Source organism: Pseudopodoces humilis, chromosome 10, assembly GCF_049639895.1.
Source record: "Pseudopodoces humilis isolate 2021_Gansu_Grassland_sample_001 chromosome 10, ASM4963989v1, whole genome shotgun sequence".
In the NCBI taxonomy this organism is placed as follows: domain Eukaryota; kingdom Metazoa; phylum Chordata; class Aves; order Passeriformes; family Paridae; genus Pseudopodoces; species Pseudopodoces humilis.
In genome coordinates this window covers 23,427,734-23,544,461 of record NC_142209.1, presented here as the reverse complement: position 1 = coordinate 23,544,461, position 116,728 = coordinate 23,427,734, and the positions used below count along the sequence as shown (strand labels likewise).

The 116,728-nt window shown below is 45.8% G+C and overlaps 5 protein-coding genes across 11 annotated transcripts; 4 read left to right on the top strand and 1 right to left on the bottom strand.

Moving 5' to 3' along the window:
• Nucleotides 1-3,490: 3,490 nt before the first annotated feature.
• LOC102099137 (cytochrome P450 4B1-like) lies at nt 3,491-15,448 on the bottom strand. Of its 2 annotated transcripts, none has more exons than XM_005521130.3 (12): nt 14,639-15,447; nt 10,554-10,698; nt 9,869-9,913; nt 9,206-9,333; nt 7,579-7,703; nt 7,312-7,463; nt 6,639-6,745; nt 5,955-6,145; nt 5,363-5,496; nt 5,151-5,215; nt 4,860-4,942; nt 3,491-4,232 (listed from the first exon to the last, which is right to left on the bottom strand). In XM_005521130.3, the coding sequence occupies exons 1-12, from the start codon at nt 14,816-14,818 to the stop codon at nt 4,064-4,066; spliced, it is 1,524 nt and encodes a 507-aa protein (XP_005521187.1). In that variant the 5' UTR covers nt 14,819-15,447; the 3' UTR covers nt 3,491-4,063. The 2 variants fall into 2 exon arrangements, with proteins under 2 accessions (XP_005521187.1, XP_087916681.1); XM_088060555.1 differs by having other exon boundaries at nt 4,095-4,232; nt 4,860-4,914; nt 14,639-15,448.
• A 354-nt stretch (nt 15,449-15,802) lies between these two features.
• Nucleotides 15,803-29,831, top strand: EFCAB14 (EF-hand calcium binding domain 14). Of its 3 annotated transcripts, none has more exons than XM_005521129.3 (11): nt 15,803-16,067; nt 17,006-17,154; nt 20,153-20,298; nt 21,923-22,021; nt 23,770-23,880; nt 24,702-24,782; nt 25,652-25,843; nt 26,511-26,591; nt 27,433-27,544; nt 28,390-28,521; nt 29,328-29,831. In XM_005521129.3, exons 1-11 carry the CDS (start codon nt 15,892-15,894, stop codon nt 29,495-29,497), a joined length of 1,449 nt encoding a protein of 482 aa, XP_005521186.1. In that variant the 5' UTR covers nt 15,803-15,891; the 3' UTR covers nt 29,498-29,831. The 3 variants fall into 3 exon arrangements, with proteins under 3 accessions (XP_005521186.1, XP_087916717.1, XP_014106389.1); XM_014250914.2 differs by having other exon boundaries at nt 15,806-16,067; nt 28,387-28,521; XM_088060591.1 differs by lacking the exon at nt 23,770-23,880 and having other exon boundaries at nt 15,804-16,067; nt 28,387-28,521.
• A 2,581-nt stretch (nt 29,832-32,412) lies between these two features.
• Nucleotides 32,413-41,243, top strand: ATPAF1 (ATP synthase mitochondrial F1 complex assembly factor 1). The gene is made up of 9 exons (XM_005521128.3): nt 32,413-32,640; nt 33,656-33,764; nt 34,405-34,455; nt 35,163-35,225; nt 35,851-35,901; nt 37,687-37,734; nt 38,643-38,738; nt 39,353-39,460; nt 40,395-41,243. The coding sequence occupies exons 1-9, from the start codon at nt 32,420-32,422 to the stop codon at nt 40,587-40,589; spliced, it is 942 nt and encodes a 313-aa protein (XP_005521185.2). The 5' UTR covers nt 32,413-32,419; the 3' UTR covers nt 40,590-41,243.
• Nucleotides 41,244-47,124: 5,881 nt separating this feature from the next.
• Nucleotides 47,125-69,538, top strand: MOB3C (MOB kinase activator 3C). The gene is made up of 5 exons (XM_014250629.2): nt 47,125-47,306; nt 47,778-47,948; nt 54,673-55,172; nt 64,720-64,922; nt 68,064-69,538. The coding sequence occupies exons 3-5, from the start codon at nt 54,755-54,757 to the stop codon at nt 68,091-68,093; spliced, it is 651 nt and encodes a 216-aa protein (XP_014106104.1). The 5' UTR covers nt 47,125-47,306; nt 47,778-47,948; nt 54,673-54,754; the 3' UTR covers nt 68,094-69,538.
• An 8,865-nt stretch (nt 69,539-78,403) lies between these two features.
• On the top strand, nt 78,404-100,039 carry MKNK1 (MAPK interacting serine/threonine kinase 1). Of its 4 annotated transcripts, none has more exons than XM_014250846.2 (13): nt 78,467-78,511; nt 80,983-81,078; nt 84,105-84,203; nt 84,883-84,980; nt 86,441-86,520; nt 87,957-88,030; nt 91,118-91,222; nt 94,163-94,218; nt 94,813-94,908; nt 95,674-95,868; nt 96,473-96,637; nt 97,255-97,295; nt 98,211-100,039. In XM_014250846.2, exons 3-13 carry the CDS (start codon nt 84,107-84,109, stop codon nt 98,437-98,439), a joined length of 1,236 nt encoding a protein of 411 aa, XP_014106321.2. In that variant the 5' UTR covers nt 78,467-78,511; nt 80,983-81,078; nt 84,105-84,106; the 3' UTR covers nt 98,440-100,039. The 4 variants fall into 4 exon arrangements, with proteins under 4 accessions (XP_014106322.2, XP_014106321.2, XP_087916456.1 ...); XM_088060330.1 differs by having other exon boundaries at nt 97,252-97,295; XM_014250847.2 differs by lacking the exon at nt 80,983-81,078 and having other exon boundaries at nt 78,404-78,486; nt 97,252-97,295.
• Nucleotides 100,040-116,728: the final 16,689 nt, after the last annotated feature.

The following is a 116,728-nucleotide window of genomic DNA, read 5'->3' as shown; positions in this document are numbered from 1 at the left end:
AACTGGGTGTTAAAGGACACTTGGAAAGTTGTCAAACATTTTCAGAGAGCCTCTGGAGGGTTGGCTCAATGCTGTGGATGTCCACGTGATGGCATTGGGGCCACAAGAGTTCAGGCCATCAATAAAACAACCCAGTTACACTGAAGAATTTCCATCCCATGCCACAACCTCGGACACAGCAGGCTGTGGAATTTGCTTTCTGGGTCTCGGGAATTTCTCCACTCACTTTAGACACCTAAGCAGAAGAAGGAGAGGATTTTCCTCACTGATTTAACTCACACTGCTGGAATTCATTGCAGAAAATGTGGTTTACTGGGCAGGTGAAATTTAGGTGGCAGATGTCTACTTTTCCCCAGAGCATGACCTTGCAGGAGCTGCTTTCCCTGGTTGTGCCTGTGTTTATTCAGATAGGAAGAAGAGTCCAGGCCCATCTGTCCCTGTGTGTTCCTGCAGCACTTAGTGATGACAGATGAAATGTAGCAGTAATGCCAAAAAAAATAATAACATTTCAAGCTCTCAAACACATGATAGATGAGAAAACCATGGCAAGAGCCCAGCAAGTGTTGCAGAGTAATGCAAGCTGCCTGGATCCCATCTGACCACACATGTCTCGAGGATGAATGTATATCTGGAAGCATTTAGTACAGCTGTCTTACAAATATGTTGCAATACTTATTTAATTTACAGGCTGCTTCCAGTGTAAAATCCCTGTGGAGTGTAGATGGAAATTGCTGGTGCCATCTGACAGTGAATTTGCCTGGAGAGCGGGGTGGGTCCTGGGCAGGGACTGCACTCGCGGTGCTGCGAGCCAGCTGCTCTCCATGCTGGTCCTGCTCATTCCAACAGGCCTGGCAGCATCCAAAAAAGTGCCACCACCAAACTGAGATAAACAGACACCTTTCCCATGACCAGGATGTGGCTGCACAGCACTGGTGACAATAAGTCACCAGGAGTAGGTGGCATCTTTGTCCTGCTGCTGTCAAATAAACAAGCCGCAATGAGAAAAATCCAAGACGTTTTTAAGTGAAATAAAGACTTGCCCTTGTTTCACCTCATACAGCCACTCCCATGAGCTCTTGTTAAAATACTTATCTGAAGGTCTGAATCATGCAGCCCAAGGTCAGGCCATCATCTTTGCAATTACCCTTTCTGCAGAAAGTAGGGAAAAATTAAAGAAGGAGGTAAGCCCTTTGCAGCTGGTCCTTGAGTGTCTTTCTTGCAGTGAGCAATACACCCCATGTGACCAGGTCTTTTTATTATTACCATGTCTCTCGTACATAGGAGGGGACAGGTAAATGTGGGGAACTGCTCTCAGGGATCAAGTTCTGGGAAGATCTGGCTTGCTCTGGCACTGGGGCACTGGTAGCTCCAGAAGCCCCTTTGCAGCCTCAGCCTTGCTCTCCAGGTCAGAAGCAGGGCACCCATGGAAGGTCTGTGATGGAGGAGATGAGATGATGCAGGATGTGGGATGATGCAGGATGTGGGATGCAGGATGTGGGATGCAGGCTGGCTTGCCTGGCATGCAGTGCTGGCCCATGTGGCTCAGGGAAGCTATGAGCTGGGCTGCCATGTGTGGTGTCATTCAGCAGGGTGTCCCCAGCTCCTGGCCTAGGGGGTGACAGCACCAAGGAGAGATTTATAAACAGATTTTATGCTAGGTTTGGGTGGCTGCAGGGGAAACCAGGCTCTGCTCCCTTCCCATGCAAAGAAGCCACAAGCACAAGTCTGAGAGGACAGTGAGAAAACTGCAGAGCATCTTCCCTTTTCTTCTTCAAATATGGAGAGGTAGCTTTTTAGTGAACCCTAAAAGTCATCGAGGGGGACAATGACTGAACAGGATGAAGACAGGAGCAGTCAGGCTTTTCCATCCCAGGGCCAGGAACATTCATGTGTGGGACAGTCCAGTTGGAACAGAAGCAGTGCAGCTTTTTGTGTACCCCCAATTCAGTCCACTCATAAAAACCAAACCAAACCTGCCCCAGCCTTCTACCACATCCATGATCTCCTCTGGGCTTCTGGAATATTCAGTAAAAGCAGTCACCAACTTCTAAAACTGCTGCAGATTCCGCAAATAACCTATGCCAGGGCTTTAGAAATCTTAGGGAGTGCTTGATGTTGTGAAATCTGTATCTATCCAAATGCAATTTAGCAGCTGCCATTTAATTACATGAGGACTGTTATGTCAAAGTCCCCTAGTGTGAACCCCTTTAACCTACCCTTTTTCACTGGGTATGCCATGATTTCAGCCTTTGCTCTTCCATTTAGATGCTCATGCTTTAATCTTTCACTTTGGAATGCCAAGGTTCCTCCACTCCTCTTTAGATGGTATTTTTTTCAAATCTTGTCTTTACAAGAAAATTGCATCCAATACAGAGATGTATGTAATTTACTTCTGGTTACTTCAGTTATTTTGATTAAAAATTTTCTCATTTTGCACTTTAGAATATGTAAGCTTGGAGAAGATGCTGTTGCTTTTGTACTTAAATCTCCAAACAAGATTGAAGGACACTGTCTCATTTCATCCGCTGAAAGAGGCATAAGTGAAAAATTTTTGAGAAATATTTGTGTTTATGCATCCAAGTATGATGTTTGCTGTGATTGCAACAGCAGGATATTATTGATTCATATTACCTTTTCTGTCTCTCTGTGTACACAACATCCACTGGAGAGATTTCTGCCTGTCAGTCATTTTTTCTTTTGGTTTTGTTCGATGCCTGTGCCTGCTCTTGTGCTTATGGACTCGCGTCCCATTCACTGCAGCAGTTTTTCAATTTATCAGGATAATTATGTATCCTGACATGCCCCTCCAAAGACCTTGTGGTGTCTCACAGTTTCATAACTTTTGACATTTTGATAGGCTTACTGTGTTCTCTCTCCGCTGCTTAATTCTGATTTCAGCTCGAGAGCTGCACCTCGTGTCTGAAGGGGGGACAGGCAGCTGCAGCAAGTGGATTTTCTCTTGGGCTGTCCCAGCACATCCCTGCAAACCAGACTCTGCAGGTGAAGGCTGTATGAAGCCAGCTGCTAGCTGCCCAGCAGCCTTCTCACCATCCTGGAGCTGCAGCTGCCATCACTGTGATGATAATTGCAACAGCAGCTTTTGGGACTTCACAGTTTGATGTGTGATATTCCATCCCAATAAGGATTCCTGCAGAGGCAGAGGACAGCTCACTAGTGTCCTCCAGTGTACCAACTCTCATAATTTTATCAGCTTAAGAAAATAAAATAATACTAAGAAAAAAGAGGGACTCCCCCTGGCCACACACACTTTCTAATTATCAGAGCTTTGACTGCTGATTGATTTTTGGACCCCTGTTAAAGAATGGAAGGAGATGCTGTGTTGGCTGCAGACCCACAGGCAGTTTCCTGGCCTGTCCAGGGCCATCTCTTGCTGCTCATGGGCTTCCTCTCCATCTTCCATTTCTAAAGGGGTTTTACACTGCATTTATGATGAAGCAGGCAAGCACCAGCAATATAAACAACACTGCTGTTGCAAGAAAAATTATTGGTTTATTAAGACAAAAATTACAGAATATTTTGCAGTTTGGGCACGATTTCAGAGCTCAAACTGGAATCAGTGCTTTCATCAAAACAGAGACCCACTGAGTGTGAGAAGTGAGACAGAGGTCTGTAACAGGCTGCCCCCTCTGCAGGAGAGGAAGGCTGACCTCTAGGCACTGAGGAAGGTGCTGATGACGGAGCAGGGCTGGAAATGGTCATGGATTTGGCCAGGGCACGAGTGTGAAGGCAGGATTTGGTAAGAAGGAGGCTGGTGGGCCCTGCAGATGTTGCCAGACCAGCCCCTATGGCAGTGCAAGGGGACGGACAGTGTGGCCACGCCTGGCTGCTCTCAGATCAGTGCCCTGGAGCAGATGGCAGTGGGTCTGTGCAGTGTCATCCCAGCCACCTGGGCTTAGCCTGAAAAGGGCTTTCAGCTGGTGGACAAAGCACAGAAATCAGGAATCCTCATCCCCAAATCCTGCCCTACACTTCTGCCCCAGAGAAACATTGTCCGGTCATTGCTTGGTCCCTCCCTCTGGTGAAGGCAGGATGTTTTCCAGCATCAGCGGATTTTCTTTAAATACAGGTGAATCCCATTCTTGGAGCGAAGGATGATCCGAGTTATTTTGAGGGGAGGCGTGGCAGGATCGGGCAAGAGCTCGAAGCGCAGCAGGGTCAGAGCCAGCGCCACCTTCAACTCGTTCATGGCAAACTGCTGCCCGATGCAGTTCCTGTGGAGAAACCGAGCAGCTCAGCCAACTCCATCGCAGTGCAAACCCGCACAGCCCTCCCAGCCCTCCCACACCAGCACACCTCCTCCCCCTGGGCAGCTCAGGGGGCCCCGGGCAGTGCTTTGGGCAGTGAAACCAGGGGCTGAGCAGGGGGAATTGAGAGGAACACGGGCAGCTCGTGATGTGATGAGCACGGAGAAGGAGAGAGATGGGGAAGCCAAAGGCCAGCAGGGATGAAGTGGAGGGTCTCCAAGCAGGGAAAGGTGTTTGCCTTGCAGGAGTCAGCACAGGGCAAAGGAAAGGATTGGGAGGAGGGGGGAAGGGGGGAATCAAAGGGCAGGGGGTGGGTGGGGTCTCTGCATCATGGAGAGGAGAGCAGTGAGCTCAGAATGCTGCAGGCTCCCTACAGGATGCTGACAGGATGTTCCACTGCTTTGGGAGCCACTTCCCTGTCCCCAGAAGGGGCTTGGCAATGTTGCCTTCCCATTTTGCCTGCTGGTATCAGAACCCCTCTGTTGTACAAACACTTATATCCTCATTTAACTGTTTAACTATGTAATTCTGCAGGGCCAGGACAGGAGATGGTGGTCTCTGCTGACTACTCCTCCAGCGTTCAATTCCCTTTACCTCATTCCAGCAGAAAAAGGCAGAAAGGCATGGGAGTGCCTGCCAGAGACATTTTCTGGGGAAAAACGGAAGGGGTCAAACACCTGGAAATTAAGAAAATGCAGCAAGAAAAAGTGATTATTTAAAGAAGACAGTACTGACTGGTATCTTGAGAAATGTGACACCCTTTAATTTATAAAAGAACCCCATAATAGAGAGAGAATTCTTCTCTCCTGCTAACAGGTGAAGGGTACATGGGAAGAGGCACATCACAAAGGGAAAAAATTATTAGGAGATCAAAAGAAAACTCACCAAAGGATCTTTCCATACTGCAGGGTTTCTGTGAATGAGGTAAATGCTTATTGCAGTGATGCTGCCTGGAAAACAATTGAGGAGGAGCAAAGGGCTCAGTGACAAAGAAACCAGCCAACATCTGCACAGCCCTGCCTGAACATCTGTGCCAGCGAGGATGCAGCTGGTGCCTGAGAGCAGAGTTTTGTGCAGCAGGAGTGGGATTTACAGACCTTCTGGCAAAGTGCGTCCATCGGGGAAGGTGATGGGTTTGCTGAGCTGCCGGGACACGCCAGGCACCGGCGGGTAAAGGCGCAGGCTCTCCTTGATGCACATGGTGCTGTAAGTCATCTTGCCCAGGTCCTCCCTGTTGGGACAGGCAGGTTGAGCCCCACGCTCCCCCCACTGCCTGGGCTGGGGGGTCCCTTCACCCACAGCCATCCAGCCCCTCAGCAGACCCCCCTGCAGCAGAACAGAGGGACCCACAATGCCCAGCCACAGGCTGCTGGGGGCTGGGGATGCACCTCTGAACAACCACTCAACAAGCTCAAGTGCAAAGTGACAGCAAAAAGTGAAAAGCACATCTATGATATCCTGTGGTGAGAAAATAGGAGAGAGCAGAGAGAAGTGCTGGTGGCCCAGGACTTGGGATGGCATCCAGAATTTCCCTTCCAGGGTGGCAGACTTAGCTGAAGAATCTGCTCCATCCTGTGAAGCCCCTGTGCATGCAGCAACCTTTCGCACCCCCAGCTTTTGAAGACATCACTCACTTAGAAATGGTAGCAATAGGAAGAGTTACCAGCATAGGAAATGGTGCAACCTTACCACTGGATTGTCTCCCGGTCCCCCAGGATGCCCTGGATCTCCTCCCTGCACCGCTGCTGGTGCTCAGGGTGTATTGCCAGGCAGTAGAAGAGCCAGGAGATGCCACTGGCTGTTGTGTCATGGCCCTCAAACATGAATGTGTCCACCTCAGCACGCAGATCCTCATCAGATAGTGCAGCTCCATTCTCATCCTGACGGTCCAGAGACACTCTCAGTGCCCGTATATATGAAATTTATGTATATTACAGTAACACATGCACAGACATATATACATATGAATACATAAATATGCCAGTAGGGCCCATTATATTCTCTCAGCTGTTGCAAAAGGGCTGTGATAGTGCTGTGGGGTACACATAATCAAAATCAATGTCTGTTAACTCTGAATTCAGGGCCCCTTTCCCTTCACTTTTAAATCTCTTTATCACCCCATACTAAACCACCAGAACTACAAAGTCCTTCTGCATGCTGTATACCCAAAAAGACACTGCCAACATTTCAACAATGGAAAATTGGATCGCCTTGGTCTCTCTTCAATTGGGTGGGACTGGGCTAATTTTTATTTTTTATTTTTTTTTAATGGCTTGTGCAGTCCTGAGGGTCTCTGGTGGTTTGTGGCACCCCTGCAAAGACTGACTGGCTTTTGCACTCTGTGTCCTGCCACATACACTCTTCATCACTCACTTTGGCACACAACAGAATGTCCAAGAAGTCCAAATGTCTCTTCTTCTGGATCTTTTCAAATTCCCGTTCATCTTTAAGGGATTCCTTTCGTTCGTGGATCACCTTGTCTGGGGAGAAAGGGTTAAAGGTTCAGCAGGGTCAGGAGATGCCAAGCTTCGAAACTGTCCTTCCTTTGAATGCAAACCTCACCGAGGAGGTGAGCACTGCTCAGCCCATGATGCATTTGACCTGTGCTTCTGCATGCCAGGTACTTTGGCTTTTTCAGCAGTATGGCAACAAATGCCATGGATATTGTCATCCTTTCCTGCAAACTTCTTTGCCCAGTTTGTTTCTCAGCCTACTTTACACATCCCTCATGCATTAAAATCACGCCTGGCTTGGAATGAAAAATCATTCCTTGCACTGGTGCTGCCTGCAGTGCCCATCCCTTGTCTCACCAGTCTCTGGCCATTTTACAGGAGCATTTCCAGAGGGCAATTCCTCCATTAGTCCAGTTTAATGACCCAGGAGCTGTGAGACTCCTTTGCTTCATGCCTAGATCAGACCACTGCTGCAAGCTGACGCCCCGCTTGGATCTCAGCTCTGAGCCTCTGGGCAGGATCACTGCACAGGCAAGGAGAAAACCTGACTGCCTCTGCCCAAAGTTTTGGGAGAAGATGCCAGCAGGGAATACCTGTGTGGTCATGAGCAATCCTGCAGGCCTTCCTGAACTGAAATCCATGGGGGCTGAGCCAGTAAATGATGTCATTGTGGTAGGGGAAGATGCGGAGGCGCTGGTGCACCATGTGGCAGAGGTCATAGACAGCCTGGATGTAGTTGTTTTTCCTGGAGAGAAGGGAATAGGAAGCTTGTAAATTTGTGAGCACAGTGACAACCAATTTGACCACTTCCCTTCTGAGCTGCAAACTTCCTGCCAGGGTTTGGGGCAGCCAGCACTGACCTGTTGGTCTGGCAGTTGCTGTGACAACTGAAGGCACATTTCATGATGCTATCGAGAGTCATCAAGCTGACGTGCTCAAAGAGCTCCACTGGCTTCCCATCTGCTGTCAGCTTTTCCCACTTATCCTAGGGCACAAAGGAGACAGAAAAGAGAAGACAAGGGTCAGATCTGCATGATCTGCAGTCACCCCCTGGTTAAATGAGTGCTCAGATAGAGATACATCCCAGAGAAATGGAAAAAAACAAGGGGATCTATTAGTTGCCAGCAGAATCCCAGAGACCAGAAGCCAAGAGTGGGATGGTTAACATGAGATTTGCCTCAGGCAGCTGTTCTTGGATCCTGGTGGTGGTGAGCCCTGCCTACTACACCCTATCCTGAGGCAAGGGCACCCTGGAGAAGCCCAGGACAGGTGCATTTCTGGGTGATGGGGAGTTACCAAGGTCTCTATTCAGATGTTTTTCTGTACAGAAGCAACATATGCTGGCATTTGGCTTCACTGGGTGTGTTCTTGAGCACATTTGAGCTTGGTGCCCAAGATGCAAACTTTGGAGCAAGGTTTATTCTCTGTCACATGAGCTCTGTGCCAGCATGTTTTGCCAGCAAGCAATACAGGAGCTCTTGCTCAACCTTTTGTATAAGGGATCATTAGAGAAACTAGAAATCCTGCCTCTCTTCCCCAGCAGACATGAAGAGATGATGAATCCTCTGTCCCCTCGTGGCTGCAAAGAACAAGTGGACTTAAAAGCTGAAAAGGGAGGGGAGGGAGGAGCACGGTCACATCCGAGCTCCACAGCACCAAACCAGGTTTATGGGGACAGATGCATGTCTGTAGCACATGCAACGATTGCCACCTGGTGGCACGGGCTCACACACTTGGCGTTGTGCACAAGGAATTTCAAACTCCCAGGCACTTCTGAGCCTTGCAAAAGCTCTCCTGGCTCTCCAGCTCCCGGCTCCTGGCTGCTCCCCGGGCCATCAGGAATCCAGCCAGGATCTATTTGAAGCTGCTGGGGAGGTTGGAGTGAGGGAGGTGAAGGAGAAGGAATAGATCCAGCATCCAGAATCCTCCAGTTCACATGCACAAAGCCTGGTGCCCTTCTGTAATTTCTACTGGTTTCCATCCTGCCAGCACCAGTGGATTGAAGAGCAATGCATTTTCACTGTTTATGAGGCATGGCAGGGATTGCAGTCCAGTCATGTTGACAGCAAATAATACCCTTCAACCTTAGGTCACAGTATAGCTCTGCTCCAACCTTTATTTTTGATGGATTTATTATGAACATTTATTTACCTCAATTCTTTAACTTATAAGAAATTGCCATTGGAACTGAGATCATGCACAGTTTGGGGATGGCAGGAACATTAATCCTGAAATCTCAGGATCCCAAGGCAGTACCAGGGGCACTGTCATTGCAGGGAAGCTCAACCTGCTCGTCCCTTCCAGGGGATGCCCATCCCTTCCAGCTCAAGGGCAGGGATTTGGGATGACTCAGAAAGATTGACCACCAGGACACAGCGTGTCCTTACAAGTACCAGATAATGAAAACCCTGCTCCAGCATTTACCTCCTAACCAGACAGGATGGGGAAAAGAAAACAGGGCAAAGAGAGGAGCACCATGAGTCCTACCAGCATCACGTTTGTAGACTCTGCCATCAGGCCCACGTACGGCTTCAAGACGTCGTAATGAAACCCCGGAGTCAGGAGTTTTCGGTGTTGGTGCCATTTGGGCCCATACAAGATCAGCAAACCTTTCCCTGGGGAAACACAGGTGAGGCATGTTTTATTGGACACAAGCAGGCTGCTCTCAGCTGCCTGCAGACACAGCCTCAGCCTGCTCAGAGCGTGATTAAATCTGCTATCTGAGCTGCTGGGAAAGGGTATTTCCAAATGCTGCCATGAGTCCCAGGGTTCCCAGAGCAGAGCAAAGCCCTGCTCATCAAAATGGCACAATGGTGTCTCTGAAAAGAAACACCAATACTACTGGAAAAGAGAAGCTCAGAACAGACCAGATATATTTTTCACCAGTCCTCTGATGAATTTAAGCTTTTCCCATCACCAGTCTTTGCTATCTATGGAAATGTAAGTATTTGTACATATTTGTATGTGTTTGAACTTTCTTTCCTTGAAAATAAATAGAACTACTTAGCACCTTTTTCAGTAAACGTAATAATTTCAGGAAGCTTTTAGCTGTAACTCCATCAAGGAACAGGTACAATGCTGTTTATTTATAGTGTGGTTTTGACTAACTTCAGAATCATTCCTTGCAGGCAAAGCCCTGGGAATACATACCAATCCATGGGACAAGGTGTTTATAGCTGACATTATCCTTGGGATCTGCAAAAAAAAAAACAAAGAAAGAGAAAATGAAATGGTAAATGTTTCAATAGCATGAATCCAGGTTTGCAGCTGAAAGCTTCCTCTGGGCTCTTGCATTTGGTTGGGTATGAAGCAAAATCAGTGACATCTCTGCCACTCACAGTATTTCAGAAATACTCCCAGTATTTCAACACAAAACAACTTTGTCTCTGACAGCTGCAATAAACATATATAAAAGCAGATGCTCACACTGGAAAAAACAGGAATATTGGTAGTCCAAAGTCTGTGCAGTGTGATAAATGATTAACCCTCTCAGACACCCCTGTTCAGTACCCTTTCCCCTCAATGCACAAAAGATACTTCTCTGCAGTAGGAGCCAGAACTCTGAACCTAGAAAAAAGCTCCCAGGTGTCTTCTCCTTGCTGGGATCAGGCACCAAGGAGTTAAATTTTCAAGGAGCACTTGAGGAAGTCTAATTTTCCAGCAATGGATTTGGAGTCAGGTCAGCCCTGCAGCCCTGTGCCTTAACTACCCAGGGCACAACATGAAGGAGGGATATATCTCCATGCCTTTAGATGATTTCTGCAAGAAAACCTCTCTGTGAAACCCTGCCTTGCTGAAAAATTGCTGCTCCCCATCTGAAGCCATAATCTCTCACCTCCTCTGCCCAACAGAACCTTGGCATATTCGGGGTCAGTGATAGCCAGAAATGCTGAGAAACTGCCAAACCACACAGGGTGAGCATGTGGGTACTTCTGTGTCCAGATCTCTGCCTTGTCCAGCACCTCTTCCTCCTTGAGAAACTAGGTGAGGAGAAGAAAAAAAATAAAGAATACACAGATTTGGAGGAAAAAAAAATTCTCCCAATACACTGTCTTAAAAGTTCAGTGTCTTTCTGAGCACAAAACCAGGTAAGGACAAACAAGGTGTTTTTCCTCTGTGTTTGCAGAGCATAGGAAGTAAAGATGTTTGCTACTTTTAAAGCTCCTATAATTCTTCTTTATCACTTATCTTAAGCTAGAGAACATCCTTAGGCACTGTGGTGGTGCCTACCAGCTCATATGTGTTATCTGCTCTTTTTTTTTTCATGGCCAGCCCATAGAGGACTCAGATTTGCCCCAGACAGCATCTGCATTTTGTGGCATGCAACCACATTCTCACTTGCACTTGGCTGAGCAATTAGCACCCTGCAGCTGGGGGAAAATACAGCAGCCAACAGCATCACTGCTGCGTCTGCCCCAGTGCAGCTATGGGAAACCACAGCCTCCTCCAGACATTTAGGTGGAGAAGGCCAATGTCCAGGAAAAATTCAACAGAATCAGTCCAAAGTCACCAATTTGTACAGAGAAGGGAAAGCTGGTTAATAACATTACATTAAGAATTCATTGATTTTTGGGAATTGAATTTTACAGGCAATGTAAAATTTCTAGGAGCTGGTGCTCCTAGAAAGATTTATCTCCTGTCCTTGGAAGCTGCAATCTGAGGAGCAGCGTGAGCACCAGCATTCATATCAGCAGCAGTGGCAGGTTGACTCTGAAGTAATCACCACTTTATTGCTTTTACAGCCTGTGTTGTTACGTACAGGCAATAGACAAAGAACAAGTGCAAAGATCCACAATCACAGGCAGGGGGATAAAACCACAGAGACAAAACAATGTAAGATTCTTTTTTCGTTGAGGAGTAACTACTCTGGGCCAATATGCAGGGGGAAGGATTTTGATAAGCTAGGTCTGACATAGCTACTGCTGCTTTGACTTGAAACTTGAAGGTTAATTAAATCAGCATTCTGGTGCAGCAATCAGCCTCAAATTCACCCTATTGACTGTATTAAGTGAATATTTGCTCAGTTTTTTTAGTTCTGAGTTAGCTCAGCTTTTAGTCTGGCTGGTATTTCTCAACCCAGGACATGGCTCCTACTCAAATAATCACCCACATCAAATAATCAGCCACGTGTGGCTTGTCTTGGAGAGGATACTCGTGAGTCATGGGGTGTCTGCCAGGGGCATGTCCAGGTTCAGCTCCAAGACTGAGCACCCCCTTCCTCACAAACTGGGGGGTCCCTGCAGCACATCCCATGTGTCTCCCACATTCAGCAGAATTATGAACTACAACCTATTATAATACAAGCTATTACTTATTACAGAAAGCCCAAGTTTGCTCACTCAAGTTCAAGATTTTGAACTTAATAAATTGAACCACCAATTTCTCTGGCTTCGGGGATCAAGTTTTGGGGCAAAAGGAGGAAGCCCACCTCAGCACCCACTTCTTCAGCAAATGCCAGCAGAAGCAGGGCATGGCACATTGCCTTTAGCTAAGTGACACCTGAATATGTGAAACTCCCTTTGATACAGCTGCCTGTGCTTCTCCTGTCGTGGATCACAAAAAAACCACAATGGAACTAATGGAAGATCCTGGGCAAGTCTCGCTGGAAGAAGTCCTAATCCTAGAAGCCTTTACATCCAACCTTTGGATTTGCTTTGGAGCTCTACCCTTGGCTTGTGCTATCAAGAACCACCCCTGTGCTGGCAGAGGGTGGTTTTATTTGAGAGGAGAGGTTACCCTCAAGGTAAGTAACCTGCTGCACCGAGCAGTCCTGGAGCAGAGGGTGTAAAGTTCTGTGAGCTGCAGAGGCTTGCAGAGAAAGCTCTCATGCCTTGATCAGGGCTCCAGCTACATGTCTCTGCATGAAAGACCATAACTTGTACTTCTTCTTCCCTTGGGGGCTTGAAAAGAAAAGTACAAACCCCACTTGGATCTAAGAAAGAAAGGTAATTGCCTGATCTCGTACTGAAATGCAAGTTTTTAAATTGATCCAACACTAAAAGCATCTGGGAAGAAGCTTAAGGGCACTTTTAATGACTACACACGGATAGCAAACGAAAGAGAAAACACATGAGCTGAAATCTGAGCATGAGGGTGTGCTGTGAGCAGCTAGAGCTGGGCTGGTTCCTCCCCACACAGGACAGAAGTAGAAAAAGGGCTGCCGAGGGACTGACACCCTCCCTGGGCCAGCAGAGCAGTGACCCTGCTCTCCTCTGCCTTCCACCAACCCCGGCCATGGGCACTCAGTTTGGTCAGCTCAGGGCTGGCACTCTGGGTTTTAACTAAGTCGTGCTGCTGCAGTGAGACTGAACAGCTCCACACAACCTCTTCCTGATATTTTAATGTCATTTCTACTGAGTGCTTTGGAAAAGCAGAGACTAATAATACACAGAGAATGCTTTAAAATAAAAGTGGTGTATTCTCAGGAGATCTACCCAGAGCATGACAAACGCGTTTGAGATTCTAAATTGGCTTGGATCAAAACTGGGAAACAATCAGTTAAATCAGAAGAGGAAATGGCAGTGCTCTCCCTGAACACAGCTTACAGGTCCTCCTCGAGGTGTGTGCAAAATCTGTGCTCACTGTGTGCCCAGAGAATTGCCGGTTTCTTTGCTGACTCGATGGGAATTCAGTAGCATTAATCAGCAAATTTTAAATCTTAAAAAAAGGAATTCTCAAACATTGTCTGAGGTAAAAGTTGAGGCACGAACAACCTAGGCATGATAACAGCAAGTGATTAAAAGTGGTTAACAGCACAAATGGTTAAATTTCCTTCCAGGACAAATAGTCACAATTAACAAACAGAAGAACATACTTTATATAATTGCAGTTTTAAAGTCTAACTGGCAGTGTAACAAAGCCCTGAACTGGCCCATCTTCATGCTTACATTGCCAAAAGACTGCTTGTCCCATCCAGCACAGCAAAACTGGCACTGCCACAGCACAGAGACAGTGAGGTCTCCTCCTGGCTTCCCAGACACTTTTCAGGGTGCCAGATATTTAATGTACCACAGAAGTGGCCACGGCAGGACATCAGCACAGCCCAGCAGAGGGAAAGGTGATTTTAAGCAGCCTTTAGGAAGTATGTAAAAGCCGTGCTCATCAAGCAAGCTCAGTTACAGCTCGTGAGGCTGCTGATGACTTGCGAAAATCTTTTTGCCAAGGCAGCGATGGTGATCTGTGTGGGCAAGTGCATACCTCGGAGAATAGTCATCACTGCCACCAACGACCAGAACCAGGCTCGCCTGTGTACGTGGGTTTAGTTACTCACGACCTTAATGCAACTGTAAGAAGAACCACGGCCCCTGCGCTGGATGCAATGAGCTGGATGCAACGCCTGTGATGTGTTTGGTGGCTGAAACGTGGCTCAGAATGATCAGCTGTCTGATTCACCTGGCCGTGAGGCCGATGTAAGCTGGCAGAGGAGAGAAAGTGCCTCTGGACGCCAGGATCAGCGAGCATCTGCCCAGCATCTCCCCAGCTCAGCGCCGCAGGGAGAGCTGCAGCAGCGCTGCCCTGGCTGTCAGAGCAGCAGAGAGGTGACAGCGGAGCCTGCCCAGGACAGAGCAGCGCGGCTCTGCTGCCTCCAGCACCGATGCCGGCTCACAGCCCGGGATGACCTTGCCGATGCCACACTGTGTTAGCGCTTTCCTCCCTGGCGAGCCAGCCACCACCCTTTTCCACCGCGCAGTCTGCAGCAGCCTGCGGGAGCTCTGCGTGAGCCGTGCTCTCGCTAACCATCACAGACAAGGAAAGCGCATTGGTCTGGCTGGGAAAAGGGATACCCACCTCTCACCCACCCAGCAATCCGCCCGGACCACGGGGACAAGTCCCACCAGCTTCATTCCCACACGCCCCTCGGGAAAGCTGCTCCCCGCACTCCCCCCCGCTCCCGGCAGCGCAGACCCGGCTCTCCCGCACCTCGAGGACGTGGCCGAAGAGCCAGTGGGTCGGGTGCCCGGGGAAATCGGCCAGCGCCCGGAGCAGCTCCCGCCGCCGGTGGAACAGCTGGATGGCTTTCAGCAGCACGCAGGTCAGGCAGAACACGGCGGCCAGGTGCAGCACCCTGGAGACGTCCACGCCCAGCCACAGGAGCTTCATCGTCCCCGTGAGAGCCGCCGGCGGCTGCCTCCGGTGTCCCCCAGCGCCCCGGCGGCACCGGCCGCGACAGCCAATGCGGGGCGGAGAGGCAGGTCCAGAGTCCGAGCGGCTGCCAAATCACGGCAGCGCTTGTTGGGAGGGAAGGGAAAGGAAGGGGAAGGGGAGCATCCCGCGGGAGCGCCGCACCGGCTGGGAGCTGCTGCCCGCCCCGAGTCCCCGCCGCCGGCGCCGGCTGGCTCCGCGCCGGGACCTCAGGCTGAAGAGAGAGCGAAAGGCCGTGCCCTGGGATTCCTCCTCCCGAGGTCTTCATCACATATTCCTGCCTCACGAGGTTTCACCCTCATTTCCACTCATCCCCATCCCGCATCCCGGCTGACAGCTCCCGCTCTCCTTCCCTGTCTCCCTCCGGGCACTGTGAGCCGCATCCCAGCGCCGACCGGGACAGCATCTCCCGGCACTGACCGCGGGGAACCCCGCACCGCGCCGGGCTGGCGATGCCGTGCGTCAGCCGAGGGCCGGCTACCGTGGCAACTTTGGCACGGCTTTGGCACGGTTTGGTGGCAGGTAGAGGGCAGGGGGCTGCTGGACAACACCTCTTCCTTGCCTCCGGCTATCTCTGCGAGCAGCGGCCCCCCCCGGGCCCGGCGGGCGAGGGGACGGTGCGCCGCCGCGGCGGGCGGCACGAACCGGGCCGTGCCCCGCCTCGCCTCACCGCCCCCTTCCCCGTCCGTCCCACCCGCCGGGGGCGGGACTCGAACCCGCGGCCGTGCCCGCTCTCGGCGGGCCGCGCGGGGCGGTCCCGCGGCGGGCAGTGGGAGCGCGGCCTGCTGGCAGGCGGGCGCGGGGCGGGCCGGGCGGCCATGGCGCGGGCGGGGCGGGCGGGGGCCGCGGGGCCGGGCGAGCCGCCGCGGGGCCGGGGGGGGGGCAACAGCCGCGGCCCCGCGGGGCGCCTGTAGCCGCCGCCGGGCCGCAGGCTGGCGAGCCGGGACGCGCTGGCGGCGGCGGCGGCCGAGGAGAAGGAGGAGGAGGCAGGCGGGAGCCAGCCGCCGGCCGCGCCGCCGCCCCACAAGAGGATGAAGAAGCGGAAGGAGCTGAACGCCCTCATCGGCCTGGCCGCCGACGGCCGCAGGAAGAAGCCCGCCAAGAAGGGCTCTGGCCACCGGCTGCTCCGCACCGAGCCGCCCGCCTCCGACTCCGAGTCCAGCTCCGACGAGGACGAGTTCTCAGGGGCGCGGGGCCGCTGCGGAAAGTGAGTCCCGGGCGCTGCGCGGACAGGTCCTGCCCCGGCCCCGCGGCCGGGCTGCGCTGCCTTCGGTGGGCCGGGTTCGCAGCCGCGGGGACGAGGGGGTGTGTGCGGCTGGGGACTGCCAGGGGACACCCGGAGCTGCGCTGAGCCTGACCGACCCCGCAGGTCGCCTGTTTGGAAGTGGAAGTATCGAGTCGCAGGATGGCTTGGGTTGGAAGGGACCTTAAAGATTATCTAGTTCCAACCCCCAGCCATAGCTAGGGTCAGCTCCCACTGGAGCATCTCCTGGCTTTTTTATTATTTTTTTTTTCTGTTTTGTGCTCACCGCAGCACAAGTCCTTGTGGACTAAACTTGGGGGCAGCTCCTGGAGATGCTGGCCGCAGTTACCCGTGTGTGTGTGTGTGCTCTGCGTGGCACCGACCTGCGAGCTGGCGCAGTGCTGGCTTTCTCGGGGACGTGCTGTGCTTTTGCCAGTAAATAAGCTTTTCAGTTAAGTAACAGCATTAATTATGGGCCTCTGTGCATACCTGGAAGTAGGGATGTCTCAGGGAAACTTGGGCTTTCATAATTTAGAACGCTCTAGAAGTACTTGTCGTAACACGGTAATAATACCTCGTCTTGAAGCGTGTTTTTCACGCTGTCAAGCAGATGTGCCTGACATAAGTTTATGTCAGCAGAGCAGGATATTTTAGTAAAGGAAACCTGACAGCTGCTTTTAAATATGCTAGATGTTGCCTACTGAGGATAAGCTGACTAGAGAGTAACAGCCCTGACCTGACTTTATGGCCTTATTTATTCCTGAAAATGCTCTTTGTTAGCCCTTGTCAGCCAAAATGCATGCTTTTAGAACGCTGTCCCTTACTTTGCTCGGACAGCATTTAAAGTAACACTTTTCTAGGCACTGCTGTATGTTCACAAACTGTTACTTTGTTTTCTGCAGGGGAGACTACCTGCGATGCTGCAGGTTCTGTTACCCTTTATGTGCATTTGTCATTCTTGCTGCTTGTGTGGTCGCATGTGTTGGCTTAGTCTGGATGCAGGTGGCTCTCAAGGAGGATTTGGATGCAATAAAGGAGAAGTTTCGAACCAGTAAGTATGAACATTACTATTTCACATTTTCTTTGGGCAGTATGAAGAGCTTTAGTTGCTTGCCTGCTCAGTCAAAGTCTGAAAATACTGAGTAGACAAATAACATCGGGGTTGAGGAGTGCTCTGAGCCAAGAAAACAGACTTAGTGAATCTAAGGTGAATGTTACATATTCTTGCCTGCTCTGTATCTTCTGAGGAGCAGAGACACTGGACTGGGTGAGCCTGTAGCTGCTTGTATATGTATTTCTAAAATTCCTGACTTTGGTCTTCAGAATGCTTTCTTCCAAAGAAAGACCCTATTTAAAAAGTTCTCATCAGACCTGTCAAAGCAGTCTAGGGAATTCTGGGGAAAAAAAAATGAAGAAAAACTGTTGTCTTGAACTCTTTTAAAACCTCTGATGCTTGCTGTGGAATTACTGCAATTTGAATGTTGCTTCACTACCATATTTTCTCTCTGTATCCTCTGAGTGTTTATCTTGCTTGCACTGACTCACTGGCCTGTTCTTGTTCAACATTTTTACACTGGGTTATGTGTGGTGTAGAGTTAATGTTTAATACTTTGAAGCGTGGAGTTCAGATGAAGTGTTTTGCTTGTAAAGCTCAGGTTTTCTCCATCCATGCCAGGATTTTCAGTGTAGTAACTTCTGTAGGCTGAGGTATAGCAAATGGTGATATGTGTATGGTGAGGTACTCTGTACCTGCCTCTGGGCACAAGATGGGTTTTGGTGCCTTACGTTAGTAGTGTTTAAAATCCTGTATGGATTGCAAATGTTAAGCAAAGGTGTTGTCTTGATTGTGGTGAAAGAGGCGTTGAGGGAATGTGTGTAGAAATTCTTTGCTGTTGGTGTTTATGTGTTCCTGTTCAGGCGTGTGAGGTGGGGAGTTGTCTGTCAAGGTGGAACAGGCTGGCTGGGTGTGAGAGAATTGCTGATAGATGTGCTTTTGTATTAACTGATATTGAACTCTAAAAGTTGCTGTCCACCAGTTCTGGAGGATACCTTCAGTTCCGGGTGCTGCTTTGTGAGTGTTCCCAGCAGCTCTGGAGTGGCTGTTTCAGTGTTCTGGGTCAGCAGCTGCTGCTCTTTGTGGACTGCTCCTCTTTAAGGGCGTGCTGGTGGTAAAAGTTTTGCACGAGGACAGCATTTGTTTGCTTTGGTGTAGTTAAGTTTCATCATTCCTGTTCAACACAGACCTCTTTATTAAAGCAGCTGTTCTCCCTGAGTGTGTTCTCCCTGTCTGGCAATTACAGATGGGCTTGTTTTCTTCTTAATAGCTCTGATAGAAAAGCTGTGCATTTAATGCTTTGCCTGGTGATAAACGTGTCACATTTCCTTGCCATCATAATACCATGCCTAGGAGTTGGATGGGAGCCTCACAAAGAGGCACAGCATTTAAATACAACAACAAAAAAAGCAGGCAGCAAGAACAACCTGGTTCCCAAACCAGGTAATGTTTTGCCTTGGTGAAATGTGTGGGTGAGCAGAGAAACAAAGGCAGGTGACCCATCTGTCGTACAGCAAGTTTGGAAAAACAACCTTTCTCTGAATCTTCATCCAGACTTTTTTCCCCATCAGAGCAGATGTTTGTGGCAGTATTTGATATGTTCTGCCGTCCTTTGCACAAAGTGAGTGTGGCATGAGTGCTTTTTATAAACAAGACATCTTTGTATCAGGTATGTTTGGAGAAGGAGGAAGTCATGTAGTGTCTTCCCTTTGATTGTCAGCAATGATGCTAAGAACACGTGGCATTTAACCTTCCTAATGCTGCAGAAAACTCTTCAAGTGGAGTCCCACTGTTCATAGTTAGGGTGGCAGAACGGAAAATAATTTGTCTACAAGAGCCTATGAAAACATGAGATTTAGTGTGAGATGCTTTTGTCAAATGCACAAATTAGTTCTCAGTCTGTTTTGGCTAAAATACATCTTTTGAGGTCTTACCCAGAAGTGTTGTTTGGACCTTGGGTCATCCAGTGCAGATTTCTTTGCACCTAGAAGGTTCTTTTAGAACTTGCTTAAAGAGAAGCGAGGTAGGTTTCTGAATATGCACAGCTTTCCAGTTTTGTATGTTTGGGCATCCATTCCACAGGCTTCTCTTTTTGACTGGATTGGTCACACATGGAAATTTTTTCTGGGATCTGCCAGCTGCACATCACATAGGTGCCACTGCTCTTGGCAGTCTGGTTGGAGCGATGGCTGTTTGTTGTGAAGCTTTCCAGTGCTGTCATACAGGGTGGACATGCAGGTTTTGGAGAACTCTGTCATCTTCATCTCAAAACCTTTGCTTATTTGTTTCTCAGGCCTAGGGATTTAGGATTGCCTCACAGTACAGCTAAACAGCTTAGTCACTGCAGATCCGGAAGAGCTGCATTTCTCAGGCTCACTGGAATTGCTTTGTGCTGCATGTTTCCCCCTTCCTGTAGTATTAATTGCAGTAATAACTGACTTAATTTGCAAGGACCTTGTTTACTGATCTGTTTACCAACAGCCATTAGTGTATAAGCTTATACGTTATTTTTTCAGTTGTCTTTCTGTCTCACAGAGCAATTAATTACATTAATCTCCTTGGAATTCACTTCAGCTCCACTGCAGGCTTGAAAAGGGCGCTGAGGTTCATTTCATCTGCCTCCTTTACCTGGGACTGTTGGCAACTCTTGTTCACAGGCCCGTTACTATGTCATGTTCCCCTGTGGAGGTAATGCAAAATAACTGCACTAAATAAAGACCTTCTGAGGTTTGCCAGAATGACAGGACTATGCAAAGTGTTAAATTTAGTCAGTCTCTCTGGGTTCTCTCTGCAGATATTGGTACTCTTAAAACAAAAAAGAGCTGTCATTCTGAGCAAACACTGAATCCACACTGGCAATAAACCCATATGTACAAACTGTTATTGCCTTTTTTTACTGTTGTAGATGTTGCTGTTTGTAATTTGTTTTATGCCCTTTAGTGTTTACCTGGATTTTTGTTTTGGTTTGCTTGTAATTATTTTTTCATTCTTTTAGTGGAATCTAATCAAAAGACATCATTCCAAGAAATTCCTAAACTGAATGAAGATCTGGTGCAGAACCAAAAGCAGCTAGAGCAAATTGAGACTGGAGAACTGGGGCTGAGTAAAATTTGGATAAATATCACAGAGATCAATAAACAGGTGAGAGGGGATCATTAAGTCCTCAGTTTTGAAAAATAATAAAATATCCATTCAATTATTTTTTAGGGAAATTAATTTTATCTAAGGGCTTCTGTTACCATATAAGTAGCTTTTATTTTTAAAGTTCAACTAGAGTATTAATTTCATTGTAAACAAGCAAAAAACAGCTTGAGCTCCAGCTGGGCTGGAGACTGATCACAAGAGGAGAAATTGCATAACTGATGGAGTTCAGGCAGAATTTAAAAGAACCCGAGAACTGTGCAGTTCTTAATTCTCCTGCCAAATATTTTTGATATTTATGATGAGAGATTTTGACATTTCAAATTGCTGAGAGCATTTCGTGAGTGTGAAAAAGAGTTACCTGACTCAGAACAAGCTCCTGTTGCTACAAACTAAGTATTCACTGGTGTCCTGTGAATATAAAACCTGCTAACACACTCAGCCTCTGAGCTGGTGTAAATCTTGGCACTGTCATGGGGCTAGAACCAAGCCACTTACCAGAGAGCTCTTTGCTCAGCTGCTCTGTTAACTCACACTTCAAATAAAGAATCCAGCAAGGCTTTTACTGAAATTTCTGCCCTGGAGGGTAAAAGTTCAGAGCTGCTCACAGTGAATGTCAAGAGGTGTGTGGGGATAACTCCTCTTGACCCAGGTACTCTGGTTTAATTTGTTAGAGTACTGAGGTGCCTGCTTAGATTGATTTTTTTCTTCAGTCCCATGTGGTGGTTAAGTGCTTATTGGAGCACACCTGAAAATTTGATTTGCTCCCTTTAGCATCTCACTGTTTTAGCCACAGTTATTCAGGCTTTTCATGAGACTCTTAAAATGCTATTATCTGCACCTGGCTGTTAAAGATACTTGCACATGGTTCTTGCAGGCTCTCAGGTTACTTCGGGGTCTGGTTACAGTCTGAGCCAGATCTTCGGGAAATCAAAATTTTCTTGCTCTTTTTTTTTTTATCTGTGAATTGTTGGGATGTGCTGCTGGGAATAATCTCAGCCAGTGTTCACAGCTGTGAGCTAGAAAGCCTGCATGCCAGATGATTAACATTGACCTAATGTAAAATTAGGATCTTTTCCTCAACTTGCAAAACAACTTTATTTTTTAAACAGAAGAAAGTGAATTTTAGTCTCTGTTCCACTTGTGCTGCAGAGGGTTTGGATGATAAGCACAACTTCTTTACCCATCACTCAGCTGGAGAGGTTGCCTGGCTTGGCTGGGTTTTGCCAGGCAGGTTATGTTGTTAAATACAAAAGTGGGTGATGGTTTCCTCCACATGAAGACTACTTACACAATTTTTGAAGTCTTTCTTGGGCAACAGCCTCTCTCTAAGAGGATGAATGTAAAACTGGCAGACAGTACTTAGTGAAAAGAAGGGTTTTCTGTGGTTTTCATTTGGTTTTAAAAAATAGTTAAATGAAAACTTGCTCTTTCACAAGAGGCAGAATATTTTTAATGTAGCCTGGGCAGGACTTCTAACCTAGAGATAGGGGTGGTTTTTGTGTGTACATGTATAATTTTGTATTGCCTTATGTTTTAATGTTGCACATTAAGCCATCAGTATTGGGGAAGGTCAGAATCAGGATTATGTTGCCTAATTCTAAGTACTCCTTTTTGGTTTTAGATATCAGTATTGACCTCAACAGTAAATCATCTCAAAAACAATATAAAATCTGCTGCTGACCTGATTTCTCTTCCTCTCACAGTAGAGAAACTTCAGAAGGTAAGCACTGCAAATGTGGCTGTCACTAAATGTGCTCTGTGTGTTAAGCTGCAGCTAGGCTCCTGGGGGCAGCACTGACAGCAGGAGCTACCTGAGTTGCAAGGAATATTTGCTTCTCTTGTCTTTAAAATTTGACTTCATAAATTGTATAGTCCTGTGATAATGTGTAAAAGGTCAAAAAATTAAAGGGCTTGTTTATCCCTCTTGGACATGCATTTGTTTGTATTTTGCTGTCCCATGTTGGAGCTGATCTTTCTGGTTACTCTTCTTCAAGTTGCTAATCTTAATATCATGTGGGACACTTGAAAAAAGTCTGTCTGCAGTTTTATAACGGCATGCAAATAGGTGGTTTGTTTAGCTTTTTTAATTGGAAAAGGAAATGTATTTCTTTCTGTTAATACCATGTCCTAGTGTGTGCCTTACTGAGCATTCTTCACCAAAGAACTGTCCTGTTTATTTTGGTTAAAAGAATGGCTTGTTGAAACTTGCCTAGCTTTTCCATGGCAGATCTGTTTATTTAGCAATAAACATTTATGTTGGGCTAACACCTAATGTTAGTCCAGTCTTTGTGGCATTATGGCTTTCCACATCTCACTTCCTATCCCTAGAAAATTAATGTATAATCAACAAGCTAGTGATAGGCAAAGCAGTGAGTGTGGTTTGGCTGATGGGGCTGCCAGGATTTCTTTTTCTGGGAAGAGTACAAAGCTGTTTCCTAAGCTCCTTATTTGCTGCTACAAGCAGGCTGGATTTGCACTGTCAGAAGCAAGTCAGAAGGCATGTTGTTATCAGGAGTGGGACCAGGGCAGTGATTGTCCTCCTGTACCAGGCACTGGTGAGGCCACGCCTCAAATCCTGTGTCCAGTTCTGGGCCCCTCAGTTCAGGAAGGGCATTGAGGGGCTGCAGTGTCCAGAGAAGGGCAGTGGAGGTGGGGAAGGGTCTGGAACACAAGTCTGAGGAGGAGCAGCTGAGGTTGTTCAGTCTGGAGAAAAGGAGACTCAGGGGGGACCTTACCACTCTCTACAACTCCCTGAAAGGAGGCTGTAAGTCAGGTGGGCGGTCAGGCTGTTCTCTCAAGTGACAAGTGGTAGGACAAGAGGAAATAACTTAAAACTGTGCCCGTGGAGGTTTAGATTGGATAATAGAAAAAAATCCTTCACTAAATGGCTTGTCAAACAGTGGAGCAGCTTGCACAGGGAGCTGTTGGAGTTGCCATCCCTGGAGGTATTTAAAGGATGTGTTAGGAGCTTGGGGACATGGATTAATGGTGGAGTTGGCAGTGCTGAGTTAATAGTTGGACTCAGTCTTAGAGGTTCTTGCCAACCTGAGTGATCCTATGACAAGGCTGAGTTTCTTATGTGGGATTTGGTTTTCTTGAGCCTTTTTCCTTGCAGGTACCATTCCTGGAAATAAGGATGCCTGCTGGTGTTAAAATCCTGAAGGATTACTGAGGGAATTCTTCTTGGGTAGTGGCTTTTGTTCCTGCTGCTGAAGGGTGCTGAAGGTGTCCTGAGGTCCTCCAGGGCACAGGTTGCTTTGGGTGTAGTTTGCAGTTTTGAATGCAAAAAAACTTGCAAATTCTTCAAACTCGTATGCATGGTTTTGCAGGTGAGTTTGAAGAATTTAGTTAGTGAAACTGCAGTCTGCCTGCAGTTTCTGTAGCAAAACGTTCTGTTTAGCTGACTGGTACTTTGGGACAGTGCAGTTTTAGGAAGGCTGAGATTCCTGTCATCTTTTTTTATTGCAGACTGTAGCCAACATAGGTAGCACCCTTACCAGTGTGGCTCATGATGTTGAAAATATACAGACAGCTATTGAGGAATACAAGAAATCCATAGAAATACTCCAGAATGATGTGGTAAGAAAAATGCACTGCTTTAGCACTGCCTAATATGAAGCAAGTTAAAGAAACGCTTGGAGTTCTGTCTTTTACCTTTGAAATACTTCTGAGGTTTCACTAGGTTGGTACATTAATTAGTTAATTTTCTAATCTCTGTGAGATTTCTGTATGGTATCAAGTGCTTGTTTCTCTGGAGCCAGAATTGTTCCTTTCTACACTTCCTATCCTGCATATTTTTGCTTCCTATTCCACGGATATAGGGGCTTGGGAAATGCTCCTGTGAGATGCAAGGTACTGCTTATGGTAACTGTCTGCACTGTTTTAGGTTTGGGAATGTCAGAAAATTAATATAAATTTTTGGTTGAATTAAGGATATATATAAGGATGAAATTACTGACTGTCTTCAGCAGAAACTACTCACTGTATTTATCCTGACCTCTCACTTGATGTTAACAAACTGAGCCAATAATTAGAGTTTTTCAGCTAAACTACTGTACCAGAATTCTTGCAGACAAAATCTAAATTAGACATATAATAAAGCTTGATTCAGTCAGTGGGTGCTCTAAAAGCATTGCAGATATGGCAGTGTGTATGGTAGCAGTGAAATGTGTATCATAATACTTCATTAAATGGAGATGAGTTAATTAGGAGGGTTTAATGAAAATAAATTTGGACCTTATGTGTTTGAGAGAGAAAACTATTAGCCTTGTTAAAATACTGCATGCACAGCAGACCTGAGTGACTGTAATTGTAGCAAAACACGCTCAGCTACAGTCTGCCACTTATTAAACACTTATTCACAGGGATTTTATAACACAATTTTCTACTTCTTTCCTTAGAAGGAATTAAAACAGCTGCCTTCACTTCCCTCCACTGCTGTGCCAAGGACTGAGGGAAATCAGACAGAATACTGCAAAAAGGTATTTTTCTCCCTTGCATAAGGAATTTTGGTACAAGCGTCATGGATATGTAACTTACCTGTGTGTTTTGCGGTACTGTAGTGTGAAAAATTTGGTTTTTATCAAGACAATGCAGATAGCATGCTTTAAAGCAGATCATAAGATAATTGTGCTGTAGTTCCTGTGTATGTGCAAACAGCAAAGTGCCCTGGTCTGAGAGTGGATTTTTTTTTGGATTCTGACTGGGTGAGGAGTAAAAAGACTGAAACTAGTGTCTGACAAATTATAGGTGTGCTTTGCTAAAGTAAATGAAAACAAGTTAAAGGCTTTTGGTGGAGTGAATTTTATGGCAGGTACTTGCTAATCTGAGCAAACTCGGGAGTGGCATGTACTGAGTCACCCTCACTGTAATGAGGTGTGGAAAGCAGTAATTCAGCAACAACAACAAAAAACAAACGCTTAATGTGTAGGTGTTTAGCAGAATGGGTTGGAGCAGAATGACTGCATTTACTTACATTTAATACAGTCAATATCTTCCTGGAAAATGAATCCTGTATATAAATATGCCCAGGACGCACTTTCTTGGGAAAAACCATTGTTGTGCTTACAAAGCTTGACCTGGAAAATGAGATGAATAGGCTTTCTGTGTTCACTGCACAGCTGAAGTGATTGTATTAGCAACAAAGAGGTTAGCCCTAGGGAAGAATCTCAGTTTCAAACTTTCAGAAAGTTGGAATAACTTTCTGTAAGCTTCCAGTTGGATGTTTTCAGTGGTGTCAGTGGAGAGGCAGCCTGAAGTCTGCACAGTTAAACTGGGTCAGTCATGTTGTTAATAGCAGGAGTCACTGCAGAGGTTGGGTAAACTGACACGTGCTCTGTTTATATTTCAGGAAAGCCAGGCACTGCATGCGGCTTTGGAGCAGCTAAATAATACTGTAGTGGTGTACCAAAAGTTGAATGACATCAAGCTTCTAAATGTGGATGCAGCCATTGGCAACCTCAGCCGGAAAGTTACACTCTTGGAAAACTCTCCCCTCGTTGTGAAAAATCTGGACAGGAGAGAGAACTCGTCTACCATCATGGTAAGTGATGGCTCAGGGTGTCTCCTCAGGCTACTCCTTCCCTTACACTGCAGATAGAGCTTTTCAGACCTAACTAAAGAGCATGTCGGAGTGAAATTTGAGGTACTTAGGAATTAATTTAGAAAAGGCTGGAATTTGTTCCTTAACAGATAAACCAGCATTAAGAGTGTCTTAGAAGCAATATTTCATTTCTCTTCTGCAGTTTCTACAGGAAAGTGTCCAAAACAGTGTGACATTTAAGAGTTGGGTGAGTGCTTTATGAGGCAGGATTCACAAACTGAGCTATGTTTTTGGAATCACTCTGGCATAGATCTCTTAAGACCCAGTGAGGAGCTAAGTGGGAGTCTGCATTTGTTTAACAGTGGTAAAATTCTAAAAAACCCCAATAAAAAAAAAAACCTCCTAAATAAGTTCATAAATTCTTCCAATGTTTTCTGTTTGCCGAACTGGCGCCAGCCTGTGAGAACATGTTCTGTATGTTTAACAATAAAGGAACATGATGACGTTGCTGTGGTAAATTATACAAACCATTTTTATGACTTCATGTTTATTCTACAGTGTATCTGCCCTGCTTTATCTCTGCTTAATGTCTGCCAAATTTGAAGGAAAGAAACTGTTGTAGAAAATAAAAAGCATGTGAATAAACTCTGCTGTGTTTTTTGTGCAGGGGAATGATGCAACTACCTCTCTAAAAGTGGAAAATGAAGATCAACTAGATAGTGAAACTCAGTCAAATAAAGAACTGAAGGTAGAGTAAGGAAATAAAAATTGCATGGATTAGTAGAGCATGTAATTGTCTTTCTAAAGATGTTTTAAATGGACCTTAATTGAGCAGAGGTCTGCAAAGAGGCACTAATGGATTCAAGGACTTGCTGAAAGCCCCTCTCAGTAATGGTCTGTCACTGTCTGGGAGAGAGTTTAACTGAATGGCCAAACTGTGGGCAGGGGATGGGAGGGGATGCTGCTGAATTTAGTTTCCATCTGCTGGAAAGAAGGTGGGTGAGTGAGCAGGCTGCACTGTCAGTTCTGGGCTTGTACTGATGTGAACTCAACCTGTCATCTGGAATGTACCAATGAATAGAGGGAGCTGCAGATTAAAAAATAAGGGGGTTTTATTTTAACAGAGATGAAGCAGTTCCTGCACAAAGATATTCACTACTGCAGACAAACCTTGGAAACAATTAAGCAGTTTAATTAATATATAAGTGTTCACTCCAAGTATGCTTGACTGTTTTATATTAGAGCTTTCCAATGTCTTGCTCTTTTCTGTAGGAAATATAGAAAGTAAACATCAGATTCTTTTGAAATGAGTGTATGCAAAATAATTGCCTGTTTTTCAGGTTGAGGTACTGATTCTTTTGCTTTCCTACAGACCATGTAAATTTATTCATTGTATCTTCCCATAGATTATGTATTTATTTATTTATTGTTTAAAGATATTGGTTATAATTTTAAACTTGATCAGCCTGGATACCTCAAAGTCAGTCAAAAATGCTGACTTGTTTTAAATTACTACCTTTTCTAATCTTCTGCATCTACTGAAGGGGTGCATTTTAGGATGTGTTTTTTTTTTTTCTCTACATGTGCAGGAAGCGGGAACTAGAGATTCTCAGGTATCAAAACTAAAAGAGACTCTTCAGATGATCAGTGCTCTCACAAGCAAGTCAGAAAATGACATACCCATTGAGGCATCAAAGAATGGTGAGAATGTCTGGTAACAGTAATCATAAACCTGGAGGTTCCCTGTGTAATTCAAAAAATACAAAAGTAAGGTGGATAATTAGACTCTTCCTTAAGATTTTGATGAAGGTATTTTTAGTTAAAGTGGTAGGAAACTGATGTTGCTGAAACAGAAAACTGTGTATGACTGCCAAAGTTTGAAGGTGACTTAAAATATGTGTGGAAGGATTCATGTGGATCGATAGTTGGTGTTTGAAGGCAGGCAGTGATGAACTGTAGAGCTTTATACCAAATAAAGTCTGGTTTTACCTTTTCAAAATGTAACTGTAACAGACAGAAAAGGTCTCTGCCTCTGCTGACTTCAGTTCTGCACTTCTGTTGAACCTTAGATTTTTAAATAGTTCATTACAATAGAACTATGCTATGCTCTATTACAATAGAACTGTGAGCACCTGCTTGTTCATTCCAAGCAAGTACTTGGAAATTTAGACCTTGCTGTTGGGGAATAGAGGTATTGATAAGGTGAAAGCAACTCAGGTGGGCAGATGTAACTTGCTTAATGAAGCTTCTTCAGCACCCTCAGAGTGGGAAGCAGAAAACACTCCTAAGTCATTCTTTGTGTGGGAGTTTATAAATACACACCTCCTAATACAGAATGGAAGATTAAAGCTGTGTGACTGTCCCAAAACTGTTCTTTCAATTAAAGTAAAAAGGAACAACACTGCTACATTCTGAAATATTGCAGCATTCTTATCCCATACAGCTACTGTGATAAAAAATAAATCAGTTGTATTGGATTTTTGTTTGGTTTTGCTAGCTGTAATTCTGTGGAATTAGTAAGACTAATAGAAATTGTTTTGTAGCAGTTGAAAATAGTCAGAGTACTACAGCAAAGCCCACAGACCTTTCAAGGGTGGCTTCAAGGTCAGCTGATGACAACACAGAGAGAAACGGGCAGCTGAGCCATCTGTCCTTACCAGGAATTTCCAGCATTGAAGGTATGTCCTTTTTAGGCTGACCTTTTCTTCTGAGTATTTCATGTAAATGTTCAGGAGAGGATAAATATAAACATTCTGGGAGTTGTGAGGTCAATTTTAAAATCTTGAAAACTAGGGGTTTAAAAAAAAAATTAAGAAAAGAAACTGAAAGGAAATAATAGCATGTAAAAGAAACTGAGAGTTAAGCAGGAGTGTGCATTATTAGTGAATTATAATTGTTTTGAAAGTATTATATCGAGTTCCCCAGAGACAGGGAGAGAAGTCAAGGGCAGAATTAACATGCTGAAGGAAAAAGAAGTAGCTATGAGTGTGTATTTTCTGGGGCTTTTTTCTGCTCTGCATTTTTTTTTCCAAGAGAACGCTCCCTGGTCAGATGAATGGTTTCTGGATCTTGCTGTTCAGTCTCTTCAGCTCCTGAAAGGGCAACTCTTAGCATCAGGAAGTGAATAGGCACTTTTCCCTTTATATCATCTGTCCTGTTGGTATAGCAACAGTCATTCAGAGCTTGCTTTTGTGGGGGATAACTGCATCTGTATGCAGTTAGCAGTTGTAAAATGGGCTGGTAGTTGTAGCTAGAAATAGGGATTAATTTCTTCAGATTTAATGTAATTTAATACAGAAATGTTCATGCTTTTTTTTCTGCTAAACTGTTACCAGCAGCTTGTGACAAAACAGGAGGCAAACACTCACTCAGGGATGCTGTATGTAATTAGGGGATAGTAAGAGACATAAAACTGGGAAAGCAGCTCATAGGATATTCCTGTGTACCTAAAGGAGCTGATTCTCAATCCTTGTTCTCTTTGCAGATCTTCAGAAACTTTTTGAAAAAGCAGATGCTGATGGAAAACTCTCACACAAAGCTCTTCAAAAGCTGTTTGGCTCCACACCCCAAGAATCCCAGAGCTTTAAGGAGTTTGACACAGATGGAGATGAGAAATACACACTAAAAGAACTGAGATTAGCATTAGGTGTATAGGATATACGTTTAGAAATGTGATATTGGTGGATGTTACTGTAGCTAAAGGAAGCTACAGGACATAAAATTACAGCTGCACTTTCGGTGTTTTACTGATCTTTGGAGCTAAATTACTGTACACATTGCCACCTCTTTTTTTCAGTTGCATTTATTGAAAAGTAATTTACAAATTTATATGTCGATAGGACATAATATTGGGACTTCGTTAAAATCCAGAAAATTCCCAAACTTGGAAACATTTTCCTCTCATTATTTCCTTTTCAAGGAAGTTATTGGTTATAATTTAAAATGTGTACATACTAAAATAAAACTATGGTTTTATATTTCACTGAAATTTGCCTTAAATTAGAGAGCTGCACTTTATGTAGAGCAGAAGGAAAATCTGTCTTATGAAGATGGGCTGCTTCTGCTTGTAAATATATGAGATAGAGTAAATTATGCATATTTAAGGAGAAGTTGTGTCAGGGGCTGTGTTGGTAGTAAGCAGTTTATAATGAGAGGCTGAGCCTGGAATGGGAGTTTAAGAGCTTCAGCTAAATTTCTGATTTTTATTAAGAATATCAGTGAATAAATTTGGCCTCATCAGAGGAAGGCAGGAGGGGTAAGTCATGCCCATCTATAGCAGGATGTTTTTTTAAAGGGAAGAGTTGGAAGTGTTTTTATATCATGAGCCTACAGGAGCAATTAACTTGCCAAGTGCTTGGGTTTTCACTTCAGCATTCTTTAGGCTTTGCCGTATTGCATTCAGATTATATTTTGTGAGATGAGCCTGTCTATTTATTTTTTTTTAAATGAATATTGAATAGCTTTAATAGATGCTTAAGAGGTAAAAGCCTACAGTGCAGCCTGCTGAGCAGCACCTGAGCAGTTCATGCCTCAGCAGTGCTCTGATACACTCCAGGAGTGTGAGCAGGTGGGAAGGCCCAGAGAAGACTTGTGAGCTCTTTCGTGGCTATTGTGACCGTGATCCCTTCTTGGTACCTTTATTTTTTGTCTTCTTGCCAACAGAAGGATGTAAAAAGTTGTGTAGACATGTGCAATGGCATCATCATTCTGTACTGACACATGGTTTGTAAGTGAGGTTTCCTTACCTAGAGGAACTTAAAGATCTGTTCATAGTAGTGGATCTAAACACAGAATGTATTTATTACCTTCTGGAACATAGGAAAATGATTTCTGCAGAGGGGATTCTCTCTTGCAGACTAGATCAGGGCCAAGTTTGGTGATTTTGCTCACAAATATCACTGATCTTGTTATGAGTTTTTTGCATGATTAGTGAGTTGAAGTTGCTCACCTCGCTGAAACATCAGCTTACAAGGAAGTCCATTCATAATTGTTGATTTTTATATAACTTTAGACTGGATGTTTTATCAATAATTATATTTTGGAGGTATGAATCAGCAAAGGAATGTACAAAATGGAGCTCTGTTGCCCATTTCCTAGGCTTCTTTCACTGTTGCTCTTCTATCCTGTTTGGGTAATGCAGATGCTACCCTGTACCAAAATGCTTTTGATGTGACATTTGAAAACGCCGTATTTAAAAACAAAACAAAACCAACCAACCTTGGCTTTAGAGAGGACAAGAAGCCAACCCTTGCTTCTTGCCACTTCGCATACCCTTTTTTACACTACTGTATAATTCCTTAACCAAATAAAGAAAAAAAGCAATAAAATGTAACCATTCTGGTATTTTTTTTGTACATATTGTATCATAGTCATATGCCAGAGTTTGCAAAATATTTTTGGAAGTTTATTTGTATGAAATTTAATGTCACCTTAAAATTTAAAAGATTATAGTACCGCCTTGTGAATCTTTTAGTGTTTTGTTTTGTTGCAGTCTGTTTTACTTTTAGAAGGCTCTTTGGCTGCAGTAGTGAAAATGCCAGCTAGACCTGATGTGTGCTGTTGCACGGCTGTGCCCAGGGAGCTCAGCTGCTCACTGCTGGGACACGGCTGCCCAGAGCTGCTTTTTAACTTGCATGTCGATGGCTAATTGCTGTGGTCACCTGTAGGATGGGCTTGTGCTGTCAGTTAGCCAAAACCCGAACATCGCTCATCCGAACATAGGTACAGCGGTCTCTTCTGTGCTGCAGGCTGGGAGCACCGGTCCCATCCCTACGTGGTATCTGCTGTGCCACCGCTCTCCACCCCGCGTCCAGCCCTGACGCCAGGTATGGGCAGGGTTCCTCTCCCGTGTCCATTCACAGTGCAGATGAAAAGCCGCGAGTGTAGTAAATCCACTCGTCCGGATCATCTCCGTGCCCTGACTCGTGCGGCTGCTGGTGCGGTACCAGAGGGGCGGCTGGATGCTCTGGGCACGAGTCCTTGAGAAAAAGGCGGTATCTGAAACAAAAAGCAATGACGTTGTTAGAGCAAAGTGTAACAGGAAAAGAGCTGTACGCTGCCGAGACGTGCTGCTGTGCTGTGGCTCCTGGGTTCGCGTTCGGGCTGTACCTGTGGGTTTGGGTGACCACTGTACCTCCCCTGCGGTTACCGGCATGCGCCGGGAGCGGGGCCGTGCCCACCGCGCTTGTTCGCTCCGCAGCGCTCCACCATGTAACGTGACTTTTGTCTCAATAAAAGCTCCTTTCCAGCGTGCGGCTCCGGCAAGTTCCTGGCGGGGCAGGTGGAACAGGGCGGGTCGAGCTGAGCGGAATGGGCCGGGCTGAGGGGAGCGCGGGGCGGGCTGAGGGGAGCGGAGCCATGGCGGGGCGGGCTGAGGGGAGCGCGGGGCGGGCTGAGGGGAGCGCGGGGCGGGCTGAGGGGAGCGCGGGGCGGGCTGAGGGGAGCGCGGGGCGGGCTGAGGGGAGCGCGGGGCGGGCTGAGGGGAGCGCGGGGCGGGCTGAGGGGAGCGCGGGGCGGGCTGAGGGGAGCGCGGGGCGGGCTGAGGGGAGCGCGGGGCGGGCTGGGGGGAGCGGAGCCATGGCGGGGCCACAGGGCCAGGGCTGGGGCTTGGGGGCGGCCCTGCGGAGCCGCGCCGCGCTCCGGCCGCTCGGGCTGCTGGCACCGCCGGCACGGGGAATGCTGGCACCGCCGGCACGGGGCGTGCAGGGGCCGGGAGCGGGAACGGGAGCGGGAGAGGCAGCGCTGGAGGAGAACCCCTTCTACGGGAAGTACCGGCACAAGATCCAGGAGCTGCGGAGGTGGGCCCCGAGGGAAGCGGCAGCGGGACGGGGGTGGGCGGGCTGTGTTTTGCGGAAAGGGCGTGCCTGGGGGGCTCTTTTTTGAAACAGAGATGTTCTATTTTAGCTTTTCGCTCCCATGAGAAACTCGATTAGTTTAGGCCGATTGCCTTGAAATTCACATGTAGTTGACACCAGGTCAGTGAGAGTCGTCTCCCAACGTGGTCAGCTTGATAAGAGATAGTTTTGCGAAGATTAAGTTAAAAGTTTAAGAACATGATTCAATATCATAGTAAACATTTTAAAAGGCCAAATGATGTTAATCACCCAACACTGCTCTCCATGTTTGTAAACCTTTGGAACAGGCAAAGAGTATTTCAGCTTTGGAAACCATTGGAGCAAATAAAGAGTATTCCAACTTTTAGTCTTCCATCGTATTATAAAGGAGAATTTGAACAGAAAATGAGTAAGCAGAAGTTGGTCTTATTTTAGGTGCAAGTCTATCTGCTGGCAAGGTCACAATCAGAACAGCCCATAGAAGAATCATGGTTTTGAATTATCCTGATAAAGATGGATTACCTTACTTAGCAATATGAATCAGTGAAGCAAAGGACTTCACTGACTCACTCACAGAACCATGAAATCGCTTGGGTTGGAAAGCAACTTAGAGATCAACCACTGCCAACCCTCCTGCCATGGGCAGGAACAACTTCCACTAGGACAGGTTGCTCAGGGCCCCATCCAACCTGGTGTTGTTGGAATCTAGTGCCAAAAACAAATCCAGAGCCTTGGGTCACAGGAGATATTGTGCAACAGCGTTCACAGTTTCTAAATCATACATTGATTTTTCTTGTTTATTGTCATAATTAAAAACTTAAGATTATTTAAAAACAAACTGGAATGTTTTGGTTATATGAATTTATGTCCAGTTGGACAAGGAGCAGGGAGTTGGACTTGGGTGATCCTTATGGGTCCCTTCCAACTCGAGCTGTTCTATTGCTCTGTTGTACTGTTAACAGTCCCTGTTTCAATTCAGGTCCAGTCCAGATGTGTTTGAATCCCGTATGGAAAAAAGAAGTGAAGTGAAAAAGCAGCCTGTGGGACATTCCAAACAAGGAGAGTTTATCAGATGCATGGAGGAAAAGGCAAGGCAGATTTTCTTTGTAAATGACATACATTGAAGCTATAATGTTATTTTTATGGGATCAGTGTAATATTACAAACTTGAAGTATCCCTATCAGTAGGAGCTCTGAAATTTCACTGTGTGATGGCTAAAAGCATTGTTCTGTACTCCTCTGTATTTTTTTGACTGTAATTCCCTGTAAATTCCCTGCTTGAAACCTTGTTTAAGTTTAATTAGTTCCAGAGTATTTTGGCCAGAGGAGTGACACAATCCTGCATTTCTCATTTTTTAGTGAATGCAAGAAAACTGTTCAATAATACTGGATCCAAAATGCATAATAGTTTCCTTTTGACTAATCCTTCCTGGCCTTGAAATTCATAGTTCACATTAAGTTGGTAATCTTATTTATTTTACCTAGTCAATCATTTATTTTATTAAAAATACACTGCACATAAATATCTGCATATAAATATCTAAATATTTATAATATAAATATATGTATCTAAATATATCTGCATATAAATATCTAAATATCACATCACTCAAAGATCTGCTCTGACTCAGGAGTTTTTGTCAGCAGTCAGGTTATGTGTGGCAGGGAAGGCAAATCAATGGTATTAAAGAATTAGCTGTAAAACTAAAGAAGAATGTTTTTTTGCAGGCAGAAGGCTTGGGCAGCAAGACGTCAAAGGGAGGATTCACAAAGGAGAAGGTAAGAAAAATGAGCCCAAGTGTTAGGAGGGGACGTGGTGGCAAGGCAAGGGTGTGGATTAACTTGTATTCCCCCAATCAGTGTTTCAGTCAAGAACACTTTGATATAAACCTGGTGTTTCTTATGCTGCATTTGGGTGTAAGATCTTGGTTTACTGTTGGGATCCCGATTAGCCTTAAAACTCCTGGCACTCTGGGTTTTTATTACCCTGTCCTTTCTCTGTGACACTCTGGAAATTCCTTCCAGTTGGGGCATCTGTTCTGAACGTGAAATGGAAAAGGTTAAGCTCATTTTACAGCATGGAAATATATTTGCAGTGATCAGCCAGCCTGGAGACAGGAGAATTCTATTTCACATTCTTTTATTTTGGTAAATCTTCAGTGTACATCTACCAAAGAGCACATCTTTGAGATGGCTGAAGGCAGAAGGCTGCAGCTCCTTGTGCAGCTTCAGTAGAGGTCTGCACAACCGGAGCAAAGCATGTGCTGTGTCCTGAAAGAATCTATTCTGCCTCAGTGTGTGAATCCACTTCTCAGTGTGTTGCTGCTGTGTTTTATTTGGCAATTAAAGGGACTAAATAACACTGTAAATTGAATCAAGTTTTTCTAGGTTGAATTTTTTCCTCTGTAATTGCATCCATTCATTCTGGATTCTTACAAGGTCAGAGAACTGCCATCATGCCAGATTCTTTATGCTTTCTCTTGCAGACACTTGATTCAATTCTTAATGTTGAGATGGTGAAAGAAAAATCAGCAGAGGAGATAACACAGGTGATGGATTTAAATGGAATAAACTTTGCTTCACATCTGTGCTTAATAGTAATCTACATGTAAGGATGGAAATTTTACTTAGACTGAAAAATAAAACACATTTATGGATGTATATTTACAAAAAGCATATTCACGTGGGTGTCCATAGCAGAAGATAAAGTTTTCAACATCTAGGTAAGTCCTCCTAGGATTTACTAGGAGGTACAGGTACACTGGTATTGCCATCCTGCTGTGTTGAAGAAAAAGACTGTTAACACAGTGAGCATAATCCAAAGACTTGTCTTCTGTTGAAAATGTTTTGTATGTTCTTTATTAAAAAAACCACCACCACCAAAAAAGCCAACCAAAAGTCATTAGTGTGATTATTGGGAAAAATGTGTGAAGCACTTCTGGTGGTTAATAAATACTGAGCCACCTCTGAGCCCACTGCTGATTTCTGTTACATGGTTGGAATCTGTCCTCTGCTACATCTGGAACCTTTGGAGAAGTATGTTGCAGAAAAGTCAGCCGGGCTTGATTGAAAAATGACTTCCCAAAGTGCTTACAAAGGTTAATTGACATTTTAAAGCATTTGATATTACTGCTAAATGCTGGACTTTAACTGTATCTCCTTTGTTTCCTACAGATTTGGAATCAGTATTTTTCTGCAAAAGACACAGTTTATGCTGTTATTCCTGTAAGTAGTTCCTCTACAGTTCTGCACTTGAAAAGCCAGCACAAAAAGCTTTCCAACTGAGATTCTGTTGCTTTTAAAAGCAGTCATTAAAGGAAAGTGAGGTTTCAAGAACACACTTTCTTTCTGGGCTGAGTGATTTTATTGCCTCAAACAAAGGCTTTTGTTTTCAGAAATGCATACCCCTTTTTTTCTCACTCAGAGGAGTCTCAGTAAATCAAGGACCTTTTTCTGCACACCTGGCTGGAATTTCCAGGCTTATTTTAATGCAAGCATCCAACAATTTTTGCAAGGCCCTAATGTTTATTAAGTAGCATTTGTATTTTTAGAGTTATTTTCCTCAGAGTTGCTTGTTTCTTTGCCCTCTTCCTCACAGTGTAGGCAGCTGCCTTGAGGTTAATGTGGCAGTCCTAGGGCACTTTGCTGGTAACTTGCATGTGGCTAATCACTTAGGACTTACTTTCATACATTTACAATTATTGGCAGCACTGTCTTTCTTGTGATTGCAGGGTGTTTCCTGAGATAAGATCATACTTCTTACTCCTGATAACTTTTCCAGATGTTAATTGTTCTGAGTTTGCATTAGGCTGGAGCAGGCTTTTTTCACTTTGGGGATTTCTCTTTATTCTTTTCTTCAGAGTTATTCTGTGATTTTGATCTCTTAGATCTGTCTTTTCACAGCTGTAGGTTCCTTGAGTTCTTGAAACCTCATCTAGATTTGATTTGTAATTGTTTTTGGCCCTTTGATCTGAAACTGAATTCAGAGGGAGGCAGTATTCTAAATGTGTGATGTGCTGTATGCTCCGAAAGTGGAAGTGTGGGATTTGAAGTCAACCAGCCTCATGTTTCAGTTTTCCCAACATGTGGATGTTATGAAAATAGTTTAACTTGCACTTTTACTGTAGCAGAGGGCCAAAGCCAGGGACTCCAATTAAAATGACGTAGGTCTTTCATTAGTGGGGCTGGCACTGTGCTTTGGTGCACTGTTTTAGGAGGAGTGTTGGAAGCTTTTTGAGACTTCAATGCAAACCAGATCCCAGGCACATTAGGAAGCAATTCTTGGTGTCATCGAGAGGAAAAAAAACCCTTTGTCTTTTGCCAGAAACTTTTTGTTGGCTGGAAGAAAGGCCTTTCATTATACTCCCATGCTCAAAAGTACATACAAAGGAATTTCTTGTTGAATGGCATGAGTTTTGTTTCCTGAACACCTAAGAGTAGATATTAATATAGTGCTGGGAAGCAAAAGAAAAAATTAGGCAAAGGATTTGGGGAAACATAGAGAACATGTGAATGAGATTGCCAGGTTTCATCAGGGCTGACCAAATAGGCTTGTGGTTTTAATTTAAATCTAAGCGATAAGTATGTTATTGAGTGGTATATGGGCTGCTTTTTTTGCTGAAGAACAGATGACAATGATGTAAATCCACAGTGTGAAGCCAGGAATGTCTCGCTCAGCTGTTGACACTACATGATGCAGTGGAGCAATTACTGAAAGAGGATGTAATGTAAGCCTCAGGCTTGGGGCCCCCACATCCAGGGTATAAAGCTCTGGATCCAAGGATTTTGCTGCTGCATGTTAGAGACAGCCTTGTTAAAACAGGATGCTGATGACTTTTAGGTAAATAAGAACTAAATGTGGCTTTCCACACACTCATTGTCATCTGCCCCACAGTGGGACCTTCCCCAGATGGAAGCTGTACCCTCTAAAGGTTAATGAGGTGATTGTGAACAGCTCTGCATCCACATTTGTGTTGTGAAAATTGAACTTCTCTTTCTCCTTCCCCAAAGGCAGACAAGTTTGATTTGATGTGGAAGAGAGCCCAGAACTGTCCATCGGTACGTACAGCAGTGCATGGTTAGAGAGCTGAAATTCTTCTCTTCAAAGCCTGATCCATTAACTTTTGACCCTCCTGTATTCATACCCCCTCCTGTGTTCATACCCATTTTATCAGCCTGATTAGTAAAATCCAGGTGTTCAAACACTTGTCCTGGTGCTCAGATAAAGCCTATTCATATGTATGAAACAGTTTGATCTAGGGAGAAGAGATGGAGGGTTGAGAGAACAGCAGCACAGAATCGCCCAGGGAATGGAGACTTTACTGGGTTGATGGATTAGCCCTACCTACTTCACTTGCCAAGAGCAAGATCAAATGTATCTGGCTTCCTGAGCTACTTGGAGGTTGGAAAGTTATTTATAGCCTGAAGTGCATTTCTGTGCAGTGCACTGGTTTTCAGTCAGGTGTCCTGCAAGATTTTCTGCTCCCATGTTGTCCTTCCCCTGGTGTGGGAAAATGAGCAAGTCTGTAGCCTGTGAAGCTGGATAGGCTGTAAATGTCTGGAGAGAATATGCTTGCTGCCTGATCTGGAGCAGCTGCTAAAATGACAGGATTAAATGCTCTGCTCCTTACCTTAAATTTGACCATTTCTGCTGTTAGATTTCTAGGTGAGAACAAAAAGTTCAGAGTCTGAATGTTCTCCTTTCCTTTTTATATCTCAAAACACTGATAAAAGTATTTGTCAATATATTTGCTAATGAGTTAATACTGATAGGGTGATTCTGCTTTACTGTGTGCTTTGAGGTCTGTTACTTGTCCTGCTCTTCTGTCACTTGTGGTGGGGCAAAGAAACTGTTTTGTCTGTTGTGGTTCTCTCACTAAAGCATTAGTGCTGGAGGCCAGTGTGACACAGGCATCATTTTATACTAAAGGGAAAACTGGTTTGTTTTCTTTATCATCTCTCTCCAGTTTCTGTATGCTTTGCCAAGAAAAGAAGGCTATGAGTTCTTTGTGGGGCAGTGGTCTGGAACAGAATTACATTTCACTTCCCTGATAAATGTTCAGGTGAGTGTTTGAGGTAAAAAGTTCAAAATTAACTTAGGATCCAGAAATATATAATATCAGCATATTCTAATATATGGTATTTACTAAATAGTTTAGCCAACAGTTTTTCTCACTTAACTTGAAAAGAATTATCATGACAAAAGCTGTTATTAATTATGGTTTAATTGTACATTAGTTGCAGGTAAATTAGTAAAGTTATATGTATTAAGTATCTCTCTAGTGTGGAGGAGAACAAGGTAGAAATTCAGTAGTCTCAAAACATGAGCAAGAACCAAGTTTTTTTTAACTTTTTGTGCAAGCTATTTAAAATAGTAGTAAGATGTAATATCTGTAAGATGTAATGTCTGTAAGATGAAATATCTTCCTAAAAACTGTGGGTTCTTTTAAGTGCAAAATGGTCCTTAGTCAAGGAAAAAAAGCAATCTAGCTCTGCAAATCACTTGTTTTCTGTAAATACCAAGAATAATGAACTTCTAATTAGAACTGACCCTTAAGCCCTGGGAAGTAACTGCCTCTATGGCAGTTAATGCTTAAAGTTTTGTAATCAAGCACCCAAATCTGCAGTGGAGTGAAGGTTTTTATGGGATTCTGACAGGTTTCTTTCTCTCCTTCAGACCCAAGGTGAAACTGCTCCAAGTCAGTTGGTCTTGTACCATTATCCTGATCTGCAGAAGGAGAAAGGGATAGTACTAATGACGGCAGAAATGGACTCAAAGTTCTTGGTAAGAGAAGTCTGCTCACTGGCTTCTTTCATTTTATGCTGCAACTCCTACAATTTTGAATTAAAATCAAATTACAGTGAAGCCTTTCAAAGACCCTTTGCCAAAGATTGGTCTCACTGTCTTTCTTTAGCCTAATGTACTTAAGGCTAGGGAAAGCTATAAGGGAGTTGGCAATCTTTGGTGATTTCAGTTTATGAATTATTATTTTTTTTTTAATTGGGGTATTATAGTTGAACATTGTAAAAGAGAAAAGCTTCTGTTTTTTTAACAACAGCAGCAAATTTAAATGAAAGCTGTTGCTACCTTGTCCTGGTTTAGGGCAAATAATATGTAACATATGTGTAACATACTATGTAACATAAACAGAACAGATGATTGGGGATACCAGCATCATAAAGTCACTCCAGGACATACCTGCAGACAAGTTAAAACAGTGTTTTGAAGCTTAATCCTGTTTGTCAAAGCAGGAGACTCAGGTCTCCTGAGTGGCACTGGGCACTGTAGTGGTGGAACAGGATGATTAAAATACCCCTTCTCTAACTGACCTCCTGACACCCCTTCTGGAACAATGAGTAGAGTAATTGCTAATGCTTTTCTTTTTCCCTGTTGGATCTCAGATCAAACAATCAATCTTTGCAACTAGGTCAGCTGTAAGAAGGGAAAAATGAGGACTTGGTGCATCTTGGAGTGGGCAGGGATCACAAAAGACACGCTTGACGTCTGAGGCAGATGCACAGCAGGAGAGTTGCTAAAATGCAAGGTGCTGAAGTGTATAAGTAGGTCAGGAGCCACAGGGAGGTGGTTTGTTGAGAGATTTGCTGAATTAAGATGACTTGGAGTTGAGCCACGTGGTGAGTACACTGTGGCATTTCTTTGCCAGTGGGACACTGGCACAGCCCCACGCTGATGGTAACAGCTCTGTTCTCACTCCCAGGTGGTCCATGATGCCCAGTGCTTGGCCAACCAGGTGCAGCTGTTCTATGCCACGGATCGCGCCGAGACCTACGGATTAGTGGAGACCTTCAACCACAGATCCAGTGAATTTAAATACATGTCAGTTATAGCAGAGCTTGAGCAAAGCGGGCTTGGAAGAGAACTGAGACCTGGGCAGGCTTCTGACAAGTCATAGAGCCTGGCCTGTGGTGAAAGGAGCCAGCAGCAGACAGGGCGTCCTAGGAGGGGTGGTCCAGTGCCTTCTGTTTTACAATTTGGATTTGGCCACAGAAAGAGTCTGCAGACATCCTGGGAGAGTGGCAGTCAAGCCTGTCTGGCACTGATGCAAGATGAGGACTCGGGCCATTTGAACAACAGTAACTAATTGCCAAAAAATGGAGCCCAGCGCTTCATCAGAAATCAGATGTAATCAGTTACATCAGATGTAACTTCATCAGAAAGAGCCATTTTCCCTGTCCTGTAACTTCCTGCTGCCTGCTGGATTGTGGCAATCTGAAATAAAGTGACAGAAGGGGAACTCTGTAACGGGCTGTAGTGACATCAGGAAAGAGATGACAACCAATGTTTCTTCTCAGTAAACACATTTTAAATACCCTCCACCATTATAATTGCATGGTTCAGTGCTTTTTAATCTGTGTGGAATTCATACAGGCTTGTCCATCAAGAAGAAAGAATAGGAGCAATGGTCTAAGACAGACACCTCTTTGTTTCTTTGTGAGGTTTCTTACACAGATGTATATGTGGTCTGAGTTTTTCTCAGGATTAAAAAAACAGAGTCACTAGATTTGTTCTGGGAATTTTCTGCTTCTTAATTCATATATTAATTGTATCCTGTTGTGATGTTTCTGTCTTTGAGATGTTTTTGAGCAGTATGAATGGTTTTATTTTTTAGTGTATTTTTAATAGCATAGAGGAATCATTGCCTGTTTTACAGGATTATTTTTTCTCAGGCTGGCATCTAGTCAGCCAACTCACAAATGACATTTGAAGGAACAAAAAATAACTCTTGTTCCCACTTCAGGAAAGGCGCTATCCATAATAAAGGAAAGATGGACTGGCATAGTGACAAAGAGAGTCACCAGCCAGCTTCTTGTTTGTCAAGTGAAAGAAATGTCTTGGTATGAACATGCAGAGCTGCTTTAACACAGCAGTGTTGATAAGAGCCTGGCTTTACAGACTGCAGCAGACTGGGGGTTTAAAACCTGCCCCAAGTAAAAGAATCCCAAAACTGATGCTTTGAGTTTCTCGTGTTCATTCCCAGCAGAAGCAGGCAGCACATCCATGGCCAAGGACACTGCAGCAGTGGGATGCACAGCTTGTGGGGGTTACCAGCACTGCCACCACTGCACAGGGGGACACAGGACAGCCAGGAGCTTCCAGGAGCAACACTGAAATACTTCCCATGGCTATGTCTTCTCAGCACTAACTCTTCCTTAGCACTAATTATCTCTGGGCCACATTGCACCTTGTCAGCCTGCTGGAGCTGGCTGCTTCATTCCCTCCTTTGTCAGAGAGAAGGGGGAAGAAGGATCTGCAGTTTGTCTCTGTTGGAGGGCATGGCTGGTGTTAATTTTCTTCAATAACCACAACCTGATATGAAGCTGTGGTGAGTTATGAAGGTTTCTTGCAGCATCTTTTTGCTGTGTAGTTGTAGGATCCTGCTACTGGAATGCCCACTGTCACTCTGCACTTCCTCAGCCCATTCTTTGCACTACATGTCCTTAGAAAGATCCTTTCCAGCTCAGCCCATTCTCTGATTTTATGACATGAACACTTCAGCTGAGCACTAAAGCTACACAGTGCAGTTTTATGTTGAGGTCTATTTTACCACCAACTCTTAGATGTGTGAACTCCTGTCCATTCAGGAAGTTGCAGAATGTTTCTAGAGGAGGCAGATCTTGGGGCCTTGCTGAAAGGAGATGGTTTTGCTCCCTGGTAATGTCTTTTGGTTTCTGTTCGCTGAGTGTGTACAGAGCAGTCTGCAGAGCAGGGGAATAATCAATCAGCAAAGGCATGGATAGGGCTGTGATAATCTGAACAGAAAATCACCTTTATTAAAAGGCATTTCTGCTTCTGGTTTATAGTGTTCATGCTCCATTTATCATTTTTCCTTAGTTGATAGAAGGGCTGTTTTGATTAATTATTCACTTCCTACTTTGGAGAAGTTGAAGTTTCTGCATTCATTTTTAATGTAGCTATAATGTAATGTCCCTGAGAGTGAAATCCAAGGCTTCCAAATCTACACCTCAGCTTCTTTCTGAGCATAAAAGACCAAATTCTCAGGTATAAGGCTGTAGTGATAACTACCTGCAATTTTGAGTGGTGTTTTTTTCAACCCACCATGTGATTTTTTCCTAAAATAAGAACTTCTCCGAGTCTTTAGAAAAGGCAGAAGTGGCCAGTGATAAGCCTGAAACTGAGATGAAGACCCATAATAAAAAGGTCCAACAGAACCTCTAGGTCTAATCCAATGTCCCACTGAAAGACTGCTGCAAGGGGGAGTAACCCAGCTGAAGAACTGGCCCTACAAACCACCCTTGCTGCAGAAAAGCAGCAGTGATTTGTAGCTGTGTGCCTTCTCCAGTGCCTGAGACGCGCTTGTGCATGACCTGTGCTGCCTGGCACAGCCATGGCACGGGCTGACCACGGGCGTGGATGGGCACTACAAGCTGCAGAGTGGACACAGACCCTCGCGGCTGTCTGGCTTTCTGCAAATCAGCAGCTGTGCCAGTTTCAAGCCACTCACACAGAATTTTAAAGATTTGATGCCCTTGGGATCTGTGCTGAACCTTAGGGCTGGTGAAAAATAATGCTGTTAGTCTTGGGATGGGGAGAGAGGTAACAGGGCGAGAAGGTGGCTGTGGGATTAATGTGCCATGCAGCCACTAGAGGGAAGGTTTGCCTCCTGATTCTGAGCTCTGAGCACACACACAGCTTGCCCGAGCCTGTCTGCTCAGCTTTGTGAACTTGGTGAGTTGAGGGCTATAGAGATGCTCAGGCTGCTCCTGTATGGTCCATAATGAGCTGGGCTGCGCTGAGTTCAGCTCATGGGTCCACCAGCCCCGTGTCCTAGATCCCACCTGAGCTGCCTCGGGAAGGGCAAACATCCTGAAGTAGTTTCCCAGCATGTTTTACTGATTGCCAGTCTTTTTTTTGGGCCAGGATCTTCCCGAGATGGATGTGTCTGGTTTTAGTAGCCATCAAATGGGCACATTCAGGGAGAAGAAGCCCAGGACTCCCAGTGGCCCCGTGTAAGCTTCAGCCCCTGCAGCATCCTGCAGCTGGCTGAAGCAGGTGCTGTAGGAGCCCCCTCAGAGCTGGCTGTGGTCTGCCTCCAGCTGTAGGAGAGCCCAGGGCCGGGACGCGGCAGGAATTCCCACTAGGAGTGATGGAGTGAGTTTTGCAGGCAGAGGCTCTTTGTTACCAGCATCTCAAACCTCTGGCTTGCCCACCTGCCCCTGTCACCCTGGGGAGATAAACCCAAAGCCTGTCCTTCTCCCAAGGGAGGACGGTGGCAGCTGAAGCAATTAAGGAAGTGCAGACTGATGGGATGACATTCTTATCCTTCCTTAAAATGATGACTCCAGTGCTTTTTCATCTGTGCCTGGCTTTTTTCCCTGTGCCCTAGAAAATGGCAAGACTCCAGTGCCCTGTGATCCATGGCTGAAGAAGCTCTCGCTCCCTGTCTCTGAGTTTGGGATATGATGGAGCAGAGCAGGGGAACTGAGTGTTCCCGACACTGCATAGCTGAGGCAGACTTTTCTGGACACGTCCTGTTCCTCTCTGGGAATAGCCAGAGCAAACCCGCTGCTCCCTTGGCTTCGTCTTCTGGTCTGCACAGGCATTCACAGCCTTCAAGCCCTGCCTGGGAACATGCATCTCCCGGGCTGCTGAAGGGCTGTGCGAGAGCCCAGCGCAGTGGTGGGGGATGGCAGGGGGCTCTCCCACCCTCCCCCCGGTGCAGCCATGTCCTGACAAGCCTTGTGAAGCCGCTTCGCTGTCCCGGGCCTCTTCCCGTGGCTGCCCATGAGCTCCGATGGAGCCGCCCAGTGCTCCAGGCTCGCTTCCGTCCCTGCTTCCTTCCCCCGATAAATCCAGCCATGCACCTGCCTCCAGGAGAGAGGCCAGCATTCCCCTCTTCCTTCCTCCAGGCAGACAAATGCCCTCTTCACAATAACACATCCCTCCTTCCCCAAACATGTCCCTCGGACCTTTTCCTCTCTCCCAAGTGGCTCCTGCTCCCCCTCCCCACAGCTGGGATACCGGGTGGCTCTGGACCATGGGCTCTCTGCTCTGTGAAGTTTCCAAAACCTCACACGGGGGGAAGGTCCCTGAGCAGGAGGGACTGTCCACCCGTGGACTTGTGGGGCTACAGCTGATGTAATTCCAGCCCTCCTGGTGTTCTCCTGGCCCCTCTCCTTTGGCTCCGGACTGCTGAGGGTGGGAGGACCCCATCTCGCCTCCAAGTATTTTGGCTCCATCTTGCCTGGATGTAAATCCTGGCTATGCGTTGCCTTTGGGATCTTTGCTATTTGGCCAAGCCCCCTCAGTTTTGGATTTCTGCCCATTTTCTGCAGGGATTTCAGTTGAAAGTTTCTTCCTGGCTTGGCATTTGCTGTTGGGAGTTACATCTGCTCCACAGACCTCCACCTCCCTCTCACAGAGTCTGAGGACATTTTGTTGTTTCCTGCATCCCAGGTCCCCAGGAGGATGAGCAGCATTGCTCAGCCCTTGCTGGGACTTGGGGTGGCTGTTATGAGCACCCAGCACCAGGGATGAGAAAAGACTTCACCTGAACCTGCTGGAGTCAGGAATGTAGCTGATTTGCCAGTGACCAAGAAGAGTCTGCTGGATTACTTGAGCTTGATCCTGATTTTAGGGGTGTTACTTTGACCTGAGACTATCTGCAATGACTGTGAGAGACTCACTCATGAGCAGGGCAAGGCTGATGTGGAGAGGGCTCAGCCTGCAGGTCTGGGGAGGATGCACACACAGAGTCGAGCTCTGAGGCTATGGCTGTTGTACTGGGTTAGCTGATGATGGTGGTGGTGGGAAGCAGCTGGACAGATGAATGTGACAGCTTGTGCTTCCCTCCTGCCTCAAGAGCGGTGTGGGGCACTTCGCCTCAAGATTTTACCTTTTCTGCAGATGTGAGACACCTCTGTCATCTCATGCTGTAGTGGATGCAGAGCACAGATGGATCCTTCATGTCCTTGGTGTGTCCTCCTGTCACCTGGTTCAGGACCTGTCCTTCAGCCATGTCACAAATGAGGACAGGCAGAAAAGCAAGGGGCTTCTGGGGTGTGCAAGCTCCAATTCCCTTCAGGTCCAGTCAAAAGTGATCCACCAGTTGCTTCTGCCTGATTAAATGGGCCCTATGGTGACTTCTTCACTTTGAATAAGATGCCACTGCAGGTGCCAAAGAGTTTCTATTGCACCTGCACCAAACCAACCTCACAGAGAGAGGGAGGAAAGGAGAGTAAATGCCTTGCAGGGCTGGGCTTACCTTCCTCAGGGCTGGCTGGTCTGAGAGGCCACTGGACGGATTTATTTTTAAAGGCTGCCTCTGAACATTGTGCCTCAAGAGCAAACCCTGGCATCACCTGCAGCTGAGAAGCCGTGCTCTGGGTAAAGGATCCTGCAGAGACACATCCTGCTGGATGCACAGGCTGCACGGGTTTGGGACGGCTGCAGCCCCAGGGGATGGCAGGCAGGTTCAGGGAATCCTAAACCCTCCAAGTTTATGCAAACGTGCCCATCAGCCACATCCTCCCTGCTCTGTGCCCCTCTGCCCAGCTCGCCCCATCACCTGCAAACGCTTGGCTTGGCCTGAGTTTAACACACATGTAAGAAAGGCTAGAAAAGTTTCCCTCACTAGGACTGTCCCGGTGCCAAACAGTTTGCAGACGCTTCGGTAAGGCCGAAGATGTGTGAGCATCACACATCTCATCCCCTGGGTGCGACACGGCACCGTGCCAGGAAGGGAACCGTGAGTGCCAGGGCTCTGCTCCCCCTGCTGCGACACCCACCAGCATCACCCGTGCGGTGCACAGCGGTGTTCCACCCCCAGCCTTTTGGGGACTCTGACCCCAGAGCAGATCCAGGCTCCTGCCAAGCCATCCCACGCTGGCTGGCCGCTCCTGCCGGCGCCGAGCGTGCTGGCTCGGGCTTGCCTTTGCTGAGCAGGATTTAAATACCGCAGCGCGCTTCAGAACCCACCCCACCTCCGACAGACACGGAAAGTAAGTGCTCTGTGCAGAGAAAGTTTTTATCTTTCTTTCTTTCCCCCTCTGTGGCATTTCTGTTTTGGACGGCATCCAGCTAGGCCTGGCATGGAAACCCCCGGCTGTTTTTTGTGTGTGTGCAGAGCGGGGAAGGATGAAGGGAGAGGGACAGTGAAAAGATGGGGGGAGGAGGCGAAAACACTCCGGGATTTCATCTCCCTTCCCCAGCTCCCTGCTGTCCCGTGAAAGCCGGAGCCAGCCAGCGGCACGGCACCGCACGCCAAGAAGGATCTCAGCATCCAGGAATGGTGAGTGGGTGTGGGTGCGAGTGAGCGCCCACCCCTGCGAGCCCCTGCGAGCAGGGCCGCTTCCGAGCGGGTTTTCCAGGGACAGCTGGAGCTGCCGGCAGGGTCAGGATGTGACATCACTGAGCGGAGAAAATCCCTCGGCCCCGGTTTCTCTAAAGAAACCCCCGTGAGCGCTGGAGCGAGGCAGTTCTCCCTGCCGCTGCCGCTGCTGCGATCCCCAAACTGCCCATAGTCCCGAAAGAGAGCCCGGCTTGGACTTTGTGTCTTTTTAACTTTATTTTTTTTTTCCTTTTTCCTCAATAAGAGCAGAAAGTGCAGCGGAGGGATTTGAGACTGGAAGCTGCCGTGCCGGGGGATGAGGTGAGTCCCGGGAGGTAAAAAGTCAGCACCGCACCTCTGAGGATGCTCCTGGGGCGCTTTTCAGCACGGAATGGGCAAGACCTGGGTTGGCATTAGCCTAGGAGAGAGCAATTCTTCACCCAGTCGGGCCATGGACGCCTGCAGAAGGCTCTTCCCCTTCCTCGGGGGTGTCCCAGCTCAGCAGCCAGTGTGTGAATGCCAGGAGCCTGTTTTGGGGATGCTGGGCAGGGATCCGTGCGAGTGAGCGGCGGTGAGCAGGGACAAGGGGTCCCTCGGGCAGGGGACAGGCAGGGGCAGGGGGACAGACAGGAGAAGGCAGCACACGAGTTTCCCGAACGGGACAGCCCCGGCAGCGGCTTTGCCGGCGTCGGAGGGAGGGTGGAAAGTTGTGGGCGGGGGAACTGGGTGAGATCAAGCGGTGGAGATGGGTTTTCCGCAGCTGGCTTATCTCCTCTCTTCTTCTTCCTTGAGCTCGCGGGCCTGGAGCTCCCGGTGTTTGGAATTACGGCCCTGACAACAGAGTGATCACCCTTGGGACTGAACCAGAGCTGTTGGACACCACTGAGGCCATTGGACACTTCTTTTCAGGGCTCACAGCAGCTTACTGGTAGTAGCAGTGGGATCTCAGCTCTCAGGAATGAGGTACCCCCCAAAAACCCCAGCCCCACCGGGAATCTCTCCTAAAATGAATGGGAGGGACATACTGCCTCTAACCTGGAGAGATGCTGCTTTGCTTTTCTGCTTGGAGGTGTCTTGTGTGGTTTGAGAAAAACTGTATTGGTGCCTTTGGGCCAGGGAGCTGCTGCTCTGCTGGTGGCGTGGCAGGGAGGCAGGGCAGGGAGCAGGACAGAGCAGGGGGACAGCAGGGGACATCTGCAGGGTGGGTGTAAGCAGTCCTGTTCCTGGAAGCCATCCAGGTCCGTTTCTCACGAGCTGGGGATTTCCAAGCGCCATGTGAGCTGGGGGAAGCACCAGCACAGCTTCCCGCTGGCAGCTGTCCCCAGCTGGAGCTGGGGTTCTGAGTCCTGCTCTGCTCCAGGGATTTGTGCCCGTGGATGCTCTTGTGGGTCTCTGCAGCACCAGAGGAGCTTGCACAAGGAAGGTTTGGCCGCAGGGAGATGCTGCTGAGAGCCCAGGGCTTCCCTGAAGCTCCCCTAGCCCATGTGCTGGGCCTTGAGCCCCCTCCCGGCATCTTGTCTTGGCTCATTTCCTGGAATTTTCTATCGTTTAGGTTATATTTGGGATCAGCAGCCAACCATCCCATTTCTCACGGACAGCTCAGCTGGGGCTTGGCTCCAGCAGGAAGCACAGAGGGAGTGGGGCCAGTGCCCCAGGACTCTGCTCCCCTGCACCCTCCTTCTGCAGCCCTCCTTCCTCAGATGATTACAAGGCTGGAAAGGCTTGTAAAAAGAGGGAATATGCTCCCTTCCCTGGAAGCACCATTTGCCCACAGCCCCTCCCTGGGTCAGAGCTGTAGTGTCTGCAGTTCAGGCTTGCTTGGGAGAAGTCTTTGGGGCATGAGTCCCAAGAAGCAGCCCTGGTTTCAGAGATCCTCTAGGACAGGCTGAAGACCAAACTGCATCTGGACTTCTTTGGGGCTTGAAGGGAAGCTCAGAGGCAGGGCTGCTGACTTCTCAGGCAGGCAGTGAGGCTTCCTAGAGCAGTGAAAAGCCAGCTGGGGCCAGCAGGTTTCCGGGCAGACTGTCCATCTGGAGGCTGTCTGTCTGTCTCAGGGCTCTGGCACATGGTGGCTGAGGTGATGCTGTCTTTCTCCTCCATCTGGGATGGGGCTGGGTGGGACTTTAACACTGCCTATGGTGGGGAGAAGGGAATCCCCTAAAGCAGAGAAGCAGTAGAAATCTGTGTGCCCCAAAGGCAAGTTCCCTGGGGAAGCCTGAGGGGGATGTGCAGAGCTGGTGGTAATTAACCTACACTTTGCTCTAAGGTGCCTGGAGCTGGGCAGGTCTGTGCTCTGCCTCCTGGGCCTCTTCCCAAAACCATGGATAGCTGGAGTCTCCCTGCAGGTTGCCCACTGTGCTGGACCCCTCGTTGTGCTCCCCCATGGTCGCACTGCCCACGAGGGTTGGAGTGTGCTGCTAACACAGCAGATTCCAGGCAGATGCTTCTGCCGGTGTGTCACTGTCTCAGGATGGATCCAGGGAGGATGCACTTGGCTCTGGAGCCATGGGAGGTGCTGGTGTCAGAGCTTTCCTCTCTCCTTACCCTTCACACTTGTTAGGGATTTCCAGAGACCCTTGCAAGGCACTTTTCCCCTGAAGGCTTTGCAGCCCTTAATGTAAAGGGAGCCTGGGGAGGGAGATCAGTTTTGAAATTTGGGACACTGAGGCAGGGAGCCAAGGACCAGCACTGTGACCATCCTGGAGTCTGGCAGTGCATCTGTCTGATCCTTCCTGCTGGGTTTCTGAGGTAAGCTTATTTGGGGTCAAAACCAGAGGTTTTCTTTGGTTGACCTTGCCCCCATGTCTGCAGGACTGTGAGGAGGAAGCCACTCTCCCTCAGTTCTGCCTACTCTTCCCTTTTGTTTTGTTGTGTCTAAACAGACCTTTCAGAATTGTTCTTATTTTACTACAAAGCCCTCATCTTTTTGTGTTTCTCTGTGGTTTCCAAATGATAAGAAAGGAAGGAAGGGGAAGGGGAAGGGGAAGGGGAAGGGGAAGGGGAAGGGGAAGGGGAAGGGGAAGGGGGGAAGGGAGGGAGGGAGGGAGGGAGGGGGGAGGGAGGGAGGGAGGGAGGGAAGGAAGGAAGGAAGGAAGGAAGGAAGGAAGGAAGGAAGGAAGGAAGGAAGGAAGGAAGGAAGGAAGGAAGGAAGGAAGGACGGAAGGAAGGAAGGAAGGAAGGAAGGAAGGAAGGAAGGAAGGAAGGAGGGAAGGAAGGAAGGAAGGAAAAGAAAAAGAAAGAAAGAAAAGAAAGAAAAAAGAAAAGAAAGAGAAAGAAAGAAAGAAAGAAAGAAAGAAAGAAAGAAAGAAAGAAAGAAAGAAAGAAAGAAAGAAAGAAAGAAAGAAAGAAAGAAAGAAAGAAAGAAAGAAAGAAAGAAAGAAAGAAAGAAAGAAAGAAAGTCTAGATAAAAAACAAAACCTACCCTCAAACCTGAAATTAGCAGCTAAGCCTGACTCTGAACTCACAACCCTTCCATCCAGTTAATTTCCTTTCATCTCTGGACTTGCCAGCAATCTAAGGACATCAGTTTTTCACATGTCTGTGCCTGCTACCTCCCCAGCAGTGGTTCTGCCTTGTCCTTGCCCAGGTTAACCCTGTGCTTTTTTGGTTCTTGCTAAACCCCACTGAGCTTATAAAACCAGCAGCAGGACTGAAGCCAGCAGCAAAAACAGGGGCAGGACTGAAGCCCAGCAGCCTTCATGGCCAGGGGTGGGATTTGTGGCCACTCAGCTGGGTTTGTAGCCAAGCTCCTCAAAGCCAAGGCTATTTTGGGAGTGTGGGTGGGGGGTGAGCACTAAGGACGCCACGGCGTGGATGTCCCATGGGAAATGTCAGTCTCTCATCCCCTTCCAGCCATCCTCTGTGGGGACACAGGGTGACAGCAGGGCAAGCCTCCAGCTCCACCTGCTTCACTCCTTGTCCATTCCCAAGTATAGGATGAGGTTTGATTTGGGGGTTTGCAGGTGCTTCAGAAAGGGATTTGTGGATGCCCAGAGTGCCAGCACCATCCTGTAATGGGAACTGTGGCATGGGGAAGAGGGATTGCAGCCTTTGGCAAGGTTCCTCTTGGAAAAGCTTTGATTTTACATGTGGGAACTGAAGGCAGAGAGCTGCAGGCTGCTGCCATGGCGCTGGCCCAGGCCCTGCTGGGGCGGGACCTGTATGATCATGTTGTAGGAAGTTGCTGTCTAAGCTTGTTGGACAGCACTTCACCCTTAGGATTTCCCAAAACAGGCAGTGTGAGCAGTGATTAGGACTTGGACGGGTCTCCTGCCCCACCCCAAGCCCTGGTGGACCACAGCATGATTTCTAGGAACACGACAGCCCTGAGCATCAGACTCAGCTGAACTTTGCACCATAAACCTTGGAAGATCTCCCATTTTCCGTCTCTTTACATGGATCTGCCCCAAATACTTGATCAGTGATGGAAGAGCACAGGTCAGGTCGAATGCATAAAAGGTGGAAACTGGGAAATCTGATTTTGCATTGGCTGAGGCCCTTTTCCCCCAGTTAGACTCAGGATATGTCTGGGTCCATTCAAAAAGGATTTTGCTTTTCTTCCCAGAAAACGGGTGGTTGCTGAGTCTCTGCCTGAGGGGAATCTGAGGCATTGGTAACTTTGCAAATCCTGTTTGCTCCAAGCTGGTGGATCCCATCTCAGTGCCCCAACTGCAAGAGCCAGAGCTGGGATCTCATGTCCTGGTCCTGGCCACCACTGCTCCCACATTTCCCTCTACATCGACTTCTCTGGGCAGTGAAAGCTCTGAAACGAGGTAGAGAACAAATGTGTTCTTTGGCTCAGTGCCTCCCTCTGATTCTTCAGGTCATAAATCCTAGGATGTATTTTTGGCTTTGTGTTAAATGTAATTTCTGGAGAACATTTTTCTCCAGTAAAGATTAACAAGGTCTTTTAGTGACTTGGTGATTTGGTGGCGGTGATGATGAGGGTCCTGAAAAGGAAACTGCTGCCTGGGGAGCAGAGAGGCTGTGGTGGCATCCTGCAGGCTCAGGGACCAGTCAGCTCCCAGCACTTGGGCAGCAATGGCTTCTACTCTCCATTCCCACTTGAACAGATGCATGGTAGGAAAACATCTGGCAGATGTTTAGCAGTTTTGTTGCTTTTTTTTTTTTTTTGAACTGGTCTTCTATTCAGATGGTGCTGAACCACAAAGCATGTTCCCACCTGCCTGATGAGTGAGAGCAGCTTGCAGGGTAACACAGATCCAGCTGTGAATGATGGAGTTGTAGATGAGTTACTGGTCTGGCTTTAGCAGATGAGATGTTTATTTCCCAGTCAGTGGCTCAATATTTGCAGAGGACTTGCAGTGTGAGGCACTAAAGGAAAACTGATTTCACTGCTGTCAGCCCCTGCAAGTGACATGTTTGATGGGATGTCATCTGCCAGGGTGGCTGCTCATCACCATGGAACTGCTCAGTCTCTCTGCAAACAGCAACAGCTCCTGAAGCAGAGCAGATGGAGCCAAGGCCAGCAGAAATGGTCACATAGAGAAATGTCTGTTGGCATGACTTCCCTTGCTGAAATTCCAGGGAAACCTGGCTGCAAGGCCAGGCACTGCTCAGCCCCATCATTCCTGCTTTGCACTACGGGCAAAGCCTGCTGTGTGTCTCATCCTGAGGGTATCCCAGCACTTCCTACATTACTAAATTTGGATCCTTGCTGCAGTGGTTATATATAAATATATATATATGTATGCATACATATTTCTGAAAGCGTTACATGTTAGCAAGCTCCCCAGAAGGCTTTTTTTAGAGGTGTTATCAACAGGATGTGCTTGAATATGTGGAATCCAGGAAGTCCTGGATAAGGGCTTTTCTTTAGAGCCTCCCTGTGCCCAGAGTCCCTGGCCTCCCATGGAATCCATAAGGACTACTGTAGCTCAGGCCATTCCCCAGGGACAGATAGGAGTCATGACATCATGCTGGCTTCATCAGCTGGCATTTTGGAGAGATCTTTTTTTTTTAAGTGGGAAACAAGGTCTTTGCCATGGCTGGAGTCAGTTGTGTGGAGCAGGGGATGAAAAAGCATCCAAGAAACATCCCCCAGTCATTGCCCTGAGGCAATACATGAGGGTGACAGGGATATGGCCATTAAAATCCCACCTAGCCACCTGAGATGGGGAAGGTCTGCAGATATCCTGGTGTTGAAGTCATACTGCATAACACTGTGTGATGGCTGTGACCCCCTCTGTGGGGCAGAAAGCACCTGAAAACACAAACTTTTTTTGTACCTGGGCACAGCAGAGCATGGTGGGGTTTGGTACCACTGTGCTGTGAGCTGTGTAAGGGTGGCAAAGCTCTGGCACCAGCTCTATGGGAAAGGCTGTGGTTGTGCACCAATGGCATTCGTGCAGATCCTGCAGGCATTGGGATCATCACTAGGTCCTACTGCTCCCAGTGATGACCCCAAGGTGAGGCTTAAGGGGAGCAGAGGGTTTCACTTGAGAGATGTTTAGCTGATCACAAAATAGGCTCAGGCTCAGGACTGAGTTTAGAAAACAAAATTTAAATAGCAAGCTTTTGGCTAAAGTTGTCTTTTTAACGGTTCATCCAAGGTTTGCACCATTCCCTCCTGCTTGTGTCTTTGGGTCAGTCACTTCCCTTTTCCATAAATATTTTCCTTCCTTTTTCTTTACTGCTTCTCCAACTCTTCCCATCAGGGGGAGGCTGTTGGAGGACTTTCTCTTCCCTAAGCCTCAGCAAGGCATTTAGCACAAGGAGTCCTTGCTCTCACATTAACACCACTGGTGATTAATGCAGGTAATGAAATGTAGAATTTCAGCCTGTCCAGGACAGCCTTGGGCGGATGGGATTTCCCCTGGACTTCTGGGAGGAAAAGGAAAGGAAAATACAGCCCTCATCTGTGCTGCTAATCTTGGCCAGGAAGGGGTGAGCTCAGCACTTTGCTGAGCCCTGGAGTCACCCGGAGCATCAGCTCCACCACCCCACGGGCTGCTGTGTGCATTGTGTGCACGCCGGGAGAGCTGGCGGCATCCTGGCACTGTTCTGCTGCTCTGCTGGGCTGCATTTCCCTTCTTCGGATGTGGGTTTTGTTCTTTTGGACAAACACACCAGACAGAACAACAAAAATAATCCCCCCTTTTCCCACTGATCCTGGCGCTGGGGCTGTGTGAACCAGCAGCCAGCTGCGGTCGCAGCGTGGTCCCCGGGGCCTCACTTGCCAGCCGCTGCTGCAGGGTCAGGGGTTATTTGTATTGACAAGTCCCTGGGAAAGGGACACTTCCCCTTTGCCAGGAGAGGAAAAGGCCACCAGAGTGGGACTGCCCAAACTGGTGAACTCTGCTGATGGCTCTCACTTTATTGCTGCACTTGTTGGTAGAAGCCTGGAGGGAAGAGGTTGGCTGGAGCCTGGTGAGCTCCTGGGGTGCTCAGGAAGGAGGAAGGGCTCTGTTGGCCATCAAGCCTTACATGGGGCACATGTGTCAGGGCTTACGCTCTCCAGGGCCAGGAGCTGCTGTGTGAGGTGGCAGCAACTGCTGCAGGTCACCCTGGTGGGTGTGAAGGGGCCAGAAGCTCACTCCAAATCTGTGTCCCCATGTGCTGTCAGAGCAGTGGGGTCAGCCAGCATTCTGCTGCGAACCCCTGCAAATGTGTCCATGCATGCAACTGTCATCATGTGTGACTGAAATGTGTCTCTTTCTTCTCCCAGAAACCTCCATCCCTGAAGACCCCAGCCCTGGGTTTCATGTTGCTCTGAGCCTCTGCCCTCACCCTGGCTGGCCCTGCCCGCAATGGCCCTGTGTCTCAAGCAAGTCTTCAACAAAGACAAAACGTTCCGTCCCCGAAAGAAGTTTGAGCCGGGCACACAACGCTTTGAGCTGTACAAGAAAGCCCAGGCCTCCCTCAAGTCCGGGCTGGACCTGAAGGCAGTGGTGCAGCTGCCTCCTGGTGAGAGCATCAATGACTGGATCGCTGTGCACGTGGTGGACTTCTTCAACCGCATCAACCTCATCTACGGCACCATGTCGGAATACTGCACGGAGAGGAGCTGCCCCATCATGTCTGGGGGGCTCAAGTACGAGTACAGGTGGCAGGATGACAGCAAGTACAAGAAGCCGACCAAGCTGTCAGCCCCACAGTACATGTGCATGCTGATGGACTGGATTGAGATGCTCATTAACAACGAGGACATCTTCCCCACCAGGATAGGTGAGTGTGCTCTGCTTCCCCGCCGGAAAGCTGGGGTTGTAACCGGGTTGTAACCTGGTTGTAACCTGGTTGTAACCTGGGGTGCAGGTTCCCAAGCTGCTGGTGAACCTCAGGGCTGTTATTGATCAACTTTGCGATTCAAAGTACTGTGGCATTTCCTGTTCCATGTGTTTCTCAGTGTCTGTCCCACACCCTTTTGCTCTAAACTGAGTTTGGGATTTCTCATCCTTCTACTAGGGGATGTGGAACACAATGTTCTCGTTTTCTGTGTTTGAACTTATTCTGTGTTCATGAGAAACGAAGGCTGGTAGGTCATTAGCTTCCTTGCCTTCCCTCCTCAAGAGGATGAGCTGCAGGGCTGTGATGGTCATCACATCCCTGCTTTTCTCTCAACTAATCAACTCAGTTTCTTTCTGGTTTTCCACATAGGTTCATGGTCCCATGATCCAACCCTTGCTGCTTCATTCCTCAGCCCCTTTCCATCTCAGCCCTGATTATACCTCACCTCTTGCCATGTAGCTGAGGCTCTGCCTGAGCAGAGATGCCCATCCCCAGGATGTGGCCTTGCCACTGCCAAGGCCTGGGGTGTATAATATACCTCTCCAAAAAGTTTGCCCTTAGGAGCTTGCAGCAGCTGCCAAAGCCAGCACATCTTTCAGACTAACCCCTGTGCTGCTGACCTGCAATGCTCAGCAGCTGCCAAGGTTGATATTAGCTCTACTTAGCTGCTTTTTGTCATTTGGGGAAATGAGTTCAAGGGTTGGAGCTGATGGGGCTTCCAGAGTCTCAGGTCATGCCTTGGAGAGGTTGTTTTTCAGATGGAACATGAAGCTACTTGAATGTAAAAAAAAAGATTTAAGGATTTTGGGGAGGGGGAAGGCATAGCTTTGCAAGTCTGCATGACCTTTTTTGTTTGCCAAGCAGACAGACCTGTGTTAAATCAGTGCAGCTTATGATCAAGATTTTCATTAATATGCTGGGAAACATTGAAGAAAATAGCTTGTGTGGGATTACTGGCATTACTCACTGTTGTAGCCCCATTTGGCTGTGCTGTACATGTGGTTGTGTGTCTTTTTAAGGAAATTCTCTGGCCCTTGGAATCTGAGAGGGGTTGTGGGTCTCTGCAAGCAAGAGGGGAGACAGTGCCTGGAGCCTGGTTATGCCAAACTATTTTGGCTTTGGGATGGGGTGTCTCCCCCACACCCCTGATCTGCTCTGGCTGCTCTGGCTTTGCTTGGAGTTAGGGTGGGACAAGTCCCTGAAACCAAGACCAGCAGGCACTCACTGCCTTCCTCCCCTTGGCCTCTTCCCCAGTGACCATTACTCCCCTGTGTGTGCTGGATTCTCTGGTGATGGGAGGGATGCAGTCAGGCCTTGGGCCTTTCCTTGATGATGGAGATGTGGAATGGACACAGGTAACACCGGATGTGATTAGGGAAGGAACATGGACTCACTCTTAGAGCAACTCTGTACAGGAGCATTCAAAACCTCCCCTCTGCCTTTTCTTCCACCCCCAGCAAGAGCTGAAACTGAAATTTGCAGCTTTCTCCCACTGCCATAATGAGTGAAAAACTCATTGGCTTTGGGATGGGGTGACTCCCCCAGACCCCAGATCTGCTCTGGCTGCTCTGGCTTTGCCTGGAGTTAGGGTGGGACAAGTCCCTGAAACCAAGACCAGCAGGCACTCACTGCCTTCTTCCCCTCACTGGGGCGGGCAGGGCAGCACAGTGCCAGCTCCCCATGCTGGAGGACAGGCAGGATGCCTTTGGGGTGTGTGGAAGGGGCAGTCCTGGGACTCAACAGGGGCATTCACTGGTGGATTCACTGATGGAGGCATCTTTCCCTCGTGGGCACAGTGGTGTCCGTGCACTCCAGTGATCCAAGGAGGCTGGAAGCGTGGCTGGCTGACAGCATCCGTGCCAGATACTTTGGACCAGCAGTCCCAGCTCTGCTGGAGACAGCAAAGTCCCTGTTCATTCTGCCTGCACAGACTTGCTGCTCCTGAGGGGTGAGACAGCAACCACAGGGAGCAGGGCAGGTGTTCCTCTTCCTGAGGTGGCTTGTCCCCAGGGAGAAGATCTGCATGCCATTAAAAGCAGAGGCACAGATGTAGACTTCCTCTGTTTTCCCTCCAGCCAGAAAGGAGTGTCCTGATCCAATTTCATGCTTTTCAGGTGGGATTTGGGATGTGATGCTGCTTGACACTGCTCTGGGGAGTAAAGGTGTACAGGGAGTATTAACACCTCAGGAAACAGGCAGCCATGGGAGGGACATTGCAGCACCCTCTGCTCGCCCACATCTCTCTCTCTGAGCTGCAAAAGCCTAATACAGTCATGGTCCTGGTGGTTTTCACCTCATTTCTGGCACTTCTCTCTCTGAGCTGTAGCACATCCTGATGTGGGGAGGGATGGCTGGTGCCTCTGGTTTCCACTTCTCCTTTCGTTTCAGTTTGGGAGCAGTTCTGGGTGAGATCCAGGATGACTGTAAGTGAACATGGGTCAAATACATTCTTTTCTCTTCCAAGGCTGTTCCTGGGGTCCCTTTTCCAAGCCCTTTTGTTGTGGGGACCCTTGTGTCTCCTGAATGACTTCAGGCCCTGTGTCAGCATGTCTTGGTGGTTTTGGCCTCACACAAGTGAAAGGGAATTCAGGCTGAGGTTGCACTCTAAAGCACATGAAAGGCTGTTGGAGGAGGTAGGGGGAGGAGGGAGCTGGTGGCACTTTGTCATCAGTGTGTCCCCAATTATCTGCCTTTCACTGGCCTGCCTTGTTCACTGGGTAATTGCTTGGCAGCTCTGGCATTTCAGAAGATGGAGTGTTTGTCTGAAGGGAAATGCACTGGATGACAGAGGAGGCTGGACAGGATGTGGGGCTCCGGGACAGCGGCCAGGGTGACCAAACAGAGGTGCTTAACCTCTCTCCTGAAGAGCAAACCCTTGGGAGAAGACCCAGGACAAGGGGAATAAGGCACTGAGAGGACACAGAGGAGATGTGAGCTTTTTTAAGGAAGGGAAAGGAGCTTGATGAGGTGATGAGGGAAAATTACAAATGTCACACTTTGGAGTTGTGGTGAGACTCTTGTAGGTTTGCAACAGAGATGGGATTTAGTATGAAGGTTTGTTTCACTCCTGCTTGTGCTGGGGAGGTCCCTGGGCACAGCTGCCCACTATCTCAGCAGGTGTTTCATGACAGCTTTTTCATCTCAGCTTCCCCTCCTGGCCCCTCTTTGTCATGTGCAAAGCTGCCCCAACACAAATATTTCCCTGGCTAAGGCCACACGACCGCAGACAAAACAGACTTTTCCCTTTTTTAAACTTTGTTTTTCTTAGAAACAGCAAGTGTTCCCCAAACTCACAAACACTTCTGGAGGCTAACCTCAGCATCCAGGTCCATCCAAGAGCTACACAGCCTGAAGCAGCACATGATTCAGCAGGACTTGCTGCTAGGCTCTTGACAGCTGAGAGTTATCTCATGGGTCAGAGGGGGGAAATCTTTCAACCCAGGGTGAGAGGCTCAGCTAGAAATGAGAGACATGGTTCACTGACTTGTGGGCTCACAGGGTCCTTAGGCATCACAGGGGAGACCTTGGCTGGGGTAAATGGTCACAGCTCCAGTGACCAGAGCAGAGCTGGGCTGCTTTGCACACTAAAGCATCTGTTCCTTCAGCACATGTCAGAGGTGGGAGGGGAGCAGAGTGACAAACACCCTTGGTTTAGCCAAGCTGCGTGATGCAGAGCTCTTGCCAGCTCTGCAGTGAGGCCAGAGGGACAGCAGGCATCTGACACGGCAGGAAGGGAGCCCAACACCAGCCCACAGTTTGTGACCTGGCAGAGTTAACCAGCAGGACTGCAGCCCTCGGATGGCACCAGTAGAAAATCCCTGTGGTGGAGATTATTAGCAGGTCTGGGGGGGCTGCCAATCCCCTGCATACCACAGCAAGGGTTGGGGCAGATACTGTGTCTTCCCCATGCCCAGGGAAATCTACCTGCAGGGCTCCATCCCACTGCCTAATCCTTTCTCTGGAGTGGGAACCTGTTTGTCAGACAGTTAAGATGAGACAAATCCCCGCATGGTGTGGATTTGCCATCGAGCTATGCCAACCTGATGGCTATAAATCTACAGAAGCAGCAGCTTTCCCAGACAACCACATCATTTAGTGTGTGCTAGTGCTTTGTTTCCAAGCTTCCAACCAATGTAGCTGTCCTGAAAAATACATTTAAATGGAGAGTAAGCATTTTTCCCATGCAGGGAGAAGAATAAATGGTTCTGCAGGTGTACTTTCGCCAGCTGGTAGAACTATATCAGTAGATTTATTCAGTGAGTGGCCACATGAACAAATTATCACCTGGAAAACATCCTCTCCTCCCAGTAATCGTTTTGCCCTGTGCCTGGGCTTAGGGAGCTGCTGCTGGGCAGTGCTGTGCTGAGGAGGGAGGATGGTTGGATGGGGTTTCCAGAGCCCATGGCTGTGTCTGCACTGGTCAGCCCAGGTGTCCTCCATCAGCACCATCGTGGCTGCTGAAACCTCCCTGTTGTCAAATGAGTGCAGACGCAGGGTTTGGAGCAGCCCCAGCGCCGGAAACACCCCGTGCTCCCTGCCAGATTTGCCTGCGGCTCGACAGAGCGCCGGCCACAGGAGGTTTTATAACAGTTCTTGGAAAGCTTTTCAAAACTCAAGCCTGTCATTCAAGCATAGTCCCCAAACAATTATAAAAACCAGAGAAAATCTGGTGTGAAATTATCCGATACTTTCTTGCCATAACAACTGGAGAAAAATGTTCAGAATTCAGCTAATTATTGGTGTTCTCTCAGCTGGCTCTTTTTTACATAATTTGTTTTGTTTTTTTCTTCTGCTTTTTTTCTTCAAAAATTAATACCACACCAGCTTGCAGCTGCCATCATGCCATCAGTTTTAAACAGGGCTTTAAAGACTCATTTTTAGGAAAAATGAATCACTGAACACCACGGTGGCCAAAATGAAATTGAGAAATAACAACAATTCATCACGAAGTTCACTGAATTACTGCATTTGCAGAGGAAAAAAATACAATTGCCAAGAAGCAAAATAGCTTCCCAGTACTGATTCATCGTGAAAAAATTTAATTGGCTGGTGCACAAGTGTTGGGGATAGGAGATGGCAGGAAAAATCCAGGACCTTTTGGCAGTCCCTTACCCTGAGCACAGGCACTTTGTTACCTCTCATTTTCATTTCCTTTTACACATGGTTTCCTTATGTTTTGAAGCAATCAGCACAGAGTGAGAAAAACAGATTCCTTGGAGCTTTAAATCATACCTTGGGATTTTCAAGCAAAACATCCAAGACAAACTAAAGGTGCCAATTCATTTCAGGGCTGTGAGTCACTCTGCTTGGAGTGAAATTTTACCTGCTGTACTTACAGCTTTTGCCTTGGCTTGGAGCAGAAATTCTTCCTAATATCTAAACTAAACATCGTGCAAGAGTCAGAGGGTGGCTGCTGCCTGCCAGGCTGTGGGATTGCTGCTGCTTTCTCCAAGGTTGCTGGATGGTGAGCACCAGCAAACTAAACGTAATTTCAATGCTTTTAAATCAGCCCAGGTGGGTGTTGTGATGTTCTGCTGTCCTCCTGGGGCAGTCAGACCACCATCAATGGGATGAACTAGGATGGTGTTTTTTGGTCCCTGCAAATGTACAATTTGGACTGGCTGGGAAGGGTGAAGAGAACCCAAGCAGTGTCACCCCTTTGGGGTGGTTTGTCCAGCCTGGAGGTCCATCCTGACTTTCCCCTGGCCTGCTGTATTTCTGCTAAGAGGACATCTTAGCCATGCAGGGCCTGTCCCACCAGACTCATCCCTCTGTCTCATCCATCTGCTACTGTCCCTGGTTTGTGCCACAATGTGCCACTTTTGAGATGGAGCAAGTCCCCAGGGCAAGGGCCACCAGTGCCCCATTCCCAAATGCCATTTCTGGGTGCCCTGGCCACCGATGGGGTCTCTGTGCTGGCCGTGAGGCTGATCTGCCTGGTCCAGCCTGGCAGGGCGCTGGGAGCTCTGAGTGGAGCAGCCTGGCTGGGACGTGCTGGCTGCAGGGAGGAGGCACAGCTGTCCTGGCTGTGTCCCCTCTCGTGCTGCAGAGGATGTCACATGTGGTGTCTGCTGGACATCCGCTGCACCAGCAGCGCTGACCCAGGGCAAGCCGGATCTGCGCCGGATCCTTCTGCTGCTCGCAGATGCAGCCTTTACTGCAGAGCCCTTTTCTTTCAGCTCTGGGCAAGGGGGTGGGGTGTTTCTCCAGCTCCCCACCAGCATGGCCAGCGCCTGCTGGGGCTGCTGTGGGTTTCTTTCCAAGTCACTGGAGACCAGCAGCGAGGCACCACCGCTGGCAGAGGCAATCTGCTGATCAGATATGTGCCCCGCTTCCTTCCCGAGGGGAAGGGCTTTGATCAGCTGGCACAGAGCCCTGTGCCAGATGCAGGGTCCAGTCAAGCATCTCCAGCCTGTACCGAGGGTCCTGGCACAGGAGACAGACTTGGCTGCAGCATGGGGAGAGGAAGCTGTGCCTCCCTGGGCAGGTGTGCAAGCGAGAGGGGTGCTGCAGGAAGAAAGAGTCAGAGCAGGAGCCGAGTGATCCCGAAGGACCACAGTGAGGGCTGTGTCCTGACATGGGACCTGGAGAAATCCACGAGTGACAGGCAGCCACCACTGCAGCCTGGCCATGCCTGGAGGGACGGCCACACACTGACACCTGGTGATGGACACAAAGAAGGGCAGCTCAGCCTCAGCTCCCCGCAGCTTCCGATGCTCCAGGTTCCTGTGAAACAGTGGCTGAGCAGCCCAGAGGTGAGCTTGGAGGTCCTGACAGCCTGATGGTATCTTTCTGTACATCATTAGGTTTAGGAGTTCAACAACCCCCATTGTTGCTGATGAACATGAGATTTTAATTAGCTAACCTTTAAAGATCCTTTGTAACTCAAACTATTCTTTGATTCTGTGATTTAAGCTGAATCTCTGTTCCCTAATGAAAAAGCTGCTTTTGGAGAACCCAGAATGCAGCAGGAGGTGTCTCTTCCCTGAATTCTCTCAGCTGCCAGCATGTCCATGAGGACTTGCTGGTGACAGATGTATAAGACAAGACAATTCCTGGCTAACCCCAGGACAAAATCTGTGGAAAGCCACTTGTCACCATCTGCCATGTCTGGAGGTGGCCCTTCAGGATCTGCACCATAGATGCTGTCAGCCCTGGGAGCCTGAGATCTGTTTGATCTGTTGCTTACTCTCTGAGCTTATTTCCTTCTCAGTTCAGGACTGGGCTGAGGGGTGATGCATTCCTTCACTTTCACTCTTTGCAGTTTGGCAATAAATTCCCAGTGATGGTCAGGTCGGATTTCTCCCTCACTGCCTGCGGTTGCTTACTGGGATGGGTGACAAACTGAAGGCAGCAAATGCCTTCCTGCCTGCTCCTGGGCACTTGCTGAGATCCCAGCTGTCTCTGGTCCTAGGGAGATGACAGGCTGTCCAGAACAGTGTGTATTCCCCAGCCACTGCCCAGAAATGTGCATTTACCAGCAAATATTTTGCTGCGATGAGCTTTATTAAAAAAAAAAATAAATAAATGTTTCTTAACAAGTTCTTCAAAGCTGGTCTGCAGGGTCCACCCTAATGGCATGTCTGAGTCCCCAGCTGGGTGATTCCAGCTTTTATTTGGTCAGCAAAACCTGACTCAGTGCAGAAAGCTCAAAGGAAGCCATTGATAAGTTGCCGTGTCCCTCCTGACTGCAGGGGAACCCGGAGAGCTCTCTGATCCCTGTCTGTGTCAGACTAGCAGGCAAGGAGAGCTCTGTAGCCAAGGGTGTGCTGGGCAGAAGCAGATCTCCAGTCACATCTCTAAGGTGCTGGCATAGGGACAGCCTGGTTGTACTTTGCCAGATGTGAACACCTTTCCTGAACAGTCCTGATGGGATCTGTCAGAGCTGGCAGTGAAACAGGTCTTGCTGAGGTTCCTGCTGCAGGAGCAGCCCTGGAGCTGCAGTGTGCTCGTGGTTATGCAGAGCAGTGACCACAAATCAGTCTCCAAACCACCTCTCTCTGTGACACTGAGCCAAGATCTGTGTCCTTCTCCAGGTGGTGGCTGGGCCTTCCAGATGTGGCACGAGCACAGACGCTTCAGCCCTGCCCTCTGCTCCAACATTGTGCGTGCAGGAAAGGGAGACTGGGCTGTGCTCAGGGTGACTCTGCTTTAGACCAAAAATAATTTTCTTTTATGAGTTCCAAACGCAAAGCCTTCCCAACCCTGGCGATTGAAAACAGGCTCTACACGTGATGTCAGGACAGAACCTTTGTGTTTGCCACCCACAGAGGAGAGGGGCTCAGCACTGCTGCTGGGAAACAAAACTGCCAGGAGCCCTTGGGAAAAGAAAACAGTTTAAATTGCCTAGCAAGGCTGGTGAGAAAGATTCAAAGATAAAATTACCATTTTTAATTTTTTAGCTAAGAGATTTGCTGATGCTTTCCTGTGCACAAAATGTGTGAGCTGGCCATGGTTGAGCAGAGGTTGTTTGGAAGGATTTTCAAGAGGTTATGTGCTGCATTAATAAGAAGCTAAGGGAGGAGGCTGGTACAACCGTGGGAAGGGAGGTTTTTATTTTGTTCTTTGTGTATTTGCATTGAATTGCTCCGGGGAGAGGAGGAAGCCTCAGGAAAACAAATACCAGTTGTTTCATTCTCCTCCTCACAAAAAAAAAAAACCCAAAAAGTTTAGTGTTTCAAAGCCATGTTTCCTTTAGAGATTTACCCCAAGGTTGCTGGCGCTGATGGTATCACACCCTGAGATTTTCACTGTGATAGCAGCGTATTTTGGAAAGGATGGAAATATCCCACACTGTGTCCTTGTGTGGGACAGAGCTGAAAGTACAGACCCAGGTGTGGTGGGTCCCATCCTATGAGGATATCTCAGGATGATACAGCCACAATGAAATTACAACCCAAACATCATTAAGATGGGTGGTTTTCTTCCTGATTTAATGAGACATTTTATTGAAGTAACGATCAGGAAAAAGGTAGAAACCTCCCCCATTTCTGTTGATGCATCAGAAGTGATGCTTGAGGGTGTGAGGAGGAAGGAAAACAGTATAAGCCATGCTTTTGGGTTCAGGTATCTTTTCTGGTTTGGCTTTGTTCATGGACCTGGGTAAATACAAGTTGACTTATGTTGTGCCTGTGCAGGCTTGTAGGGGAAAGACAGAGGGCAGAAGGATCTTCTGCCACATTGCTCTAGATTGAGCCAGATGTGGAGAGTTGTGGCCTCCTCAAACATATGAGGAATTTCCTCTCCTACAGCAAGTCTCCAAATCCTGAGCCCATGCCTGTGTGAGACTGATGGTTGGGCAATGAGGGAATATGTGGGAAGAGCTCAATGGCACACTGCCCCAGTGTCACTCCTGGCAGTAGCCAAGGGTGTTCTTCCTTGTCATCTATGACTGCCTGTCAAGCATGACAGAGACTTTTAAATGCTAACTGGTTTGGGTTTTATTTGGAAATGTTCAAATGGCTCCCAATTTGCTTCTGCTTTGCAGGTGTTCCCTTCCCCAAGCAGTTCCAGCAAGTTTGCACCAAGATCCTCACCCGCCTCTTCCGTGTCTTTGTCCATGTCTACATCCACCACTTTGACAGCATCATCAACATGGGTGCTGAGGCTCACGTCAACACCTGCTACAAGCACTTTTACTATTTCATCAGGGAGTTCAGCCTCATTGACCACAGAGAGCTGGAGCCTTTGGTAAGGATGGTCCTGGGATGGGGAGGTGGAGGGTGAGCCGTGTGGGCAGGACACAGCACTGCTAGGTTCGGGTTGGGGCTGGACTCCAAACAGTGCTGACACTCTCTGGACTCTTTTGGCCTCCCTACCTCAGACACACAATCATTTTTACTGTCTTGGGACCATCAGCCTTAGTGTTCTGAGAGAGAAATTCCCAGCAGCACCAAGGAAACCATTGATCCTTTCTTAACCTTTTCTTCTGTTGTCTGTGAGCTGAACTTCAATACCCTTAGGGCCACCACAGGGTAATGTCCCCATAGTGACTTGGTAGCTCTAAAGCAATTTGCACATCAAAGTGTTTCCAGCCAGTTGTGCCCACATGGCTTTCAGGAGTCAGAGTTGAGCCAAAGTCTCTTCTCCACAGTTTTTCTTTTAGCATCCCCTGCTTGAGATCCTAGTGTGAATTACACTGAGGCTGCAGGAAGACAAGCCCCGATAAGAGACACAGCTTCAGACAACAGCTGTCAAGGCCATCACTGGATCTCCCAGTTTCCCTACAACCTCCCTTCGGAAGCAATTAGCCAGGCAGAAGGTGAGAGTCCTTGACAACAGCAGGATTTGTGGAAAGCAGAGGCCAGACAGTCCAGGGATCATCAACTAGATAATGCACATAGTTGGTTTTGTAAGAGAAGCAAGTTTGTCACAGGCAAGGTTGAGTGTAGTCTGACCTAGGGAGGACATATTGCAGTGGAGAAAGAATTAATAACAAACCCAGTAGTTTGTGTGCTGTGATAAGGGCTGGGTTGCAGAAAAGGCCGTATCCAGCAGCAAAGAATCAGGGAACACCAAAAGGATATAATCTGAGAAAGAATTGAGAAGAAGCCCAGCTGCTTGCTTAGGATCTGGAGGTGGGGAGATACCCCCTAAGTGCTAAGCACTTTACTCCTCTGCTTTCATTTGTCTAGCCAATTTTCTGCCTATCTGCTCTCATCATGATTTAGGGGGACGGAGAGATGATGACTTAATCAGGGGAGACTTGAATGACAACAGTATTGACTTCAATTATTTTGTAGAATTCAATTGCAACACATCACAATGGCCCTCAGCTCCAGAAAATGGCAGCTCAGCATCAGTCTGTCCTCTGTCAGTGTTCCTCATGACAAACCTCTTCAGCATTGCTATGCAGCCCATAATAGTGTCATCCCCTTGGACTGCTGCTTGCTAATGTAAATAATTAACAACTGGGAGCCAAAGAAGAGGCTGACTTTGCTAAATAAGCTTTCAATACCAATGACTCACATGCATCCTAAGATGATTGATGCGTCTGCATAAATCTCAGGTTCTTTCCCTGTGATGCAACCACTGTCAAACTATAAAGAAATGAGACACATTTGACCCTGGTCTATCTGTGTCTTGAGGCCATCCAAGCCTCAAGCAGACCCAAGAGTTGAGAGGAAAGACCAGGGAGGAGGAAGAGCCTCCTTCCTTCAGGCAGTGAGCTGCTTTAGGTGTGTATGAGTGTGTCCTGCAACCAGGCTGCCTCATCAGCCCAGACAGTGTCCTAAGCTTGTATTTAGTTAGCCCCCAAGAATCCCATGACAGACTTCTAAGCTTTACTTTGTCTGAATCTCCCTTTGCTGCTTCAATTTCCCTTTGTCATACTTCTGTGGGATGTGATTTCTTAGCAGCAAATCTTGGGAACTGAGAATGAGATCCTTTGCAGGGCAGAACTAGCAAAAGGCAGTGATTCACTGTCTCAGTAAGTGAAGGAATGTGGGGCTGGAGAGAAGGCGTGCACTTGCTTCCTTGAGGGCAGCTTGTGGTGCTGGGCTGCAGTGCTGGCAGGGTCCAGCTGGTTATGCACTAAGGCAGAGCTGTGGGGATTTCCTGGATGTGAGGAATGCCTTGGACATTTGGGGCTGGCTGGGGGAGCCCACTGGTGGCTCATCAGCCCACTGGTCACTGCAGTCCCTCCTGTTCACAGCTGCTTTTGTGCCTGGTGTTGTGCTAGCAGGGTGGGTACAATGCTGTTGCAAGAGGATGTGCACAGTCCTCTCACCCTCTTCTTTTCCTTCCAAGATGTTTGCAAAGATTTTCTGTTAGCAGCATGATTTGTTGGCAGAGCATTTGATGGCCAGCTTCTGTACTCAAGTGATTTTGCATGTTATTCCTACAAGAAAACCCTCTCTTTGCCACTGTGCCTGATGGATTTGAAAAACAAAGTTCTCACCACTGAAGATCAGAGTTTGCTGCTTCTGTCTCCCTTGGTTATATAACTAAAGGGCCTTTTATAGGGTTACTCAAAGGTCATCCTCCTTTCCTAGTCCTTTTTTCAGAGTTGCATTCTTCCTTCTCCATGGACCAGTCCTACTTTCAATCTATTTTGGGAGTACCTTTGAATGTGCAAACCTTCCTCTGGGGTGCATGAAGGGACCTGTGGGCACACAGATTCACAAGCCACGAACCCGATGAGCCAGAATCACACTTTTCTCATTGCAGGATTTACAAGATAGAAGTTGAGGTTTTTAAGTCAAGAACAAATTCCATTTCCACCAGCTGAAAGCTGGAAACCTTCCTAATGTAGCTGACATGATGCTATTTTGGCTAAAGAAAACAGTCTGTAATCCTAAACAGAGCTTGGCCTCGCTGGAGATTTCCTGTGGCTCCTGTTATTAGCACTCATTTTCATTGCAGTGTGACTGTGGGATCCCTTGCTGAAAGCACAGGTCCTCTGGGTGAGCTGTGGTCAGCTCCTGGAGCAAGAACTGGCAGCAGCTCCATGTCCCATCTCCCAAGGTAGCTGTAGAGAGAGGCTTGAGAGTGGCATCACCTTATCTGGCTGCTCTGCAGCTGAGCCAGGAGCAGGACCTTCGTCTTTCAACATCTCAGCCAAAGCTCTTTCCTTGGACTGCTCTCAAGGCTAGGGCACAGCCAAAATACCCTTGTGCCACAGAGACCGGGGAGAGTGCCAGGATGGAGCTGCTGAGGCAGCTGAGTTCCCAGGAGGGCTGTCATGGGAAATAGAAGAAGGCTGCCCAAGACTCCCACGGTTGCTTCCCTGGGTTGGTTTTGGACACCTCCCAAACTGCCTGACACGTCATGCTACTCAAACCTGTCTTTTGCACTTACTGTTTCTTTCTTTTCTCTCCCCCTTCAATGCAGAAAGAAATGACAGAACGAATTTGCCACTGAAGGCTTCTGGCAGATGAACTCAGCTGGCTTACTCAGAGTCTGGTGGGACAAGACACCCTGTGGTGGGAGATCTCTTCCCTAGGACTTGCTCTGGGCATTCCAGCTCACTGACCTATGAACACTGCACAGGAGCCTCTTCAGGCCAGGGCTGAATCCTAAGTTTTCCAAGAACCTCTGGAATTTTTCTTCTTTTAATAGATCCCAATCTCTGTTGTATGGTTCCTGTTTTAGAAAGCCACTGACTTACTGGAGAATGAGGCAAGTCTGGTTTACTTTTGCACACTGATTTTAAGACTCAATCCTATGTCTGTCATCAGATTTTCCACGACCTTCCCTCTTGTTTGTCCTCCACTATATTGATCTCCAAATATTTCCTTAGCAATTCCTGCCCTGTGAGCAGGTGTGTCCTTGGCTACCAGGTAATGCCTGTTACCTTTCCCACAGGCAGTGGGTTTGTGGTAACACCTGAGATCAGCCCTGCAAAGCTGGCGGCATTTCATCCCACTGCCTTCATTCACATGGTTAGTTGTTGATGTGCTGTTTTTAACCATGAGCTATGAATGTCTCTTTCTGCCCTAATTCATGCTTTACCAAAGGGACCATTTTTTCCTTCAAGGGATTTTTCACATTTGGAAGAGGGGACTTGATGAAGTTCTAAGATGCATCCAATATTTCTTGGGCTAATGACAAGTGGCCCCATGACTGAGGAGGTGAACTAGGCCACTATTCAGTGTGATCAGCACAGTCTACCTGAGAAAGTTTCAAAAACTGGTGAAAAGAAAGTGTTGCCAGAAAACACCATTTTTAACATGTCAGCATTTCCTGATGTGTTGTCTTGGCTCAAGATGGGCAAATGCTGGTTGCTGTAGAACTGTTGGTTTTCCATTACCCAACCTTACAGCAGGTGAAGGACTCATAAGAGACATCTCCTCTACTCTGTTCTCGAGATCCCCTTCAAACCCAGTATCATCCTGTGATTCTTAAACCTTTTTGACCATCTGCAAGCATAATATTGTTACTTGGTCTGTGCCATTACTCCCCTGAAAGGTATCATGTCTCAAAACTTCCTCCCCTTCTGCTTGCAGTGCCTGATAATTTGTGTTCCCTGTGCCATTTTAATTTTGACAAAAGTATTTTTATTTCTCCGTCTTTATTGTTTTGGGGGAGTGAAAATCAATTTGTCTGAGCCACAGATTTGTTTTGTTTGTGTTTTCTGCTCTTTTTCTGGGAAAGTTTTCTATATCTGACACAGATAATCTTTATAGCCTGGGGTTTGCCCATTTTTGGGGTAGGTAGGGGATGTGGCTAGAAAATGTAAATGTTTAGGCCAACATTAAAGTGCACAAGTGAATTTTTAGTGCTCAAAGCACTTATCTTGTAAAAATATATTTTTTTTTTTAATCTTGCGTACCAGATGTATATTTTTACATGGAAATAAAACAGAGCAAAATGGACACAAAACCACCTGATACATCATTCCAATATCTGTGTAAAATAATCAGTCAAAGTCCAAACATATTTGTTCTGTTGCTAATTAAAAAAACGTTAATAAGCCTGGTGTACTTCATTCTTCCCTGATTCATCTGTATTAAGCAGGCCTAATGAACAAGGATAACTTGAAGAGTTGTTTTCCCCTGAGAGGTGCAGCACTGATGGATCTCAATGCCGTGCTGAGACCTCAGCTTGCCTCTCAGAGAATGGCTTAGCAGAGGCCAGTGTTGCTGGCCAGCATCCTCCCCCTGCAGCCTTTGCACCAGAATTCCCCTGAAGGCATTTTCCCAGCAATTCATGGTGATGAGCTTTCCTCACTGTTTTTTGCAAAGGCGTGTAGATCCTGGAATCTGTGTTCCTGCCTCTTGACACAAATCAGAGCTGCAGGCACAAATTGTGGAGCAGAGGCACGAGTCGACAACAGCTCTATCAAGAAGCTTCTGCTTTCCTGAGGAATGAAGCCTGGCTGGACTCAATGCACAGCATCCTCTGGGAGTTGGGAAGGTTGGGAATTATGGAGAAGCTGTTTCAACAGTGGGGTCTAAGGCATGAACTGATAGCAGCCTACAGCTACTTCCAGCTGAGGTACAAGGAGGACAAAGTCAAGCTCTTTTCAACAGTGGAAGATGGCGAGACAGTGACCAACAGCAACAATCTGCAGCTTGGGAGGTTCAGCTTAGACAGTGGAAAACAAAATCCAAGAGAATGGTGCAGTCAGAGAACAGGTAGCCAGAGAGAGTGTCAACCTTCCTTGGTTAGACAAGACTTGATGTAAATAATTTCCATAAATAAATGAAGCGCAGAAGCCTGCATTTATTTTTGTCTTCCCTGTAGTCCTGAGGCAATGAGTTCCACCAAGTAATTTATTCACTATGAATTGCAAAAGGGAAGTGTACTTCAAACCCATGCCTGAGGATTTCAACCCTACTGCTTTGGGAGTGCTTCCTGTTCATCTCCTCCACACCATGGGGCTCTGTTAGATTCCTGTGGAACAGAAAACACTATTTTTGAAAGATCAACTCACAGGCTTATCTCAAGCACCAATTTACAAACAATTTCAAAGGTATTGTGGGGATTTTTTTCATTTCTCTCCCTTTTTAATCTGATTTACCCAAAGAAATAAAACTCACAATTGTGCTGTGGCAACTGTCTTCAGTAATTCTGGAAGCAGTTTAGAAAGGAGGCAGGGAGATCATTCACTGCCAGAAAGGTCTTTTTGTTTCTCTCCAAGACACTGAGCTATTCCCCAGGTCCTCATCCATCTGAGTGCCTCCCAGCCTGGAGACTTTAAGGTCTGAGATATTTATGAAGCAGAAAATGCTGAGCTAAGTATCTGAGTCAAACTGCTCCTTTCAGGAGTCTCAAGTGTGCCTGGGAAGCTCCAACATCCCCAGAGCCTCAACAAACATCCCTGAGCAATTTGAAAGCAGACAGGACTCCTGGGATACATTAAATATGCACATATCACTTGTTAACCCCAGCTCCTCAAATGACTCATCTGCTCAGCTGCCTGCCAGGTGCTTCGGACTCATTTGTCCCTATGCAGAATTCCTTGGTTCTTGTGATGAAAGGCAGATGTGCTACTGCCAGGATTTTGTTTTTCGTCTCTGCAGCCAGCATTCCCTTTGGAACTGAACAAAAGGCTGTGGTGCTGGTCACCAGGTCAAGTACAGGCTGGCATGGGACAGAGGAGCACTGAAGAATTTAGGAATAGCTTTGGATGGGAGAAAAAGGGCTTTGTGGAACATAATGACTGCTATCCCAGTTGCCACAGGGATGTGGCATGGAGAGGGCTTGGGCTCAGCCAGTGAAGCAAACTGCCTTTGGCCAGGCATAGGCAGGGATCAAGGCTGACCTATCCTGGCAGGACACAGGGAGGTGGTGGAGGACTTGCTGGTCTGAGTGGTGGCTCCTGAGTTTACACCCATCCTAGCTAAGGCTGGACAGTCCTGGATAAGTGCTCACAATCTGGGCTGAGATGTTCCTCTCCTGGTAAAAGTTTGTCAAATGTAAGAGAAGTCTGGGGAAGAGCAAAAAAGGAGACAATTAGAATCTGTTGTTTCCAAGGGTTCAAAATCTGTCCATGCTGGAAGATGACCGTGAATCTGCTCAGGATCAGAAAAGGATGAGATGGGTCAATAACACTAGGTAAGGCTAATACCACTTAATACACTGATAATTCCTTGTTCACTCTTTTGGAACTGAGCTAACTTGACTCAAAAGACTTTCACAACTAGCAACAAGACTGCCTCTCCTGAACATGTGCAACTTTTACTATCTGGGGTGTGATGGCTTTGCTAACACAGCCTGGTCAGCCAGGTTCACTCATGCGGGTCAGAGAAGGACAAACTACTTGTAAATGTCTGGAAACCTCAAAGCAGGAGTGCAGCATTCAGGTCTCTGTTGTAAAGAGACCCTGAAATGCCATGTCTGCATGGAGAACAGAGCACCATGAGGTCTTTCACACAAGAGAATTTCTTTCTGTACAGGTGGCTGTGAGGGAAACAAAAGCATGGTTTGCCTGAAAATTTCTTGAAGGTTTCGGTGGAACACAATCCATTCATCTCCAATGAGGCACCTCACGTTCATCCACTGGAGATTCCAGGTGATGTCATCTGCTGCTGACACCCACAGGGCAGGACTCACTGCCTGTGTAGTCACTCAGTGCTGGCCACACTTTGGCTGCCCCATCATCTCCGGTCGCTCCCAATGCCTGAGCTCACCCTGCCTCTCACCCATCCCAGCTGGCTCACCAGTGGGGCCGGCCACAGGTTCCTCGGCAGAACGGGGATAACTGGGGTAGTACCGTTCAGGCAATACCCACTGGATACTGAGTACAGCAGATCCACAACTGCTGCTTCTGAATGCTTTTGGCACTTGTCCTCCTGAAGCATGTGTTTTGAGGAAAACTTCAAGACATTTTGGGACTTTGTAGGAATCCTGGATTGTAGGGCTATTCTTACAGAACAGCTGGCTCTAAGCGCTGTTTGCTGGGCACAGGTTACTCCATATTTAGCAAGTGATGGAATGCGTTTAACAATCCGCTGCCAGGAACAGTAATCATGAGGAGAGAGGATCCATATTTTCAGCATTCTTCAACTTGTACAACTCTTCAGCCTGTGTTAGAAGGAGAAGCTTCACTGCCATTTGTGTAATCCTCCAGCAGCAATCTGCTAGGTATTACTGCTCTCTGATGCAAAAATAAATACTTAAATAGATCAGGAACACAAGAAAAAACTGTGATTCTGCACTTTAAAATGTCACCACTCAGAGGGAAAATCATCTTCCCACTTCTGTTTCCAGCAGTGACAACAATCTTCGCCCCAAGACACCCTTTTTGTGCTATGACTTACAAATTCATTAAAACTCACAGACACTTTTACATTACACTCTCTTGTAACAAGCCCATAGCTAAAGGGCTAAAGGAAGATTAACGAAGCTCCTTCTCCTGCACAAGCACAAAAAAGAAGACTCTGAGAACCTCTCTCTTTGGTGCTGATCACTTGTACATGTCTGAGGAACCCACTTGGGTAGGATGAAGTTATCAACTCTCATTTATCAAATTGACTTTCTGGACTGCTGGTCACCCCTGGCCCCAAGACTTTTATCTGTGTACAAATACTGCCTAAACATCTGGACAAGTCAGAGACATGTGGCATGTACAGTGTCATGGGATAAAACTGCAGCATCCAAAAAAATTGGCTAAAGAGGTTGTTACTCATCTGAGTAATATCCCAGGGAACCCAAGGACATGAGACAGCTTAGCCCTGCTCATTCTAATAGGAATATATCATCAAAACACCATGTGCAACATCACCGGATCTCAACCCTTTTGTCCAGTGAGGAGCAGTGAGGAACTGATGAGGATGAAATGCAGACTGGTAGAAGTTACTGCTGCTGCTGAGAAGCTGCTGGGGGTAGATGGGGCACTTCAGGTTGCACAGTAACAGCTTCTGATGACCAGCTTGCACAGTGGACACAAGCATTTTGCTGCTTGTGTCCAGAAGGTTTGGTTTGTTGCTCTCCAGAAGATGTTTTCCAGGTCCCATGTCACTCTCTGTTTAACAGAGTCAGTTCAGAATCTCTGTCCCAAAGGGCAGTGGGGTGGCACTGTGTGAAGCTGTGAGTACTCCTCGTACATTTGGCTACAGGAAAAGCAGGTTGCAGCCTGGCATTCCCATCCACATGGAAATTTTTAGTGCCCATTTTGAGAATTTTATCTTGTCCCATGATGCGAAGAGCTTTGCCAGATGGAACACTGAAACATGGTCTCAAGGGGTAGAGATATCCCACACTACTGATACACTACATGTGAATCATAAGGTTTCCTGCAAGAAACAGTGCTTTCTCTCTTTTTTTCTGGTGTTTTTTGGGGGGTGGAGGTGAAGAAGGGATATTCACAACAAAGGAATGACACAGAAGCTTGATCCTGGCAAATGTGATTGCATAAGCCTCTCTCTGGGCTTAACTGCCTAAATTTTCAGAGAAACTGAGCCTGTACAGATTCCTTGAAAAGCAGAGGGAACAGTACATGCTGTGTGTCCTGAAAATCAGAATAGATTGCAGGTGCTTAAATATAGATTCAGGTGCTCGGCTGTGGGCAGATAAGAGAAGAATAATTCTAGTCAAGGCTTGAAATAATTTCAGTAGTAAAACACAGGCCAGAGTACTGTGATCCATTTGTAACGCTGCTCAATCAAAACTAGTTTTGGTAATTACTTCTTATTTTGCCTAACAGCCAACACAGATGGCTCCTTCTCTTCTCTGCTGCATGGGTAAAAAGCAGCCATGCACTTGAAAAGCTATTAAAAAATAAATGGAAAAGTCATGTGGAAGAATGACTTATTGTAGTTAATAAGTTAATTATACCATTTGAGGAGGTGCTTTCTTCTTCACTTTACATGGGATTTACCCCTGAAATATTAGCCTAAACATTTCCCAGAAACACCATGCCTGTTCTATTAAAAACAACAAGATGAAAACTAAAATACTTTTTTTATTTTTTATTTTATTTTCCTGCTTTATAACAGACTAGATTGAAACAAGATTTGCCCTCTGGTTAAGTGTGTTGTGCAGCTGGGTTATCTTTCAAAGAACAAAAGGGACAGAAAAACAACAAAAGCATATCCACCTTGCTTTGAGAACAGACATCTGCTCCCACAGTAAGAAGATGCTGTTTTGTGTAGGAGCCCTTTAACCCAGCAGAAAAAGGTGGAACAAGAAGCAATGAATGGGAATTAAAAAACACAATTAATTCAGTTTGAAAATACAGAAGTTTGACGTGACCTCCCATGAACTGGTACAGTTCTGCATGCTGAAAGTCTGAATGTGGTTGCTTGGATTTGAGCTGCTCCCACAGTCTACCCTTTACTTCTGTTCAAGTGGAGATTAACATGAGAAATTGAGTCCTGAACCATTTAAGGATAGAATGTTTTGAGGTGTTGTGGAAATAGGTGGGCAGCTAGTGGAGAGCAAAAATTCCTAATCCCTTCCCTGAGGGGAGAGAGAGAAACAGGAGCATCCTCAGCCTGAATCGCCTACCAGAGATTCCTGTGGGGAACAGCTGCTGGGGCTGGCTTTGCTGTGGAGAACTATTCCTGGGCTTGCACCCTCTTAGACATCAGATGCTGCACCAACTTGCACGAGTGCATCCCTCAGAAAACAGGCTTCAATGCTTCTGCTATTTATCCTGCCAGCTTGGTGGCAAGAACAAAGCTTGCTTTCATCCTGGGAGAGGATACCACAGAGAAACCACTGATGGTCATTAACCCCATCCCATCCCGGGACCTGCAGGCTTTGGCTGTCTTGGGCACCGTTTTGCTTCTGAGCTGCGTCCTTTGAACCCAGCTGAGGAATTGGCAGCTCTCTCAAACTGTGGTGCATCCTCCTGGCCCCTTGGCAGAGAAGGCAGCAGGAGCAGGTAACATAGGTCTGAACTTGCCTTGGATTTGCTGAGCTTGTGGCTTTGAGAGTAGAGGATATCAAGCTGCATATCCAGACAGAAATTGTGCAGAGCTGGGATGCTCATGGGTTGAAGCTGTAACTCATTAACTAAGCTGAATTTTGTGTTTCAACCAGAGCCATTTCAACAACAGCAAAAACTACTGGAATTGAACAGCTTTGGGTGAAAAAAAGTGTTATCAACAAGTTACTAACCCTATATGTGGCAGCACAGTTGAAAGCTTTGGGCCACTATAGCTAAAAGAAGTTGTTCTCACTCCATGGCACCTTGAATACAGTTTCTGGTCCTTTGTAGGTGGAAAGGCCTATTTCCCTTTGCCATCCATCTTCCTACAGGCTTTTTGCTATTTGGCAGTTTCCATCTCCTAGGTGAAATGGGGATAACATGGTGTGAAAATCCCCAGATCTTCACAAAGGCCAAAATGAGCTAGAACATCTATACATGATTTCCAAAGTCTGATAACTTGATAATTTGCAATTTACTCTGATTTTTTTCCAGGCATATTCAGGTTCTGCTTCAAAGTTTCCCATTATTGCTCTGATATCTGCAGCCACACAGTGCAATGTTTGCAGTCTCTAGGCAGCAACATCTCCCACTTCCCAGCAAAACTAGCGTCTCCATGGATGTTTGAAATCCTTATGGAAATGATACTACATCACAAATAAGGCAGGGAGTAGTATCTCACAGGAGTTCATCTACTCTTTTTTTCTTTCTAACACAAACTCTAAATTTACCAAGTTTATATTTTATATTATATTTTCATTTATTCTACTAAATTGAGAGCTGAAATGTCACCCAAACTGAAAACAACCTTATAAAATGCCAATCTGAGTTAATATGGAAATGAGCTACTTCTTGTCACCCTCTCCACAAATGAATCCACCTTCTTGCTCAGCCTTACAGTGGGAAATAGCATTGACAGCTGTTTTTTCCTGGGCCTTTTTAACACCTGTGAAGTTAATCAGAACTTTTCTTTGTAAAACTGAAAGACTGGACTCATCTGCAAAATCCAAAGCAAGGTTTCTGCTATTATTTTTTCTCAGAGCTGTTGTATGAAGCAGGTGCCTTGTGTCTCTGCTGAGAAGAAAGCCTGATTGTTTTTCCAACCAAATATATTTTCTGGAAATATAACCAATCTAAAAAGGGATAAAACTGACAAATTAAAAGCTTAATTCAATCGTAGTTGTTAAAAAATATATTTAAAAGTATTTGACTGGTATGTTTGCCTTTCCTCCACTGCTCTTACACGGTTGCCTCTCCTCTGTAGCTGTATTGGACACAAATATGTTCCACAGAAACAGATCAGTTGTGGGGAGGTAAGAAATCAGCTGGAGGACAATAGGCTGCATCTAAATTATTAAAGGAGGAGTAGAAAAAATGCAGAAGGACCGATTATCCCAAAGGGGATAGGAGCAAGTGAGGGTGGAATACAGAGTTGCTGCTGAGGAGGTTTTCAGCACCACCTTTTCGAAGTCCTTTGGACACTTTGTCCAACAGCAGGATTTCCACGCTGTGCCTCCCTAGCTGTATCCAAGCTCTTGGATGTTGTTACCTTACTTTTCCTTTCCGTTCTTAGTCTGTCCTGCCTGGAGACACGCCTGGCTTTACTGAACGCGAGGTGTTTAAGGAACGACGGGACGCGGCACGCCGTGGAGGCAGCGGTGCCCGGCCACAGACCGGAGCCAACGATCTTCGGTTGTCCAGCCAAAGTGATTCTGTGGCATCGCTCACGGGGGAAGGGGAAGGCTGCAAGCAGCCAGCGCAGCCCGGGGAGCCGGGCCGGCCGGCCGATGTTCCCCCATCGCCGCTCGCCCATCGCTGCTCCCCGTCCCGGCCCCTCAGGGGAGGTGCAGCCCCGCCCTGCGCGCTCCCGGCAGGGGGCGGTGCCGCGCGCACGCGCGCTCCCGCCGCTCCTCAGGCGCTCCGGGCGGGGGCGAGCGGTGCCGCCCCGCCGAGGAGGGACCCGCGGCCGCCATGGAGGTGAGGCCGGGAGAGCTGTGGCCGCTTCCCGGCTCGCCCAGCTGAGGGGAGGCGGGGGAGGGGAGTCCCCGGGGGCTCGGTCGGTGCCCGCAGGAGCTCCTGCGGCTCGTCCGGGAGTGTGGCGGGCAGAGCGCTCGGACGCCGGGAGCGGCGGCAGCCCTGGCTGCTCGGGGACGGCTGGAAGGTGCCTCAGCCCTCCGGCCGGCAGCTTGGTGTCTGGGGGCCCTCCCCAAGGAATGCGGGAGTTTCCTCGTGTCTGGGGCTGGAAATCTGTTCCCCGAAGGTTTAAGGAGCTTTGTTTCATACAGAGCACGTTTTTCAGTAAAGAGTGGTAAGTCTGTTCACTCCTACGGCAGCTGCTTTCTGCTGAGGACATTGCTGCAGTGAGAACAGAGGGGAATGAACCAGCTCCTAGATGTGATCACGAGAAATCTTTTAGTTCTTGTGTTTTTCCTCTGGCATAAAACGGGAACTGTGAACCCCGAGGAACGCTGAAAATCTGCCTAATGTGTACTTTGTGGCATTAGTTTGAGCAGGGTGACCTTCTGAGGCAAGAAAAGCAGCGGGACAGCCCTGGGTGACAGCTCGGCTGCTGGCATCAGCAGGACTTATGATAGCCAAAAATCAACCCATTCCCTGACACCACTGGCACCACTGGCACTTGTCTGTGAAGTGTCAGATTTCTTGAGAAATAAGCCACTGCCATTTTTTTTTTATTTTTTTAAATTTTTTTTTTCTTTTGCCACTTACAAGCTGACCCCTTCTAAAAGCCTTTATCATACAATGTTATGACTCATAATTGGCTTGGGAAGATTGGTGTATGTTTTGATAACTTCAAACAACTATCATTTGTTTTTGTTATTGCCTAAACAGAGCTCCTCTTCGTGCCTCCCAGGTGCTGGATGGAAGCAAGGCAAAACACTCCTGCAGAGCTGAACCTCTTTCACTTCAGTTCTAAAAGTGTTTTGTATTGGCAGCCTTCCAGGTAAAGTAGGGTGCCTTGTGCATTTGAACCTTTTTTGGTTCCTTAAAGGTCTTTTTCAACCAAAATGCTTCTATGACATTATTTCATGGTACCAGTACTCCATAATACTTTAAAAAATAGTATTTACATCTGTGAGGAATTTCCTCTCTCCTTCTAGTACATGGTAACAAATGTTAGAACACTGGTACAAATCTTACATGACATCAAATGTGAGAGTGGAGTTTAATGACTTAATTTCAGAGTTGAAAGCACAGGGAGGGGAAAATGAAGAAAAATCAGTCACGCTTCAAAGTGTAGAAAAACATTAAGTTAGATTAGCTTCTCCAAACAAGGCTACTTGCTGATGTAGGTGTATGTTGTGTAGTGTGATTATCTGATTGATCATTTGTGGGGTGTGGCACAAGAGCAGGAAATGTTTATCTTCTATCTGTGTGAAATGAAAAGTTGTCTTCTAAGAAGTTTTTCTCTTTGGTTTACAGTAGCAAGGGAGCTGAGGGGGATTAGAGGAGCTACTTGGTGATGTAGAGACAATCTTCTTAGAGTTGTTTATGCCATCAGATGTAGAAGAGAGTAAACAGCTTGCTCTCTTGCTTAGAAGCTATATACATTGGATATCTCCTTCATTTAAAAATGCTCTAGGGGTTGGAAAGCCTTTAAGTAGCTGAGTCAACACACTATTGCTAGGAGTTTTCTCATTTAGAATGTGTGTGATGGAGTTTAAAATAACTTTTCTGCTAAGTTCTTACTGCCCTGATGGTGCATCTTAAATATAAACTATCTGCCAGTGGTCAGTAGCATTAAATATTCTGTTTGATTGTTCTGTTGGATGTGGAAGGACAGAGGATGTTCTTTAGTGCAATAACCAGTGTGTGTGCCATGTTGTTCCCAACAGGGAATTTACATTACATTTACAATAATTTACAATAATTTGTTAGCCCTGTGAAATATACCCTATTATATCCTCCCTTCCATGTGGCTGCCTTGGAGACACCTTGTCCTTGAACAAGAAATTAGAAAGATTACAATGTTTTTAAGCCACCTTCAGTCTAATTTGTTTTCCTTACTTGTTACATCTTAGCTGGATCAGGACACTTCTCCTTTGCCTTTGTCTTTGCAGTGGGGATGACAGCAGTTCTTTTGCTGTCATTCTGAATGATAATTAATGCTTTCAAAGAAATTCATGTGTGCCTGGGGAAACACAGGCTGATTTCAGGAGGTCTCATGTCTGCAGCATGTGTGTCAAAATATGCTGTTCCTCCAACACAAGAGGGAAAGGAGTGCTGTGTGCTTTCCTCCCCATTAAGGTTCTCCCTTCTTCCCCAGCAGTAACCCTGGTGAAGTAATAAAATTGGGGTGGGAGGAATCTATCTGAAATAACTTGATGTGCTCTCCTGAAAAGTGAGATCCATCCATTGCTGGAGGGTTTGACTGGGAACCTCAGAAAACCCCCACTTAGTTTAGTTTGCAAGGGAAGTGTTAGCTGAGAGTACCAAAAAGTTACTCTGCAAATTGCACAAGCAGAAGATAATGTGACACTGATCTTCTGAAAAGTGTGACAGAGGGAATGGCAGGGGGAAGCATGGACACAAAGAGAAAGGTTGCTGTAACCTTTTCCTTAGCATGAAGGCTTTCAGGCAGGTGGTGTCAGCTGTGACACACTGAGTTGTTACAGTAATGCCATGATAAGGCTGGATCAATAATTGTTGTCAGACTTGCTCTTTAATGAAATTGGATTGCTTGGGCTTCCTGTGAACTTTCAGGTGTTCATCTGAAAATGTTAATGCTCTTGTATTTTATTGAGAAGATGTTGGAATGTTTTTTAAGTTCCTCTCCCTTCATGGATAACTCAGATTAAATGAAAATAAAAGTTGTATTGTAGGTGGAATGAGCAGGTAACTCTGACAGCTAAGAATGTTGTGGCAAACTAGTGCAAAAATCAAGTATGAGTGTTCAACTTCTTACAATTTGAAATTAATATACTTAATACAGAATGAGTATAAAATAGTCTCTCTGATTTGACACCAGACTTTCATACATCATTGCACATTCTTCCTCTTCAAATTGTATGTTTCTTGATGTGTGACATTACAAACACAATCACTATGTAGTTGCTTTATGAAGGCAGCTTGGGTTGTTATGAGCTTCCTGCAAATAGATGGTTTTTGTAGAGAAACTGGACACACCTGCTGAGTGTGTCCAGTTTCATTACGAGCCACATCTACAGGAATCGGTGTTAATGGAGAAGGGAGGGTCCTGGAACAATGTGAGACACTGAGCTGAGATGAAAACTGGACTGAAGTCTGTTTTCATTTTGTTCCAGTGAAATTTTAGGGGTGTGCTTTTGCTGTGTGTTCATGCGAAGCCCAGCACAACAGGTCCTTGCAATGTCTTTAGACTCTGGGCACTACCTAAATGTGTGGAAAAATATTTTCATGATTTCTGAGTGGTAATGTGATGGTGTTTCTTTTCAGCTCCAGAACAACTTGGCTCAAGCAAGACCCAGTTTTGGAGCAGGTGGTGTTACCAGGACTCTGCTTTCTTCCACTGAGTTCAAATACACAAACAAGGTATTCTTTTCTTAATAGAAAAGGCATCTTTTCTGTGTTCTCCAAGTGCTTCCTGTTACACACATGTGCTTGTTTTCCAAATATACTCTTCCTTCCTTTGAGAAGCAGATTAGAACGAGAGGCAAGTTAGGTCTGGGTAGTGGATTTTGGCATGTTCATATGTGGAGTGTTAGGAAGCAAGATGAAAGACAATTTATGGTCTGAATAAAGTGAAACTTGCGGTAATTGTTCCCTTTCTTCTTCTCTTGGCTTTGTTTGCAAGTTTTCTTTACAGCAAAAGAGAAAGGCTGTAACTACCTTCCCACACAGGCTCTGAATAATGTGTGTGTTAAATATTGCCTCAACACTGAGTTATGATGATGGTAATAAAATTCAGGGGCTTCAACAAAACTGCAGCTAAGACAGAAACTTGCTCTCATTTTACTTACAGTGTGGCTTTTACTGCTAACATTACCCTGTGAGTAATAATCCTAATGTGACTGGAGAAGGACAGATCAGAATTTGAAGACGCTCGTCTTGGACCTGTTGTGTCCATGGGCCATTTCCCTCCAGAGCAGTCCATCCAGTCCCTGAGCTCTGTCTGGCAGGGTGAGCTGCCTCAGAGCCCACAGTGTCCTTGTCACCAGAAGCACTCCTGCACTACGCAGAACACATCAGCATTGCTTGGCTGGTTGAGACACACTGTCCTTCAGTGTCACCAGAAACTCTTTTGGTTGTAGGAAAAAAAACCACATTTCTTTTGAAAGCTTGAAAAATCTCTGTGAAGTGTTTGTCTGGACTAAAGGAATCTTCTTGTAGTACTGGCTGTTACTTAAGTACTGGTTCATTGTAACAAAGTGAGCAATGAGAGTGAAGCTGTGATACCTTTAAAGGATGAGCTGTGTTGACAGAAGTGAGCTACACACTTATGTGAAATAGCAGACCAGAGCAGTAACAAGAGTCTAATACAGCAAATGTTTCATGCTTTACTGTGATGGCAAGTTTAGTGAAGACTATAGGCTAAAAATGTCAACTTTTCACTAATTTCGATTCTGTGTACATGACTAGTGAACTTCCTGTTTTCAGGGAAGCAATTCTCTGCAACTTAGGAATTGAGTCAGACTAAAAGGACTTGAAATAATGTAGTGAGTTAATAAACAGCTGACCGTAAATATCAGAGCCAGCTGGTAGAGTGCGGGAGCTGGCTGTGAAGAAATATGTCATCTGTGCTAAGAGACAGGATTCACATTCTGGGATTTTTGCTGATTTTTAGTCTGTTTCAAGCTCTGAAATGGTGATATTTGAAATGGAATAGAATCTGTCTAGCTATGACTTGTAGAAGATCAGGTCATTAAAGTTACTTGTTTGATACCTTGTGGAAATCAAGCAGCACCTTCAAGCAGAACAGCCCTATCTCTGAGCAGCTTCATGTGTGTCATTTCAGTCCTGATGGAGGTTGAATTGAAAAAGAAGATAGTTGGAATTAGCTGCCAAAGGCTCACCTTCTCTTTATCTTAACATTTGAAGTTGTGTTTGTGTCAGTTTGAGTTAAAAGGAAGCAGTTTCTTGAGAAATTGGTAAAATGTGTTTTATATTACTTTATTTAGGAAGTCACATATAACATCCATCATGATGATTTCTGAACACATTCTGCCTAAGACTTGAAAATGAGGATTTACTATTGTTTTGAGGCTTTGAGTGATATATGTTTAAGTGTTTCACTAAGTTGTTAAGGAGAAAGGACTTTCAAAATAACACTTGTTCTAAATTTTCAGACATGTGGGTTCTAAGTGACACTCACAGTAGCTATTACTGACAGATAAGAACAAGAAAAATGTAATGGAGCAAAGAAAAAGTATTTAATGTATTGGTAGGTTGTTGTGGAGTTATTTTTGCCTTGGAGCTTCTCCTGTGTTTTGAGTACTTTAACAGTGAAACAGTGAAAGGCAGAAAAACTGCATTTCACAGTCTGTTAAAAGAGAATTGACAGAAGTTTTTGGGACTTGCTCTTTCATTACCAATGTTCTCATAATTACACTATTTCTATTGATTTAGCTTTCTCTGTAGAACAAAATCACTAAAAGTGAATTTAGTCAGAATTCCTCCTGGCTGTAAAATGTCTTTGGTGCACTTTGCTACTGCCTTGAAGACTTTCAGCTGAGATTTTAAACTTGGGCAAACTTGGCTGGATGTGACTGGTGTTAAGTGCTCCCACCTAGAACCTCAGTGTGGAATCATTTAACCTTTTTGGAGATGGGTTATCTGTACAAATATGGCAGTGTTTATATTTAGGTCTTCAATAACAATATGCAGGTGTTTTTTCTGCCATAATATCTTGCATCAGTTAATTGTTATCTCTGACTAAGCTCTTGTAGTATCTGCAGCTAGTAACGTAGGGGAAAAATATCTAAATGCCATAAACACTTCTTGCTTTGGAGCATAAATTACCCACTGATCTGTGGTTTAGAAAGGTACATTATGGTTCTGTGAGAGATGGTTTTCTTTATGGCCTTTTGGCAGCATCAACTGACCTAGATTGTCCTTGTGATACCTTAACTCCTGTGGTTGCTTTGTTTCACTGAGTGGTTTGAAACCTCCCCACACCTTCCTGCTGTTTTGGAGCCTCATTTTTTTGAGCTGACTTGAAAAAAACAATCTCTTTTTAAAACAGTAGAGTGGCTTAGAGAAGAGTGCCCTTGTGAGGGCTGCAAGTGTTGTCTGGTATCAGGGCACATGTTCTGTTGTGGATTATTTCTCTGCCTTGCCTTACTGTGCTGTGAGATCAGGATTCAGTACAGATGCATTATTGTTCCCTCCTGGTTTTACATTTATTTATCAACCCCCCCTTCCCCCTCACCTCCAAACTATTAATTGGCACCCAAATTGCCTTTTTAGGTTTCCTATGATGTTTGGAAAAGAGGTGGCAGCCTGTGATGAAGAAAAGCAGAGAAACTTTTGGATAGATAAGAACATAAACACACAAGAGAATTTGTGTTTTCTCCTAAAGTGATTGATTGTTAAAGTCACCTCTATGTTCTGCCACACAGAGATGGTCAGCAGTCAGCCTGTCCCCATAGCAGACAGTGGGAAAAGGAAAAAGAAAAAAAGAACCAGAGCCACAGATCAGGTTCCTGGGAAGTTCGAAGGTTGGTGACAATTTAAAAGTTTTTAATTGCTGCAGTCTGCTTTGCTTCTGCTGTTTTTCTGTTTTCTTAGCTAAACATTGAATTTTTTGGTAGGAATGGCGCTGATGTCAAAATGTTTTGATTGAATTGATGTGTGCAAAAATACTGTGAAGTTTTGTAAGTAAAATATTGTTCAGTGAGAAAACTGAGCGGTATAGAACTTCTTAGTGGGCAAGTAGCAATGGAAAGTACATTACAAATAAAGATGGTAGTAGTGTTCTAGATTTAAATATTCAAGTTTTTGTACTTAAAACCCCATCTCTGCAAGTAGATTAAGTATGGTAGGCATTTTCTGAGCAAGGAGTTAATTGTTTTCCACCTGAAAAAAATGTTTCTGAGTTTTACATGAAGACAGGGAAGGTGGCTGAGATCCTAGAGATTGCTGAGATATCAAACATTTTTAGTATGAAAAAAATGTGTAATTTTGATGCTGTAATAAAGGTAATGTCTAATTTTTCTGGAACTTGAAAGAGTGAGGTGAAAAAGGAAGTGTAGTTAAGACTGGCATGTCTGCTTTATTGCTACATAAATGTGAAGGATGCTTATCAGATAAAGAACTTGTCTTGATGTTATTCATTAAAATATCTTTCACTTTCAAAATTCACTTTGATGGATGTGTCCTTCTGGATTTCTCTGGCAGACTTGTACAAGCTGACTGCTGAGCTGCTTGGTGAGGGAGCATATGCTAAAGTTCAGGGTGCTGTCAGTCTCCAAACTGGGAAAGAATACGCAGTAAAAGTAAGTATAGAGTAAAAGCTGCATCACTTCTGTCTGTGATGTGTCTTATCACTCTGTCTCAGGGAAAACCTGCAATAGAGTGGGTAATAGCAAATCCTTCTAGGAAATTTTTGATGCTTGAAACGAGCTTGTTTTATAACAGTTGAGAAAACCTATCATCTTAAGTGTTGTGCCTCCAGAGTGAGCTGGTTTATCAGCTGCAGGTAGAAATCACAGACAGTAAATCACTGTGATGGTTGGATCCCAGGGCAAGCTGTCCTCTCATGCTCTGCTTTGATTGTGGTCTACCTTTGTCTCTTCTTATGAAACAAGAAACTGAGTCATTATACAGCATGGCCTCCCAAATAGTGCAAGCTTTTGGGTGCTCCTCCTAGTTCAGAGATCATCAGGTGCTACCAATGATTCATGTAAAACTGTCTTTATTTCTCATAGAGGCCAGTCTTCCTTCTGTAACATCTGAACTGAAAATGTTAGGGCTCATTTACAAATTCGTTGTTATCCTGAGTCCCCCATCTAATTACAAACACAACAGCAATTGGGAAGCTTTATGTTTGATTCTATTAAAAAACAGGCACAGAATTTTAAGCCCCTTTAAAAAGTAGTTCTATAAATGCTGGATTTTTGTCTGTACTTTGTAAAATTGTTGAAGTTGAAAGGTTGAAATAAACAAAGCTCTGCATTAGGAATTGTGTGTGATCAGATACAGAGACCTGTCTACTAGTGGTGTGAATGGTTACCTCTTCTGTACCAGAGAACTTTGCACCAGGGTGCAGAAATAAGAAACCAGTCCTGGATACAGATGGTGGTGATGTTTTGGTAATGTCATGAGCTTTCAATTTATGCAGCAATCATTCAGGCTCAGACTCTGTGGAAAGCCCTTGTTCTTGTCCTCTTTCAGCCTGAGGATGGTGTGAAGGAAGGTGACCTCTGATGGCTCTGAGATTGATTGTATGTTTTCTTTAGGTTCTATTATTCGGTTTCCATATAGTTTACATTATGAACTTAACTCTCATTTTGTGGTGAATTTGGTACTTGTTGCTTAAATGCCTCTAATGAATCTCTTCAAATCTCTTCTTTTTGATTGTTCAGTGTCTGATGTGACTCAAATCTATTTTTGGTAGAATTCAAGAGGATATCCTGTCCTGCACATTGCAAAGTTAAAATGATGCAAGAAAAGGCTTGTGGTCACTGGCTGTGTAATGTGTGGATTTAGTTCCTCTCTTCTCTTCCTGCCCTAATTTCTCTTGTCCACTGAATGCCTTCCAGAGCTCTGCTGACACTGCTCTGCTCTGTAAACAAATGCCAGATGAGAAATTGAACAAACAAACAAAGGTGGAGTGTTTTTCTCCAGTGGGCATGCCCTAGATTCAACCCTTGGAACAGTTACCTAATTCCAGAGCTACATGCACAGTTCCTGCAATATTTTTTCAAATATGAGTTCTTAAAACTCTTTTTCACAGATCATTGAAAAAAATGCTGGGCATAGTCGGAGTCGGGTTTTTCGTGAAATAGAAACTCTGTACCAGTGTCAGGGTAACAAGTAAGTATGGTCTTGTCTTTGTTTATTTAAAGTGTTTTGATTATTTGTTTTCAACTTTTTATGTGTGACAAGGTTAGAAGCTTTGCAGTATTCTCCTTAAAACCACTTGAATTTTAGACTTGACTTCTCAAGGCATCAGTTCAGGGTAAGAATTTCCCCTTCTTTACCTGTGAAATTTCGGGGAACAGATTAATAGTTACATTACTCAATTAGCAACTGGGTCAATGTAGCTTGATTGTGCTTCAGTGATGCATGGCTTTTGTCCAGATGAGAAATTAACATTTTGACACTCTCCTCTGTGATTTCACCATCAGCAAAAGCTGACACTGACACCACCTGCTGTGGAAAGGAAATTTTACCATTCCTTCCCCTGATGTTTGTCCTCCTCGTGTCAGCCTTCCTGCTTTTGCTCTGGAGCTCTTAGATAAGCAAAAAGCTAACGTAGTTCTCACTTGGATGCGTGCTGACTTCATGCAACCGCAGGATGAAGCAACTCTAAAGCTGCTGCTCATGTCTGAAGAGGAAGAAAAGCTGTGCAGGCACTGGCAGCATGCTCTGGGAGCTCTGTGATGGGTTTGAGACAGTTCTGAAGCTACTCTTAGATGTCCCTGTTAATCTAGAATGTATATACCACAGATGATGTATATATATTACAGTTGTGTGGCTTTATATTGAATTTTTCAAAAAAAAAATACTTAATATAACATACAGAAATAATTTAAAAACCAACTTGTTTACCAAACTCATGGACTTATGTTGTGCTGTAGAGGAGCAGACCGTGTGTTTCTTCTTTTGAGAGGTTAAGAGTAAATGGTCATCCAGTATGCAACTGATGAAAAACTCAAGCTCACGTGACCGCATGCAGAATTTCGGGGATTTGGTATACCATTAAATGTAAAAAATTCTGACTTGCGTGTTTGGCATTCTCAGAGCAACCTGGGGTATTTATGCTACAAATAATTTACATGAGCTAAACAGGAGTTAGTCTAAAAATGGCAACTAAGGAGCTGGATTTAATATCTTGTTGACAGATGCCTGTCTCTTTTGAGCCCTGTGTGTTTTGCTTTGTGATTTCCAGAGAGAAAGAATGCCAGTTTAATTATTTTTTCTTTATTTCTGCCTTCAGCACAAAGGCAGTGTTTTAAATTATTAAATACAACCTACTACCACTTATCTTCCTGTCAACTGAGCAGTAGCAGAGCTCTCACAATCCTGGTGAGTGTGGTGTTTGGCACATTTCCCATGCTTAAATTTCAGTGTGAGTTGGAAATGTAGTTTTAATGCCACAGGCAACCAAAGCAATTTGATTGACTAGAACTTGTATTTTTGGTTACTTCTGGCACTTCCTAGTTATCCATGCTGAAACTCTTCATTGCTGTGTGTATGTTCCATGCTTGTTTCTTTTATTCCATTCTTTTTTGTTTCTTTTTTTAAAGGAACATTTTGGAGTTAATAGAATTTTTTGAAGATGACACAAGATACTACCTGGTCTTTGAGAAGCTGCGAGGAGGTACTGTGCAGAAACTGTGCCTTTGCTCATTGAATCATTTTGGCTCCTATTTGCCTCTGTTTTAAAATAACAATTAAATAATTACTTTAAATGCTTGAAGAATTTCAGGACAAGAAGTAGAGGAAGTATTTTAGACAGCTTGAAGTATGGTTATTCTTGAGTATTGATGGGTTTGGTCATGCATTTGTAATCCCTTTCTGAAAGTTATGGAAATGTCAGCTCTATTAAAGTGGCAGGTTTGAAATACAGTCAGTAGGTCACAGTACCTTCAGGCAAGGGGAGACACACAGGATGTCAGGTGTTATGCATGATCCTAAGTGCAGCATCTGAATACTCTGGCAGAGTTTTCCCTTGATGTAGGATTGACTTAATTTCCTGGTACTCATGGAACTCTGTTGTGAAAACTGTCTTGCCTGTGCCTGGGGTTGCTGTTATTGAGAATCAGCTATGCTTGTGGGGGTTTGAGAGCCCATCAAGTGAGCCTGAGTGGTCACTGGGCTCTGGCACTTCCCACTCACCTGGGGAATGAGAAAGCTGCAGCAAGCACTTTATGGACTTTCTCACATTTGTCTCCATGGAGTGTAATTACAGTACTAATTGCATGGCTGTGCAAAACCAGGAGTTAATGTGGTCAACCCTTCAAAGGAAAACTGAGCTTCTGGAGTATCCTGTTGCCCAGAGAACATAATTTATTGTCTCTGGTCAAGAAGGTTTCCAGGAGCAATTGTACGTGCAAAAAATAAAAATTCTTTCTGCATAGATGCAGAACTATTTTTGAAAGAGGTGGATATTTATTGAGTAAAAGCTTTCATTTAACTTTTCTCAAAATTGCTGTATCTTTTTATGCATCTTGTGTTTATCCTTTGTTTTCCCATAACCCTTTGTCTTAATGCATGGATGTCTCTGACAAATAAGCTGTAATAGGATTTGATTGAGATGAATGTGCATTTGTAATTTTTTTCATCTCCACATTCTTCCATTAGTTAACTCTCTTCTTTGTCAGTCTGTGGTTGTCAGTGTCACTGCATGGCTGCTGAGAGGATAATAATGCTACTCCTTCCCTCTTGGCTTCTGTTTTTACAGGCTCAGCTAGGGCTGAGGCTACTTTTTTTCTCTTAAGAAAACCAACAGTATTTGAAGTATTAGGTATGTGGTTTGAAGACAAAGAATGGGAATTAAGGTCAGATCTGATGCACTGCAGATTCTTACGTGAGTGGCAAGGCTGGCAAGAATGAGAACATTTATCTTCAGTGCAAGCCTTACTTCAGTAACTCCAGTCTCAGAGGCTGCTGTTACAGTGTTGGAGCCTAATTTGGGCTTTCCATTTTCAACTTTGCCTTTCAGTAGCTGTGGTAACTGAAGGAGCTCTGTTCCTGCTTTTATCTGTGTTCAGTTCACTGTGATGTGCAGAGTCCCTTTAGTATCCTTGTCTGACAGCATTTTATAATTGAATGAGTTAAAATCGAGCTGATTAGATTGAACTTGCATGATGTAAGAGTTTTTTTCCTCTTCTTTTGCCCCTCTGAAATGCATTTTGAGAGGTGCTTATATAATGCTTTCTGTCTGATGAGTACTGGAGACGTAGGAATAACTATGGCAGGAGTGCCCTGCTATTCTTTCTTCATGAGGATTTTCTATGTGGGCTGAATAGAAAGTCAATAAAGTATGTTTTTATTGATATTGATGTAATTCTTATCTGAGAGACTTTGAATATCAGCTCTATTTGGAAAGAGAATTTCAGATAAACCTGCTGAGTGAAATGAGCACTTCAGCTGGCTCAGTAATGTTTCCTGTGAAGTGTGGGGTCTTTTCCACGAGGCTGGAAACATTGAAGAACTGTTGCTGCTTTTTGAAGGTGCAAAGAACAGCTATACCAGGAAACCCCTTTGAACTTTGTGCACTCAAGAAATCTGTAGCAAACTAGAAGGTGTTGGTTTTGACAAGGGAAGATGTCTGAGTTTGAAATCTAATAACCTGGTCCAAAGTGGCCTTACTCCACCCACCTGACATAGCATGGCTGTGCATATCTGAGCAGTCTTTTGTCCATCTCTCTTATTTTTAAATGTCCTTTCTCTTCCCTCTCTGAGTGCTCACTGTGGAGGAGTGGCAGTAGCATTGATGCTGTAAGAATAGGAATTACCCAACAGATGATTTCCTTCCACATCTGGAACTGAAGAATTAAAAAAAGTAAAATCACCTGAGGTAGAAAATGTTGAGTGTATTTGGGCTAATAACAAATGGCAGTTATTTCTTGAATTTCTTTGCCTGATTGCTTTTACAAATACACCTCTCTGAATAAGAAAATAGAAGGCAATAGCAAGGTTACATAGGGAGCTGGGATCTCTGTGGACTACATGGTTTTTTAAAGACGTTTTTAATCTTTTGAGAGGTTTGATTGAAATCACTGTAAGAAAATGAGGAATGAGACCTCCCTTTATTGTTTGTTAAAGGGATACCAGTGAGGCCTGCAAGCTACCAGCCCTTCAGTATGTTTTCATTTAATTTTATATCACTGGGCAAATTTTGCCTTAAGTCAGTACAGAAGCCTTGCCTTGATGCCTGTGGGAAATTTGATGTGTATTTAAAGGTCAAATATCTTTTTACTTTGGTGGTGTTGAGGCACAAAACATGTATCCTTGACTTTCAGTGCAGAGTTTCAGTGGTGACATTATAGAAAATGAGGAGAGTTTGAGCATGGGCACCCATGACCTGGGGTAGGTTGGGTTTTGCTGAAATGTTTATGTATCTCCTTAGCTGATACTTTTGAGTTTTACTGGTTCTGTTGGCAAATCTCTACTGTCCCAGTGTGTGGAAAACAGACCAGTCATGTCCTGGGGCAGTAAAAAGTGATTGCCTCTCATGCTGTGCTTAAACTTGACTGTTTGAAAATTATGTTCTAGCACACTTACCGTGGTGAAGCTGCTCAGTTGTGCCTTTTCTTCTTAGTCATTCCCCTCTTTGCTCCATAGAAGTTGCCTGCTGTGAAAGGCTTCTGTAAAGTGTGAAAATGAGGTTATGGATTCATGATACATGGAACTAGTTCAGCATTCATACTGAGGTTTTCCCTTTCACCTGTTACCCTGACAGGGTCCATCCTGGACCACATACAAAAGAGGAAGCACTTCAATGAACGAGAAGCAAGCAAAGTGGTGAGAGACATTGCCTCTGCTCTGGACTTTCTTCATACAAAAGGTAAGAGAAGGCTGCCTCCATCTTTACTGGTTAATACTGTACACTTGGCTAATAAAATGCATTTATCTCTAAGTAGACAGCTTTTGCTAGTGTTTCTACTTACAGCAATGCCACATGACTTAAGCTCTTTTCTTCTGTGATATTATTTTCATATTGTAGCATTTTAAGTAATTGGGAGTGTTAAGATGGTACAGGCTTTTCAAAAAGAAAACTTGAATCAACATCCAGAGAGAGTTAACATTAGGGTTGAGTTTGTTTGTTCTTGTTACACAAGCCACCATATAAAGGTTACTCAAAAGGGATCTAATAAAATTTTAATTTCCTTGTCTTTCAGGTCAAGTTACTTTTTTTTTATTATTCAGAATTTCTGCTGGTCACAAGACCTGTTGGTTTGTAGTAGCTTTTGGCCCTCACATTTAGACTCTCACTGTTAAATTGTGAGACCTAAGTGAACCAGTCTTTATTTGAAGGTGCCCTCAATTAATTTGGAATTCGCTTAGATTTAAAGCAGTTATTGTTTGTAGAGATTTTTTTTTTTGTTAGTGTTTTTCTGCTGCTTTTTTGACTTGGGAAATTCCAAAGTTTCTGTGCATTATGGTCATCCCAGAGTATATTTTTGGGCTGAATGTGATGGATACTTTTGAAGTCTTTCCTATGTTGTGATTATCTGGCCTTGCAGCTTCACTTACTGTTACAGTGACTAGCTCAGAATAGAATGGCATGTAATGGAGGCTGTTTATTGGTTATTTATTTTGATACATTTTTTCTCTTCCGTTTTGCCGTTCTGATTAGCCTGGTAGATCTCAGCAGATTTGTATCTGCTGCCTAAATTGCTTAGTACTGCCCCTGGTACAATAAATGTTTAGTTGTATTCTGCTGTTTATATGCTAAGATGGAATCACAGCACTGGTACCTCAACAGGTTGAACCCATTAAAAAGAAAATTGTAGTAATGCATAGGGATAAAAATGGTAAGCCTGAGGAATGTGGATCTTGTCACATGTTGTGACTGTTACAAGAAGTTAATCTGAATGTCAAACAAAATTTAGTTTGGATTAAGAGTTTTTGTAATTTTCACAGCCTATGTGATAATTCAGTGTTAAACTTTCAGAGAAGGTGCTTCTTGAATACCTGTGTTTAGAAGATTTTGACTTTGGGATATGGGACATGTAAGAGGCAGGAAACTTAGGCTGAATCTGTGGAAAAATTCTTTTTTTATGTTCAGGGCTATAGCAGGTTTCTTAACAGCTGGAAGTCCAGCTACCCCATTCAAGAGGTTTAACATCAACTGAGCTAATACCTTTCTGTAGTTCTCTCTGAGCTTTTAGTTTTAATTCCCCTTTTCCCAAACAAGAGGAGGGTGATTGATTAAAATGACTGTAGAGCAGCAATCTGCTTTCTTGTTTGCTGTGAACTGGGACAGTGGGGACATGGCTTGCAGAATCAGCTACATCCCCTTTTCATTTTATTGTTCTCTTTATGGTTCTTCCGTGTGACATTAAAATAATTAGTAAATAGGATACAGAACACTAAAGTAAACAGGAAATTAAAGCAGTTTTATTGCACAGCTTAATGGTGAAGTGCTATAACTAAATGCTTTTAAAAAAAATTGAATGAAGACACCTAATTCTTTTGCCAGGAGTAGTTTAAAACTCAGCTGGATGATAATCCTGCCTTAAACCCACTTGGGATGTGCTTTATTGCTAATAATCTACTGGAGGGGTGTTTAAAGGCAGTTGTTTTCTCAGTGCTCTGTGCAACTGCAAAATCAAATGTTACATAATCAGACATTTGAATTCACACAATAATACAAAAAGACACTGTTGGCTTTCCCATTGCGAGCCAAGCCAACTGTTGGGAGTTTGGTCAGCCTTGTAAATGTCAGCACAGGCCACCTTGGTAGGTTCATTGTGCCATGTTTTGTGCCAAAGCCATGTGCACTGTGTCAGTATGAACACTGATTCCTTTAAATTGGGCCTCTGCTGTTATATTTTAAGCCACATTCTGTGGAGTGTGCTGAAGAAACGACATTTAAAGCTCCCTTGGCTAGAGTTTGGTGGAATTTTCCTTCCTGTACTCTGAAGTAATATCAGGTGTCTTTAGAGTGTAAGTTTCTAAATCAAGACTAGACTGCAGTTAAATTACAGCCAATTTGCTCATTTGATTTGATTTTTTTTTTGCCTCTCATTTTCTACCTTCTAATTGAGTTTGATCATATTAAACAGAGAACTTCCAGAAATTGTGGTTTTAGGCATTTGAAGAACTTCTTTGACAAGAGACAACCACCTTGCTGTGTGGATTACACAGATAACTTTGTGTTTCCCTGTTAGGTTTGCCTACTCTGATAGGAGTCCAATGAAGAAGCCCTTTGGTTGTTTTCCTTTAGCTTTCCTTCTGCATTTCTAACAGAACCTTTAATTTTCCTTTTGCTTCAGCACTGAGTATGTACCTCCAAGGGGTATTTTCATCTGGGAACTTAGGGGATATTTTGCAGGGGAGAGTGCCTCAAGTACTGTCTGTGCTGATAAGAGTTCAGCAAGCCAGTTGATCCATCTAGGAAATAGAAATTTACTGTAAAAGGCACAAAAATAATGGCATTAAACTGTGTAAAGAATTAAACTTTCCTACAGACCAGTCATCTCAGTAAGCTGGTTTTAAGGAACATAATTAATTTGGGCTAACAAAAAGTTCTGGTGTTAGCAGGTTCTCATTTGCTTGACAGACTCTCCTATACAGTTAAGGAGGATAAAGGTATACCAGGATTCAAAAGTGACTTTTAACAGTTGCACTTTATAGTTAAATTATTATATTTAAGAGGGGCTGATCTGTGTAGCAGGCTCAGATCTATAATATTTCCCAGGCCACCTTTTAATAAAGAGAAGGAATGAGATATAAAACAGGGGAGTGTCCTTTCTAATGAACATCTGTGCTCTCTGTTTAGGTATTGCTCACAGGGACCTGAAGCCTGAAAACATCCTGTGTGAATCTCCAGAAAAGGTGCTGCTCTGGTCTTTTAACTTTCCAAACTGAATTTTTTTTAACCTGGTTCCCAAAAACAGTCCTTGTGGTTTTTTTCTTTTCTTAAACCTTTTTTTCTTGGAACTTCTTTTCTTGGAACTTTTGAACCCATTAGTGAACTTGAACTAAATTTAACAGAACTGAAGCTTAAAAGAGACTAAATTCTTCTTTGAGCTAGGAAAATGTGAACATCTGGCTAAGAGAAAAGCCAGTTGGCCTTACAGAGGGACAGCAGTGACACCCTGGTGCCTCATCTGTTCTGGGCCAGGAGCCAGATGGACAAGCAGCATTTAGAGGCCAGTTGGTCACATTATATGACCAGTTTTCAAAGTGCCCTGATGTGTACTGGCACTTGCCTAACCAAATGAAAAACTAATGTAGCAGGATCATGTGCTGGTGGTGTGCGTACAGCTGGGGCAGGGCAGGTGGATGCAAGGAGTGGAAGGCGGCTGTCAGAGACTGGGTCTCAGCAGGGACTTGTATTCTGTCCTGGGGTTTTCTACTTCACATATATTCATATATTTTCCATTAATCACGGTCTTCCTGACCTCTTTGACCTCTTTCTTTTTTTAGATGTCACCAGTAAAAATATGTGACTTTGATCTTGGCAGTGGGGTGAAGCTGAGCAGTGCATGTACTCCAATAACTACTCCTGAATTAACAACGCCGGTGAGAGACCTATTGTGGCTTTGTGCTTTTTTTGTTCTACTGTCAGCCAATTTTCCTTATCTCCAAAGGAGATCTTCCAAAGTTCTTACTGCCACTTACCATTTCAAGCAAGTGTATGTGTGATGAATACTGTCTCACTTTCTCAGTCACAGAACAAATACACAAAAGCACAGGAGCAGGCAGGGTTAATTCTCCTGCTGGCCAGCATGTGCCACATCAGTCCTGCTTATCTCTTACACAATCAAATAGGGAAACTTTTGTGCCCATTTTTTGTGTGCTAATGGACAGACTTTGAACCTTAGTTTTGTGTTAATTTCCCCATGTTTTGGTTCTGTAGCCAAGCAAATGAGCTAAGGAGAATGCAAGTTCTCTAATCAGAGTGTGGCTTTATAATACACATTAGTTTGAAAAACTGCAGTCCTGTGCTTTTGCCATTTACTGTGAAAGAAAAATCTCTTTTTGAAGTCTTACAGAAATCTATTCCCCTGATACACTTGTCTGATAACTAATGGATAATATTTAAAAACCTGAAAGATGTAAATTAATATTTTGACCTTGTATTAAAGGCTCACAGCTATGTGGTGGCTATTAATAGTCACAGCTATTATGGTGCTGCTAAAGAGCTATAGGAACTTTAATATTCACTGTTGGCTGATTTCTGCTTTTGCACCAAGCCACTTGGTATAAAGAGTGGAAAATGATAAACCTGAGTCTTGTTTTGATGTGACCCTCCCTTTGAAAACTTGCTTGAATTTGGTTTCTTAGTGTGGCTCTGCAGAATACATGGCACCCGAAGTGGTGGAAGTGTTCATGGAGGAGGCCACGTTCTATGACAAGAGGTGTGATCTGTGGAGCCTGGGGGTGATTCTGTACATCATGCTCAGTGGTTACCCCCCTTTCGTGGGCAACTGTGGCACAGACTGTGGCTGGGACAGAGGAGAAGTCTGTAGAGTTTGCCAGGTGGGTGTGCACGTCCTGGGTGTGTGGGGAGTGCAGAGTTCTCCCCTGAGCTTTGGGTGCAGGACTTGCTGTAATGCCAGCAGTGGAGAGCTGTGCCTGATGCTGGCAGCTAGCTGGGAGGTGAGAAGTGAGGGTGGCAGTATAGAAGTTGAGTGATACCAGTTTCTAAAGTAAGGTTGGGCAAGTGCTTCTCTTCCCTCCTGTTGTGAGATCTCAGAGCTTTTCCTCACCCTATTCCTCACTCTGGAATCCTCCCTTGTTCTGTAATCCTTGATCTGGTTTATGGTAGTCACTGCAATTCCTCAGATACAAGCTGAGCCCTGGGAGGGTTGCCATGCAGGACCTGAATTTGTTTTCTAAAAACAGTATTTTAGCTGCCCTCTTAGGGGTGGGGGGAAGTTTTTTCAGCAGTGTATTGTGTCCCTCTTAGGCTGCACTGAGGCACTCTGTGGAGCTGCCTGTCGCTCTCCATTGACTGCATAAGAAGACTGGATGGTTTCAGTTGTTGCCCTCCACATTAGGTGGACAAAAGTGAGTGGGAAGTCTCCCCTGAGAAACTTTCTGGTTGCGGTGTATTTCAAGTGAATATTTTTTCCTTTACTAGAACAAGCTTTTTGAGAGCATTCAGGAAGGCAAATATGAATTTCCTGACAAGGACTGGTCACATATTTCCTCTGAGGCCAAAGATCTCATCTCAAAGCTGCTGGTTTGTGATGCCAAAGAACGACTTAGTGCTGCTCAAGTTTTGCAACATTCATGGGTTCAAGGAGTATGTATCCCCCTTTATATTAAGAGTTATTCTTCTTCCAAACAAGCTGTTCCCTGTCTCTTAACTTTTTATTAGAGTCCTTGTGTGTTTCAGTGCTTGTATCTTGATTAATTAAATGATACACTGTGGCTTTATTTTTTCTGCGTGGTAAATATTTGGATGAATATGTCAGCCTTAAAATGTTTGTTTTGTCTTGTTTAATTATTGCTTTGTGCATTTAAAATGGCTTTCTTGTGAATAGCAAGCACTGCAGTACACAATTTATTGTGCTAATACAGTAATGCAGAATGCTGGTAAATACGGTTATAAAAGAACAGCAGTGTCCTCTTTTGTTTCAGTTCCCAGCTCAGGAAGGAAGGAATAGACCCTGTGGAGATCTTCCAAAGCTGTAGTCTTATACCTGCAAGCTGTGAAATCTTCTTGTGAGGGGAGACAGATTATGAAATATGTTTTGCAAACAAACAGTGATTTGTAAGCTCACAGTGAATTAGTTTATTTGCAGTATCTGTTAGTTGTAAAGATTTTGGGGGAGTCACTTGTTTTTTGGCACTCTTGGGAAAGCTTGGTTCCCAGCTGGTAATATGTAACTAACTTCTCTTAACTGCTTCTTCTAGCAGGCTCCTGAAAGGGGATTGCCCACCCCTCAAGTTCTTCAAAGGTAGGGTTTATTTTCTAAACATCTATAAACTTGGTCAAGGATAATTACTGAAAGAATGGGTGGGAGAGAGGAGTTGACAAATTAGGAGGTAACATCCCCTGGCTGAGAATGGAGCTTCATAAATGTGCCACACTAATTTTGTTAAGAACATCGGAAATATTAAAGCTCTGAATTTTTTTTATGATCTAATCTTGCTTGTTTGTGGGAAAAGCATTAGAGGGAATTCCTGCAGTGCAGTGTTAATCTTAGGCAGGAAATAATGATGGGTTTGTCAGCTTGCTGCCCAGGAGGGGGAGAAAAAGGCATAAAGGCATGTGCTACCCAAAGAGCCTGCTTTCTGATGGGTGGATAATCACCATAAACACAGACGTGGACCTGACTTTCGTTGTAGTTGGTGGCACTCACAATACCCATTTACTGTGAGCAGGGCAAGCCTTTTTGGAGGTGATTTGATGGAAGATTCTGTATGCCAGAGAGCCTGAGTCATACGTCTGTTTCTGTCTCTGTGTCTGCTGCTGGTGATTTCAGGTGGTTCCCCCATCAGAAATGCATTTCCTTAAGCCACAGGTGCAGTTATAGTGGGACTGCAGTTCTCTGGATGGCCACAAATGCCCATCCTTTGAGAACAGGTAGAAATTAAGGATGACGTCTCAAGTGGCTTCCTGGATTTATAATCAGAATTCCTTGTCGGGAGGAGTAGAACTGTGGCTGTTTCCAAAATTCCGGAGTGTTCTTGTTATGTAGTGCTGGTCCTCTGAGTGAGGACAGATGCAAATATTAACTGGTCATTTTGCCTGCTGTCTCAGTGATTTGGAAGAAGAAATAAACACATCTGGAAATAGATACTCTCCTGTGAGGACAAGTGGGTGAAGTGCCTGTGTTGAAACTGCTTCCTCCTTCTCTTTCCCTGGGCAGGAACAGCAGCACAAAGGACCTGACCCTGTTTGCTGCCGAGGCCATAGCCCTGAACCGGCAGCTGTCCCAGCACGAGAGCGAGCTGAGCGCGGAGCAGGAGAGCACCGCCCACACTGTGTGCTCCATGAAACTGTCCCCTCCCTCCAAATCCCGCCTGGCCAGGCGCAGGGCCATGGCACACGCCACCAAGACCAGCGACTTCCAGCCAGTTCCCCATAAAGCCTTCTAAAGTTCTTTCCTGCTGTGTGGGGGGCAGGATCAGGCTGTGCTCTGACTTGGATTTTCAGCACTGATAAAAGCTGCTCTGCTTCTGACACTTTGATTAGGATCTTGCTCTTGTGATGTGATTGTAACTTTAAGGGGACAGCTTTTTATGGGAATGTTTTCTGCCTGACAGATTTAGTGCATTAAGATAATTCAACTGATTTTTGTTAAACTGCAGAAGATGAGTTTGCTGCTGTATTATCTGAGGTGATAAATCACTAAGTTTTCCTCATTTTCTTCTTAGAAGAACACAGTTTAAAATGCAAACTTGAAAACATCAGGAAAAACACACATTTGCCTAGCAGAGCATTAAGTCTCTCCCTGCCAAAGGCTGCTCTCCTTGATGGCACATTTTGAAGGTGCTGCTGTTATTGCCAGCAGCAGGGACTGTTCTCAACCAACAGTGCCCTCCTGTCTTTCTCTAGACTCAGGAATGTAGATGTTGACAGGGATCTCTGTCTCCATTACATTCATTGGGCTTAAATGGAATGAGGATGGTACTGTACAGGTGCAAGGATTGCTCATGCTTCTTCTGGGTAGATTTTTTATGTTGTTGATAATTTGTGTGTCAGCATGTGGGGTGAAAACTGGAAGAGGTGGGATTTTTATCTGATGTATCTTCGCCCTTAACTACAATGTACTCCATACCATCTCTTTTTTTAATTTTCTGGAGTTTGATGTCCTTGGAACAGTTACATTCTTAAATCTGATAACTGCAGTGTAACAGACTGTTTATGTAACAGTTTGTATTTACTGTTAGGTAGGCTTTTTAATACTAACATGAGGTTTTATTATATTAATGCTATCCTCAGCTAAACCTTCCTTTCTTTCTGTAAAATTGTATTTCTCCATGACCTTTTGTGTGTCCTACCTGGAGTTCCTAATGTGAGCAGACAGACATCAGTGAATTTTGGTGTGTGAATAATTTAGAAATGCCACAAGCAGAGATACAACTGTACAAAAATGGTGCTGCAGCCATAAAATTCTGCCTCTTGCAGTAATCTCAGGCTGGGTGTCTAGATTTTTGCTTCCAGTTTCAATACTGTGGTGCAACAGAGCCAAGAATAATTTGAAAGGGTTTTGGCTGAAAAGCCAAAGATTTAAGTGACCAAAGGGAGGTCTATGGAGAAGAACACACGTGTTGAGCACTTTCTGAAACATAAGCTGTGAAAATTGGGCCACTGAGATGCCCATGATGCACCTTAACTTGTCAGCCCTTTCTGAAACATTTTACCAGGGCCTTGTGTGCAAGGGGGGGAGGAGGAGAACCCCAAGTGGCAGCACAAAACCCTCCCAAGCAGAGTGAGAAGGAATAAAGTAAGCAGATGCAACAAGCACTTGGAAGTTGAAAGGTCAAAGCTGAATGTCATTGCATGGCCTATTCAGCGTGGTTTTACGTTATCAGTAATATCAGTGCATACAGCTATTTTTATAAAACATGCTGTATTTTGTGATTAATATTAAAGTTGTTATTTAAAAGTTTTTATACGTCATGCTAGCCAATGAATGATGAAATGTATTTTGCTTTTTTTAATTAAAATGTCCTAAGTTATGTATTTAACACATTTGGCAGTTCTTTGTGGTTTTTTTCCTCTGTTTTTGGTGACACAGAAAAAGAATTCTTTGTGCGACATTAGATTTAAGACAGTCGAAGTGCCTGAGGACTAGGCATACCTCCCTCTTCTATTGATTTATTTTATTTATCAGTCTGTGGTCTCATATTTCTCTTTGGGAACTGAGAAAAGCACCCCAGGCAGGGAAGAGGTGTTAACTTAAGCCAGTTGTTCTGCTCTTGTGTGTAGTCTAGTTCTGAGTGCCTCTTGCAGAGTCATTTTTTAGTTTCTTTAGGGGTCTGTGGCTCTTGGGTGGGGAAGGTTGTTTTCCCAGCGGCGTGGGATGCACCACTCCCAGTGTCTCTGCAGCTCATGCCTTGAGTGAAATCTGAATAGAGAAGGAATGCCAAACCAGGTGCCAGACCCTTTATGTATACTTGCCTTTTAGTTGAACTGTGCTTTAAAATTATCTGCTTCTCCTTCCCTTTTCCTCCTGGGCAAGAGAGGTAGCAGAGAGCACAGGAGACGTTTTGGCAGGGGTACAGGAGTGATGTTTCACGGGGGCAGGTCTTGGAACTTTGCCTTGAAATGAGAAGTCAGATTCAGCTGATGATCCAACAGGTGCCTCTTTCCCTCTGATCTTTACCTTGCACTGAGAGTTCAGCTTTCTTCAGGTGAGTTATCCCTGAGGACCTCATTTGGAAGGCCTTCACAATCCTCTTCCCATGTCAATGAGGAAGAGGTTCTTCTAGGCAGAGTGTCACTAAAGGAGGGGCTCAGTGATCTGTGCTTTTGAGGTAGTGCTGGGTCCGCTGGCATTGCCCGTGAATCTCTTGTTTTGCTGCCTGTGGAACATGAGTGTCTCATCACTGAATCCCAGTGCTGCCCCTTTGGGAAGGGCTGAATCTGTGCCATGTTTTTTCAGCTCCCTGTGATAAACTACACCGGGCACCTTGGGCTCCCTGGCTTCTGAAAAGTGATGGAAGTGTCTTCTTGGTGAGGAAACCGGGTTGGGAAGGCACAAGGTGACTTTCAAGAATTCAAAAAGATATTTTGAGATATAAGGAGATTTTGATATAAGGAGAGCATCAGAGCAGCTAAGCTGATCTTTAATATTGATTAGGCAACCCACAAGAAAATTTTGCTTTCCATCCCCAAGGTTTTTCTGGGAGGTGGGTGAGCAAACTGAGGGCCATCAGCATGATTTATAGGGAAATAATTTCAAACAAATGGCAACCAAGCAGCTCTAGTCTCAAAGCAGTCCCCTCGGGAGCCAGTGACACAGGATGTTCTGTAGGATTTTGCTAACCTTTATGTGCAATATTTCACAAAGTGCCCTCAGCCTTGTGCTTACCAGTGTGATTTCTGCATTGTTAGTTGCATAAAAGGAAGCTCCTATTTTTCATTGTGTGGTATTTTTTCTGCTCTCTCTTCCTTCCCCACATGTTTATTGAATCCTTTATCAGGGATGCAAAGATGCCTTTGTTATTTGGAGGGATGTGGGTGGGCTGGCTTTCAAGGTAGTGAGTATCTTTGTTAATTTTCAAAGCTAATAATTTTCTTTAGGCCACTCCAGTGGCAGCAACAGGCTTCCATGGAAACATACTGCCATGGTAACTGAAAGTTCCCTCCTTCCCTCCTTCCCTCCTTCCCTCCTTCCCTCCTTCCCTCCTTCCCTCCTTCCCTCCCTCATTCTCCAAACATAGAAATTCAAGTCTCTGGGAAGAACAAAAAAAAGTTGTAAAACCAATGGTGCCATTTCACTGCCATTGTTTTGGGGAAAAAAAACAAACCTCTTTCAAGTGTGGAGGGAGATGTCACTGAGACATAAATTCCCTTCCAATGTAGAAAAAAACCCCAGCTCTAAAAGAAATGCTTCATCTTTACATTGTTTTGTGGGGGCTTGCTGCCATGGGCTGCTTTGGGAAATTGGCCTCTGCATCCAGCCCAACATCTGTAATACTGGGGAGAGTGAGAATTGACTCACCACTGGGTTGTGAGCCACAGTACCAGTGTTTTGCTGGGTCCCTTCCAGCTAATTAATTTGACACCAGATTTTCTGTTGCTGCCTGTCACAGCTGCTTTCACATTAAGGTTGGTTAGCAAAGTTTGGCAGGCTGACAAGCAGCCCCAGTTCAGCAACTTTGCTCTGATTCAGCCTGGAGTGGGAGGGAAGGGGGAATTGGGCTTCCTGAAATGTTTTGCTAAGCAAGAAGCAGGGCAATGGCAAGGACTCTGCAGAGCAGAGGCTACAGAGGAGCTTGGAGTCAGATGCTTCATCTTTTTGCTTTCTCTTCAGAACAAAGCTAACTGGCACCACATTTAATTAGAGTCCTGTGGTCAGTTCTGAGGCAACACTGTGTGTGTATACGGATGAGACTCTTATTTCCCTCATTGTTCCAAAGTCATCGCCCTCAGGACTTGAGAGCTTTTCTTGTCAGCTGCCTTAAGAATCGTAATGCCTGCACCTAGTTCCAGAGTATTTGTGAGGAAAGTAGAGCTGCTCATCTATTTCCTGTTCCTTTTTTCCTGTTTCTCACCCTGATGTTCTTCTTGCAGCAGCTCTAGATCCACTTGCTTACCCAGGGGATGCTTCTGCAGGCTGCCACGGCCTCTGCAGAATGGAGAAACAACCCCTGGAGCCACATAGCTGCTTGCTGGAGACCTGTGAGGCTGCTGCTGCTTGTCACTAAGCTTTGCTGAGGGATTTTGTTGGTAACAGTAACGATCCAGGGTCTTCTGGTGGTGGATGAAGCAGATTGGCTTTTGTTCTCTAGCAGAGGGGTTGAGACAAGTAGTGCTAGAGGGGAGGGCAGAATGGGCTGCACTCAGCACTGCTGGGATGATACAGGAGTGAACTCCATTTGATAATTCACAAGTGAGTGTTGTGTTCTGTGTGACATTACCCATGGGGATATGCTGCTTTCAGAGAAAAATGTATTTCCCTGCCATGGAAAACTTATGGAGCAAATGCTTTCTGTGCTCAGCCTAGGCACCAAGCTCTGGTGCAAATGTTCCAACTGACTTCAGCAAGTGTTGCTCCCACACTGGCTGATTTCCTCTTATGTTGAGCTGTGTCATATCCTTACTGCTCTACAGAGAACTCTTAACCTAGTTTTGGTATTTTCAAGCTAAGTTTACAGCAATCTTCTAATTCTCTCCAAGCTAAGTGGAGTATGCCATCTAGAACTTCTTGCTGTGTTTTGTGAAAATTTATGTTACCCCTGGCTTGGGAAGTTCCTGTTTATCCCCAACATGTTCTTCCAGCAGCATCAGGACACAGCTTTTCCTCATGACTGGCCTTAAACTGCCTCACACTGCTAGGATGCCCTGCAAAGCCATTTTTGGAGTGCTTTATCAGTAGAGAGTGTGTTCCCTCCTATCCCTACACCTGCTTTCAGATCCATTGCAATGCACAGAAGGGCAGCTGTGAAAGTGTCCTGTTCTGAGCAATTTACTTCAAGATTTTCTTGAAACTGGAGCAGGTTCCCACTCCTGCAGAAAACACCATGAGGGTCCTAAAGGTTTGACTATCCCACTTCTTTTCACTTTAGGTCTAAACAGCTTGGGCAGCTTTGAAGGCCTTCATCCCACTGTTTCTCACCAAAAGTGGTGCTGGAGCAGCTGATTTCCCCATGCAGTTGCATTGCAGCAGTGATGTCTGTGCTGGTGGCATGAACACAGTCCTAAGGCTTGGGCTGGAAATGCCAGGACAGTCTGTCTGATCCTAACTGGAAACCTTGCTGGCATATCAATGAGCTCTGCTGCAGTCACAGGCTGTGACTGTGGATTTATAGGGGAAGGGATCAGATTAATTGAGCGGCAGTGGGAGTGTTCAATTACACTGGCTTCTGATTAATCACCCTTTGTTGAGCCATGCTAGCACACGTCCTGCTGCCAAAAGCATTGCCCGAGGTGTGTGGAGCGGCAAGGCCTTTAATCGATGGCAAAGCTATGCACTCCTCAGCACCAACAGTTCCTCTCCTTCCTTGTTGGTTCTGTGGAGAAATTTGCAAAAGTCTCAGCCAAGAATTTGAAACCATTTTGCTTTTGATTCTAAAAAAGCTGGGGTGATGAGGGAGATCTTTAGGAAATCAGATGGCGACTTGGACTCGTCTCCTTGATACGGAGACATCAGCTATCATCAGAGCAGCACTGCCAACACTGACACCTGAAAGTGATCCTGCTAGTGTTGGTGTGCTTTCCTTCCACACACATCACCCCAAGGGATGCTGATTTTAGGGGATCTCTGGGGGTGACACTAAGATGGCACCAGGGCTTCTCCGAGATGCTCCATCTCTTCAGCCTGTTTCTCATGGCATCCCTTCCCTTCTTTATAGGGCTGGAAGTGGTATAAGCTTGTGTGTTGGGACTAAGGGCTACTTGCCTTTCCCACCTCCAAAGCCATGTCCAGATGCCATGAAAGGTTTGGGCTGTTGAGAAGGTTCCATGAAAATTTTGGGCTGTGATTGTTGGAGGAGAGCCTGAAGGAAATATCAGAACACGTTTGTAGGCTCTCTACCCCTTAGTCCATGCAATAACCTCATCTTCCAATGTAAGCGTCTCTACTTTTCTAAATGTTACTCCTTGTAATTACACTCCTGAGCCCTCGTGTGTCCAGGTAAATAATCTCAGGCCTTTGGGTGGGAACCTCCCCATTCTTCTTCCAGCTGTGTGCACCAAGGCAAGTCACTGCCTTACACACTGCCCTGGTGCCTCCCTGCTCCACAGAAAGCTCTCAGCTGACTGTGTGGGATTTCTCTGGTATCCTGGTATCTACAGCCAATAGCTTGCTTCTGTTTATCCAGTCCTTTCCTCCCCCCTGGGAGCAAGACCCAGCTAGACCAGAGGTCAAGTTTTCACAGCAAAATTTCTAATTGCTCCCTAAGAGCAGGGCTGGCTGCTGTTGACTTTCAGCCCTTTTACATTACTGAGGTGCTCTTTAATATCATGCTTGTGATATTCCTCTTCTAAGTGAGTACTCAGTGTCATCACCAGATCTGACTGCCTGGCTTCTCTTTCTGTCTGGGTCATCAGCTAAAGTGATTTAATTGCTTCCATTCCAATGGAATTCGATTCCATTGTTCCTCCTTTCTCCTCACTTGTTAGATCCTGTCCTGTCAGCATGACCATGGCATAAAATTCTGCCTTCTGTGCAGATTCCTCTCAGGGGCTCACATCACTGAAGTTACTTTTCCACAGAATGCATGTATGGACCAATCTCCTCACAAAAATATACACAAATCTTTCTGTTTCTGGGTGAAAGGGAGAACCTGCCTGGGAATGAGTGTGTGGGTGGCAGCCCACTGCATAAGCAGTGCTGCTCTTCCAGGCTCTGCAGTAGCTAAAGGATGTGCTTTCCTGTCCTCTAGACTCAGGTTTTACCTTCCTAATATTATGTGCCAATTAAAATAAGCAGATGCCTATAACTTACGAAATTTTATAAAACTCAATGCCTTTTGCTTTATAACAGGAAATTATATAAGCTGTAAGAAAAGACAGAGATCTCTGTCCTCTTTTCTTCCCAATGTTTGAATATTTTTGCTTTGAGAAGTCCAAATTCCTCCCCCTTTTGATTACCAGTTGATGCCTAAATCACACAGTCCCTATTTGTGCTTCAACTCACACCCTTCTCCCTGTCCATGTTGCTTCTGGAACAACAGTTGTCCATGTTCTTCTGTGCCATCCAGTCTGAATACTGACTTCTGCAGGGGAGGACTTGGTCCATAATCTGGAGGCATTTCCAGGTCACTAGCTCTGTTTTACCTCTCATCTCTCTCAGGAGTTAAGACTGGGGCCCCAGGTTTTCCCAATTGCATGCAGCTTCCCAGCAATATGAGGATCCTCAGGGTCTTCACCACCCAGCTTAATTCTGTGCCTGAATCAAGCACTTTCTCTTTTTAGGTTGCACAAGAACAGATGCTGGGCAATCTCGACTTTCCCATCAGATTTTTTGGTCCAGTTCACAGCTTTGTTGTGGCACAAGATCTCACATGTCATCTCCTCTTGCCACTGGCACATGTGAGGCAAGCCTCTCCTCTGCCATGGGTGGTTAAGCTCCCCTGAATTGCACAGTATTTTTTGCACAATAAGAACACACACAGACTATTACTGTGACTCCTCATGGTGAGTTGCTTCAATGCTTAAAGCCTGTGGCTGCATATGGAAGATTTCCAATGCCACCAGTTACTCACAAACTGCACACAAACAGATCCCTTACGTTATGGTTTTGGAAATATTTCCCCCTTGGGCTTCTTCATTATCAGTTGGAAGCAGCAACAATACAGTCCTATATCTGAATTATGAATGCCAGCCTCTGTCTGCTGCTGTGCTGCCTTTCAGCCTTGCTGGAGCTCCTTAGATGGCTTTAATCTCAAAATGAGTTTTGAGGAATGCTGCCAAACTTCTACAACAGCACCAAAGTCGATGGACTGCCCTTCCCTCCCTACTCTTGTAGCTTTTTATTATTTTTATTTGTCATGTGTTTTTTTTTTTCTTCTGTTGAATAATTCAGCTAATAGGCTGGCACTGGAGAGCTTGAGAGCTGTTTCCTAATGAGGGAAGCAGCTTGCCAGCTTTTTATCTTTCCAGTCATTTGACTGCAAACCCAACATTATTAACAAATCACCATGGAAGAGCCGTGGCAATACAGAACAAAATGTTGTCTTAACTTAAGGGCAAGGAAGAAAAAATAAACAAAATAAAAGAAACCCAAGCTCTGGGAAAACAAAGTGTGAAAGTGAAGTGTGCGTGGAAGGAAGTGATGGTAATAGAAATCTCTTTGCAACCTCATTCTGTCTCAATATCTGCAAGCAGGAAAGCTGGATGGGAGAAAGGATGTTAACTTGCTGAGGAGACCGAATTCAGAGGATGAGTGTAGGTGTAGCTGTTGGCAGCTCTGTTTCTTGCCATGTTTTAATGAATAAAGGTTTGTATGGAAAGCTTTTTATTTTCATTGCCAACTTTATTATTTTTTAGAAAGCTGGATGATTTATGGTCCATGGGATAGAGATGGGACTAAAAAGAAATAAGTATGTGATGCCTTTTTGCACATTGCTGAATCCCCTTTAAAATGACGTTTACATCACTTTGCCCTGAGTTTGTTCAGTTAAAGATCCACACTGACGTATTTCAGATAAACAATTTAACCTGTAGTCCTCTCTGCATTTGTGCTTTCCTGGTTGCCCAGGGTTCAGCAGCTCTGGGTACCTGAGGAGTCCCACTAGGGAAGACATTTGCAAGGTCCCTCATCTCCTTTGCAGGGCAGTAAGTGCCACAAGTGGGGAGCAGGCAGAAAGCCAAGCTGAGGTGGCTCAGATGAGTCCTCTCCCAAGCCAGCAGCTTGTCTGACACCAAAACTCCCATCTCAGACTCCTGCCCAGTGAAATTCTGCAGCAGAACTAAAATTACACCGAGTGCTGCTTCTGAGTTTGATGTTGTTAATGTTGTGCTGTTTTCTGCCACACAGGGAAGATATTAATCTTAGGTCTTGGGGTCAAATTCTCACCCGTGGATGTAGGGTGAGATGCTTAATTTGATAAGAGGATTTTATCTCAAATCCTGACCCAAAAATGTACATCTGAAAACCTCATACATGGCAAGGTCCCAGTTATACTGTATAAACATGGGTCCAAGAGATTGTTCTGATCTCAGGAAGTGTGTTCTTGTTTTCTCATATCTTTCCTGTTATGTTGCCAGCATTTGCAAAAAATGCAGAACTCTAAGCTGAATGGCACAGCTGGGCAAAATTTGGCAGTTCTGAATTGAGCTAACCTGGCTTGACTGGAAAATAAAATCCCACTCATCTGGCCTGTAATTGCTATTACAATTTGGTCCTTTGAAGACACAAGGCTGACTTAAATCAACCTTGCTACATGGACACCCAGGGAATTACATCAAATTAGAACGGTTAAAGATCTGACTTGTTGTGTTTGCACTCAAAGCCTGGAGAAGGGAAATTGAGATGAGAAAAAACGATGATGGTAAGGAAAAACAGGGGAAAACAGACAAAAAGAGTGATTGAGAGCTCATGGAGCATTGTTCAAAATGGGCCCTCAGGGAATGCAAACTCACAATTGTTGCTTCTGGAAGACAGATCCCCTTTTGTTTGCATGGATGTATTGCTGAGCACGCTCCCTCTGCTTCTTGCTCAGTTATAATCTGTCTTCTGTTTCACATCAGTCTTGCTCATGTCTTGGTCCATCCTTCAGCTATTGGTGGCAGGAGATGAAATACCCTTTGCTTTGCCTGGCAGGGATGTGTGTGATGTGAAGCCAGATGGCTGCCAAGATGAGCATTTGAGAGTCTCCACATTATTAAGTTGCAGCTGCTGTATTTGCAGTCAGAGGTGATGGGAGGGTTCCCAGCAGCAACCAGGAGCAGATGGACGAAGAGGGACATGTCTTGGTGGGGTGTGATTAAAATCCTCTGGGATGGGGTGTGCTCAGTCCCACTCCAGGCTTAGGCTTTCTGTCAGACAGTGGGATCATAGGAACGGGGGATATTCTTCCTGCCCATAAAGGTGGTGACCAGGAGCTTGCTTTGATGCACCAGTGTGATCCCAGTGTAGCTGGTTGAAGCCAAACTGATTTCTGTTGTTTCTTGCTCTTTTTTCTCTCTTTTCCTCTTACTGCTGCATTACCTTACTAAAAATACCTAAAATAATATCATTTTCTGAGCTGCTTCCTCTGCTTGTTCTTGTTCCAGGCACAAACATCCATCTCTCTCTAAACACCTCTCTCCTCTACCCAAATTAAGTCATTGCTTCAAAGCAGAACTTCATCTTTAGGAAATCATAGTCCTGACTTGCCTCCTCCTGAGCTAACAGGAGATTTGGCCCTCAAGATAGGGGTCTGGCTAGGTAATAGCTGAAGGGAAGGCTGATAATGCCATCATCCTCACTTCTTGCTGAGAATTAGAGGGGCTGTTTTGGGTCAAGGTGAATCCTATGTAGCTCTGGATCCTTTTTTAGTCAGAGGCCAGGAGCACATGCTGAAAGACAAAATGTAATTACTGTACTTCTGCTGGTAGCCCCCAGCCTTTGGCAATCAGCAGCTTAAGGACTTCATGTGGGCTGTGCAGTCAGGAAAAGGCAGAGATGTTAGTTGCCTTTATGAAATTTTAAAAAGTCCTCCTATTCCATGTTTCCCTCCTGTCTGATTCCCCCATGGCACAGCCCCTCTGCAGTCTCATGGCTCGGAAGACAGGCTGAATTTTAGCTGATGCTGTTCTTGAATCAGGATGTTTCAGGGTGGGTCCTGTTTTGCTGTGTGATGTCTCCTGAAGTTGTAAGTTGGCAAGTTGCCCTCTAGATTTGGACTGATAGCAGAGGTGTCAGAATGTGGTGTTTTCTGACTGGGAAATTTTCATGGAAACTCCTGCTCTCCAGGAAAAAGGAAACGACAACAAACCAAAAGCCAGCTCAAGAGTCATTGTAAAAGGAGTCTTTGATGAAACTAAGTTTATGTAAAACAATGGAGTTTTGTTGATGATGTCATGAAAACGATCTCAGTTCAGAGCAGGAGAGGATCTGGCTTGTGACTTTGGAAGCCAATAGTGGTGACTGTGGCCTAAGGTGGAGCCTGACTGGTGACCGCTGTCGTGGTTTAACCCCATTGTGAAGCGAAGCAAAGCTCCATGCAGCTGCTCACTCCCCCTGTACCACTATACCACTATAGGAGACAGAACTGGAGGAGTAGAAGTGAGGAAACTCATGGGCTGAGATAAAAACAGTTTAATAGGCAAAGGAAAAAAGCCATGAACGCAAGCAAAGCAACACGAGTAACATGTTCACCACATCCCATGGGCAGGCAGGTGTTCAGCCATCCCAGGAGAGCAGGGCTCCATCATGTGTGATGGTAACTGGGAAAGACAAACACCATCACCCCAAACATCTCCCCTTCCTTCCTCTTCCCCCAGCTTTATATGCTGATCATGACTCATGAGCATGATGTGGAATGTCCCTCTGGTCACTTGGGGTCAGCTGTCCTGACCGTCCCCTCCCAGCTGTGCACCCCCAGCCTCTTTGCTGGTGGGGTGGTAGGGAAAGCAGAAAAGGCCCTGACTTAGTGTAAGCAGTGCTTGGCAACAACTAAAACATCAGTTAGCAACATTATTCTGGTATCAAATCCAAACCACAGCACTACACCAGCCTCTTGGAAGAAAATTAACTCTATCCTAGCTGGAGAGAGATACCTGGATCCCAGGGAACATGCTTAAGGGATGATATCAGAGCTCTTGCATTAGGACACAACTGAGTTTTCCCTGTGTTTCTTCTACAAAAGAAGCCTTGTTTCTGGAATGGGATGGAGAATGAGTTGACAGGCAGTTCAGGATGGGGTAAGGTCCTTCTTCAAAAGGAAGGTATGAAATTTGTACACTGTCCTTTCCCTAGGATGTCAATAGGCTCAGTTACACTGCACACGACAGCTGTGCATGAAGCTATCTGTGTTCTGTGTGTCTCTGAGATCACATCAAATTTGGTTCTATTTCCTCAAAAAGTGTATCCTCCATTTTGAAAGGTCTTTTTTTGACATTAGTTACAGCCACGTGTGCAATTGCATGTTTTCCATGCATGTGTTTGCACATACAATCGCTCTAATTCTGAGCGTAGCTATTTCCTATCTGCTGTGATCTGACTACAGCAAAAATTAAAATAAAGATTAGATTAGTTACCGTGGTAACAGCTACCCTTACTTCATATGACGCACAGATTCTGTGAAGCAAAGGAGCACATATCAATTTGTGCTCTTAATTTTTGGGACACTCGGGGCTCAGCTCTCCCCAGGAGGTTCTCTGATGACAGCAAGTGATATCTTCCCATTCCCAGCAGGCTTATCCTCTTTGACGTTCAGCTCATGAAAGCTTCAGAGGTGCTGACACCATCTCTTGGTAGAAACAATCTCATTTTGGTTTCAATTTATTTCTTAAAACAACAATAAAAAGAGCAGGAGGATGAGGAAAGAAGTCTGGCCTAGGGGATAGTGAGGCTGTGAGAGGTGTATTTGCTCCCTTGGGAAAGGGAACAGCCAGGATCTCACAGGGCATCAGTGAGGAGGCTGAGAGAGCTCTATGGCTAATAAGGAATTGTTAATGAGGGGGAGAACTGTCACATAACATCAACGGGCATGAATTAGCAAAGTGTGCAAAAGAGGGGAGCTGTCAGATGTGCTGGGCACACAGTTCACTTGTTCTCATGGCTGCACATCAAGGTTTTGAATGTTTCTGCTTTGCATTGAAGAAAAATAAACAGCCTTGAGTGGATGCAGTCAGACTAATGGTGTCTTGTGGCGTGAGATGTCACTTGTTGCATCTCCCAGCTGGGGGATGTTTGAAGGTGTAGGATGAGATGAATTGTTGGGTCTGCAGGAGAAGAGCACATGAAGAGATAATACACTGGGCTGCAGATAATGATTGCTGCTGCATGTCTGCACACTCCACAGGGATAATGGCTCTTTTTGGTTCTTGCCCATCGGGCACATATTCATGTTGTCTTCCAACCTGCATCCTTGGTCCTTCCTCAGGATTTATTCCAGAGCTGTCTGGTGCCAAGGTTGCATCTTGCAGCGCAGAGGGCACAGCTGTGAGCCTGCTGGTAATGAAAAGGTGAGAAAGGAAGGTCTGGGGGGTGCCTCTGCCTGCGCTCTTCACACATTTCCTATCCACTGTTCCTTGCCATTTTTGTCTCTGTCACCCTAACAAATGTATTTTAAGCCCCCACTTCCAGAAAAAAACCTGCTACCCTTGGGGACATTAGGTATCTTGTCCAGGCACAGATGGAACAACCCACCAACCTAAAAACCCACAGGCCTTGGCAGGGTGTTTTGAAAAGGGGAAGTGGAAAATAAGTTTAATAACTCTTCAGCTCTCTGTGTCTGGCTTGCTCATACAAATCAATCCCTGTTGATCTGTCTAGCAATGTGTGAACCTGCCTGATAGCACACCTCAGCCCTCTCAGCTGGAAGCCCAGCTCAGGGCTTCTTGCAGCCTTTTCCAGGGATGCAGACTGTGGCACCTGCCTGTCCCCTTCAGGGAGTGGGAAACATCCTGGGGCTCCTCAGCAGCGTGGTCAGGACTGGATCTAACGAGGCTGTTCCTAAAGCTGGGATGGGGAACCAGAGGCTCTTTTCATTCCTTTGAAATGTCAAATCTTCCTGACTTTCCCTTGAAGAACATTTAGGAAGAACTTCCTTTGGGCAGTGGCATAACATGCTGAAAAAGGACAAAACGTCCCAGCTCACACCACAGAGGCAGCAGTGTAGATCGAGGTGTCTGTGCTGTCACAGCTGTAAGAACAGAATATATTATGAGTGCTAATTATATTAATTAAAATTGTGCTGCTGTTTGTGGGAACATTTCCAGAGAGGAATGCAGATTTCCCCCATTGTTTTATTTCCAGACAGAAGCTGGAGGCCTGGCAGGGGCCGAGCCTGTACAGCACAAGAACATACGTGCTGCGATTTCTGAAATGTAATAAAATACCCAAAGTGTTTTAAAAATGCAGTCACTGAAAGCAGTATTCCTTTCTTTTGGATTGATTCCTTAGAGATTTTGAGGCATGAAGCACGTTTGCTTTCTCTACTCTACCACCCTTAACTTGAGCTGTGCATTCATATGCCCGTTCTGGGAGCTGCTTTGTGCCTCAGTTTACCTCCAATTTCGAGAGAGGAAATGCGGTAATTAATCTTCCTCTTTGTTTTATTTGGGACATCCTCTCTTCAGCGCCTTAGCCTGTGTTTTTACATAGCCTGTCACAACGGGACTGTCGCTTTTTCACTCTGACAAGGCAATGTCAGCACTAAAGAGGTGTTCCTCTGTACGGTGTGGGAGAGTCTGGCAGTGTGGAGAGCCCCTCCGGCTCCAGGGATGAGCTGTGATGTTCATTGACCTTGCGGTTCCTCCTCCTTTCAGCCGCTCCAGCTCGGCTCAGACCCCAGGAGCATCTCATGGGCAGCAGGTTTCACAAGCTCTCACCACTGTTTGTTCCTTTTTCCTCCTCCCCGGTCACCAGGGAAGCCGAAACAAGGCACCATCTCCAAGGGGCAAGTTCCTTCCCTGCGCAGCGCTGTCGCCTCGGGGAGGAGTGGGAGGAATGGGCTGTCTCTCCGCACATCAAGTGCTCTATTTTGGGGCTGTAAGGACTCTGGCAGCGCCGCAGAGCCCCGGCTGTCTCCTCACGGGAGAGAAAAGCATTGTCTCTGCCCTCGGCTGGCCACCCAGGTGAGCTGCGGTGGGGACTGCAGGCTGCCTGTGCCAGCTCCTGCCTCCCGCTGATGCCATCGCCTGGGCTGCCTTAGCTCAGGGCACTTCCACAGCAGCCTCTGACCCGGCCGAGACTCGGTTCCTATCTGGATTCACTTAACAGGAGCCAACTCTTGCCCTTTCTTCAGCAAGAGAATTTCTCCCTCTCTGCCGTGCAGCCTGTTTCCTTAAAACCTTGTAAGAACACAACCTCTCTCCCAGATTGCCTGGGGGTCTAATGAGCTATCACAGAACATCGTCCTTTTCTGTTCTGAGCATCTGGATAAGTTAATGCAAAAGGTGAAACAAGTGGAGGGGCCAGATCTAGTAAAACCTGAAAAAAAAAATAATCTCAAATGTCATTTGTAAGACTGGCAAAGGAGGAAGGAAGATGTGTGTGCTGTGTGCAGGTCAGCAATGCTTGTGTTTGCCTGGCCTTGAATTGGCATTCCCTCTTTGTCTCACCAGAATGAGAAAACCTGCTCAGCTCCCTCCCAGCTTCTGACTTAAGAAACAAGAGCAGAAATAGATTTTGGGACTGGAAAAATGGCTTTGTGAAGACTCTCCTGCTGCCCCAAGGTAAGCTTGGTGCATTATTAGGATCAGCACATGTACTTCTCTACATTACTAGGTGCAATAATAGTTTTGTGTCTTTACAAGCTGCAGATACAGATCGATCAGTTGGTATATGGCTTGCTACACAGAGAGAAAATGAGGAATAAGATCTTACCAGTATGATCTGGCTGAGGGAAAATGGTTGGGAAAAGAGCAGTTTTAGTCCTTAGCCAGGTGATGAGATCCAACAAAAGCCATTTCATTTCAGCATGTGAAACAGGGCAGGGGGATTTCTTTTGTGGCACATCCGAGCTGCCTGTCAGCACCTCTTGGAGGGACTGGATCCTGTCCTGAGGAGCAGATACAGCTGCACTGACCACACTGCTCGTGCCCACCCCAGGAATATTTGCAAGGCCTCAATGTGGGACACAGACCTTGCTCATCAGAGGCAAGGGAGCAGGTAGCAAGGTGTTTAAGATATCCTACATGTGCTCCCTCACTGCTGCAGCCCCTTGCTTCCACTCCCCCAGCAGCTCTGGCTTAGCAGTGTCTAAAAGATGTAGTGCAGCCACACTCGCCACTGTTCTCCCTAATCTTCCCTGTTTCCAGGGACATCCAGCTCTCTCTTTGTTTTGCTGCTGTTTGGTATACTAAAGATTTGAGCCTTTCCATCTTTCAGCTTGATACCTTTCTGGGCAAATGTAATCTAATGCTTACAGCAGCTTTTCTGAGGCACAATGTGTTGTCCTCTCAGTACAAGCTGTCTCTGTTGGCTCAAAACTGCAATAACAATTATCTTTAATAGTCTTTCTTGTTCAGCTTGTATAAGGCAGCTTAACTACAGAAGATGAACTTGAGAATTTTCCTATCCCACATCTGATACGATCCCAGGCTGGCTTCTATTTCCTACCCCTTTGTAATAATTAGTTGTTGGTGAAATCTGAGTAGAAATTGTCTGGGCTCAGAGAGCTGATGCCTGCTTCCTATGACATATGAAAACAGGAGGACAGTGGGTAAAAAACCCCGGGTCACTCTGCTCTCACAAGACTTAGAGAGACAAACAGCAGCTCATCTTCATCCTGAAATAATCACTTGCAAAGTTAGAGCTTTACAGGTGGGATGTGTCAGCTGCAGTTTTGGCAAGAGTTCCTGACTTCTGAATCAGTGACCAAACAGTTCAGCTCAGCAGGTGATGAATATCTGCTTCCATCTTGTGCTTTCTAGTTGCAGTTCTTCACCAAAACCTGTCACAAAGTGTTCCTCTCCCTCGTGGCCCCCTTCCCCAGGCAGCCTTGCTCTGCTCTCACAGCCCAGAGACCCAGGGTGGTGTCATCTTTGCATGAAGCAGAGGTAGGAGACAAGTGTGGGGTTCTAGGAGGCTGTGGGTGGGGAAGAGAGGAGGGAATCACGCTGGTACCAAAGGCTGATGGAGCCCCTGAGAGCTGGCAGGATGGGCTGGGATGGTGTTCTGGGGTGAATGCTCTTGGTAAGAACTGCCAGAACTGTCTCCCCCATCCTCATACCTACAGCTGAAGGGGTTGCTCTGGCTGGAGCTGATGGGAGCTGCTGGCCACAAAACTGTCTTGTGTCATTGAAAATCAGGGAGAAAGAGGCAACAAACAGCATTTCTCACACATCTGGAGAGTGCAGGCTCTGGGGACTGCACCTGGGCTATGGGAACATCACAGGATCCTGACTGATAAAGGGCTTGCAGGCTGACCACAGGTTGCCTTTACTCCTTTGCTTTCTGTGTGTTCACCTGTGGGTGAGCTGAGCTGTGCTGTTTGACAGAAATTGTTTCTGACACAGTTTATTTCCCCTCTGGACCTAGGAGACCCGAGTGAGTGCCCACACAGCAGGGCTGGGGACGGGAGTGCAGTGGGGCTGGGAGCCTGCAGTGCTGGACACGTGGGACTGCTCTCCAAAAAGCACAAAAAACAGCTAAAAGGGATGTCTTTAGAAGGGTCTAAAACACAGTAGTGCTGCCCAGCCAAGGGAATTTTACAGAAAGAAAAAAAAACCAACAAGGTTAAGTGTGGGCTTGGGCTCATTTTGCAAACTGGCCTGAAGTCAATCTGTGTCCTTCACATCCCAATGAATCGCCCCCAGGCTCTGGGTGTCTAACCTGTAACATTCACTGCGTGTCCAGGGGCACTTGGCAGGGAAAACAAGGCTTCAGCAGGTGTCAGAGCTGATACCTTTTTGTGGATTCCTTTTCCAAACAAACCCATGGCTGTTCTGGTCTCAGCCATGCTGATTTCCTCCCACCACAAAACATCTAAGCGAGCACACAGATCTTATTTATGTTGGGGGATTGCAGCTCTCCTTGAGAGTCTAAAGCAAGCTTAAAAATCCAATTTTTCTTCAGGATAGAAGACTTCAGCTTGGAGTCATGTTTTTTGTCTGAGCTCGATGCTCTCAGGCCTGGTATCTGCTTGGGATGTCTGTGGGTTTTACAATGAGTGTGGCTTCCTTCAGCAGCTGCTGGAGCCTTTTAGGGGCTGATGCTTCTGTGGGATCTCTGTAGCCATCTCCAGGCTCCGAGGTCTCTGCTGGAAAGCTGGGATCTCTGCCCTGTTTAATCCACATTCCAGCAGGCTGTGGGACATTCCAGCACCTGTGGGTGCCAGTCCTTGGGCAGTCTAGGAGGGGAGCAGGCATTCAGTGTCTGCAAAAAAACCAGCTGAGATTCATGAGATCCAAGATGTTTTGCATGGTTTTCTTGGTGCAACAAGGGGTTGAAAGGCCTCTGATCAGCTCTGCCTGGCTCTGCTCCTCACATCTCCACCTGGTATCCAGTGCTACACTGCAAACACAGAGCAGAGAGCTTCCTGCCTTGAAAAACTGGGACCTTCTGGTGTGGGTTGGGCCTTCTGGGTCCCAGGTGGGTCCCCTGTGTGATCTGTA

What these genes read in the sequence shown, in the direction of transcription:
- ATPAF1 (XM_005521128.3), top strand. Translation starts at nt 32,420, where the DNA reads ATGGCGGGGCCACAGGGCCAGGGCTGGGGCTTGGGGGCGGCCCTGCGG. An exon ending in AAGATCCAGGAGCTGCGGAG is followed by an intron (nt 32,641 to 33,655) that starts GTGGGCCCCGAG and finishes GTTTCAATTCAG; the next exon opens with GTCCAGTCCAGATGTGTTTG. An exon ending in TCAGATGCATGGAGGAAAAG is followed by an intron (nt 33,765 to 34,404) that starts GCAAGGCAGATT and finishes GTTTTTTTGCAG; the next exon opens with GCAGAAGGCTTGGGCAGCAA.
- MKNK1 (XM_014250847.2), top strand. Translation starts at nt 78,429, where the DNA reads ATGGAAGCAAGGCAAAACACTCCTGCAGAGCTGAACCTCTTTCACTTC. An exon ending in CTTTGAGAAGCTGCGAGGAG is followed by an intron (nt 88,031 to 91,117) that starts GTACTGTGCAGA and finishes TTACCCTGACAG; the next exon opens with GGTCCATCCTGGACCACATA. An exon ending in CTCCTGAATTAACAACGCCG is followed by an intron (nt 94,909 to 95,673) that starts GTGAGAGACCTA and finishes TTGGTTTCTTAG; the next exon opens with TGTGGCTCTGCAGAATACAT.
- EFCAB14 (XM_014250914.2), top strand. Translation starts at nt 15,892, where the DNA reads ATGAAGAAGCGGAAGGAGCTGAACGCCCTCATCGGCCTGGCCGCCGAC. An exon ending in AAAGGAGAAGTTTCGAACCA is followed by an intron (nt 17,155 to 20,152) that starts GTAAGTATGAAC and finishes TCATTCTTTTAG; the next exon opens with TGGAATCTAATCAAAAGACA. An exon ending in AAATACTCCAGAATGATGTG is followed by an intron (nt 23,881 to 24,701) that starts GTAAGAAAAATG and finishes TTCTTTCCTTAG; the next exon opens with AAGGAATTAAAACAGCTGCC.
- MOB3C (XM_014250629.2), top strand. Translation starts at nt 54,755, where the DNA reads ATGGCCCTGTGTCTCAAGCAAGTCTTCAACAAAGACAAAACGTTCCGT. An exon ending in CATCTTCCCCACCAGGATAG is followed by an intron (nt 55,173 to 64,719) that starts GTGAGTGTGCTC and finishes TCTGCTTTGCAG; the next exon opens with GTGTTCCCTTCCCCAAGCAG. An exon ending in ACAGAGAGCTGGAGCCTTTG is followed by an intron (nt 64,923 to 68,063) that starts GTAAGGATGGTC and finishes CCTTCAATGCAG; the next exon opens with AAAGAAATGACAGAACGAAT.
- LOC102099137 (XM_005521130.3), bottom strand. Translation starts at nt 14,818, where the DNA reads ATGAAGCTCCTGTGGCTGGGCGTGGACGTCTCCAGGGTGCTGCACCTG. An exon ending in TCTTCGGCCACGTCCTCGAG is followed by an intron (nt 10,699 to 14,638) that starts GTGCGGGAGAGC and finishes CTCCTCACCTAG; the next exon opens with TTTCTCAAGGAGGAAGAGGT. An exon ending in GATTGCTCATGACCACACAG is followed by an intron (nt 6,746 to 7,311) that starts GTATTCCCTGCT and finishes CTTTCTCCCCAG; the next exon opens with ACAAGGTGATCCACGAACGA.